Source organism: Hyla sarda, chromosome 2 (assembly GCF_029499605.1).
Source record: "Hyla sarda isolate aHylSar1 chromosome 2, aHylSar1.hap1, whole genome shotgun sequence".
Lineage (NCBI taxonomy): Eukaryota > Metazoa > Chordata > Amphibia > Anura > Hylidae > Hyla > Hyla sarda.
The window spans coordinates 406,898,932-407,043,110 of record NC_079190.1 but is presented as its reverse complement, the minus strand read 5'-3'; the positions used below and the strand labels follow the sequence as shown (position 1 = coordinate 407,043,110).

The 144,179-nt window shown below is 44.5% G+C and overlaps 2 protein-coding genes across 7 annotated transcripts; one reads left to right on the top strand and one right to left on the bottom strand.

Annotated features, from left to right (window-relative positions):
* Positions 1-41,709: 41,709 nt before the first annotated feature.
* LOC130356822 (acetylserotonin O-methyltransferase-like) lies at positions 41,710-119,353 on the bottom strand. 6 transcript variants are annotated; one of them, XM_056558806.1, is made up of 10 exons: positions 119,221-119,353; positions 104,552-104,620; positions 94,857-94,939; positions 80,192-80,366; positions 75,859-75,988; positions 66,741-66,809; positions 60,934-61,052; positions 55,108-55,248; positions 52,360-52,482; positions 41,710-42,462 (listed from the first exon to the last, which is right to left on the bottom strand). In XM_056558806.1, exons 2-10 carry the CDS (start codon positions 104,610-104,612, stop codon positions 42,251-42,253), a joined length of 1,113 nt encoding a protein of 370 aa, XP_056414781.1. In that variant the 5' UTR covers positions 104,613-104,620; positions 119,221-119,353; the 3' UTR covers positions 41,710-42,250. The 6 variants fall into 6 exon arrangements, with proteins under 6 accessions (XP_056414781.1, XP_056414782.1, XP_056414786.1 ...); XM_056558807.1 differs by lacking the exon at positions 119,221-119,353 and adding an exon at positions 119,140-119,165; XM_056558810.1 differs by lacking the exon at positions 94,857-94,939 and having other exon boundaries at positions 41,712-42,462.
* On the top strand, positions 119,249-143,736 carry AKAP17A (A-kinase anchoring protein 17A). Its single transcript, XM_056558805.1, has 5 exons — positions 119,249-119,339; positions 127,427-128,201; positions 130,510-130,658; positions 131,331-131,571; positions 142,220-143,736. Exons 2-5 carry the CDS (start codon positions 127,440-127,442, stop codon positions 143,057-143,059), a joined length of 1,992 nt encoding a protein of 663 aa, XP_056414780.1. The 5' UTR covers positions 119,249-119,339; positions 127,427-127,439; the 3' UTR covers positions 143,060-143,736.
* Positions 143,737-144,179: the final 443 nt, after the last annotated feature.

The following is a 144,179-nucleotide window of genomic DNA, read 5'->3' as shown; positions in this document are numbered from 1 at the left end:
TGCGATTGGAGCGGGCAGCTGCGGGGACATGTGGGGCTCCTCCGTACCGGCCATTCAGGGCTGCCGGCGGGGAATTTAAAAATGAAAGTAAAATACACCGTACATCGCAGGGGAGTGGAGCATGCCGCCGGCTCCCCTGTTTAGTAACTAACCGGCTGTGATCAATCCCTCAGCCCCTGTAATACAACCCCCATCATGGAACAGAGTCTGTTCCATGTTGGATGTTATAGAACAAACACTAATGTAGCCTCCCCAGCCACCGGCAGACTCCCACAGCCAGGGAATTACTACTAACATCATGGAAACAAGTCTGTTACTTGATGAAAGTAGTAGTCCCTAAGCACTGCAGGAGTCTGCTGATGTCACCTCTTCTGAGCATGCTCAGAAATAATAATGGATATTATAATCCAGGAGCAAACGGATGACATAAAGGCTCATCCGTTTGCCATAGACTTCAATGTTAAAAATAACGGTCGTTAATTTACCCATTTCTTGTGACGGAAGAAAAATTAGTGCATGTGCCGTTTTTTCTTCCATCACAAATAACGTCCGTTATTCATGGCAGGCTATAAAGGGTCATAATGGATAATCAAAAAATTCCATAGACTTTAATGGGATTTTGTAACGGCCGTTTAACATCCATTTTTAAGGCTTTTTTAATGGACATTTATAACTGGTCTTTTAATGGAGCAGCTTTATAGTGTGAAAGGGGCCTAACTTTGGTCACATGACTGCAAATCACATCAATTGTGCAACCAAAATAGTTTGTGTAACTTGCAGGACATTATTTCTATAAAAAAATAAAATAGCCAAAACAGATGTCACAAGCAAGTTGACCTGTGACCAAAAATTTATTAAGGGTCACAGTGCACTGTGACATAGACCGCCAGCATTATGTGTGATGTTGTATGGTCTTTGTGCTGTGGTCTTTGTGTGACCAAATTAGCAGTGTATCCCAAGCCTTACACACAGCCTCTGCACATGGTAATAATCATCCAGGTACAGAAACAGATGATTATTTATTTTTGCCATAATGTATATGCTGTGTAAACTAAGGTGGTGAGAAAACAACACAGATCCTTTTCTCATCCTCTGTCTGTGCATTTTTCTCATCACATTACTCTAAAAAGTACACTCCTTTTTTATTTGTGCTAGCTGCTAGCAATATCCCTTCCTTCCAGAGTTTGCTCTGCCCCATCATAAACCCTGACCACCCACCCCCTACATAGGTCTTGTGGGGGGTGGGGGGTGGGCTCTTTTGGTTTGTCCCACTGTACACTGTTTTTGCTCAGGCATGTGTGGAAACCATGTCTAGTGATTTTGTGTCCTCTTTACTACTAAATTGTACACACGTTAAGGACAGATAAGTTCTGTTTTTTACAGACTGCTAAATATTTTTGTCTAGTATTGTCTAAAAGTACTATCACCCAGCCAGAACTGTCCCTTCTTTTGGCCATTATGCTTCTTATTTGGTTGTGGCTTGGGGTACGGGAAGAGCTTCAGGAACATTATGATGTCATAACTGCCACTGCTTTCTTACTATGCCAGTTATCTGAAGATTCTTGCTCCCTGAAAAATCCTGTGTCAGGGCCGCCCAGTAGCTTGCAGCTCCTTCCTGATTGGCTGAGGCCGCATACACCTCCCTCCGCTCTCAGAACAGCAGGGAGCACAAGAATCTTCAGAAATCTGGTGGAGTGAGAAAGCAGCAGCAGCATGACATCATGATTCTCCTAAAGCGTGTGCACAAAGCTTTAACCAAATAGGAAGCATTATGTCCAAACAAAGCGAAAGATCTGGCGGGTGCTAAAGTATTATTTTAATCAGTGTCTCCTGCACTACAAGCCTGTACCAACAGGTTGTGCGGGTGACACTGATGACAGATTTCCTTTAAAATAACAATAACAATTTCCAATACTATTTAATTGTATGCTGTATTAAGTTAGATCTTTTACCATACTTCCCTGTATACATGACCCAATTATTTCTTATTTTGAGTTTTTCTAAAATGTTCTCTATCTTGTTTTCCTATTTCATATTCAGCTGTCTCGAAACTCCACAGGCTTGTACAAACTTTCTCCTGGAAAGGGCAGCATCTAAGATGTTTGCCTAACAGGTTCTGCATAGATGGATGGACAAGATCAAGGAAAGTGAATGACTCCAATAAGAAAAAAATCCAAGGCAGCGTTTCCAAGTCATCAGATAAGACGTCACCTGTGTCATGCATTTTGATTGAGCCCCAATCAAAATAAGAACATGATGTCAGCCATTTTGTGTATAACATCAGTAGGCCAATTTCTAAGTTCTCCTATTCAAATGCCAGAAGGGGAGTAGAGATGTCTACTTAGTGTATTTATGGCTGTTTGGGATAAGGCTGATAAGGAGTCTGGTTACATTCTCTAAGACTTTCACACATCTGGTGTTGGAGAATCAACCATTGTATTTCTTATCTGTTCAATAAATTTAAATGTCTAAGTGGTGACTCTATGTCTGGAGAAACCATTGGTTTGATTACTTATAGATGCCAAAAATAATAATTATGGCCCCATTATTCAAGTGTGGAATTTGGGTTTAAGACCAATTATTGACAGTTAACCCTTAATGGTAATGATGCTAATTGCTTATGCAATAGCAACCTCTAGTGGATGGGTAGGTGACATTACACCACAGGAAAGGCATTATGGGTAATGTGCTCAATGCATTCTGGGTAGTATAGTGATGTCATAGCCATTACCATATGTACACGCCCAATCTACATTCATTGGGGAATTCCAATTTAGGAGGGTGTGTCTAACTAATTAAAAAGTCTGGTAAACCAGATGTTAACTCTCTAGAGACTAAGAAGCGTCACTGGACGCGAAATAGGATCCATCGTCTCGAGCTCCCCCCGCCACGTCTAGCCCTCCCTGCACACCCGTTCACGTTGTTATGTGCCAGCTGTACGCTAACTAGCACTATTAAACAAGTTTCTACAGAAGTGGTGAGTCACTACGTGTTACTTTTCTTTTTGCTACATCTCTAGAGACTAATGCTGAATACTGAGAGCTGATACTGAACTGAAGTCTGAACTGCTCTAACTGAAAAGGACAGACAAAGACAAAGAGGTCCACAAGATGGGAGCCATTTAGATCCCTGCAAGCCGGACTGATTGCACGGTACCGACCCAATGGCTGTCCCTGACGATGAGATGGACCGTTCAGTTTTCCTCAGAGCAGAAGTAAGGTTCTTACAGAGTTTTGGTAAGAGACACAAAAATGGTATTCCATTTAATTAAGACTAATTGGGGTAATGTGGATGGAATTATATCATTTAGATTGGCAAAAAAATTTATTAAATAAAATTATTAATTATCTCGCTATTGAGATTATAGTTTTAGGATATTGTGAGATTTCGTTCTACCTGCAGAAGAATCAAGACTCATAATCTATCAAAGCATTAAATAATTGCTTATACATATTGATAGAATTCCTACTCGCCAATTTAAGTGTTATAAGTATGTTTCCCACACAGGAAACTTGTTTCAAGTTCTTCCTCCTAAAATATAGAGAAAGATTATATATCTCTGCTATTTGTCTTACTGTCTTACCAAGATAATGTATAGAAAAATAGTCCAGAATGGGGCGGAAGCATATCATAGTTCTTCCATGTATATATCTTAGATGGATTTCCCCATTCTTGGAGTCATGTGATTTGTAGTGGTTAGAAGGGGGCAGGGAATGAATTTAGCATTCCATATTGATGTCTAATAATTAGATATTGCCCACCTTAATATCATGAGGTTCCCCTCAATAGAGGGATATGTAACCTTTTTCTTATATGATATTCTAACCTGGTAGCTTTTGTCTATTGTAACAAGTTACTTACTACCCACATGTATTGTTCTACTAAATGTATTCAATTAACAATCTTGTACTGTTTACTAATATCTAATTGATATTCATTTGCATATATCATTGTGTTTGTTACTCATTTATGTTCATAATTCTCTAATCAATAAATCTGGATACTTTTATAATACCTGTGTATTACTGTATATTGCAAAACTACATCCTTAAGCGTTACTGTCATTCCGTCATAAAAAGAACTTGTTGATATCTGAGGAAATAGTCGGACTCAGATGTGAATTTTATTGATTAGCTTTGTCTACAATTCACCAGGTAATAATTTTGAGATTTTTAATAAATTTCCTAATTTTAAATTTTTCATAATTAATCATTTTTATGACCATAATTCATAATTGAGTTATTACCGCACGACAAGTGGAGGCACTGCTGAGATGTGATCAGGAGATGACAGATTAACGATTCAACGCTATTTTTGTTTGGAAGTAATTTTGCAATATTACTAAGTGTGGCTGTTTAAACTAACTCTGTGTAAATTCCATGCTAAGCATTGCATTCCATTGTGTTAGCAGTGGCAGGGTGTGGTTAAGCCATGTGTAGATTTGGTTATTGTAAACTGTTCTAATGGGTACGCCATCTAGTGGTTGTTAAGCTAACAGTGAGTCCAAAATTGTCATGCATGTCTTTGTTAGCATCAGAATGCCTAAAGCCAGATCATGTATACAAACCCTTAGAAGGGCGGTGTCTATACGTAGTCAATATCATTCTCTGGTACTGAAGGGGTTAAACCCATACCAGAACCACAGATGAGTTTGTTGCTATAAAGTGTTATTACACGAATGCAACTAGAGCATGACAAGTAAGTCAACTGCCAAAAGTTGTTTTGTCTATGCTAAACATAATTGATTTTTATCGCCTGAAATTAATTGTAAAGTTGTTCCAAGATGTTCAAGATGACAAAGGGAACAGATGGAGGTATCATTAGCCTAGGCGGTAGGGTCTGGTTCTAGTCTTTTATTTGACTCAGAAACCTTCCTATTAATTCCTGGCCCACCATCTTCAATAGTTGGAGATTTACCCCCATATGTGTAATGGACTCAGATCACAGTAGTTGATTTTTATTGAGGTCCCAGATTACAGGGAGGTTGAGTTTAGTAGCTCAGGGCTTGGCAGAAGCATAATGGAAAGCTTTATGACAAAGTTTGACCAATGTATGCAAGTTCGAGTAAACATGTTTCTTGCTAAAATTTTATTGCAGGATTTTAACTGCACAATCTGCAATTGTCTCAGATATACAAATCCACAAGGGGGGATTTTATTGTTTACCTGTATCTGATTAATCATTTCAGATTGGAAATGTGTGAGTTTCTTCCAAGAAGTACCTAGACTGGAAATTGGTTTTGTACTGGACAGCAGAAGGCTGTTTCCAAACATTTTTGCAAGCTAAGTCTGTTTGTATAGTAAGTGCTAAAGTGATGTTTTTAACACTTACCAGTTTTTTGTAATCTAAAGAGGGGAAAAAGTTGTATGTAAATTCCCTCTGAAAGGTTGTGACTAGAGATGAGCGAACTTACAGTAAATTCGATTCGTCACAAACTTCTCGGCTTGGCAGTTGATAACTTTTCCTGCATAAATTAGTTCAGCTTTCAGGTGCTCCGGTGGGCTGGAAAAGGTGGATACAGTCCTAGGAGACTCTTTCCTAGGAATGTATCCACCTTTTCCAGCCCACCGAAGCACCTGAAGGCTGAACTAATTTACGCAGGATAAGTTATCAACTGCCGAGCCGAGAAGTTCGTGACAAATCGAATTTACTGTAAGTTCGCTCATCTCTAGTTGTGACGCTGTTTGACCCTGAGTTTAAAGAACAGAAGGTGGGGGTTTCACTAAAGAGAGTAACTGCATTTAAATAATTTGATTTTGTCTCTGCTGATAGATATATTTTTGGGCATAGCTAAATTCTTTTGTTTTGGGCCATGGTATACTGTGATAATGTGTAAGATTATTGTTAGTAAGAATTATTGAGTGAAATACTGGTCTATAGACTTGTGCACTAGAAAAAATTTCGTTTCGTTTTTTCGTTTTGGAAAATTTTTTCGGTTCGGCAATATTTTCGTTTTTTATTTTTCGGATACATTCGGTATTCGGGTGTTTGGTTTGATTTTTTTTCGGATACATTCGGTATTCGGGTACATTTGGAAATTATGAAGATATCTTTTTTATTAAAATTTCGTAGGGCACCATAAAAAAATTATAATAAAAAAGATACAATAGTGATGGAAAAAATTGTATCTAACGAAATGTATCTTTTTTATTATGAAATGTTTATTAATTTTTAAACAGGGATCAATTTATGTGAGCGGGTAAAGCACTAAAAATGTAGCCGACAATAATAAAAATGTATTGTGTGCGTGTTGTTCACTTTTTTAAAAAACATTTCTTAGGTAGTACTACTACTCCCAGCATAGAACACACTCTTCCATGATGGGAGTAATAGTTACCTGTACTAATTGACAGATCTCCGAGGTCCCTTGAGATCCTGTTGCATAGATGTGGCGGCAGCTCTTCTATGGTCCCCTGCACTCATGTATATATACACATATACACATACACAGATGGTTCCAGCCAATCACAGCTCTCTGTGAGAAATAGGAATATGTGTATATATACGGCCGTGCAGGGGACCATAGGAGAGCGGCCGCCGCATCCATACATTATACAGGAGCATCACAGCGGGTGTCAAGAGTGATACCCGCAGTGATCTTTCCTTTACTACAAGTACTACTACTCCCAACATGGACTACACTCTGCTCCATGCTGGGAGCTGTAGTACCTGCATTAATAGACAGATCGCATCGGGTGTCAGAAGTTACACTCGCTGCAATATGTCTATTAATGCAGGTACTACAGCTCCCAGCATGGAGAAGAGTGTGCTCCATGTTGGGAGTATTAGTGCCTGCAGTAAGGGACAGATCCAAGCAAATATCACTCCTCCTGACACCCGCTGCGATGTCCTGATGTGAATCTCAGGATCAGCTGTTCTCAGGGCTACAGAGCCGGGAGAACAGCTGACGCTGAGCCGTAGGTATACATCGTATATCTACTGCCCAGCAAGAACTTACAGTGAGCCTGCAATGTGTATACAGTATACACATTGCTGGCTCACTTAACCCCTTGCTGAGCTGTGCGCTATGCGCAAGCCCAGCAAGGAAAGAGTTAACTTACACTGCTGGACAGTGTAGGTGAACCCTTTGGGCGGTATACACTATATACAACTATCTATAGATAGCTGTATATAGTGTATACAGAAGACGAAGTCCAGCTTACTTCCCTCGAGTACCGGGCAGGTCTGTGTAGCTCCGCCCCTAATGATGACGTCATTAGGGGGCAGAGCTACAGAAGGAAACAAGGCTAGTTAATCTGAAGCTCTGTTCACATTGTCCGTTTTGTATAATGTGAACAGACCCTTCTGGCAGTGTCTACCCAGACAGGGAGATTCCAGCTGTTGCTAAACTACAACTCCCAGCATGCCCAGACAGCCAAAGGCTGTCTGGGCATGCTGGGAGTTGTAGTTTTGCACCAATTGGTGGCTCCCTGTTTGGGTAGACATTGCATCATGGGTGCTCTCCCCAGCGGATAGCGCCAAAAATGTCATAACCAATTTTTTGTGTTTTTTTCTTCTCGTTTCAGATCCGTGTATGCAGAGGATTACTGCGGATTTGATGGATTACGGCGGATTATTATTTTTTCTTTTAATAAAATGGTTAACGAGGGCTGTGGGGGAGTGTTTTTTTAAATAAAAAATGTTTCCAATGTGTTGTGTTTTTTTTTTTTTATTGAATTTTCAGGCTTAGTAGTGGAAGCTGGTCTTATTGGCTGAATCCATTACTAAGCCAGGGCTTAGTGCTAGCCCCAAAAACAGCTAGCGCTAACCCCCAATTATTACCCCGGTACCCCCCGCCACAGGGGTGCCGGGAAGAGCCGATACCAACAGGCCCAGAGCGTCAAAAATGGCGCTCCAGGGCCTAGGCGGTAACAGGCTGGTGTTATTTAGGCTGGGGAGGGCCAGTAACAATGGTCCTTGCCCACCCTGGTAACGTCAGGCTGTTGCTGTTTGGTTGGTATTGTGCTGAGAATGAAAATACGGGGAACCCTATACGTTTTTTTTATTTTTTTTATTTAAATAAATAACTAATTAATACATTTCATAATTTTTCATAATTAATAATTTTTATGACCATAATTCATAATTGAGTTATTACCGCACGACACCTGTGAGTCATTGAATTTACCTGCACTGTAATCACATACTTGGTCTACAGTGGTAGTGTTAGAGGTCATGGTGTGGCAGTATTAATAAGGTGTTATGTAGTATTATCATTTGTTGTATCTTTCTGTATAAAGGGAGTTTAGCCCAGTAACTAGGGATCCAGAACACTAAAGCCTAGTGTAACGATCGCACCTGGCCAGATTGTGCATGTTTCTCTCTGGTCAGGTAAAAGTTGCATGCTCGGGCCAATCAGCAGCTGAGGAGATGTACTTCTGGAAGTTGCTGCTGATTTCACTTTCACTTTGCACTCTTGTCTATGTCTGTTCATTGGTTACTTTGTTTTAGCCAAGGCTTTTGTAGCTCTGGGCCTCCATAAAAGCCTTTTGGTGGTAATTATGGCTCCAACAGCTTATAAAAAAAAACCTATGGAATGTATCCTTACACTAACATCTATTTGTGTCAGGCATTTCACGTATAAATTATGTGACAGATGTACTTTAAATATCAGTGGAGAGAATATTGATGATAAATGATGTTAAAAATATCTCAGCATTTGACCTTTTCATGGCACAATAAATGTGTATTAGCTAATGACATGTTTTCTAACAATAAGACTTGTCATAAATTGCAGTGAGCCATAATATGTTAATTACTGTCATCATTTTTTAAGATAAAAAAAAAGCTTTGTAAATTAGAACAATGATTACACTGTAATTTAGGAAGAGAATCACTGTAAATAGAATAACAAAAGAAGACACATTATTATAAGAAGTGCTCCTAATCAGCTGGATTAACCCCTTAAAGACTAAGGCAAAAAAAAAAAAAGGCTATTTCTAGCCTACATACAGCCTCTATAGGGGTATATAACACTTTGCTGTATTCTAAAACGCTCATGGAGTGTGCTGGGGTAGTGAAATAATACTGTTATTCAGAATAGCATGCAGATTACCGGCATCGCTCTTAGAATCACTGCCGCACAGCAGCACAATGACAGAGCCTGGTGGCGGCATCAGTGTCAGGACACCATATAGTGACTGAATGACATAGCGTGGAGGTGTTGGCAGCATGTGGTGACCATATAGTGGCTGAATGGCACAGCGTGGAGGTGTTGGCAGCATGAGGACACCATATAGTGGCTGAATGACACAGCGTGGAGTTGGCTGATGCACTAGTAGACTACACACCAGGGCTTCACAATCCCCCCCCAAAAAACAACACAATATATGAAATTTTTGACAAAGATTTCTCATAGGTAGCACCCGCTATCCAAAAATTAGAAATTTCCAGACCCAGGCCCCACCTCTGCGGCATCAGGAACCCATATATTGCCTGAAGGACACAGCCTGGAGTTGGCTGATGCACCAGTACACACCCGGGCTTCACAATCCCCCCCAAAAAACAACAACATTTTAGAAATTTTTTAAAGAAATACCTTTGTGTAAGAACAAGCGCATATCCAACAGTTCACAAGACTCTATAATGCAGGACGGTGGACCACCCAAAGACATTCTTCTCAAAAATAATAAACCACACAATGTTTGAAATTAAAAAAAAATAATAATAATTCAATATGTGTGTAAGCGCATCTGTCTCCAAAAGATCAGATCACCAAAGGACTTTTTTTGCCCAAAATCATGAAGCAGAGTTAATCCCTGTCCGTGTTTTTATTTCTTTTTTACATTTTCATTAAAAAATCACACGCAACAAGCATTCCGTTGTGTAACGATTAGCATTCTGGAAAATTCAATTTTATTACCGATAAAATTATCAGTAAATAAAAAAAAAAACACTACCCAAGAGTGTTTAATTACCCCATACATTACACCAGGAGCAGTCAAGAGTAGGCCTCAGCAGTACCCAAGAGGCTTTAATAACCCCCTACCTTTGAACAATCAATTGCAAGATCGAGCAATACCAGGTGTGTTATGCCCTCAGATTTCCGGGGCCGCAGGCGCGCTCCACTGAACGGATTAGCGTGTCTCTATCTTTCATCGACCGGTGCTGGTAACCCGCTAACTCCCGGAAAGGTAAGCTGCCGCGAAGCAGGTGGTCTCCCCCGGGCACGTTTAGCTCCAGAATTTCCACTACTGCCACACCTTGCTGACTGCCAACCGTGCTACCCCCTTGCTGACTCAAGGGCAACCTGCAACTCTCTTCAATGATGAACCCCCCTTTTCCTGAGATCGAGCAATAACAGGTGTGTTATGCCCTCAGATGTCCGGGGCCGCAGGGGCGCTCCACTGAACGGATTAGGGTGTGTCCATCTTTTTTGGTAGCACCCGTAATCCAAAAATTTTAAATTCCCAGACCCAGGCCCCACCTCTGCGGCATCAGGAACCCATAAATTGCCTGAAAGACACAGCCTGGAGTTGGCTGATGCACGAGTACACACCCGGGCTTCACAATCCACCCCAAAAAAACGCAAAATTGAAATTGTCTGAGAATACCTGTTTTTTAAAAAAAGCGCATATACAGCAGTACAGAAGACTCTATAATGCAGGACGGTGGACCACGAAAAGACATTCTTCTCAAAAATAATAAACCACGCAATGTTTGAAATTTGGTTAAAAAAAATTATTAAATGTGTGTAAGCGCATCTGTCTCCAAAAGATCAGATCACAAAAGGATTCTAATCGCCAAAAATGATTAAGCAGAGTTAATCCCTCTCCATATATTATTATTTTTTTTTCATTAAAAAATCACACGCAACAAGCGTTCCGTTGTGTAACGGTTAGCATTCTGCAAAATTCAATTTTATTACTGATAAAATTATCAGTAAATTTAACAATAACACTACCCAAGAGTGTTTAATTACCCCATACATTGCACCAGGAGCAGTCAGGAGTAGGCCTCAGCAGTACCCAAGAGGCTTTAATAACCCCTTACCTTGCCCGATCAATTGCGAGATCGAGCAATAACAGGTGTGTTATGGCCTCAGATGTCCTGGGCCGCACTAGCGCTCCACTGAACGGATTAGCATGTCTCTATCTTTCAAGGACAGGTGCATGTTGCACGCTGAAACCAGTTCGTGATAGGGATCTGGGATTGCAATTATTTAACCTTAAAACAAGGAATTACCAGTAAGTGAGGGTCATAAGCTGGCGTTGATTAAGTCCCTGCCCTTTGTACACACCGCCCGTCGCTATAAGCGATTGGATTAGTTAGTAAGTTGGTTAGTGAGGTCCTCGGATCGGCCCAGGCGGGGTAGGAGAAGGCCCTGGCAGAGTGTCGAGAATTTACCGATCATTGTTGAAATTTGCATTAAGCATGTATTTAGCTACTGCTAAACATCCAAAAATGTAAGGCCCAAGGCCAGAGGCACCAGGGAGGCAAGTAGTTCCTGAAAGACACAGAATGAGTCTGGATCATGCATTTGCAGTTCCCAAGAGGTTTTCATAACCCCTTACATTTAAAGATCAATGTTCACATTTGCATTAAGCATGTATTTAGCTACTGCTAAACTTAAAAAAATTATATGCTCAAGGACTGAGGTACCAGGGAGGCAAGTAGTTTGTGAAAGACACAGTATGAGTCTGGAGCAGTCATTCGCAGTACCCAAGAGGGTTTCATAACCCCTTACATTAAAAGATCAATGTTGACATTTGCATTAAGCATGTATTTAGCTACTGCTAAACTTAAAAACATTATAGGCCCAAGGCCAGAAGCATCAGTTTTCCCCATATTAGGAGCATAGTTGTCCCCCAGATTAGGCAGCATAGATGTCACCAAGATTAGGCAGCATACATGTCCCCCAGATTAGGAACATTGTTGTCCCCCAGATAAGGAGCATAGTTGTCCCCCAGATTAGGCAGCATAGATGTCCCCCAGATTAGGAGCATACTTGTCCCCCAGAGTAGGCAGCATAGATGTCCCCCGGATTAGGAGCATACTTGTCCCCCAGATTAGGCAGCATAGATGTCCCCCAGATTAGGCAGCATAGATGTCACCCAGATTAGGCAGCATAGATGTCCCCCAGATTCGGAGCATACTTGTCCCCCAGAGTAACAGCATAGATGTCCCCCGGATTAGGAGCATACTTGTCCCCCAGATTAGGCAGCATAGATGTCCCCCAGATTAGGCAGCATAGATGTCACCCAGATTAGGCAGCATAGATGTCCCCCAGATTAGGCAGCATAGATGTCCTCCAGATTAGGAGCATAGTTGTCCCCCAGATTAGGCAGCATAGGTGTCCCACAGATTAGGAGCATAGTTGTCCCCCAGATTATGCAGCATAGATGACCACCAGATTAGGCAGCATAGATGTCCCCTAGATTAGGAGCATAGTTGTCCCCCAGAGTAGGCAGCATAGATGTCCCCCAGATTAGGAGCATACTTGTCCCCCAGAGTAGGCAGCATAGATGTCCCCCGTATTAGGAGCATACTTGTCCCCCAGATTAGGAAGCATTGATGTCCCCCAGATTAGGCAGTATAGATGTCACCCAGATTAGGCAGCATAGATGTCCCCCAGATTAGGAGCATACTTGTCCCCCAGAGTAGGCAGCATAGATGTCCCCAGATTAGGAGCATACTTGTCCCCCAGATTAGGCAGCATAGATGTCACCCAGATTAGGCAGCATAGATGTCCCCCAGATTAGGCAGCATAGATGTCCCCCAGATTAGGAGCATACTTGTCCCCCATAGTAGGCAGCATAGATGTCCCACAGATTAGGAGCATACTTGTCCCCCAGATTAGGCAGCATAGATGTCCACCAGATTAGGATCTTAGTTGTCCCCCAGATTAGCAGCATAGTTGTCCCCCCAGATTAGGAGCATAGTTGTCCCCCAGATAAGGAGCATAGTTGTCCCCCAGATTAGGCAGCATAGATGTCACCCAGATTAGGCAGCATAGATGTTCCCCAGATTAGGCAGCATAGATGTCCCCCAGATTAGGAGCATACTTGTCCCCCAGAGTAGGCAGCATAGATGTCCCCCAGATTAGGAGCATACTTGTCCCCCAGATTAGGAGCATAGTTGTCCCCCAGATAAGGAGCATAGTTGTCCCCCAGATTAGGCAGCATAGATGGCACCCAGATTAGGCAGCATAGATGTCCCCCAGATTAGGCAGCATAGATGTCCCCCAGATTAGGAGCATAGTTGTCCCCCAGATTAGGAGCATAGTTGTCCCCCAGATTAGGCAGCATAGTTGTCCCCCAATCAGCGCGGGCCGGTCAGAGCCAATCAAAGGCCGTATGTGGCAAGCGGGCCGTACAATGCCCAGGTCTGTCCCAGAGGGTTTCATAACCAACCACAATAGAGAAAAAATTTGTTGTAGGAGCATGGTCAATCTACTCAGACCAATCTGTCATTGGTGGCTGGAAATCCTGGCTGATCCATCCCTGATTCATCTTGACAAACGTCAGTCTCTCCACATTTTTAGTGGAAAGACGAGTTCGCCTTGGGGTGACTATGGCCCCGGCCGCACTAAACACCCGCTCTGATGACACACTACTGGCCGGGCAGTGGAAGGTGAGCGCAGAGGGCCCCCCGAGTCAGACCTGCGAGTGGATTGACCATGTGGCCGATAGGCATCGGCCAACTGACTACGTAGAAGCTCCCTGAAGTAGGTCAGTTTGTCCTCCATCTCAGTGGGTGTAAAAAAGGCCCCCATTCTGGGCCGGTAGAGAGGGTCTAATAAGGTGGAGATCCAGAAGTCATCGCACTGACGAATTTTGACAATTCAGGGGTCACTACGCAAGCAACTCAGCATGCATCATGCCATTTGTGACAGTGACTCGCTGGGACGACCTGCCTCCATCTCCACTGCATACTGGGTGTATGTGTCTGAGTCCTCTGTCTCGCCTCCCTCGTAATAACCCTCCAGCTCCTCTGGCTGCTCCTGCTCCTCCTCTCCTGTCCAATGACCAGAAACACCGGCCATCTCATCCACTGTAAACTGTGCTCTGCTCTGCCCCTCATCATCCTCCTCCAGTTCATCCCCCACAGGACTCATGTAGCCTTCTGATGCAGGCACAACATCTCCATTGCCGTGACCAGCCATGTTTTCAATCATTTTTTGGAGTAAATGTAGGAATGGAATTACGTCGTTCATGGCGGAATTCGAGCGACTAACAAAAAATGTGGCTTCCTCAAAGGGCCTCAGCAAACGGCAGGTTTCACGTATGAGCTGCCACTCGTTCACATTGAAGTTACACAGGGGAGTACTCCTATCTGCTTGTATCATCAAAAAATCCGTGATGGCTTTTCTTTGTTCGTATAGTCTGTCCAACATATGGAGGGTGGAATTCCAACTTGTGGCAATGTCACAAATGAGACTATGTTGTGGGATACCGTTCTGACGCTGCAGCTCAAGCAAAGTGTGCTTGGCGGTGTACGAGTGGCTGAAGTGCATGCACAGTTTCCTTGCCATTGTCAGGACGTCTTGCAAATGGGGTGAAGACTTGATGAACTTCTTGACAACCAGATTCAACACGTGTGCCATGCAAGGCGAATGGTTCACACTTCCTTGTCGCAGCGCGGCCACAATGTTCTTCCCATTGTCGGTCACCATGGTTCCCATTTCCAGATTTCGTGGAGTAAGCCGTACTCGGATTTCTTCCCTAATGAATTTCAGCAGTGCCTCCCCGTGTGACTCCGTTCGCCAAGGCAAATCATGTGAAGGACGGCTTGACACCGCTGTGCCCTACACACGTGGTACGATGAAGGGCCACCAAGATTTGAACGTGCAGTGGAGGCCGAGGACACGGGGGAGGAGGAGGAGGCGCACACTGTAAAAGGACCAACTGCCTGGGAGCGAGAGCGTGGAGGAGGAAGCGGTGTGACCTGTCCAGGTTGCTGTTGTGGCTGTGCAGGAACAACATTTACCCAGTGGGCCATAAAAGACATGTATTGTCCCTGCTTGTAGTTACAGCTCCACGCGTCGGCGCTGCCGTGCACTATTGAACACAACGACAGGCTCAAGGACTGGCCCACCTTCTCTTGTACAAACTTATGCAGGGCTGGTACTGCCTTCTTCGCAAAGAAATGACGGCTTGGGACTCTCCACCTCGGCTCGGCACAAGCCATCAATTCCCTGAAAGCTGCAGAGTCCACCAGTTGGAAAGGGAGGGACTGCAACACCAGAAACATGGACAGGAGCACATTCAACTTCTGCGTCGTTAGATGAGTGGGCGCATACTGTTGTCTCTTAGACATGGCTTCGCCGATCGATTGTTGGCGGAATGGCTGACTACGAGCGGAAGAAGCAGGAGCGCAAGAAGGAGGGTTTGACACAATGCTCCCTTCAGCTGAGGTGGTGGAGCCTTGGCTGGATGACGGAGGGAGCGGATGGCCACTGGGTGATGCGGCAGGCTGGACCACTACATCGGAGCCACGGTTATCCCAGGCTGCTTTATGGTGGCGACTCATGTGTTGACGCAGGGCCGTGGTGCCGAGATTGGGACCCTGGCCACGCTTCACTTTCTGCCGACAGATTTTGCATGTGACTACGCTAATGTCCTCCGGATTCTTTATGAAGAACAACCACACCGCAGAGTAGCTGATTTTCCCACCCGCAGTCCGCACTATTTCATTGCTATTGGCGCCGTCTCCAGGAACCCCTGTTCCACTACCTCCCTGAATGGTAGCTTGCTGCGAAGCAGGTGGTCTCCCCCTGGCACGTTTGGCTCCTGAATTTCCACTACTGCCACCACCACGCTGATTGCAAACCGTGCTACCGCCTTGCTGCCTCATAGACAAAGAGCAAATCTCTTCTCCTGATGATGATGAAGCCCCGGCTTCTGCACCCGGCTCCCAATTGCGATCGGCTTCATCATCATCAAAAGATGTGTGCACGTCACTGATGTCCTCCTCGTGTTCCACAACAGTGTCTGCCTCAGGATCCTGAACATTTGAAACACCGCTCCCACGTCACTCTCCGCATCACTACTTGCCCGCCTTGCGGAGCAAGCGACGCATGTCTCCTCACATTCTTGGCTGCCCATTAGCTGCTGACTGTCCTCTATTACATCGTCCTCACTAAATAGTGGAGCTGAACCCAAAGCATGAGATACTTCTTTGGGAGAGGGAACAGCATAGGACAAAGGCAATGGGATTACGGGGACTGCTCCCGGGCCATGCCAACTGAGGGTTGTGTCTGAGGAACCCAATGACTCTTGACTGGGGTTGTGAGATGTCGCTTGTGATGATGGGGATGAGTGTTCAAACCAATTGACGAGTAGAGATGGGTCGACGACACGACCGCTGGGTGTTAACGGGAGCTTAGGCCTATTGCTGCGACTCCTGCTGCCACTCGCCCCAAGTCTGCTGCCAACTCTGCCTGACGTATGTAGGCCTCTGCCCCTTCTCTGTGCACATCCTGGCACTTCCCTGCCTGACATACTTATTGCGTTTATGAGGGTATAGAACAGCAGCAGGTGATTACTTACGGCTGTCCTTTCAAAGTATATAGGCCCTAGACAGAATAACAGTTACTAAATAGTACACTCCTTTGTTGTATGTATGCCCTTTGCAATGATGAGCGCACTGGTATGCGTATTTCTACGCAGAAAAAACACTCTTTTTTGTTGTATACACCAGCCGGTGTATACTAATGTGTGGAATAGCACTGAATTTAGCACAGAGACAGAAATACAGGTACTAAATAGTACACTACTTGGTTGTATGTATGCCCTTTGCAATGATGAGCGCACTGTTAAGCGTATTTGTACGCAGGAAAAACTTTTTTTTTCTTTAATACACCGGCAGGTGTATAACGTGTGGTATAACACTGGATTTAGCACAGAGTCAGAAAAAAGGGTGGTATATGGCACGTTATTTGCTTGTATGTAGGCCCTTTGAAATGATGAGGACACTGTTAAGCGTATGTGTACGCAGGAAAAACTTTTTTTTTTCTTTCATACACCGGCAGGTGTATAACGTATGGTATAACACTGAATTTAGCACAGAGACAGAAAAAAAGGTAGTATATGGCACGCTATTTACTTGCATGTAGGCCCTTTGCAATGATAAGGCCACTGAAAAAGCGTATTTGTACGCAGGAAAAACTTTTTTTTTCTTTAATACACTGGCTGGTATATAACGTGTGGTATAACACTGAATTTAGCACAGAGACAGAAAAAAAGGTGGTACATGGTACGCTATTTGCTTGTATTTAGGCCCTTTGCAATGATAAGGCCACTGAAAAAGCGTATTTGCATGCAGGAAAACCTTTTTTTTTCTTTAATACACCGACAGGTATATAACGTTTGGTATAACACTGAATTTAGCACAGAGACAGAAAAAAAGGTGGTATATGGCACGTTATTTGCTTGTATGTAGGCCCTTTGCAATGATAAGGACACTGTTAAGCGTATTTGTACGCAGGAAAATCTTTTTTTTTCTTTCATACACCGGCAGGTGTATAACGTGTGGTATAACACTGAATTTAGCACAAAGACAGAAAAAAAGGTAGTATATGGCACGCTATTTGCTTGCATGTAGGCCCTTTGCAATGATAAGGCCACTGAAAAAGCGTATTTGTACGCAGGAAAACCTTTTTTTTTTCTTTAATACACCGGCAGGTGTATAACATGTGGTATAACACTGAATTTAGCACAGAGACAGAGTAACAGGTGAAAAATGGTAAAAAGGCACTAAAGTCCACACTAATATGACTTATTTCTGAACAGCAGCAGGACCCAACTGGGCAGCACCACAGAATTTTTTTTTTTTTTACCGGGATTAAACCCTAAATTGCACTCTGTCACACAATTGTGAGAATCAGATTTGTGGAGCAACAGAAAAAAAAACTCAATTGGGCTGAAAAAAGAGGAGATTAGATGCTCCATACAGGTAAAACAGCTGTGAGATCTATGACGCAGGTGACTGCTGTGCAGCACCTCTATGCCTGCTATATGGAGTAAGGAGAATACGAGGTTTTGCTAGAATCGTTCTCGGTCAGAACTGCAGCAACACTGTGCCCTGTGTCTTTCCCCTAATGCTGATGTCACCGCTGCATATATGCTGTATAACGCTGTTGTATGCGATCAGCACACAGACGTGCAGTCACTTCCTTCCCCTATCTCGTGCATAGGAGAAATGACCAGAGGGAAGATGGCCGCCGATTATATAGGGCTGTTACATCACAGGGGTCAGTGAACACTGATAGGCTGCATCTCACATGTGATTCAGGGTCAGCCCGCCTACCTTCATTCCCACCGCTGTTTCCCACCCTCCCATAATCCCCTGCCCCATGTACTCACATGTGGATCCGCCATCTTAGGTCTCCAATAGCCTGGAATGCTGTAAAATTGAGTTTAATGAAGTGATTCGCGCGATAGAATCGCGGCGATATTCGTATTCATTGAAAATCGAATTTTTCATGAAATTCGTAACGAATTCGGGTTCGTCAACTTCGATTCGCTTATCTCTAAAAATTATGTTCACAGTAAACGCAGCCTCAAACCACGACAAAGGCAAAGGTTTGGCACATCAGGACCCATCAAAATAGGCCCCAAAGCCCAGAGACCCAGCTGAATCTGTGAAAGCCCCCAATGCCTCCAAATCACAAGACTCTTCCTGCCAGATAGAGGCATCATTAAAACCATAGAGGAACTCTTCCCACAGAGCTTAATCTTCATTTAGGGATCTATCTATGCAAATGTGGCACTTGGGCAAACAAGTGCTCCTGGTGGCCAAGTACAGACGTCTTGAAAAGACCCGACCCATCGGGATAACCTTGGCAGCAAAGTTAATCATTCCCAACAAACTCTGTAACTCCAGGAGAGTGACCTTCCTCCTGGACAACATAGACTCAATTATAACTAACATGTGCTGAACCTTTTCAGTGGGTAAACAAAACTGCATAGAAACAGTATCTATAGTAATTCCTAAGAATTCCAGTGAACAGCAAGGCAACACAGTCTTCTCATGGACAAGGGGAACTCCAAAGTATCCCGCAAAGAAAACAAAACAATCCAGTAAGGAGGAACAAACAACAGATCCCGTGGGGCCTACAAACAAAAAATCATTTGAATAATGTAACAAAGAATCATACCCACAAGCAGAAGACACCACCCAAATTGAAAACCCGACTCAAAAACAGACAGTAACTTAAAAGGGGATTTGATGTCGACCTTGGCCAACACCGTACCAGGACCAAACTTAAAGACATGGCAGAGTCAAAAGATGCCTCAGAAACATAAAAATCTGCTACATCATCATTTAAAGAACTCATGTTCTCTCTTAGGGATCACCGCAAGGGATGAAAGCCGAAAATTAAGGTAAGGAGGTAAAGGTAAAGGGCCCTCCACTCTCCCCTACTCAGCCTCCTTCCTAATCTTTTTCTAAACCACAGAATTATACAACAGATTTAAGATTTTACACACCCAGCGCAGGCCCAAATGTTCTGGAACAAAAAAAATAAATAACATGAGGAAAACCATTGATTAACAACTTAGCCGTCCGTCTGTATGGAAACAATTTTGTGTTGAAGACTCACTGGAGTTGACACTCTTTTGGCAGAGGCTGCTGTTAGAAGGAAGGGGAATTTTTAAAAACATTTGCTAACTGGGTGGGCACCACTACAGTGGGCACATTCGTGCCAATACATGCAGTTGGCCTGCCAAGGGCACTGCGAGTCATTAAATGAGTAACAGACCCCTTCACGAAAAGTAGACGTACCAGTGGCAGGCAACTGATGCGACCATTGGAGCAGCATTAAATTTATCCAAATCCCCACATCCTTTTGCCCCCAAAGCATTTGAGGATGAACCACCAGCTTCTGACAAAGAAGCTCATCATAATGAAGCTAGGCGGTTCCCCCCAAATTCCTATAAGCTTCAAGAATAATACCATGTGCTGAAATCAAGAAGAACAATGGTGTGATGTATACCCTCCGGGTATATTCAACATTTACTTTATGTCACTGTTTGCATAGCCTCCAGAGACATCCATTTTGCAGCTGCTATCATCTCTGTTTTTATCATGTTTTTATCTGTGTATTTTTCTGTATTCAATAAAGATTGTACATTGTGATTAAGATACATTGGATTGCTGCAGTATTAGGGTTTGTAGGTTTGGCAGAATTAGTATTGGTACATGAAAAAAAAATTATTAATATAGTAGCTAGCAGTTACTTTGGGGCATATTTACTAGACAAGTTACTTGATTTGACCTGGCTCCAGTGGCGCCTCCAGTTCTCTCTCTGGAGGTTGACGGCATTCCACGTTGTTATGACGTCACTGTGTGACACGGCCAGCCTAGTCAATTATCAGGGGTAAGTGCAGGGCAAATCAGTTCTTTGCCAGTGATTAAGGTTCTTACCCATCAACAGTGTTCCTGACCCATGTATTACTTGTGTTCCTAAACTGATCTGACTTGATGTAATCTGACATTTGCCTGTGACCTACCACTGGTGCTACCTGCTGACATTGAACTACACTACTATCCTGGTTTTACCCTTACTTTTCATGCCTCTGTTGCTGTTATGATTTGTATTGCGTGCCTCTCTAAGTTTTAACTCAGTGAATTGTCCTTTTTGTCTGCTGAATTTGTACATTTTGCCCATGTGTTGCTGACCTGGCCTGTTTGACTTCACAATGTCAAGTGCACTTAGGGAGTACAGGGGCCGTCGCCTAGTAGGTGCCTCAGTTTTAGGGTAGATCACAAAATAGCTAGAGACAGTGGTTGGGACGAGAGTCAGGTATTCTGTGATTCCTACCCTGGACATGCCAGCCATCATATGAGTCGGTAATTCATAAGCTAGCTAGCCTGTACCCTCACTTTCCTGTTTGTAGCTGGAAGGAATGGCATATAGTGGTCTCTTTACTGCTGTAACCAAACTGCTTAAAGTTTGTTGAGCATTGAGAGATGAAATTCTGCATACCTTTGTTGTAGTGAGTGGTTGTTTGAGTTACTGCTGCCTTTCTGTCATCTCAAACCAGTCTGCCCATTCTCCTCTGACCTCAACAAGGCATTTTTGTCAACTGCCACTTGCTGGATATGTTCTCTGTAAACCCTAGAGATGGTTGTGTACAAAAACTAGTAAATCTGCAGTTTCTGAAATGTTCAGACCAGCCTGTCTGACACCAACAACCATACCATGTTCAAAGTCACTTAACCCCTTGGGGACCGAGCACATTTTGACCCTGAGGACCAGAGCATTTTTTTCAATTCTGACCACTGTCACTTTAAAGGGGTACTCCGGTGAAAACCTTTTTTCTTTTAAATCAACTGGTGGCAGAAAGTTAAACAGATTTGTAAATGACTTCTATTAAAAAATCTTAATCCTTCCATTACTTATTAGCTGTTGAATGCTACAGAGGAAATTCCTTTCTTTTTGGAACACTGATGACATCACGAGCACAATGCTCTCTGCTGACATCTCTGTCCATTTTAGCAACCATGCATAGCAGATGTATGCTAAGGGCAGCATGGTGGCTCAGTGGTTAGCGCTGCTGCCTTGCAGTGCTGGGGACTTGGGTTCAAATCCCACTAAGGACAACAATAAATAAAGCATTATTATTATTATTATTATTATAATAACATCAGCAGAGAGAACTGTGCTCGTGATGTCATCAGAGAGCATTCCAAAAAGAAAATAATTTCCTCTGTAGTATTCAGCAGCTAATAAGTACAGGAAGGATTAGGATTTTTTAATAGAAGTAATTTACAAATATGTTTAACTTTCTGCCACCAGTTGATTTAAAAGAAAAAAGGTTTTCCCCGGAGTACCCCTTTAAGCATTGATAACTCTGGGATGCTTGTACTTATGAATTTGATTCAGAGATAGTTTTTTCTTGACATAGTCTACTATATGTTAGTAGTAAATTTTCATCGATACTTGCATCATTTCTTGGTAAAAAATTAAAAAATTTCATGAAAAATGTGAAAATTTAGCAATTTAACTTTGAAGCTTTCTGCTTGTAAGGAACATAGAAATACCAAATAAATTATATATTGATTCACATATACAATATGTCTACTTTATGTTGGCATCATAAAGTTGACATGTTTTTACTTTTTGAAGACATCAGAGGGCTTCAAAGTATAGCAGCAATTTTCCAATTTTTCAAGTAAATTTCAAAATTTGTATTTTTCAGGGACCAGTTCAGTTTTTAAGTGAATTTGAGGGTCTTTATGTTAGAAATACTCCATAATGGACCACATTATGAAAACTGCACCCTCAATGTATTCAAAATGACATTCAGAAAGTTTGTTAACCATTTACGTGTTTCACAGGAATAGCAGCAATGTGGAGGCAAAAATCTTTTTTTTTTACTAACATGTTCTTGTAGACGCATATAGGAAATACCTCATATGTGGATGTTAAGTGCTCTGTGGGTGCACTAGAGGGCTCAGAAGAGAAGGAGCGACAATGGGATTTTGCAGAGCGAATTTTGTTGAAATGGTTTTTGGGGGGCATGTCGCATTTAGGATGCCCCTATGGTGCCAGAATAGCGAAAAACACCCATCATGGTATACTATTTGGGAAACTAAATCCCTCAAGGAATGTAACAAGTGGTACAGTGAGCCAACTTTGCGTTGAAGTTGGACGTGAAAATGAAAAAAATTTTTTTTTTACTAAAATGCTGATGTTACCCCAAATTTTTCATTTTCACAAGGTGTATAAGGAAAATGTCCCCCAAAATTTTTAACTCCATTTCTTTTGAGTAAGAAAATACCTCATATGTGGATGTAAAGTGATCTGCGGGTGCACTAGAGGGCTCAAAAGGGAGGGAGCGACATTGGGCATTTGGAAAGCAAATTTTGCCAAAACTGTTTTTGCGGGGCATGTCTCATTTAGGAAGCCCCCATGGTGCCAGAACAGCAAAAAACACCCCACATGGCCTACTATTTGGAAAACTACACCCCTCAAGGAATGTAACAAGGGGTGCAGTGAGCATTTACACACCACTGGCGTTTGAAAGATCTTTGTAACAGTGGGCTGTGCAAATGAAAAATTAAATTTTTCATTTTCACGGACCACTGTTCCAAAAATCTGTCAGTCACCTGTGGGGTGTTAAGGCTCACTATACCCCTTGTTACGTTCTGTGAGGGGTGTTGTTTCCAAAATGGGGTCACATGTGTATTTATTTTTTTCGCGTTTATGTCAGAACTGCTGTAACCTGCAGCCACCCCTGTGCAAATCACCAGTTTAGGATTTAAATGTACATGGTGCGCTCTCACTCCTGAGCCTTGTTGTTCGCCCGCAGAGCAATTTATATTGTACTTGGAAGAAATTGTGTTACAAATTTTGTGGGTCTTTATTTCCTTTTACCTCTTATGAAAATGAAAAGTATGGGGCAACACCAGCATGTTAGTATAAAAATTCAATTTTTTTACACTAACATGCTGGTGTAGACCCCAACTTCCCCTTTTCAAAGGGGTAAAAGCCCCCCAAAATGTGTAGCGCAATTTCTCCCAAGTATGGAGATACCCCATTTGTAGACCTAAACGGTTGCCCTGAAATAAGACAGGGCTCTGAAGTGAGATAGCGGCATGCGCATTTGAGGCCTAAATTAGGGATTTTTATAGGAGAGTACCCGGATGCAAGGGTTTCACTTGCCTCCTTCACCAAACATACGGTACGTCAGTTTTCCACAAATAGGGTGCCTCCAGCTGTTGCAAAACTCACCACATGCCTGGACATTCAATCGTTGTCCAGCAATACTGGGAGATGTTATTTTGCAACAGCTGGAGGATCCGTTTTGGAAAAACTGACATTTAATTTTTATTGGGGGGGGGGGGTGACAGTGTAAGGGTGTAGTGTATATGTAGTGTTTTACTCTTTATTTAGGGTTAGTGTAGTGTAGTGTAGTGTAGTGTTTTTAGGGTACATTCACACGGGTGGGGGTTTACAGTGAGTTTCCTGCTGCAGCGGAAAATTTGCGCGCATCTCAAACTTGAATCGGGAAACTTGCTGTAAACCCCCGCCTGTGTGAATGTACCCTGTCATGTGTGTGTGTGTGGGGGGGGGGCAAAACTACAACTCCCAGCATGCACTGACAAACCGTGCATGCTGGGACCGTGCATGCTGGGAGTTGTAGTTATGCAACAGCTAGAGGCACACTGGTTGGGATTGGGAAACACTGAGTTAGGTAACAGACTACCGCAGTGTTTCTGCACCACTGTCTGTTTCCTAATTCAGTGTTTCCCAAACCATGTGCCTCCAGCTGTTGCAAAACTACAACTCCCAGCATCCATGGTCTGTCAGTGCATGCTAGGAATTATAGTTTTGAAACAGCAGGAGGCACATGGGTTGGGAAACACTGAGTTAGGAAACAGACAATGTTTCCCAACCAGTGTACCACCAGTTGTTGCAATACTACAACTCCCAGCATGCCCAGACAGCCAAAGGGCATGTTGGGAGTTGTAGTTATGCAACAACTGGAGGAGAACAATTTGGAGACCACTGTGTAGTGGTCTCCAAACTGTAGCCCTCCAGATGTTGCAAGACTTCAACTCCAAGCATGTCCAGACTGCCCAGGCATGCTGGGAGTTGTAGTTCGGCAACATCTGAAGGGCCTGATCTGAAGGACAGAACTACAACTCCCAGCATACCTGTGGCCCTCCAGATGTTACAAAACTACAACTCCCAGCATGCCCAGACAGCCAAAGGCTGTCTGGGCATGCTGGGAGTTGTAGTTTTGAAACTCCTAGATACAGCAGGGATGATTACTTTACAGCAATCTTCACTGCTGCATCTGGGAAACCACCGCCGCTGCCTCCACTTGCCTGCGCCTCCTGTCAGCCGCCGATCCATGGTCCCTGGTCCCAGCATGAAGCCAGGTAACCGTTGCCGGCGGACCTCGCCGCATCCACAGAGCGGCTCCCCGCTCTGCCCCGACATCAGGACTGATCGGCGAATTGCAGGTCAGGGGCGGGGGTGAACTTTCATTTTCCCCACTCTGCCCGCCCCTGCCCTGCGATTCGCCAATCACTCCTGATTGGCAAATCGCAGGGGATCGGAGGAGGTGGTACCCCTGCCACCTCGCTTCTATCCTTCAGGATTATTGGGGCCAGTCAGCCCGGAATTCCCGATCTGAATTGATCAGCGATTACGCCCTTGGTCCTTACGTATCCATACGCCCGTGGTCCCCAAAAGGTTAAATCCTCTTTCTTCTTCCTTCTGATGCACAGTATGAATTTCAGCAAGTTGTCTTGACTATGTCTCCATGCTATATGATTGGCTGATTAACAGAACAGGTGTACCTAATAAAGTGGCCAGTGAGTATATTACACTTTATTGACACAAACATTTGCATAGATAAAAAAAAAATAGAAAAATAAAAAGGGCTGTTTAACCAAACTTTTTTTTTTATAAAAAAAAAAATGTGCATAGGCTGCCCAATAAAACCATAAAACCTTTAACTCACTTTCCTCGCTCCCTTGGGTACCATGTCACCTGGTCATTGTCCCGTCTCCCCTGAGCTTCCCTGGGCAGCCTTGGCTGTATTAGATAACCCCGACAAAGCTACATATCACAGCACAAGGGGCTGAGTATATAAGCTCACCATCTGGTAAGCACTTGTCTTGAAAATAATTTAAATAATTGGAATGATGTCCTAATAGAACCTTCAAAATCTGTAGCAGTATAGCATGTAACCACAAAGATATAAAAAGTGCTAACTGGTATAAAATAAACCACATATTAGATATGCATGAGATAATAATCACATGATCAATGTAAACACAGCACAAATAAAAATATACAGTGACACACGAGACCTGTGTAAACTAAAGTGGTGAGAACAAATACACAATCAGATCCTTTTCCCCACCTCTGTGTATTTTTCTCATCACATAAGTTTATCCAGGCCTCATGTGTCTCTGTGTACTCCTTTTTTATTTGTACTAGTTGAGTTTATATTGAATATGTGATGGTGCTGTGCTGTCTCCTCTATCCGGCTGTCAGGAGTGCAGGAGTCACATCACAGTAATCAGGGCCGCTCTTAGACTATGTGTGACCCTGGGCAAAATTAAAAATGGGGCCCCTGAATTGCATGACCAAAGATTTTCCTGGTTTCCTCTGCTTTGTGATACAGAATACACAGCACTAGGTTACTGATCACGCACCATGTGAATACGGCCTGAGATCCCAATGAGGGGAAAAGCATCTAAGGCCATAACACAAACGTATCAGGGTCCAAATCTAAGATCTAATGCAAATATTTTCTGTATTTAACCCGTTAAGGACCAAGCGTTTTTCTGTTTTTGCACTTTCGTTTTTTCCTCCTTACCTTTTAAAAATCATAACCCTTTTAATTTTGCACCTAAGGGCTTATTTTTTGCATCACCAATTCTACTTTGTAATGACATCAGTTAATTTACCCAAAAATCTACTGTGAAACGGGAAAAAAAATCATTGTGCGACACAATTGAAGAAAAAACACCATTTTGTAACTTTTGGGGGCTTCCGTTTCTATGCGGCAAAAATTACACTTTATCTTTATTCTGCAGGCCCATGCGATTAAAATGGTACCCTACTTATATAGGTTTGATTTTGTAGTACTTTTGGAAAAAATCATAACTACATGCACAAAAATTAATACATTTAAAATTGTCCTTTTCTGACCCTATAACTTTTTTATTTTTCCACGTATGGGGTGGTATCAGGGCTAATTTTTTTTGCGCCATGATCTGAAGTTTTAATCGGTATCATTTTTGTTTTGATCAGACTTTTTGATCGCTTTTTATTCCTTTTTTGTGGTACGAAAAATGACCCAAAATACGATATTTGAGACTTTGGAATTTTTTTTTGCGCGTACGCCATTGAACGTGCGGTTTAATTTATGATTTATTTTATAGTTCGGACATTTACGCACGTGGCGATACCATATATGTTTATTTTTATTATGGTAATATATTTTTTATATGGAATTTGGGAAAAGGGGGGTGATTTAAACTTTTGATAAGGAAGGGGTTATGTGTGTGTTTTTAAACTTTTTTTTACACTTTTAGTCCCCTTAGGGTTTTTTTTTTAGGAGGAATCATTTGATTCCTCAGACAGATCAATGGGATTACATACAATCCCACTGATCTGTGTGCTCTGCGCTCGATTGATAAAGACTGGTCCTGCCAGGCTTTATCATTCTGAGCACCAGAGCCACCGGAGCCACCGCAGTAGTGGATCCACCCCACTGGACCACCAGGGACTGGATACAGGCACCTCATGTCAGCTATTAACGCCAACCCCAGCTACAGGAATCAGCTGGGGGCCAGCCGGTATGACGCGGGCTCGAGTCGGGACTGCGATAAAATAATAAAAATAATAAACTTTAACTAACCTTTCATCGCTCCCCTGGTCCCGCCAATATCGCAGTCCTGTCCTCCGGTCCTGGTCTTCTTCTGGCTTTTGGTTCCCGATTAAAATAATATATAATGTTAATGATACCTTACAGTGAAATCCGGCTGTGTCCAGAGGGGTTAAAAAATATGAAATCACACCCCCACTCCCCATTGTTAAGGTGTAACTATACACTGCTCCCTGTTGGAGACCCCTCGCATCATTTCCCCTGTTACCTTCTACTCTCCTTTCCTATGTTTGCTGAACCCATAGACAGCATACACAGACTTACTATGTATCTTCAGAGATCTGGGATGACTCCTATTGGCTTGATGTCACCAAAGGTCCTAGAAGATCCAAAGTAAGTGTGTGTGCTGTCTATGGGCTCTGTGCAGACCGGACAGCATTCAAGCTATATTCTCACTACTGTATACAGGGCCGGAATGTGAATAAAAACCAGCCCTGGAAATAATTGCAAACCAGCCCTACAGACACTGGGATCAGGGCACAGACATATTCCTCTTTTTTCTGTGGATATATATATATATATATATATATATATATATATATATATAGACAAAGAATAAGTCAGCCAGCACTTTAGTTGATACCAAACTATTATATGGACCTGGCCTACAGGTGCACGCTACTAGGCTAGATATACAGCAACAGAAGAATGCAGCAGCACACTGCCAGCACAAGGATATAGGTGAAACATGAAAATGCAGTTAAAACATGGAGAGCTATACAGCTATGGTGTAATAGATGCAAATGTGAAACTATGAAATAGTGAGGCACTTAGCCCGCAAATTTGTCTCCGCCGGCGGTCAAATAGCTTGGACCGTCCCACCGCGATAAGGTAGCCTCCTTGGGACGGACCCTACACTGTGAATATGCCTCTGTGTGAACAGTTCAGTAAGCATGGCAGGATCTGGAACATCCAAGACACCTTATATACACACCTGATAGAGGTGGGCGGGGTGCAAGGCCAACATGGAGGTAGCCACTCCCCCGTATGTGCAATACAGACAAAGAATAAGTCAGCCAGCACTTTAGTTGATACCAAACTATTATATGGACCTGGCCTACAGGTGCACGCTACTAGGCTAGATATACAGCAACAGAAGAATGCAGTAGCACACTGCCAGCACAAGGATATAGGTGAAACATGGGAATGCAGTTAAAACATGGAGAGCTATACAGCTATGGTGTAATAGATGCAAATGTGAAACTATGAAATAGTGAGGCACTTAGCTCGCAAATTTGTCTCCGCCGGCGGTCAAATAGCTTGGACCGTCCCACCGCGATAAGGTAGCCTCCTTGGGACGGACCCTACACTGTGAATATGCCTCTGTGTGAACAGTTCAGTAAGCATGGCAGGGTCTGGAACATCCAAGACACCTTATATACACCTGATAGAGGTGGGTGGGGTGCAAGGCCAACATGGAGGTAGCCACTCCCCCGTATGTGCAATACAGACAAAGAATAAGTCAGCCAGCACTTTAGTTGATACCAAACTATTATATGGACCTGGCCTACAGGTGCACGCTACTAGGCTAGATATACAGCAACAGAAGAATGCAGCAGCACACTGCCAGCACAAGGATATAGGTGAAACATGAAAATGCAGTTAAAACATGGAGAGCTATACAGCTATGGTGTAATAGATGCAAATGTGAAACTATGAAATAGTGAGGCACTTAGCTCGCAAATTTGTCTCCGCCAGCGGTCAAATAGCTTGTACCGTCCCACCGCGATAAGGTAGCCTCCTGCCATGCTTACTGAACTGTTAACACAGAGGCATATTCACAGTGTAGGGTCCGTCCCAAGGAGGCTACCTTATCGCGGTGGGACGGTCCAAGCTATTTGACCGCCGGCAGAGACAAATTTGCGAGCTAAGTGCCTCACTATTTCATAGTTTCACATTTGCATCTATTACACCATAGCTGTATAGCTCTCCATGTTTTAACTGCATTTTCATGTTTCACCTATATCCTTGTGCTGGCAGTGTGCTACTGCATTCTTCTGTTGCTGTATATCTAGCCTAGTAGCGTGCACCTGTAGGCCAGGTCCATATAATAGTTTGGTATCAACTAAAGTGCTGGCTGACTTATTCTTTGTCTGTATTGCACATACGGGGGAGTGGCTACCTCCATGTTGGCATTGCACCCCACCCACCTCTATCAGGTGTGTATATAAGGTGTCTTGGATGTTCCAGATCCTGCCATGCTTACTGAACTGTTCACACAGAGGCATATTCACAGTGTAGGGTCCGTCCCAAGGAGGCTACCTTATCGCGGTGGGACGGTCCAAGCTATTTGACCGCTGGCGGAGACAAATTTGCGAGCTAAGTGCCTCACTATTTCATAGTTTCACATTTGCATCTATTACACCATAGCTGTATAGCTCTCCATGTTTAAACTGCATTTTCATGTTTCACCTATATCCTTGTGCTGGCAGTGTGCTGCTGCATACTTCTGTTGCTGTATATCTAGCCTAGTAGCGTGCACCTGTAGGCCAGGTCCATATAATAGTTTGGTATCAACTAAAGTGCTGGCTGAATTATTCTTTGTCTGTATTGCACATACGGGGGAGTGGCTACCTCCATGTTGGCCTTGCACCCCACCCACCTCTATCAGGTGTGTATATAAGGTGTCTTGGATGTTCCAGATCCTGCCATGCTTACTGAACTGTTCACACAGAGGCATATTCACAGTGTAGGGTCCGTCCCAAGGAGGCTACCTTATCGCGGTGGGACGGTCCAAGCTATTTGACCGCCGGCGGAGACAAATTTGCGAGCTAAGTGCCTCACTATTTCATAGTTTCACATTTGCATCTATTACACCATAGCTGTATAGCTCTCCATGTTTTAACTGCATTTTCATGTTTCACCTATATCCTTGTGCTGGCAGTGTGCTGCTGCATTCTTCTGTTGCTGTATATCTAGCCTAGTAGCGTGCACCTGTAGGCCAGGTCCATATAATAGTTTGGTATCAACTAAAGTGCTGGCTGACTTATTCTTTGTCTTTATTGCACATACGGGGGAGTGGCTACCTCCATGTTGGCCTTGCACCCCACCCACCTCTATCAGGTGTGTATATAAGGTGTCTTGGATGTTCCAGATCCTGCCATGCTTACTGAATTGTTCACACAGAGGCATATTCACAGTGTAGGGTCCGTCCCAAGGAGGCTACCTTATCACGGTGGGACGGTCCAAGCTATTTGACCGCCGGCGGAGACAAATTTGCGAGCTAAGTGCCTCACTATTTTATAGTTTCAAATTTGCATCTATTACACCATAGCTGTATAGCTCTCCATGTTTTAACTGCATTTTCATGTTTCACCTATATCCTTGTGCTGGCAGTGTGCTGCTGCATTCTTCTGTTGCTATATATATATATATATATATATATATATATATATATATATACATATACACTGTCTAAATCCATACATACAGGGCAGGAGGATTGCAGCCAGGGATCGGAGCAGGACATTGGAGGAACCACGGGAGTGCTGGGGGTATGTAAATGTTTTTGGTCATGCTTATAGAAAAACAAAACCCTTACCATGCCATGAGTAAATAATGCAACCATTCAGTGATTCATGTAAAAACAACTATAGGAATACCAATATTGCCACCATACTGAGACTTGATACACATACAATATACAGTAACCCCCCCAACCTACGATGGCCCCGACATATGATAAAATCGACATACGATGGCCTCTCAGAGGCCATCGCATGTCGATGTCAGCATCGACATACGATGCTTTTATATGTCGGGGCCATCGCATTAACTGCTATCCGACAGCGCAAAATGCTTAAGCTGCTGTCGGATAGCAGTTTAAGCATCCCTGGCAGGTTCGCTTACCTATTCCAGCTGCTCTGGGTCCACTTCGCGATCCTCCGGCGTCTTCCGCATCTTCTCCAGGGTCCGGGCCTCTCTTTCCGGCGTCGTTATTACGTCACTACACACGCCGCGCCGGCGCAGCAGCGTAATAACGTCACCAGAAAGCGAGGCCCGGACCCTGCAGAAGATGCGCAAGACACCGGAGGATCGCGAAGAAGACACCGGAGCAGTGGGACAGCATCGGGAGCCCCTGGGACAGCATCGGGAGCGGTGAGGACCTGGTCCGGAGCGACGGGGACAGGTGAGTACAGCTTCCTATACTTTACATTGCACAGATCACTCAACATACGATGGATTCGACAAACGATGGGTCGTTTGGAATGAATTACCATCGTATGTTGAGGGACCACTGTATAAATATCAGATAGCACATGTAGGGCCTGTAGAGTCACCACAATCAGTGCTGGATAAATGAATATATTTCTAATCAAATTTGAGGCAGAATATTCTTTTCTGTTAGGGTCTATTCACATGTACAGTATCCTGTGCATATTTGATGCACAGGATTTGAAAATGCAGATTTGAAGCTGTGTTCAATTAGTTTAAATTGAAATCTGCAGCTTCAAATTCTGTGGATCAAATATGCACAGGATACTGTTAGTGTTAATACCCCCTCAGGAGTTATTTTCTTTCCCATTTTCTCACTCCACCCCAAACCGCCTTGAGGACTACAAAACCTCGGAGTTTGCAAAAAGAAAACTAATAAATAATACATTTCCACATTGCAATACAGCAAAGGAACATCTATGGTACAACCGTACTGGGGTGTATTATTCGCAAATAAGTGAAATATATACACACTAAGCAGTTCTATGTTTTTTCTGGTTAAAGCTCAAAGGGGCAGTTAGTGTCTAAGCCCTAAAACAGTTACGCACTAGACAGTTACGCTTATTCCTGGTGCAACCTTTTTGGGACATATTATCCACAAATAAGTGAAATATATACTCATTCAGCAGTTACACGCTTATTCTGGTTAACCCCTTAAGGACCAGGCCATTTTACACCTTAGGACCAGAGCGTTTTTTGAACATCTGACCACTGTCACTTTAAACATTAATAATTCTGGAATGCTTTTAGTTATCATTCTGATTCTGAGATTATTTTTTCGTGACATATTCTACTTTAACATGGTGGAAAATTTTTGTGGTAACTTGCATCCATTCTTGGTGAAAAATCCCAAAATTTGATGAAAAAATAGAAAATTTAGCATTTTTCTAACTTTGAAGCTCTCTGCTTGTAAGGAAAATGGGTATTTATTATGTGTTAGTGTAGTGTAGTGTAGTGTTTTTAGAGTACATTCACACTGGCGAAGGTTTACAGTGAGTTACCTGCTAGGAGTTTGCGCTGCGGCGAAAAATTTGCCGCAGCTCATACTTGAAGCAGATAACTTACTGTAAGCCTGCCCGTGTGAATGTACCCTGTACGTCCACATGGGGGGGGGGGGGGGGGGCAAACCTCCAGCTGTTTCAAAACTACAACTCCCAGCATGTACTAACAGACCGTGCATGCTGGGAGTTGTACTTTTGCAACAGCTGGAGGCACACTAGTTGGATAACCTTCAGTTAGGTTCTGTTATCTAACTCAATATTTTCCAACCAGTGTGCCTCCAGCTGTTGCAAAACTACAACTCCCAGCATGTACTGATCACTGAAGGGCATTCTGGGAGATGTAGTATGCAACAGCTGGAGGGATCGCAACTACAACTCCCAGCATGCTGGGATTTGCAGTTTTGCAACATCTGGAGAGCTACAGTATAGAGACCACTGCAAACTGTGGCCCTCCAGATGCTGCAAAACTACAAATCTCAGCATGCCCAGACAGCAAACAGTTGTGTGGGCATGCTAGGAGTTGTAGTTTTGCAAGATCTGGAGGGCTATAGTTCAGAGACTACCATATAGTGGTCTCAAACTGTAGCCCTCCAGCTGTTGCAAAACTACAACTCCAAGCATGCCCAAACAGCTGTCTGGGCATGCTGGGAGTTGTAATTTTGCAACATCTGGAGTGCTACAGTATAGAGACCACTATATAGTGGTCTCGGACTGCAGCCCTCCAGATGTTGCTAGGCAACTTACCGGCTTCCGTCGGATCCAGGGAGCTTGCTGCACGACATCGCCGCCTGCCAATCTCCGACGCCAATCGTCGCCCGCAGCCTCCGCAGATCGGTAAGTGGACTCAGGCGCCGGTCCTCTTTCGTTTCCCCGTTCTGCCCCGCCTATTGTGGGTGGGCAGAACAGGGAAAACAAATGTTAACCCCCTGCCCCGGATCTGCTATTGGTGGTCGCGTCTGGACCACCAATAGCAGGGATAGGAGGGGTGGCACCCCTGCCACCTCACTCCTATATCTTCAGGGGGATTGTGGGTGTCTTATACACCCGCGATCCCCCTTATATTCCGGGTCACCGGGTCACCATAGACCCGTAATGACCCGAAATCCCGCAAATCGCAAGTGTGAATTCACTTGCGATTTGCGCCGATCGCCGACATGGGGGTGTCTGATGACCCCCCTGGACATTTGCGCGGGGTGCCTGCTGATAGATATCAGCAGTCACCCCGGTCCGGTCCCCGCCTGGCGCGGCGGGGACCGAAATTCCCACGGGAGTACAGGTACGCCCTTGGTCCTTAAGTACCAGGGAGCAAAGGCGTACCTGTACGCCCTTGGTCCTTAAGGGGTTAAAGGTCATAGGGGGCAGTTAGTGTAAAAGCACTAAAACACTTACGCACTAAATCGTTACGCTTATTTCTGGTGCAACCCTACTGGGGTGTATTATCCGCAGATAACTGAAATATATACGCACTCAGCAGTTCTACAAGTATGGTAGGAGCACAGAGGAGTGGCAGAGGCCTAAATTCATCAGGCAGAGGTCGCATCAGATTAGGGGTGTGTGGCAGCAGGAGTCGCAGCAAGAGGTCTGATCTCTCGGTATCAGCTAGTGGTTGTGTCTCGACCATTTACCCATCTGCCGTCATTGATTGGTTAACTCGGTCATCCACTTCATCACAAGTGACATCTGACACCCCCAGTCAACAGTCGGTGGGTTCCTCAGACACAACCCTCAGTTGGCATGGCCCGGGAGCAGTCCCTGTCCTCCAACTGCCTCTGTCCTATGCTGTTCCCTCCTAAGCCTTGTAATTTAGAAGGGTTCCTTTTGAGGAACTGAATGTACATGTAAAGTCGATAATGTAAAAAAAAAAAATTTGACCAGAAGATCCCAAGCACAGCTAATATGGATGATGAGCTTCCAGCCTACCAGCCTCCACCAATTACTCCATACTTGTCTACTCCACAATACTGCCTGCAGCCAGTGCCCACTATGACATATCTACAAGCTATTTCTAACATTGTCACTCCGTGTCAACCTAAAGTGATCTATCACCGACCGGTTCCTGTTTACATTGTGGAGACCGGAACACATCCGATTGGTAGGTGTCTGGTTGATTCTCCAAGTCCCGCAACATGTCCTTGATGCCATGAGAATGTAGTGACAAGCGATACCTTCCATTATGGACTTCTTACCTGGCTTTTATGTATAGCAATTATGTTTTTTGGGGCTCATGGCTGGATGCTGCTTAATTCCCTTCTGTATGAATGCTACGAAAGATGTGGATCATTTTTGCCCACTTTGTGAATGTCACCTCTTTAAGTACAAAAGGCTCTAACAAAAGTTCTCAAAAACTGAAGCCTGACTGAAACACGATAAAATGTTTTGGACACTTCCACATTATAAAAACAAACCTTACTTAGAGTCAAATAAGCATTTTAATTAACCCCTTAAGAACTCAGCCCATTTTCAGTTTAAGGACTCAAAACAATCTTCTTTTTCCCTCCTCATCTTCTAAAAATAATAACACGTTCATTTTTGCACCTACATTCCCATTTAAGGGCCTGTTTTTGCATCACCAATTGTACTTTGTAACGACATTACTTATATTATAATATAATCTGCGGCAAAACAAAATAAAATTATTTGTGTGCAAATTTTTAGGGCTTCTGGTTCTACGCAGTGCACTTTCCGATAAAAATGACACATTATCTTTATTCTGTAGGTCCATACGGTTGCAGAGATACCCAAAATAAGTATGTTTAACTTTTTTATTTTTGTGTGTATGGGCCTTATTTTTTGTGCCGTGGTCTGTAGTTTTTAAGGGGTTAAATGATTTAATGGCTATGGACACCTATGATGTTTTTGTAAGAATTTCTTCACATTAGTGTCACTTCTACAGCACTCTTCATATCCAAGCTATCTTACGAATCTCCTACATTCACACTTCAATCTAGACAGCTGTGTAGCTTATTTATGTAAATAAGTGTTTATTTATCTATTAGAATGTTAAATTATGATTACGGTATGAAATTTACAAATCACTTTTCATAAATTATAAAATGTCTTTAAACAAAGTCTGCAAACTACAAGGCTCTTATAACAGGGATCAGAGAAGTGCTAAACATTGTTACATGATGTGCATTACAGAACATGCAAGTGCAAAAAATTCAAACTTCAAAAAACAAAAATCTGTGATAAAAGAGCTATTAAAAAAAGAGGTAGTATTATATGTGTCAAGATCATTAAGGGTGGATTTAAAAGGGGGGGTAGATTAAGTTGTAGAAATTTCTGCAACAGTCTGTTCCATAAACCTGAGTGAGGTTGTTTAACAAGGGGAACTCTGAGATAATAATGTTTTGCCACCAGTTTGAAATTTTTTTTTTTCAGATTTGTAATTTTCTTCTGCTTAAAAATGTTAACACTTCCAGTACATGGAGCTGGAATTACCACGGCTGCTGGCACCAGACTTGCACTCCAATTGGTCCTCAAAAAAGGATTTAAAGTTTGCTCATTCCAATTACCAGGCACTGTCATTGTGCCGCCATGTGATCTCCTCATGCTGCTGGCACATTAAACTTGTTAATCTCTTCAAAATCTTCAAAATCTTCAAAAATCTTAAAAATTTTAAAATGTCTAATAGCGACGCCTTTCATTTCACTACCCCAGCACACTCCCTATGCATGTTACGGCAAGGCAAAGTGTTCTCACGGTCGTTTGAAGGAATTTGGGGGCCCCAAGCAAAATAGACATGGAGGCCCCCTCCCCATCCCCTATATTCTTCCTACTCCCCTCCTCTCTCCCTTTGTCCTTCTTACTCCCCCCTTCCTGTGTCCTTCTTGTTCCCCTCCCCATGTCCTTCTTACTCCCCCCTCCCCCTCCCTGTGTCCTTCTTATTCCCCTCCCCCGTGTCCTTCTTACTCCCCCCTCCCCCTGTCCTTCTTACTCCCCCCTCCCCTCCCTCTGTCCTTCTTACTCCCCCCCCCTCCCTATGTTTTTTTTTACTTCCACCTCTATGTTTTTTCCCCTCCCTACCCTACCTATATTCTCAGTTACCTCCTCTGGCTCCTTCCCTGGACCCTGTAGCGTGGCCAAGCTCCTCTACCTCCTGGCTGTTCCCAGCTGGACTGAAAGGAAGTGAGCACTCAGTGAACACTTCCTGTCAGTCCGGCCGGGAACAGGAAACTGAATCTCCTGTTTCTGTACTTCACGGTACCCGGCCGGACTGACAGCAAGGAGGAAGAGGAGCTCGGCCACATTACAGGGAAGGGGAGGAACTTGGGAGCTGACCAGGAGTGCTGCAGCTGCCTGAGGCTCTCTATAGAGCGCTCAGGTGGCTGCAGCCTTATAGGAAGCACAACAAGCACCGGCTCTGCTTGGGACCACAAGCCAGCTCGAAGCCCCAAACAATTGCTTGTTTTGCCTGTCCTTTAGCGACAGGCCTGAGTGTTCTACACCCCTATTGGGGATCTCTGTAGCCCAGAAATAGCGGTTTTAAATAGAAATTTGACGCAAATAAATTTGGATCGAACGAAATTTTTTTTAGAAAATTCGGCAAATTGGCCGAATTGAATTTTCGAAAAATTCGCTCATCTCTAAATCTCATCTCATGTCTGATCTGGACCCCTGTGAACTCCGCTCCTTGTCGGATGACTATAGACCACATCCGCCACGCCCCCTCCATTCATGTCTATGGGAGGAGGCGTGAGGGCTGTGTGCTAGCCGTCACGCCCCCTCCCATAGACATGAATTGAGGGGGCATGGCATGACGTCACAATCACGGAAGCCCCAGACTTCTGTGACCGTAAAACCGCAACACCAGCGTGGAACTCGCAGGGATCCCAGCAGCCAGACCCCCTCGATCAGATATGTTATCCCCTATACTTTGGATAGGGAATAACATGTCTAGGGGCGGAGTACCCCCTTAACTCAATAAAAATTGCTATAGCCCTTGGAAATTTTTATTGAAGCTCTGCTTTTGACAGTTGCAGCATTAGCATTGTATGGGGTGACTTCCGTCTTTCAGTGCTGAAGACAATGGCACTGCTTTAGTAGCTCTGTTGCCCCTTTATCAATACCACCCTACTACTTCCCAGAGTAAAATCATGTATTACTTACCCGGATGGGTGCCACTTTTCTGGAGATATACAATGTATTAGCATCCATTGCTAATATGTTAATCGCCTGAATTGCGCAATGGAGAAAGGACCCAGCATGCCCAGCATCCCTGCCTCCTTTTCCTCAGGTCCAATATGCCAGTGTGAGGTGTAGAACTGAGCCTTATGCAATTTTACGTTGGGGAAGGCAGAGTTGTGCAGGATGCATTTATGCACCTCCCTCAGTCCCATACACAGTTCCCTCCTCGCCTCTCCTTCAGGAGGACGTAGATTCTCACAGCCCCACTCATGGTTCCAGATTCTGACAGCTGTGAAAATCTACGTCCAGGGGTCTGTATTCACTGTGAGAATCCCTCTTCTCCTGAGGGAGGTGCACAGCCCCGCTCACACAGCCCCCTGGAAGTTGATTTTCACAATGGCTCCGTAAGTCATGCAACCACAAGTAGATTTTTACAGCCCCCTGGATGTAGATTTTCACAGCTTTGAAAATCTACGTCCAGGAGTGGGGCTGTGAAAATCTACGTCCTCCTAAGGGAGGTGCAGAGTTGCGTCCTGCACCGCTCTGCCATTCCCCTCCCCTCGCTGTATGTTCGGAAATTTCTGGACAGCTGAGGGGAGGAGTGGACACAAACTTGCATAGGACACACCTCACACTGGCCCATCATGAGACCAGAGGGAAAGGAGGCAGGGATGCTGGGTATGCCTTATACATTAGCATGGGCTAATACATTGTATATCTCTGGAATGGTGGCACCAATTCCGGTGATTAATACATGATTTTAATTTGATGCACCCACACACTATAACCTTGTGTATTGGCTTTGTGCTTGTAAACCAGCTGTTTGTTTCCCTTTAAAGAGGTTTTACTACAAAGATAAATAGGTCTAAATGGATGCATTATGATAAAATAAACATATTTCCAACGTGCATACATTTCTGAAAATGGACTTTTTAAGATATATATATTCTCTTTACTAATCCCGCATGTGCCTTCTTTGTTTTGCCCTGTTATCTTAGGTTATGACCATCTTAACCTGTTAACGACCAAGGATGTGTATACACGTCCTTGTGCCATTAACAGTGTATGGTGCGGCCTCCTGACTGATTCTTGTGGCTAAGGGGCGTCATTAATAGCTGCCATGCGACGATCGCCACGGGCAGCTATTAACCCTTTAGATTGCAGCTGTCGAAGCTGACAGTGGCATCTAAAGGGGCCTTTAAACAGTCCCTAGTGGTCCAGTGTGGTGGGGTGGATTATCCCCTCTGCAATGCGATCTCGGGGGAGCGATCCACTTCTGAGGTGGCAGGAGGGCTTAACTCTTATCCTGTTGCTTCGACGGCTCCATAATTGATAGTGTGACATTCATCGGAGAGGACAGGAGGTGGATCCGCTGGGCACCGCGTGGCAGGTGTAGAGAGCCAAACCAGGGAGAGGAATCTAAGACGCCGCTGGTCTTCACCAGAGCCCGCCGCAAAGCAGAATGGACTTGCTGCGGCATGCGACGTCCAGATCGCTTCCGCTGGCACGACTCGACCACGCGGGCAGCCTAGGTGGAACTTGGCACAGAGAGGAGTCGCCGGGAGGTAGGAAGCGGGCAACCGGCCGGGCAGGTGGTAAGTCGTGGTCAGGGTCAGCCTAAGGTCTGAGGCAGGAGACAGGGTGCGTAGTCAGGGACGTAACAGTAGGTCAAGGGCTGGCGGCACAGGTACGAAGTCAGGGACGTAGCTATAGGTCAGGTAGCACAGGTAGTCAGAACAGAAGTAGTACGCTTTCTCTAGGGCAATAGCACAAAGATCCGGCAGGGAACATGTGAAATAACATGCTTAAATAAGGTGGGACCACCCAGGTGACAAATGAAATGCGCACTGCCCCTTTAAATCTCACAGAGTGGTGCGCGGCGCCCTGGGGGAGAAACGCGCGTGCACCAGCACTGCAGGAGGGTACACGGGAGACGCGCCGAGACAAGCCCAAGGACGCGGCTCCCGTGCGAGCGGGGCGCGGGTGACCCAGGGAGAACCACCAAAGGAGGAAGGTAAGCGGCGGGGAGGTGAACGCCGAAGCACGGGCACACAGGAGCGGGGGAGAAGCCGCAGGCGGCCCCGCGCAGGGCACCGGGACACGGCGCCGGCCGTGACAGATAGAGGCTGGCTGGACCAGGCTTTATCAATAGAGCGAAAAGCACACAAATCAATGTAGTTCTATGGAACTACATTGATCTGTAAGAGGAATCTAATGATTCCTACTAAAAGTGTAAAAAAAAAAGTTTAATAAAAGTTTAAAAAACACCCATTAATCCTTTCCATATTAAAAGTTTAAATCACCCCCCATTTCCCAAATTTCATATAAAAAGTATGTAAACATAATAAAAATAAACATATATGGTATTGCAGCATGCGTAAATGTCCGAACTATAAAAATATAATGTTTATAAAACTGGAGGGTCAATGGCATTTACATAAAAAAAAAAATACCAAAGTCCAAAATTGCGTAAAAAATTAGCCATCACACATCCCCGTATAGGGAAAAATAAAAAAGTTATCAGGGTCAGAAGAGGACATTTCTAAATATACAAATTTTCAAGCAAAAAGTAATAATTTTTTAACAGAAGTAAAACAAAATCAAACCTATATAAGTTGTGTATCCTTTTAATCGTATGGACCTACAGAATCAAGATAAGTCATTTTTACTGAAAAGTCCTCTGCATAGAATTGGAAGCCCCCAAAAGATACAAAATGACATTTAATTTTAAAATTTTGCTCCACAAATATTTTTTTTCTGTTTTTTTCCGTAGACTTTGTGGTGAAGCTATGGATGTCATTACAAAGTAAAATTGTTGGCGCAAAAACAAGACCTCATATGGGTCAGTAGGTGGGAAATTGAAAGCGTTATGATTTTTAAAAGGTGAGGGGGAAAAAACGAAAGTGCAAAAATGAAAAAAACCCGTGGTCCTTAAGGGGTTAAGGCATCATCTGAGACGGTCAAGCAGCTAGTACTGTGTACTAGGTCTAGGGGGACAAACTCTTTCTTTCAAGAAATCGCTATTGCACTTTTCGCCATTAAAAATAAAAAAAAAGGCAAACCTTTCTTTGAACATGCTTGAACACACTAGAAATCTTTTCATTTAACAAAGCTTAAGTAGGAGATAGGATGATATTAACTTATGTAAGACAGTATAGCATATTGATTTTCCACCTCCAAAAATTACTTAACTTTAGGGCATTCCTACTATACATGGAAGGGTGTACCATGTACACCATGGTTCCAGAAGCATAAGGGGGAATTTGTAGGGATTAATTTTACCCTTAGATGCAGAACAATGTGCCATCTAAGATTGGCTTCCACTAAAAACATATTATTGGATAATTTTGTAGTCCACACTAAAAGTGGCAGGCCAGAAACATGAGGGGAGCGCAGTAAACTCAAGGCGGGAGTAGGAGAGTCACAGGAGGGTAACAAGCTCCGGTTCTAAGGACCGTGCCCTACTGGCAGTTGAGAGGGGAAGCATGTCTGAACACCTCTCTTCTTGGGGGGGCTTTTTAGACATTAAAGATGCCAGGCAATATCCCAGGGTAGAAGCCAGGGGTCTCAAACTGGTGGTCCTCCAGATGTTTCAAAACGTTAAAACCCAGAATGCCTGAACAGCCGTTGGCTGCAGCTAATGGCAGTTGGCTGCAGCCAGTGGTTGTCTAGGCATACTGGGAGTTAAAAGTTTGCAACACCTGGAGGGCCACAGTTTGAGACCCCTGGTCGAAGCAGACAGGTGCAGTTGGCAAAATCTCCACATATAGCTGCAGGCGGCTCACATGAGTGTAGAGCGAATATTAACATGTCTGCTGGGAATGCCATGAGAAACGCCTTCATTTCTAGATATATTTAAAAATGATGCATGGGACAACAGCTGCTTCAGAATTGGGTAGGTGGGCTGAAGCTGGTATATAATTTTATCAAATGCCACAATAGTATAAATGTTCAGAATGCAGTGAGATTATGGGGGTCCCAGCGGCTGCCCATCGCCCCCCCCCCCCACGATCAGACATCTTATCCTCTCTCCTTTGGGGCAGAGTACCCCTGTAAGATTGAATATAGCTGTTCAGCCCTAACCTGCCCTAAAATCAGATAACCATTAGAACACCAATATGAAAGAGGTTGTATGTCATGAGACGACACTTAGAACCAATTCTTTCAGGATGTAAATTAATAGGAAGGGACAGTACCAACACAATTTTATCTTACATGTGCTTACAAATTGTTTCTACAGCATTACACATTATTGCAAACCTAGAATGTACTTCATGTCTGTCTATCTATCACACAAAACAGCTACATAAAATCTAAAAATTTAAACACTGGTGACATCTACTGGATATTTTCTTTGAAACATCTGAAGGATTCTATCCATTTGTTTTATTACCAGACAGACACGTTACAATATTTAAATTTATGTTTCAGTACAAAAAAATGCATGAAAGGATAAAATGTACTACTAATATTCATAGAGAATTAACACAATAAACCACTCATTTGTAATAAATTGCAGTCAGTTCCATAAGAAAATTACATTTATCCCTACTTCCTTCCCAGTATTGCATCATATATCTTTCCAGTTGCTTTGACTTCAATGTCCCTGAAGCCAGAGTCTGTAAGGAGCTTCGTATATTCAGATGGCGTCCGTTCCTTGCCTTCTGTCTGGACCAACATGTTCAGTGAGAACAGCTGGGAAATTACTGGGCCACTTTTGTCTTCATTTAAAAGGGCTTCAACAATCAGCACTCCACCTCCTTACCAAGAGAAACACAGTGTCAGTCATTAGAAATATTTGACATTTCTGATTTTCTTCTCTGGGTCTGACAATAAATCACTTTAAATGTATTAAAGGGAATCTATCATCAGCATCACTGCACTAACCTATAGGTATACTGTAGACCTGCAGTGCTGGTGATGCTGATGACAATGGAACCATTTGCTGATCCATGGCTGATGACAGATTCCCTTTAAATGGGCACTGTCAGATCCAAAAACCTTTTATATGTTGTTAATGATGAAAATTAAAGACCCTTTGTAATATGGTTGTTTACATTTTTTTTTTATTTAATAAAGAAAATGGCTCCAGAAAACATCAGGTAAGAGAGAAGTCAGCTCACCTCCCATAACACCTCTCTGCACGGACCCGTACTGGCTTGGTATGTGTAGAATCAAGAAAGAAGAGGAAGATCCAGAATTCAGGTAAAATCTCAAGCTTTACTGAAATCTTTTATAAGCAGAATTCACTCCATAGTGCACCGAACAAAGTTATCTGGATGCGTTTCAAGGGGACCACCGCTCTTTATCGCAGACATCTGTGATAAAGAGCGGTAATCTGCTCGAAACACGTTGACCTTGTTCTGTGCACTATGGAGTGAATTCTGCTTTTAAAAGATTTCAATAAAGCTGGAGATTTTACCTGAACGCTGGATCATCCTCTTCTCTCCAGAAAACATACCTACTGGGACACAAACCAGTCCTGCAGCATCATCAGCTTGTCCATGAGTCATAGACAAGAGATGACTCATGGACAAGGCTACATGAGCAGACACACCAATCACCTCCCACCACCATAAGTGTGGGACATGTCCCCACTGTGAGCTAATAAAAAGAGGTGATAGAAGCATAAAATATAGAAATATAGCTGATAGAAGCATAAAAAAAAGATGTACATGGACAGGATTAGGTACTGCGTAGCATATTTTTGTTTGTGGGATCTAACAGGTACGCTTTAAGCTATGTATAATAGTATTCTTAATAAAATATACCCATTATTATCTAAAGATAACAACTGTAAGCTTTGTGCTTTTGAGCATAGGGGATAACTTTCATGTCTCTCAATGTGAGCTTACCAAATCTATGGACTTTCTGTGCATTGCATACAGTACATACGCTTATAGTGTTTCATGCAAGGGGTGCAGTTCAGTGCTGTACAGTGTACAGCACATATGCTTATGGTGTTATGTGCAGTAGGTACAGTTACAGTACAGTATGCAGTACATATGCTCACAGTGGCATATGCAGTAGGTACAGTTACAGTGTAGTATGTAATACATACGCTCATAGTATCATACACAGTACATACAGTTATTGTTGTACACAGTACGCACGATCATAGTGTCATATGCAGCAGGTATGGCCAGTGTTGGATACAGTACATGCGCTCTTAGGGTCATATGCAGTAGGTAGAGTTACAGCATGGCATGCAGTACACACGCTCACAGTGCTATGTGCAGTGGGTACGGTCACATCATTGTATAACAGTAGATACGCTCATAGTGTCATATACTGCAGGCACGGTCAGTATTGTATATAGTACATACGCTCATTGCGTCACATACAACAAGTACAGTCATAGGGTTGAACGCTCATACCACTAGCACCACTTAGGTGCTCATCGTTGCCGTATTGCACTCACATGTGCCTTCCATTTCATACGCTCGTGTAGCTATATGGGACGTACGCACATAATTGTTGTGTCTAGCTTCATATTGTGTTATCGTACACATGCTCATAGCTCATACTGTTCATACACGCATAGCTTCACACGGTGTACACTACACATATGTTCATAGCTTCATACTGTTGAGATGTTCATTGCTTGTACGGTACAGTCACAAACCACAAACTCTGCACATACGTCTGGGCCATTACACTTACACACGTTGTGTTTTCACTGAACATACGCTTGTAGCATTCTACGGTACATACGCTTGTAGTATTGGTTATTACGTTGTGTTTCCCGGTATATAGCAAACTGCTGTATATTGTTTTACACTAACATACCTATAGAATATAAGCACATTTTACAGCATTCTCCAGTCACACTGTGTATAGGCTCATAGCACGCATGTTGTATATTCACTAAGTTAGTTGGTGTTATGCATGACCATAGTTATTATAACACTTGTCCTTAGCGTACTGTATAGTAGTAATCAATGTCATGTTGTTACATTCCATTACTCGCGTACACTGCTACAAGTCAGCATATACGAGACGGCTTCTTATCATCTTCATCCACATAGTGTTGTCACAAGCTCTCACTACCATAGATAACATACCATGCACACATTAGTTTCACTACGCTTATTTTGCTCTGCACTACAGCTGATGTACCAGCTATTGGTTACCGTAGCTGACATGATTCACATACGTTACCATAGTAACTGCACATAGTCACAGTTTAAGTGTCCGTATCTCGTCATACACTCACTAGTTACCTTTCAACTTGTCCAAGGGCATGCACAATAGTCATTGTCACTGACATATTCTTATGCATAATGACATGTCTTCAAAATAACAATGTCACGACACATAGGTGGTTGTCATACCTGCCACGTCTGCAAGAGGAGACACTGCTTAGTAGTTGTTACTGACATGTCTTCAGAGCAACAACCTCACGATTCATAGGTGGTTTTGTATACCCGTCATGCCTGCCACGCCTGCAGGGGGATGCACTGCATAGTTGTTACTGACACGTCTTCAGAGTAACATCATGACACATAGGTAGTTGTATACCCGTCATGCCTGTCACGTCCGCAGGGGGATGCACTGCATAGTTGTTACTGACACGTCTTCAGAGCAACTACATCATGACACATAGGTAGTTGTAGACCCGTCATGCCTGCCACGTCTGCAGGGGGATGCAATACTTAGTTGTTGTTACTGACACGTTGTTACGCCGAGCGCTCCGGGTCCCCGCTCCTCCCCGGAGCGCTCGCTTCACTCCCTCCGCTGCAGCGCTCCGGTCACGTCCTCTGACCCGGGGCGCTGCGATCCTGCTGCCAGCCGGGATGCGATTCGCGATGCGGGTAGCGCCCGCTCGCGATGCGCACCCCGGCTCCCCTACCTGACTCGCTCCCCGTCTGTTCTGTCCCGGCGCGCGCGGCCCCGCTCCCTAGGGCGCGCGCGCGCCGGGTCTCTGCGATTTAAAGGGCCACTGCGCCGCTGATTGGCGCAGTGGTTCCAATTAGGGTTTTCACCTGTGCACTTCCCTATATTACCTCACTTCCCTTGCACTCCCTTGCCGGATCTTGTTGCCTTAGTGCCAGTGAAAGCGTTCCTTGTGTGTTCCTTGCCTGTGTTTCCAGACCTTCTGCCGTTGCCCCTGACTACGATCCTTGCTGCCTGCCCCGACCTTCTGCTACGTCCGACCTTGCTTCTGCCTACTCCCTTGTACCGCGCCTATCTTCAGCAGCCAGAGAGGTGAGCCGTTGCTAGTGGATACGACCTGGTCACTACCGCCGCAGCAAGACCATCCCGCTTTGCGGCGGGCTCTGGTGAAAACCAGTAGTGGCTTAGAACCGGTCCACTAGCACGGTCCACGCCAATCCCTCTCTGGCACAGAGGGTCCACTACCTGCCAGCCGGCATCGTGACAGTAGATCCGGCCATGGATCCCGCTGAAGTTCCTCTGCCAGTTGTCGCTGACCTCACCACGGTGGTCGCCCAGCAGTCACAACAGATAGCGCAACAAGGCCAACAGCTGTCTCAACTGACCGTTATGCTACAACAGTTGCTACCACAGCTTCAGCAGTCATCTCCTCCGCCAGCTCCTGCACCTCCTCCGCAGCGAGTGGCCGCTCCTGGGATACGCTTATCCTTGCCGGATAAATTTGATGGGGACTCTAAGTTTTGCCGTGGCTTTCTTTCCCAATGTTCCCTGCATCTGGAGATGATGTCGGACCTGTTTCCCACTGAAAGGTCTAAGGTGGCTTTCGTAGTCAGTCTTCTGTCCGGAAAAGCCCTGTCATGGGCCACACCGCTCTGGGACCGCAATGACCCCGTCACTGCCTCTGTACACTCCTTCTTCTCGGAAATCCGAAGTGTCTTTGAGGAACCTGCCCGAGCCTCTTCTGCTGAGACTGCCCTGTTGAACCTGGTCCAGGGTAATTCTTCCGTTGGCGAGTATGCCGTACAATTCCGTACACTTGCTTCAGAATTGTCCTGGAATAATGAGGCCCTCTGCGCGACCTTCAAAAAAGGCCTATCCAGCAACATTAAAGATGTTCTGGCCGCACGAGAAATTCCTGCTAATCTACATGAACTTATTCACCTAGCCACTCGCATTGACATGCGTTTTTCTGAAAGGCGTCAGGAACTCCGCCAAGATATGGACTCTGTTCGCACGAGGCGTTTCGTCTCCTCGGCTCCTCTCTCCTCTGGTCCCCTGCAATCTGTTCCTGTGCCTCCCGCCGTGGAGGCTATGCAGGTCGACCGGTCTCGCCTGACACCTCAAGAGAGGACACGACGCCGTATGGAGAACCTCTGCCTGTACTGTGCTAGTACCGAACACTTCCTGAGGGATTGTCCTATCCGTCCTCCCCGCCTGGAAAGACGTACGCTGACTCCGCACAAGGGTGAGACAGTCCTTGATGTCTACTCTGCTTCTCCACGTCTTACTGTGCCTGTGCGGATGTCTGCCTCTGCCTTCTCCTTCTCTACAGTGGCCTTCTTGGACTCTGGATCTGCAGGAAATTTTATTTTGGCCTCTCTCGTCAACAGGTTCAACATCCCAGTGACCAGTCTCGCCAGACCCCTCTACATCAATTGTGTAAATAATGAAAGATTGGACTGTACCATACGTTTCCGCACGGAGCCCCTTCTTATGAGCATCGGATCTCATCATGAGAGGATTGAACTTTTGGTCCTCCCCAATTGCACCTCGGAGATTCTCCTTGGACTTCCCTGGCTTCAACTTCATTCCCCAACCCTGGATTGGTCCACTGGGGAGATCAAGAGTTGGGGGTCCTCTTGTTCCAAGAACTGTCTAAAACCGGTTCCCAGTAACCCTTGCCGTAACTCTGTGGTTCCTCCAGTAACCGGTCTCCCTAAGGCCTATATGGACTTCGCGGATGTTTTCTGCAAAAAACAAGCTGAGACTCTACCTCCTCACAGGCCTTATGATTGCCCTATCGACCTCCTCCCGGGTACTACTCCACCCCGGGGCAGAATTTATCCTCTCTCTGCCCCAGAGACTCTTGCCATGTCCGAATACGTCCAGGAGAATCTAAAAAAGGGCTTTATCCGTAAATCCTCCTCTCCTGCCGGAGCCGGATTTTTCTTTGTGTCCAAAAAAGATGGCTCCCTACGTCCTTGCATTGACTACCGCGGTCTTAATAAAATCACGGTTAAGAACCGCTACCCCTTACCCCTCATCTCTGAACTCTTTGATCGCCTCCAAGGTGCCCACATCTTCACTAAATTGGACTTAAGAGGCGCCTATAACCTCATCCGCATCAGAGAGGGGGACGAGTGGAAAACGGCATTTAACACCAGAGATGGACACTTTGAGTATCTGGTCATGCCCTTTGGACTGTGCAATGCCCCTGCCGTCTTCCAAGACTTTGTCAATGAAATTTTTCGTGATCTGTTATACTCCTGTGTTGTGGTATATCTGGACGATATCCTAATTTTTTCTGCCAATCTAGAAGAACACCGCCAGCATGTCCGTATGGTTCTTCAGAGACTTCGTGACAACCAACTCTATGCCAAAATTGAGAAATGTCTGTTTGAATGCCAATCTCTTCCTTTTTTAGGATATTTGGTCTCTGGCCAGGGACTACAGATGGATCCAGACAAACTCTCTGCCGTCTTAAATTGGCCACGCCCCTCCGGACTCCGTGCTATCCAACGCTTTTTGGGGTTCGCCAATTATTACAGGCAATTTATTCCACATTTTTCTACCATTGTGGCTCCTATCGTGGCTTTAACCAAGAAAAATGCTGATCCCAAGTCCTGGCCTCCTCAAGCAGAAGACTCCTTTAAACGACTCAAGTCTGCCTTTTCTTCGGCTCCCGTGCTCTCCAGACCTGACCCTTCCAAACCCTTCCTATTGGAGGTTGATGCCTCCTCAGTAGGAGCTGGAGCTGTTCTTCTACAAAAAAATCCTTCCGGGCATGCTGTCACTTGTGGTTTTTTCTCTAGGACCTTCTCTCCAGCGGAGAGGAACTACTCCATCGGGGATCGAGAGCTTCTAGCCATTAAATTAGCACTTGAGGAATGGAGGCATCTGCTGGAGGGATCAAGATTTCCTGTTATTATCTACACCGACCACAAGAACCTCTCCTACCTCCAGTCGGCCCAACGGCTGAATCCTCGCCAGGCCCGGTGGTCTCTGTTCTTTGCCCGATTTAATTTTGAGATTCACTTTCGTCCTGCCGATAAGAACATTAGGGCCGATGCTCTCTCTCGTTCCTCGGATGCCTCAGAAGTTGATCTCCCTCCGCAACACATCATTCCACCTGACTGCCTGATCTCCACTTCTCCTGCCTCCATCAGGCAGACTCCTCCAGGAAAGACCTTTGTTTCTCCACGCCAACGCCTCGGAATCCTCAAATGGGGTCACTCCTCCCATCTCGCAGGTCATGCGGGCATCAAGAAATCTGTGCAACTCATCTCCCGCTTCTATTGGTGGCCGACTCTGGAGACGGATGTTGGGGACTTTGTGCGAGCCTGCACTATCTGTGCCCGGGATAAGACTCCTCGCCAGAAGCCCGCTGGTTTTCTTCATCCTCTGCCTGTCCCCGAACAGCCTTGGTCTCTGATTGGTATGGATTTTATTACTGATTTACCCCCTTCCCGTGGCAACACCGTTATTTGGGTGGTCGTTGATCGATTCTCCAAAATGGCACATTTCATCCCTCTTCCTGGTCTTCCTTCTGCGCCTCAGTTGGCTAAACAATTTTTTGTACACATTTTTCGTCTTCACGGGTTGCCTACGCAGATTGTCTCGGATAGAGGGGTCCAATTCGTGTCTAAATTCTGGAGGGCTCTCTGTAAACAACTCAAGATTAAATTAAATTTTTCCTCTGCATATCATCCCCAGTCCAATGGACAAGTAGAAAGAATTAACCAGATCCTGGGTGATTATTTGCGACATTTTGTTTCCTCCCGCCAGGATGACTGGGCAGATCTCCTTCCATGGGCCGAATTTTCGTATAACTTCAGGGTCTCTGAATCTTCCTCCAAATCCCCATTTTTCGTGGTGTACGGCCGTCACCCTCTTCCCCCCCTCCCTACCCCCTTGCCCTCTGGTCTGCCCGCTGTGGATGAAATTTCTCGTGACCTTTCCATTATATGGAGAGAGACCCAAAATTCTCTCTTACAGGCTTCTTCACGCATGAAGAGGTTCGCGGATAAGAAAAGAAGAGCTCCCCCCGTTTTTTCCCCTGGAGACAAGGTATGGCTCTCCGCTAAATATGTCCGCTTCCGTGTCCCTAGCTACAAGTTGGGACCACGCTATCTTGGTCCTTTCAAAATTTTGTGTCAAATTAATCCTGTCTCTTATAAACTTCTTCTTCCTCCTTCTCTTCGTATCCCTAATGCCTTTCACGTCTCTCTTCTCAAACCACTCATCCTCAACCGTTTTTCTCCCAAATCTGTTCCTCCCACTCCTGTTTCCGGCTCCTCGGACGTCTTCTCGGTCAAGGAAATTTTGGCTGCCAAAAAGGTCAGAGGGAAAAATTTTTTTTTAGTAGACTGGGAGGGTTGTGGTCCTGAAGAGAGATCCTGGGAACCTGAGGACAACATCCTTGACAAAAGTCTGCTCCTCAGGTTCTCAGGCTCCAAGAAGAGGGGGAGACCCAAGGGGGGGGGTACTGTTACGCCGAGCGCTCCGGGTCCCCGCTCCTCCCCGGAGCGCTCGCTTCACTCCCTCCGCTGCAGCGCTCCGGTCACGTCCTCTGACCCGGGGCGCTGCGATCCTGCTGCCAGCCGGGATGCGATTCGCGATGCGGGTAGCGCCCGCTCGCGATGCGCACCCCGGCTCCCCTACCTGACTCGCTCCCCGTCTGTTCTGTCCCGGCGCGCGCGGCCCCGCTCCCTAGGGCGCGCGCGCGCCGGGTCTCTGCGATTTAAAGGGCCACTGCGCCGCTGATTGGCGCAGTGGTTCCAATTAGGGTTTTCACCTGTGCACTTCCCTATATTACCTCACTTCCCTTGCACTCCCTTGCCGGATCTTGTTGCCTTAGTGCCAGTGAAAGCGTTCCTTGTGTGTTCCTTGCCTGTGTTTCCAGACCTTCTGCCGTTGCCCCTGACTACGATCCTTGCTGCCTGCCCCGACCTTCTGCTACGTCCGACCTTGCTTCTGCCTACTCCCTTGTACCGCGCCTATCTTCAGCAGCCAGAGAGGTGAGCCGTTGCTAGTGGATACGACCTGGTCACTACCGCCGCAGCAAGACCATCCCGCTTTGCGGCGGGCTCTGGTGAAAACCAGTAGTGGCTTAGAACCGGTCCACTAGCACGGTCCACGCCAATCCCTCTCTGGCACAGAGGGTCCACTACCTGCCAGCCGGCATCGTGACACACGTCTTCAGAGCAATGACACCATGATACTTAGGGGTTCCACACCATCATCTCCTGCCACGTCTGCAGGGGATTGACAGCATAGTCAAGGTCTCCCTTACATGAGTAATAGAGTTTATAAATTTCACGACGCACAAGTGGTCATTGTCTCGATTCAACCTGTCTTGTCCACGCATGTCAGCATCACACAAACATCTGTCACATCCACAGACACAAGGGTTACTCAAGACCTGTCACACCTACAGGCACGAGGTTCGAATTAGGTTTGTCTCGTCACAGACAAAACGTCTATGCAAAGACCTGTCACATCTACAGGCATGAGGGCGTTTAAACGTCAAAATCTACCGAGGGTCTGTCACATAGTTAGGTTGTGCGTCACAAACTAACAGTGACATTTTTGCCACTTATTTAGCAGGGAGTGGAGGACACGTCATGCCTGACAAGCTTTATTGGTTTCCCCTTTCTGCAATGGCACAGTAAGTATGTCAACATGCATGAGTCAGCTAGTACGTAGTCAGGTCCCGTTTCCAGTGTCGGGCCATTCGTAGTAGGCATGACTACCATGGCTTCGCAGCATCAAGCACTGCCTCTTGTGGTTGCTAGCCAGCAGGCATAACTCTCTTTGTTTCTCTAGTTCAGTTTGTACAGTTAGGGGAGATAGATATGACTAGTGTGTGGCTTTGGTCATCATGGTTAGGAATAATGTAATTAATTCTACTTCTTGATTTTTTGCCCTCATACGCGGTTTTGGGCACAACTCAAACGCTTCGTTAGTCTATCTCATTTATTATAGGTGTACAGGTTTGTATGTAAGGTGCAGTCTCAAGTAGGAAAGAACTTCAACCGCTTGGTAAGTCAATGTGTGTTCATGTATAATCTGTATTCAAATGTTGTAACCACGAGCACGAATGTAAGCCCTGAGCACAAGTGGGAAGCCTGTTAAGGATGAATTTGTGCGAGGGGGCGTGAATTCCCACGCCCCCCGCACCTCTAGGCGGAGCCATGATGGAGGCACAACTATAAAACGCCCCACCACCATGCAGGCGGGGCGTACGAGTCATTTTCGGAAGCCTCCCAACCAGCCCTTATTTTTAACATTTCACTATAGGGCATGCCCTCTATAGGAGTGCGCTCATACATGGTTTTGGGCACAACTCAACCGCTTCATTAGTCTTTCTCATTTATTATAGGTGTACAGGTTTGTATGTAAGGCGCAGTCTCAAGTATGAAAGAACTTCAACCAATGTTGCAACCACGAGCACGAATGTAAGCCCTGAGCAGAAATTCCTTTTAAAACCTGAGCTTGAAATTGTAACTATTCAATCATTTTCCTACAGATTATAAACTCACCAGATCTACAAGACTGGTAAATCTTTCTTAGCAGTGCGATGCATTTTTCTTCTGTCCAGTCATGAATAATCCTGGCCAAAATAAATAGGTCTGCCTCCGGAATAGGGTCATTAAAGAAGTCACCTTTAAAAAAGAAGCAAAGACATTGTCAGTTTCAAAATACAGACAACATAGGTATAGATGAACCCCTTTTTGTTCCATGATGTGAATGTACATCATGGTGACCCGCACCCAAAGTGGCATGACGTACATTTACATCACACAGTGTGATCTTTATAAAAAGTAAGCGCAGAAGCTGTAGATGGGACCCACTGCTTATGATGACGTGACTAATGCTAATGACTGCATCTAAAGGCTAAATTGATAGTTGCTGATGGGTTTTGGGCTCTTATTGGAACCCTGCAGCATGATTGCTGGGGTCTGATGAGTCAGGATGGCAGCCTAAGGTCTCTTTCTTACCTCTGTGCAGTGGATTGTTGCTCTTCTGATAGAGTCTGCCTCAGACAGACTGGATCAGTCAAGTGCCTATATAACTGAATCACTGAGCAATGTTATGCTATGGAATACCATTGCACAGAAAAAAAATATATAATATATATATATATATATATATATATATATATATATATGTATTTTTGGGGACCAAGGGCATACAGGTACGCCCTTGTATCCCGATACTTGAGGACCAAGGGCAGATCTGTATGCCCTTGATATTTCCGATCAACGCCGCTCGCCGTGCGGTGATCGGAACGGGATACCTGCTGAAATCATTCAGCAGGCATCCCATGGCAATGCCTAGGGTGGTTCCGAGACCCCCCATGACGGCGATCGATGTGAATCATGTTTTTTCCGGGCCAATCAGGTCTCCAGTGACCAGATGGCCTGGGAAATAAGGGTGATTGGTGCTGTCTGAGACCGCACCGATCACCCTGAAGGATAGGAGTGAGGTGGCAGGGGTGCAACCTCCTCCTATCCCCTGCGAATGGTCGGTCAGGACTGACCGATCAATCGCAGATGAGGGGGGATGAAGGTTAAGAACCCCCGCTCTGCCTGTTCATGGAACTACGGGCAGGGTGGGGGAGGGACAAGTTGGGCGGCTTACCGGCAGGCTGCGGCAGTTAGGAGGCGGCTGTGGCAGCAGAGACGGCAGGCAGCGGCGGAGATGGCGAGTGGAAGTGAAGATTGCTGGTAAGTGGTCTTCACTGTGGCCTTCTAGAAGTTGCAAAGCTACAACTCCCAGCATCCCTAGACAGCCTTTGGCTGTCTGGGCATGCTGGGAGTTGTAGTTTTGCAACATCTGGAGGGCCTCAGTTTAGAGACCACTGTGCAGTGGTCTCCAAACTGTTGTCCTCTAGATATTGCTAAACTACAGCTCTCAGCATGCCCAGACAGGCCAGGCATGCTGGGAATTGTAGTTCTGTAATATCTGGCCCTATAACCACTATACAAACTATAGCCCTTCAGATGTTGCAAAACTATAATTCCCAGCATGCCCAGACAGTCAGGCATGCTGGGCATTGTAATTTTGCAACATCTGGAGGGCATAGTGGTCTCCAAACTGTTCTCCTCCAGTTGTTGCATAACTACAACTCGCAGCATTCCATTCGGCTGTCAGTGCATGCTGGGAGCTTTAGTTTTGCAACAACTAGTGGCACACTAGTTGGGAAACACTGAGTAAGGGTCTGTTTCCTAACTCAGTGTTTCCCAACCCGTGTGCCTCCAGCTTTTGTATAACTACAACTCCCAGCATGAACCTAACTCAGTGTTTCCCCACCAGTATGCCTACAGCTGTGGCAAAACTACAACTCCCAGCATGCATGGTCTGTCAGTGCATTCTGGGAGTTGTAGTTTTGCAACAGCTGGAGGTTTGCACCCCACCCCCCCACCGCTACCACCACCCCGTGAAGTTTGAGCTGCAGCAATTTTTCAGCTCAAACTCCCAGAGGGAAACTAACTGTAAACCCTGCCCCTGTGAATATACCATAAAAACAGTACACTATACTACACAAAATAAAGGGTAAAAAATGCGCGATCCTGGTCTCGCAGCTGCGGCGGGACCCCAGCTGTGATTGATAGCCGGGTCCTGCCGGTGATCTCCTGCAGCGCAACGCGCTGTGAAGGAGTTCGCTAGGACATATGCATACATCCATTTGCGCTAACTAGCTAGCAACCTGGACATATCCATATGTCCTAGGGCAGGAAGGGGTTAAAATGTAATGTTTATCATCCCGGTAAATTGCTTAAATATAAAAAAAAAAAAAAACAAACACCAGAATTGCTAAATTTTTGCTAAATCATATATTTAAAAAAAGATTTATTGAAAAAAAAGTAACAAAAAGTCCAAGTAAAACATAAATGGTGCTAATAAAAACTACTGATCATGGTACACAAAGTGAGCCTCATACAGCCTTGTATATAGAAACATAAAAAAAAAAGTTATAGAGGTCAGAACAGGGCATTTTAAGCATTTGCTTTAAAAAATAAAAATAAAAAAATAAGTTACAATTTTTGTAGTAAAATAAAGCCTATATAGGTTGGGTATTAAGGTAATTGTATTGACCCACAGAATAAAATAGCAAGATGCAAAAAATATGTTAAAAATGCATCTAAAACACATCACAAATATAATGCAAGTCATGTAGGCTAGTTTTTTTTTGGCAAATAATGGCACCAGAATGTGAGCATTTTTGCAATAGTAAAACTGCACTGCTGTTCTTTGCTACTAAATAAAGGTTTTATATACTTCACCTTCAAAGAAATGTATCTGCTGCTCTTTATCGGTTACAAAATGTTTCTTAGCTGTTTGCACAACCTTTGGCAGGTCCATAATGGTGACTGTTGAATCTTTATATGTAGATACAAATTGTTTTGCAAGACCCCCTGAACATCCTATAAGAGAAAATTTGTTGTTCGGTGTAAACTGTTGGCAACAAATATCATTTCCTATGCAATAAAAGGACTACCGTATTAGGCTTTTCTTTATCTTACAAATGTTATGTTTTAAGGCAAATCTGTCAGTTGATCAGTGTTAAGGCAGCAGCATACAGCTATAAGGCCATACTACTAGTAGCCAAAAGTGCACAAAAATATTTTGTGTCATTTGGCTACTGGGAGCCCTAAAAGAATGTAATAGATGTATAGTTATAAGTAGAGGTGCACCGAAATGGAAATTTCAGAACTGAAACGAAACCTAAATTTAAAAAAAAATGTCCGTCCGAAACCGATACCGAAACCGAAAATGACTTCTCCCCGTCTTCTGGTAAAATGCAGCGCTCCGCTCATTAGATTAGATTCCCCCACATTAGATTGCCAGCTCCCCCACATTAGGTCGGGAGTTCCCCCACATTAATAGGCAGCTCCACCCACAATAGTAGGCAGCTCCCCCACAATAGTAGGCAGCTCCCCCACATTAGGTCAGCATTTCCCCCACAATAGTAGGCAGGTTCCCCACAATATTAGGCAGCACCCCCAACAATATTAGGCAGCTCCCCCCAACAATATTAGGCAGCTCCCCCCACAATATTAGGCAGCTCCCCCCACAATATTAGGCAGCTCCCCCCACAATATTAGGCAGCTTCCCCCACAATATTAGGCAGCTCCCCCCAACAATATTAGGCAGCTCCCCCCCACATTTGTAGGCAGCTCCCCCCAACAATATTAGGCAGCTCCCCCACATTTGTAGGCAGCTCCCCTCCACGTTAGGTCAGCAGTTCCCCCACAATATTAGGCAGCTCCCCCCACAATATTAGGCAGCTCCCCCCCACAATATTAGGCAGCTCCCCCCCACAATATTAGGCAGCTCCCCCCACATTTGTAGGCAGCTCCCCCCCAACAATATTAGGCAGCTCCCCCCACATTTGTAGGCAGCTCCCCCCCCCCACATTAGGTCAGCAGTTCCCCCACAATAGTAGGTAGCTTCCCCCCACCCCACAGACATACAGCTTCCAGACATATACAGTGTATGGCTGGAGGCTGTATGTCTGTACTGCTGCCCCCATAGTGAACCGGTCACCGCTCCTCCGGCCCGGGGTCACATCTACTGCTATGGCCTATGGACCATAGCAGTAGGTCCCGGGACCGGAGGAGCGGTGACCAGAACACTGAAGAAGATGACGCGGTCACTTACCAGGCCCCGGCCAGCGCGCGCTCTTCTGCGACGATCCTGCGTCTCTATGGTTGTACGCACGGGACGTCAGTGACGTCCCGTGCGTATGACCATAGAGGCGGAGAAGCGAGGGACCGAAGGAGGATCGCAGGAGGACGCCGGGGAATGGTGAGTGACCGGCGGACATCCTTATGTCCCGAAAAACTAATACTGTATACTAAAAACCAGGGGGCCTCCAGCTGTTGTGAAACTACAACTCCCAGCATGCCCGGACAGACTTTGCCGGTCCGGGCATGCTGGGAGTTGTAGTTTCACAACAGCTGGAGGCCCCCTGGTTTTTAGTATACAGTATTAGATTTTATATGCTCTGGTCGGCCCCCGCCTGCAGCCACACAAGGGAGCTGGCCCGGGCACATAAAAAGAAGTATTCCTATCCCAGAGAGCGCGCCCCCCCAGATGTTGCGCCCGGCCCCCCCTGCACCCCCCACGAGTGCCTCTGCCACTGGCAGTGTTTGCAACTTGTGCTGTGGGCGGGCAGGGGAGGTGGGTCATTATCGGCACATTTTTTGTTGTTTCGGCATTTCCCCGAAACAGCTATTTTCGGCCGATATGTATCGGCCGCCGATATATCGGTGCATCCCTATAACCCAGCTAAACCCAATAAGGCAGCGGTTTTTTACTTTTCCATGTCAACGTGTGCCATTTTGGCTATTAGAGGTATCACCTTTAAAAATGCAACGTTAGGAACTTATCCCACCATGCTCCTGAGACGCGTCCTCCCTGGTTGCAGGAGCTGCCCTCCTTGGTAACAGCACTCACTGTTCCTGTCTTTAGCTGTACAGCGTTCCCTAAGGGAACCAGGGTTATGCTGTGTAGCATAGCTTGCTCCTGTGATTGACAGGGAGAGCCGGCCAATTAGAAGGCTGAGACATTGGGCCATTCAGTGATGGCCTCAGAGTCCGATACATTCATTCAATGTTTATTAAAACAGGTGTCTGCTGGCCTCAGAAGCCTGTAATTGGTATTTCTACAGCCTTCACTAGCGTTCTTACTATTCAGATTTACTAGGATCTTGACTGTATGCCTGTTCTATAACACTAATTTTTGCTTGCAAACTTGGACATGACGTGACTTTCATGGTATTGACCCCTTGGCTTGTTTCCCTTTTTTTTTTTTTTTCTTTTTTTGCACTTATGCAGTGATTTTGTCTTGGTTTAAATCTGCTTGTCTGACTTTCCCATATGTCACTAAGCACATAGCCCAGAGAAGGGAGTGCCCCCCCAATTGGAGGCTGTGGAGGATGCCATTTAGGGTGGATTGTCCTGATAGATAGGAACAATGGATAGGGTGAGATCAAGACTGCATGATCCCTACCTTAGGTGACAAGTATAGTGTGCACAGTGTCTACTTGCTACATTATACAGATTCAATGTAACCCCTACTGTATATGTTAATAAAATTAGAAGTCACCAGGGAGATCACAGGGCATTTATGCAGATTAGGAAATTCTAATTTTCTCTCTAATATATAGTAAAAAACACATTATTCTTTATTATACCTCAATTTCTGCAGATCCTCATTTTGAAGAGTAAGCAGAAGATTACTCTTATTTCTTAATACACAACACCAACTTCCCTTTAAAAAAGAAGATCCACAGCAGCTGAGGTATGTATCATAAAGGTTTGCTGCATCAGGGTGGGTTAAAGGGGTTATCCAGGAAAGTAACTTTTTTTTTTATATATTAACTGGCTCCAGAAAGTTAAACAGATTTGTAAATTACGTCTAATAAAAAATCTTAATCCTTTCAGTACTTATGAGCTTCTGAAGTTAAGGTTGTTCTTTTCTGTGTAAGTACTCTCTGATGACACATGTCTCGGGAACCGCCCAGATTAGAAGCAAATCCCCATGGCAAACCTCTTCTAAACTGCGAGGTTCCGGAGACACGTGTCATCAGAGAGCACTTAGACAGAAAAGAACAACCTTAACTTCAGAAGCTCATAAGTACTGAAAGGATTAATATTTTTAATAGAAGTAATTTACAAATCTCACACAGGGAAAACGATTAACCTGGCACCGTCCGATTTCACTCCCGTATACAGTCATTCACCTGCTGGCAAGCAGATGACACTCCAGCCGTGCCACACTTCACTGCGGCGTCAGGTGTGCTTCACAATATAGGCAAAGTTCAATCATTAACCAGTAGTGTTGCTCGCGAATATTCGCAATGCGAATTTTATTCGCGAATATAGCACTATATATTCGTAATTACGAATATTCTTTTTTTTTTTTTTTTTTCACAGTACACATCACAGAGATCATCCCTCTCTGCTTCCAGCTTGTGTGGTGTAAAGAAGGCTCTAATACTACTGTGTGAGACAGCTAATTTATGCTAATTTTTGTATATGCAAATTTCCGCATATGCAAATTTTAGTTTATGCAAAAAAAATTATATGCTGATTTTCGCATATGCAAATTTGCGCATATGCGAAAATAAAACGCGAATATTACGAATATTCGAATTTAGCGAATATATAACGAATATTCGTCGATATATATTTGCGAAATATAGCAAATTCGAATATGGCCTATGCCGCTCAACACTATTAACCAGTAGAAAAAAACCTGCATTTTAGCACTCACCTCAGACACCAGGTATGTAGTGCAGAAAAAATGCCTTTATTTTCGTTTTCAAAGCTGTATACACTTGCAGGGAGGTGGAGAGATGGTACACAAGCGGGTGGACTGTACCGGTGGGCTACCGGTGCCCACCGGTACAGTCCACCCACTTGTGTACCATCTCTCCACCTCCCTGCAAGTGTACACAGCTTTGAAAACGAAAATAAAGGCGTTTTTCTGCACTACATACCTGGCGTCTGAGGTGAGTGCTCCAATGCAGGTTTTTTTCTACTGGTTAAAAAAAGTTTTCTCCTGGATAACCCCTTTAACCCCTTAAGGGTTTTTCAGTTTTTGCACTTTCGTTTTTTCCTCCTTACCTTTTAAAAATCATAACTCTTTAAATTTCCCACCTAAAAATCCATATTATGGCTTATTTTTTGCATCACCAATTCTACTTTGCAGTGACATTAGTAATTTTGCCCATAAATGCACGGCAAAACGAAAAAAAAAAATCAATGTGCGACAAAATCGAAGAAAAAACAGCATTTTGTAAATTTTGGAGGCTTCCGTTTCTACGCGGTGCATATTTCGGTAAAAATGACACCTTATCATTATTCTGTAGGTCCATACGGTTAAAATGATACCCTACTTATATAGGTTTGATTTTGTCGCACTTCTGGAAAAAATCATAACTACATGCAGGAAAATGTATACGTTTAAAAATGTCATCTTCTGACCCCTATAACTTTTTTATTTTTCCACGTACAGGGCGGTATAAGTACTCATTTTTTGCGCCGTGATCTGAAGTTTTTATCGGTATGATTTTTGTTTTGATCGGACTTTTTGATCACTTTTTATTCATTTTTTAATGGTATAAAAAGTGATCAAAATACGCTTTTTTGGACTTTGGAATTTTTTTGCGCGCACGCCATTGACCGTGCGGTTTAATTAACGATATATTTTCATAGTTTGGACATTTACGCACGCGGTGATACCACATATGTTTATTTTTATTTACACAGTTTTATTTTTTTATGGGAAAAGGGGGGTGATTCAAACTTTTATTAGGGAAGGGGTTAAATGACCTTTATTAACACTTTTTTTTGACATTTTTTTTGCAGTGTTATAGGTCCCATAGGGACCTATAACACTGCACACACTGATCTCTTACACAGATCACAGGCGTGTATTAACATGCCTGTGATCAGTGTTATCGGCGCTTGACTGCTCCTGCCTGGATCTCAGGCACGGAGCAGTCATTCATCGATCGGACACCGAGGAGGCAGGTAAGGGCCCTCCCGGTGTCCTGTAAGCTGTTCGGAATGCCGCGATTTCACCGCGGCAGTCCCGAACAGCCCGACTGACTAGCCGGGATACTTTCACTTTCACTTCAGAAGCGGTGGTCAGCTTTGACCGCCGCTTCTAAAGGGTTAATACCGCACATTGCCGCGATCGGCGATGTGTGGTATTAGCCGCGGGTCCCGGCCGTTGATGAGCGCCGGGACCGACGCGATGTGATGCGGGGTCGCGCTGCAACCCCGCTTCATATCGCGGGAGCCGGTGAAGGATGTAACTATACGTCCTGCGTCGTTAAGGGGTTAAGGTTTTTTAATAGAAGTAATTTACAAGTCTGTTTAACTTTCTGGAGCCAGTTGATATAAAAATTAAAAATAAAAGTTTTTCCCTGGAATAGCCCTTTAAGGAAGGCAGTCTTTCAGAGGCAGTGTCTACCTCATGCACTGCCACTCACCTTTGCTTCTGACATTAGATTGTGACTATAAAAATATTGTTCTTAAGAAATGTCAATACGAAAATTCTATTGACCTGTCTTATGTTAAAATAAATCAATTTACCTCCAAGATCATAGACTGTGTGGAACACAGAGAGGTCGAAAGCGTGGATAACATCTTTTCCGCAGATATTCCATATTGAGTCCATATGATGCATGAAAGTTAACATTTCCTCTTCTGATCTAATTTAATACAATATATATAATTAGTTGCATAAACATTCTAAAACAGGAAATGTCTTTCAGGGGGTTTTAACAAACAGCCACTGCAGCTTTTACTACCAAAGACTGAAGTGAATACAGTAGGAATGAGAACTATTCCCTTATATTGCTTTAAATTTCCAAATTATTTGAGCTCAACACTTGGCAATGTTTGAAACCCCCATAGAGAATGAATGAAGAGCTGGCTGCAGATGCACAGTGAGCTCTGTTCATTCTGGTGACACTTCTGTTCCCGTTCTTGGGATCAGTGGGGGTCCTAGCAGTCAAACCTTCACTGATCAGCTTGTTATCTATCCCCTGTCCTGTGGAGATAGATGGAAATACCACTTAGCATAGTTGTGATGTCACAGTAGCTCATCTGACTGAAACTTCCTTGTGAAGTCACAAAAGTTTACCTGAATGAAACTAACTTGTGATATAAACAACTTACAGAAACACTATTGTGATGTCACAGCAGCTTACATAACTAAAAGTCCCTTGGCTTCAAAGCAATTTACCCAGAGGTGGACACGAACAGAGGGCCCCTACAAATAAACTATTTATAGGCATCTTAGTTTTCAATTGATAATATGTTGCCTACAGGGTGTTAAAGGGGTTATCCATCATAAGGTGATTTTAGCACCTACTTGCCAGGCAGTAATGGACATGCTTAGGAAGGATCTGTGCTTTTTTTGGGGGTATGTTGTGAGATTATCATAAAGCTGTGGCTATCTTTTTGTGAACCTTAGTATTTCCTGTTGAAGTTTTCTTTTTTACTACAAATCCCAGAATTCCACTTTCCTACCTCCCACACATCAGGCACCCCACCCATTCAACAACAAACAAACTAGATTCAATGAAAAAGGTCAGTGCTTTCTAATCAGGGTCCCTCCAGCTGTTGCTAATTCCCTGTGGTCGCTCCACCCATTGAAGCAGACAGGCTCCTGTCATCACCTGACTAGTGATGTCAGGCCTCGGCCGCCCTGTATCCTAGGAATACCCGAGACAGGAGTAGTTTCGTATGCTGTTAAAAATGAATATCCAGAGCGAAGATCACATAAGAATACGAGACCAGCCATCAGAGACAGGTGCAGGCACTATATTATGAACTACACTAACTTTACAGCACCTGTAGCATAGTCAAGTAAAAAAAAAAAATCCTGGAAAACCCCTTTAAATGTAGACAACCTGGTCATTTATGGCACTCCAGACAATTTCTTAACGCTGCACCAGTTCACCTTATACTTACTTTTGGCACAGGAAGGATAATACTGTGCATAGAGCAGCTACCATTTTATATATTGACTTCATATCATCTTCATATAAAAAGGCACATCTAAATTAGGTAATACTAGCCAATACAATCCGAGATTGTTTTTTCGTGACATATCCTACTTTAACACAGTGGAAAATTTTCGTTGTTACTTGTATCCTTTCTTGGTGAAAAATCCCCAAATTTCATAAAAATGTTGAAAATTGTGAACATTTTTCTAACATTTAAACTCTCTGCTTGTAAGGAAAATTGATATTACAAATAAATTATATATTGATTCACATATACAATATGTCTACTTTATATTTGCATCATAAAGTTGACATCATTTTACTTTTGGAAGACATCAGAGGGCTTCAAAGTTCAGCAGCAATTTTCCAATTTTTCACAAAATTTTCAAAATCAGAATTTTTCAGGGACCAGTTCAGTTTTGAAGTGGATTTGAGGGGTCTTGATATTAGAAATACCCCATAAATGACCCCATTATAAAAACTGCACCCACCAAAGTATTCAAAATGAAATTCAGAAAGCATGTTAACCCTTTAGGTGTCTCACAGGAATAGCAGTAAGGTAAAGGAGAAAATTCAAAATCTTCATTTTTTACACTCGCATGTTCTTGTAGACCTAGTTTTTGAAATTTTTACAAGGGGTAAAAGAAGAAAGGCCCCAAAATTTGTAACCCAATTTCTCTTGAGTAAGGAAATACCTCATATGTGGATGTAAAGTGCTCTGTGGGTGTAATACAAAGCTCAGAAGGGAAGGAGTGACAATGGGATTTTGGAGAGTGAGTTTATCTGAAATGGCTTTTGGGGGGCATGTCACATTTAGGGAGCCCCTATGGTGCCAAAAAAACAAAATAACAATAACATGGCCTACTATTTTGGAAACTACAACCCTCAAGGAACGTAACAAGGGGTCTGCTGAACCTTAACACCCCATAGGTGTTTGACGACTTTTTGTAAAAGTCAGACGTGTAAATGATTTTTTTTTTCACAAAAATGCTGGTTTTCCCCCAAATTTTACATTTCTACAAGGGGTTAAAGGAGAAAATGCCCCCCAAAATTTGTAACCCCATCTCTTTTGAGTATGGAAATACCCCATGTGTGGACATCAAGTGCATTGCGGGCGCACTACAATGCTCAGAAGAGAAGTCACATTTGGCTTTTGGAAAGCAAATTTTACTGAAATGGTTTTTGGGGGACATGTTGCATTTAGGAAGCCCCTATGATGCCAGAACAGCAAAAAAAAATAAAAAAAATAAAAAAACATGGCATAATATTTTGGAAACTAAACCCCTCAAGGAATGTAACAAGGGGTACAGTGAGACTTAACACCCCCCAGGTGCTTGACAAATTTCTGCTAAAGTTGGACGTGAAAGTGAAAAATTAGATTTTTTTCACTAAAATGCTGGTGCTACCCTAAATTTTTCATTTTCACAAGGGGTAATTAGAGAAAAAGCCTCCCAAAATTTGTAACCCCATTTCTTCTGAGTATGGAAATACTCCATATGTGGATGTAAAGTGCTCTCCGGGCGAGCTACAATGCTCAGAAGAGAAGGAGTGACATTGAGCTTTTGGTGAGAGAATTTGGTTGGAATAGAAGTGGGAGGCCATGTGTGTTTACAACCCCCCCCCCCCCCCCCCCCCCGTGGTGCCAGAACAGCGGACCCCCCCCCCACATGTGACCCCATTTTGGAAATGACACCCCTCACAGAATTTAATAAGGCGTGCAGTGAACATTTACACCCCACTGGCGTTTGACAGATCTTTGGACTGTGCAAATAAAAAAAAATATTTTTCATTTTCAAGGACCACTGTTCCAAAAAAATGTGTCAGACACCTGTTGGATGTATATGCTCACTGTACCCCTTATTACATTATGTGAGGGATGTAGTTTCCAAAATGGGGTCACATGTGGGGTGTCCACTGTTCTGGCACTATGTACTATGGGGGCTTTGTAAACACACATGGCCTTCAATTTCGGACACATTCTCTTGCCAAGTTCACCTGCAGAGCACTTTACATCCACATATGTGGGTGCTTTTTTCCTATTCTCCCTTGTAAAAATAAAAAATGTAGGGTAACACCACATCCAACTTTAACGAAAATTCGTCAACCTATACCCCTGGTTACATTCTGTGAGAGGTGTAGTTTCCAAAATGGGGTCACATCTGGGTATTTATTGTTTTACGTTTATGTCAGAACCGCTGTAAAATCAGCCACCCCTGTGCAAATCACCACTTTAGACCTCAAATGTACATGGCAGGCTCTCACTCCTGAGCCCTGTTGTGTGCCCGCAGAGCACTTTACGCCCACATATGGGATAGTTCTGTACTCAGGAGAAATTGCGTTACAAATTTTGGGGGTCTTTTTTTCCTTTTACCGCTTGTGAAAATTAAAAGTATGGGGCAACACCAGCATATTAGTGTAAATTTTTTTTTTTTACACTAACATGCTGGTGTAGACCCCAACTTTACCTTTTCATAAGGGGTAAAAGGAGAAAAAGCCCCCCAAAATTTGTAACGCAATTTCTCCCGAGTACGGAGATACCACATATGTGGCCCTAAACTGTTTCCTTGAAAACCGACAGGGCTCCGAAGCGAGAGAGGGCCATGGGCATTTGAGGCCTAAATTGGGGATTTGGATCTGGCACAAAAATACCCTACGGCAGTGTTTCCCAAACAGGGTGTCTCCAGCTGTTGCGAAACTCCCAGCAAGCCTTGACAGTGAGTGGCTGTCCGGCAATACTGTGATTTGTTGTTTTTCAACAGCTGGAGGCTCCGTTTTGGAAACAGTGCCGTACAAGACATATTTTTTTTTTTTATTGAAGGGGGGGGGGGAGACTGTGTAGGGTATATGTATATGTAGTGTTTTACTTTTTATGTTGTGTAGTGTAGGTGTAGTGTTTTTAGGGTACATTCACACGGGCGGGTTTACAGTGAGTTTCTCGCTGGGAGTTTGAGCTGCGGCGGAAAATTTGCCGCATCTCAAACTTGCAGCAGAAAACCCGCCCGTGTCAATGTACCCTGTACATTCACATGGGCGGGTAAACCTCCAGTTGTTGCAAAACTACAGACCATACATGCACTGACAGACCATACATGCTGGGAGTTATAGTTATGCAACAGTTGGAAGCATATTGGTTGCGAAACACAGAGTTTTTTTTTACTTAACTCAGTGTTTCGCAAACAGTGTGCTTCCAGCTGTTGCAAAAAAAGAACTCCCAACATGTACAGTCTCTCAGTGCATGCTGGGAGTTGTATTTTTGCAACAGCTGGAGGCACACTGGTTGCAAAACACTGAGTTAGGTAACAAACTCGGTTTCACAACCAATGTGTCTCCAGCTGTTGCAAAACTGCAACAATCAGCATACATTGACAGTCGAAGGGCATGCTGAGTGTTGTAGTTTTACAACAGCTGGAGTTCCAATTACAACTCCCAGCATGCCCTTTGGTAGTCTGTGCATGTTGGGAGTTGTAGTTATGCAACAGCTGGATGCACACTTTTTCATAGAAAAAATGTGCCTCCAGCTGTTGCATAACTACATCCCTCAGCATGCACAGACTACCAAAGGCTATGCTGGGAGTTGTAGTTGGAACTTCAGCTGTTGCAAAACTACAACTCCCTGCATGCCCTTTGGCTTCGCATGCCGAGAGTTGTTGCTAAGCAACAGCAGGAGGTGAACAGGCCTCACCTCCTGCTGTATCCTGCCGCCGGGACCGCCGCCGCTGCCACCGATCCTGCTGCTCTTGTCGCCGCCACCACACCAGAGGGGACCCCCACCGGATCAGGGCAAGGTAGGAGATCCCCACCGGCCCCGATCGCCACCATGATCGCCATCCCGATCACCGCCCAGCAGGGTCGTGATTGGTCGGTCGTTCCGATCGAACAATCACGTGATCGTGAGGCGGCACCTGTGCCACCTCACTCCTGCTGGGTAAGGATGAATGGGGCTGTCTCGGACAGCCCCATTCACCCTTTTTTTCTGGGTCACCGGGTCACCAGAGACCCGATTGACCCGGAATAGCTGCAAATCGCCAGTCTGAATTGACATGGGGGGGTTTCAGGACCCCTCAGGGGTTTGCATGGGGTGCCTGCTGATATCAGCAGTCTCTCCGGTCCAGTCCCTGCCCGGCGAGCGGCGGGGACCGAAATTCCCACGGGTGTACCCATACGCCCTCAGTCCTTAAAGACTTTAAAACGGGGGCGTATGGATATGCCTGGCATCCTTAAGGGGTTAAAATGCTATAGCCGGATATTTACATAACAAACACATGTTCTTACAGTGTGTATGCAACGGGAGATACGAGAGGCATATATATAGTGGGCTTAAACTTTTCATTTATGTGCAAAACCTTATTGGCAGGTGATTGTTTCCAAGATTTGTTCACAATTTACCTGTAAACCGCTTCAAACACTTCTTTTGAAGATATCCCAAAAGCCCTTTCATACTGACTTTTTCCTTCTCTGAAATATAAAAAGGAACATTATTTGATCAAGTTTATAGTTGTGAAAAATGTCCTTTGTTTTATTGAACATTATTATGTTCAATTATCTAAAATCCACATTGTCATACAAATACTATCAACATTTTGATTGTGTTTCATTGTTTATTTTTAAAGTTTCTCCTGTATTAAAGAAATTGTTAACTTTGCATCTTTTTTTCTTATAAAGACATTTTAGGTAAGGTGTTTTATAAATCTAGACTGTCTGCTTTATTCTTACTTCTTTCAATATTTAACTCCCATAGATAGAATTTAACATTTTATAAGCAACTCCAGACAGAAATCATAATGAATTGTAAAAACAACCATGTCGAACAGTCATGTGTATGCGGAAGTCAGGAGAGATAATGATAGTGAGTTATTAAAAATGTATGCTCACCTCTACTCTCCATCCTCAACCTTTTCTTAAATGGTCACTGACATTTCAAAAAGTGCCCTACATGTGATTTCTAAAATATCTGTAAATCATTCATTTGCCAAAATGACTCTTTATCCAAGGAAAAAGTTGTCCTAGAAACAAGGAGGGCATGTATCAAAAGTGAACTTGTTTTTTGTTCACTTTAGATAAAAAAAAAGTTGCCAGCAAAGTGGGGTCCATGCGCCATATTTAGCAAATGACATTGAAGAATGCCCACTGAACTGCTTAGTTTAAATGGCGTAGAGCAGTGGCAGGCCGTGTGACAATTGTATTAAAAGTCGTAAAGACGTTAATACAATTGTCGCATGGAGACATATAGGAGAGGGTTGAAGTGCCCTGTGATTTCTTCTAAATATGTGCATCCGTGCAACTTTTTTGCAACTTTTCGCAGAAAAGTCCCAAATCATAAATTAGTTAACACTGCACAAAGTGATCTAAATCAGATCACTTTGTAGTAATAAAAATTCAAAGTTCTAAATGAAATGTTGCAGAAAAAGTTGCACGAAAACAGCCTGAAACTTTTCCAGCCACAAATTAAGAGGTAAAAACTGTCTAAATTGCTTGATAAATTCCCCTTAATGAGGAAGATTTATCAAAGCTGTCTATGTCCCGCATCAATATAGACCAAACTACAGAGGGTTAGGCTGGTCTATTGTGCACGGCTCCTGATAAATTCTGCGCACGAACTTCGAGATCTATGGTTAGACTGTATGTAAACCTGCTCCAGCATGGTCTGACATTTCGGCGTACTTTCAGCCGATGTGACTTGTCGCCGAAAAGTCGCTTTGGATAAATTCAGCACCAATGCATTTTTTATCTAAAATATACTAGAATGCATCATGTTCAAAAAATCCTCTAAAGCAAAAGTCGCAAAAAAGTTGCACATATTTAGACTTCGACTTTCTGTGCGACAAATTTAGACAGGAAAAAACTGTCTAAATCCTTTGATAAATCTCCCCCAATGTGTCTTACTTCTCTGCAAAGTCCACTGGCTGTTGTTACGCCGAGCGCTCCGGGTCCCCGCTCCTCCCCGGAGCGCTCGCTTCACTCTCCCCGCGGCAGCGCTCCGGTCACGTCCTCTGACCCGGGGCGCTGCGATTCCGCTGCCAGCCGGGATGCGATTCGCGATGCGGGTAGCGCCCGCTCGCGATGCGCACCCCGGCTCCCCTACCTGACTCGCTCTCCGTCTGTTCTGTCCCGGCGCGCGTGGCCCCGCTCCCTAGGGCGCGCGCGCGCCGGGTCTCTGCGATTTAAAGGGCCACTGCGCCGCTGATTGGCGCAGTGGTTCCAATTAGTCTTTACACCTGTGCACTTCCCTATATCACCTCACTTCCCCTTCACTCCCTCGCCGGATCTTGTTGCCTTAGTGCCAGTGAAAGCGTTCCTTGTGTGTTCCTTGCCTGTGTTTCCAGACCTTCTGCCGTTGCCCCTGACTACGATCCTTGCCGCCTGCCCCGACCTTCTGCTACGTCCGACCTTGCCTTTGCCTACTCCCTTGTACCGCGCCTATCTTCAGCAGCCAGAGAGGTGAGCCGTTGCTAGTGGATACGACCTGGTCACTACCGCCGCAGCAAGACCATCCTGCTTTGCGGCGGGCTCTGGTGAAAACCAGTAGTGGCTTAGAACCGGTCCACTAGCACGGTCCACGCCAATCCCTCTCTGGCACAGAGGATCCACTACCTGCCAGCCGGCATCGTGACAGTAGATCCGGCCATGGATCCCGCTGAAGTTCCTCTGCCAGTTGTCGCTGACCTCACCACGGTGGTCGCCCAGCAGTCACAACAGATAGCGCAACAAGGCCAACAGCTGTCTCAACTGACCGTTATGCTACAACAGTTACTACCACAGCTTCAGCAGTCATCTCCTCCGCCAGCTCCTGCACCTCCTCCGCAGCGAGTGGCCGCTCCTGGGATACGCTTATCCTTGCCGGATAAATTTGATGGGGACTCTAAGTTTTGCCGTGGCTTTCTTTCCCAATGTTCCCTGCATCTGGAGATGATGTCGGACCTGTTTCCCACTGAAAGGTCTAAGGTGGCTTTCGTAGTCAGCCTTCTGTCCGGAAAAGCCCTGTCATGGGCCACACCGCTCTGGGACCGCAATGACCCCGTCACTGCCTCTGTACACTCCTTCTTCTCGGAAATCCGAAGTGTCTTTGAGGAACCTGCCCGAGCCTCTTCTGCTGAGACTGCCCTGTTGAACCTGGTCCAGGGTAATTCTTCCGTTGGCGAGTATGCCGTACAATTCCGTACTCTTGCTTTAGAATTGTCCTGGAATAATGAGGCCCTCTGCGCGACCTTCAAAAAAGGCCTATCCAGCAACATTAAAGATGTTCTGGCCGCACGAGAAATTCCTGCTAATCTACATGAACTTATTCACCTAGCCACTCGCATTGACATGCGTTTTTCCGAAAGGCGTCAGGAACTCCGCCAAGATATGGACTCTGTTCGCACGAGGCGTTTCTTCTCCTCGGCTCCTCTCTCCTCTGGTCCCCTGCAATCTGTTCCTGTGCCTCCCGCCGTGGAGGCTATGCAGGTCGACCGGTCTCGCCTGACACCTCAAGAGAGGACACGACGCCGTATGGAGAACCTCTGCCTGTACTGTGCTAGTACCGAACACTTCCTGAGAGATTGTCCTATCCGTCCTCCCCGCCTGGAAAGACGTACGCTGACTCCGCACAATGGTGAGACAGTCCTTGATGTTTACTCTGCTTCTCCACGTCTTACTGTGCCTGTGCGGATATCTGCCTCTGCCTTCTCCTTCTCTACAGTGGCCTTCTTGGACTCTGGATCTGCAGGAAATTTTATTTTGGCCTCTCTCGTCAACAGGTTCAACATCCCGGTGACCAGTCTCGCCAGACCCCTCTACATCAATTGTGTAAATAATGAAAGATTGGACTGTACCATACGTTTCCGCACGGAGCCCCTTCTTATGAGCATCGGATCTCATCATGAGAGGATTGAACTTTTGGTCCTCCCCAATTGCACCTCGGAAATTCTCCTTGGACTTCCCTGGCTTCAACTTCATTCCCCTACCCTGGATTGGTCCACTGGGGAGATCAAGAGTTGGGGGTCCTCTTGTTCCAAGACCTGTCTAAAACCGGTTCCCAGTAACCCTTGCCGTAACTCTGTGGTTCCTCCAGTAACCGGTCTCCCTAAGGCCTATATGGACTTCGCGGATGTTTTCTGCAAAAAACAAGCTAAGACTCTACCTCCTCACAGGCCTTATGATTGCCCTATCGACCTCCTCCCGGGCACTACTCCACCCCGGGGCAGAATCTATCCTCTCTCTGCCCCAGAGACTCTTGCCATGTCCGAATACGTCCAGGAGAATCTAAAAAAGGGCTTTATCCGTAAATCCTCCTCTCCTGCCGGAGCCGGATTTTTCTTTGTGTCCAAAAAGGATGGCTCCCTACGTCCTTGCATTGACTACCGCGGTCTTAATAAAATCACGGTTAAGAACCGCTACCCCTTACCCCTCATCTCTGAACTCTTTGATCGCCTCCAAGGTGCCCACATCTTCACTAAATTGGACTTAAGAGGCGCCTATAACCTCATCCGCATCAGAGAGGGGGACGAGTGGAAAACGGCATTTAACACCAGAGATGGACACTTTGAGTATCTGGTCATGCCCTTTGGACTGTGCAACGCCCCTGCCGTCTTCCAAGACTTTGTCAATGAAATTTTTCGTGATCTGTTATACTCCTGTGTTGTTGTATATCTGGACGATATCCTAATTTTTTCTGCCAATCTAGAAGAACACCGCCAGCATGTCCGTATGGTTCTTCAGAGACTTCGTGACAACCAACTCTATGCCAAAATTGAGAAATGTCTGTTTGAATGCCAATCTCTTCCTTTTCTAGGATATTTGGTCTCTGGCCAGGGACTACAGATGGATCCAGACAAACTCTCTGCCGTCTTAGATTGGCCACGCCCCTCCGGACTCCGTGCTATCCAACGCTTTTTGGGCTTCGCCAATTATTACAGGCAATTTATTCCACATTTTTCTACCATTGTGGCTCCTATCGTGGCTTTAACCAAAAAAAATGCTGATCCCAAGTCCTGGCCTCCTCAAGCAGAAGACGCCTTTAAACGACTCAAGTCTGCCTTTTCTTCGGCTCCCGTCCTCTCCAGACCTGACCCTTCCAAACCCTTCCTATTGGAGGTTGATGCCTCCTCAGTGGGAGCTGGAGCTGTTCTTCTACAAAAAAATTCTTCCGGGCATGCTGTCACTTGTGGTTTTTTCTCTAGGACCTTCTCTCCAGCGGAGAGGAACTACTCCATCGGGGATCGAGAGCTTCTAGCCATTAAATTAGCACTTGAGGAATGGAGGCATCTGCTGGAGGGATCAAGTTCTCCTGTTATTATCTACACCGACCACAAGAACCTCTCCTACCTCCAGTCTGCCCAACGGCTGAATCCTCGCCAGGCCCGGTGGTCTCTGTTCTTTGCCCGATTTAATTTTGAGATTCACTTTCGTCCTGCCGATAAGAACATTAGGGCCGATGCTCTCTCTCGTTCTTCGGATGCCTCAGAAGTTGAACTCTCTCCGCAACACATCATTCCACCTGACTGCCTGATCTCCACTTCTCCTGCCTCCATCAGGCAGACTCCTCCCGGAAAGACCTTTGTTTCTCCTCGCCAACGCCTCGGAATCCTCAAATGGGGTCACTCCTCCCATCTCGCAGGTCATGCGGGTATCAAGAAATCTGTGCAACTCATCTCCCGCTTCTATTGGTGGCCGACTCTGGAGACGGATGTTGTGGACTTTGTGCGAGCCTGCACTATCTGTGCCCGGGATAAGACTCCTCGCCAGAAGCCCGCTGGTTTTCTTCATCCTCTGCCTGTCCCCGAACAGCCTTGGTCTCTGATTGGTATGGATTTTATTACTGATTTACCCCCTTCCCGTGGCAACAGTTATTTGGGTGGTCGTTGATCGATTCTCCAAAATGGCACATTTCATCCCTCTTCCTGGTCTTCCTTCTGCGCCTCAGTTGGCTAAACAATTTTTTGTACACATTTTTCGTCTTCACGGATTGCCTACGCAGATTGTCTCGGATAGAGGCGTCCAATTCGTGTCTAAATTCTGGAGGGCTCTCTGTAAACAACTCAAGATTAAATTAAATTTTTCTTCTGCATATCATCCCCAGTCCAATGGACAAGTAGAAAGGATTAACCAGATCTTGGGTGATTATTTGCAACATTTTGTTTCCTCCCGCCAGGATGACTGGGCAGATCTCCTCCCATGGGCCGAATTCTCGTATAACTTCAGGGTCTCTGAGTCTTCCTCCAAATCCCCATTTTTCGTGGTGTACGGCCGTCACCCTCTTCCCCCCCTCCCTACTCCCTTGCCCTCTGGTCTGCCCGCTGTGGATGAAATTTCTCGTGACCTTTCCATCATATGGAGAGAGACCCAAAATTCTCTCTTACAGGCTTCATCACGCATGAAGAAGTTCGCGGATAAGAAAAGAAGAGCTCCCCCCGTTTTTTCCCCAGGAGACAAGGTATGGCTCTCCGCTAAATATGTCCGCTTCCGTGTCCCTAGCTACAAGTTGGGACCACGCTATCTTGGTCCTTTCAAAATTTTGTGTCAAATTAATCCTGTCTCTTATAAACTTCTTCTTCCTCCCTCTCTTCGTATCCCTAATGCCTTTCACGTCTCTCTTCTCAAACCACTCATCCTCAACCGTTTTTCTCCCAAGTCTGTTCCTCCCACTCCTGTTTCCGGCTCCTCGGACATCTTCTCGGTCAAAGAAATTTTAGCTGCCAAAAAGGTCAGAGGGAAAAATTTTTTTTTAGTGGACTGGGAGGGTTGTGGTCCTGAAGAGAGATCCTGGGAACCTGAGGACAACATCCTAGACAAAAGTCTGCTCCTCAGGTTCTCAGGCTCTAAGAAGAGGGGGAGACCCAAGGGGGGGTACTGTTACGCCGAGCGCTCCGGGTCCCCGCTCCTCCCCGGAGCGCTCGCTTCACTCTCCCCGCGGCAGCGCTCCGGTCACGTCCTCTGACCCGGGGCGCTGCGATTCCGCTGCCAGCCGGGATGCCATTCGCGATGCGGGTAGCGCCCGCTCGCGATGCGCACCCCGGCTCCCCTACCTGACTCGCTCTCCGTCTGTTCTGTCCCGGCGCGCGCGGCCCCGCTCCCTAGGGCGCGCGCGCGCCGGGTCTCTGCGATTTAAAGGGCCACTGCGCCGCTGATTGGCGCAGTGGTTCCAATTAGTCTTTACACCTGTGCACTTCCCTATATCACCTCACTTCCCCTTCACTCCCTCGCCGGATCTTGTTGCCTTAGTGCCAGTGAAAGCGTTCCTTGTGTGTTCCTTGCCTGTGTTTCCAGACCTTCTGCCGTTGCCCCTGACTACGATCCTTGCCGCCTGCCCCGACCTTCTGCTACGTCCGACCTTGCCTTTGCCTACTCCCTTGTACCGCGCCTATCTTCAGCAGCCAGAGAGGTGAGCCGTTGCTAGTGGATACGACCTGGTCACTACCGCCGCAGCAAGACCATCCCGCTTTGCGGCGGGCTCTGGTGAAAACCAGTAGTGGCTTAGAACCGGTCCACTAGCACGGTCCACGCCAATCCCTCTCTGGCACAGAGGATCCACTACCTGCCAGCCGGCATCGTGACAGCTGTTGTCAGGGGAATTTAATCTCTGCCAGCACAGACTAAGACAGAACACAGGGAGTGTGGATGGGCTTATGTAGTGTTATGCACAGGAGAGTGCCTAGACTGTGTGCATGCAAGCTGAGCCAGTGTGCCTCCTCCATAGGAGCCACACTGTACCTAAAGGTAAAACAAGGATTCCTTTACATCTAAAAATCCAAAAAATTCTGTGTAGCTGTCCCTTGTGTTAATACTTGTGTTTTTACCATGTACACAGTGCTGCCTCAGGAATGTTATTAACTTTACTTCTCATTATAGTCATCACTATTATAAGCAGTTCACTGCTTAGACTAGACCTGCATTTGATATGTTACCTTTTCCTTGATGTGATCCTCTCTCTAGTCATCATCATTATCGGCAGTTCACTGGTTAGATTAGGGCTGTTTTACACCTTCCTTGCAGTGATTCTGTTGCTGTTTCCATTCTGCTCACATTGCACCTTACAAACCCAGTGCATTATTACCCTTTCTTCTCCATATCAAATGCCATGTAAACTGTACTTTTCTGTAAACCATCCCCAGCAAAGTGCCAGCCTGTTTAATCTAAGCAGTCCATTTTCTATATTACTATATCATTTGCATGGCAGAGAGAGGGAATTTGTGGATAGGTGCTGTCCTGTGATTGGCCAGACGTATGTAAAGTAAGTCCAGCAGTAAGTACTGCTGCCATGCAACTGAACTCTGTTGCAGCTCCCTGAAATGGAGAGAATGAATAGCTGTGTGCCATGTAAGGGGCTCTCAGTAGTTCAGTAAATCCTCAACACTAAAATCATCATGTCACCACTCTGAAGGGTTAATGTAAAAAAAACAAGGTTTATTAATTATTTTGAAAGTACAGGTATGCTTTAAATGTACCTCTAGTTATACATGTTATACAGAGATAGTGCAGGAATGTGTGCTGGATTATTGTGCACATTCCTACATTATAATATTTTTTTCTGTATAACTGGCAATACACTTTAATTAATGTTTAGAGAAATAAAAAGAGGGAAAAAAAACTGTATAAAAAATTTAACCTGGTTAAAATGGTATAGCTTTATAGAGGTCTAAGGTCTGTATAAATTGTGGGGGTCTCTATTAGGGAGGGTCGAAATTGATTTTGGGGACCTTTTTTGGGAGTTATATTTGGGCATCCATATTTATTTGGGGTGTCTATATTTATTTAGAGGAGGTCTTAGGTCTACATCTAGGGTGTCTGGTGAGTGTGATAAGCCTTAACGCATAGTGCTGTAAGTTTATGAAGCAAGCACAGGAGCTACACTTGCTTCATAGATGGTAAGTGATAGCTGCTATCAGCAGTTGGCCCTTCCAGTCAAAGACTGACATTATTGATTGCTGCATTTAATAGATTTGTGACAGGAGTGACACCTGTCACCTGTCCGATTGGCACCCCTGCAATGAGATTGTGGGGTGCTGATCGGTCTCCATGGCAACTGGATGCCTTCTAAAGACATATGTGCTGGTCACAGGGTGATCTGCTTATACAGTCTGTTTCAGCCATGCCCCCTTTCTAACAGTCTTGGCCATGAGGACTGCTGGGAAATGTAGTTTTAATAGGGTGTGCAGAAGGAAGGTGCAGAGAGAAAATAGAGTAGTGGACAGAGAAGGACAGCACATTGTGGAGCAGAGAATGGTGCAAGAAACAAGTCAGGGGCCTTAGAAAGTACATTTCACACCATGTGGAGTACTTTTTATTTTTTTTAAGGTCCCTGGATAACCCCTTTAATCATACTTATTTTGTTAAAAAATAAGTTAGACTTATTTTTTTTTTAAGTAGGACAATGATAAAAAATAAAATAAATGTAAATACAAGTATTGTTCACCACAAAAGAAGGTTAAATGAATCTGATTAGTCTGAATCAGCATGTGATTTACATAAACCGGCAAGAAAGGAAAATTATGATGTGCAATCTCTACTATATTTAACCCCACAGTACCTTACAGCTTGTGGTATGAAGTGCCAGCACATATATATGGTATTGGAATAGTACATCATCATGTGATAGAGTGTCCTAGGGCTGGACTTGACCAAGTACATAGTCGAAACATCAGTATTGGAATAATAACCTAAAAAGAAATAAAATCAGGAGAATAGCTACCTGTTTTTTTTACAATAGCATCTAAACATTGCATGTACCATGTAAACAAAAATGTTGTCAATAATAGTAAATCATATTATTTAAAATAGAGATATTCTCATTCAGAATAAAAGGGTGTAACATGTAAATTAAGGTACCTGTTATTTCATTGCCAGTTTGAATTTGTACTCTTTTAATGCTCCAGAAGAGCACTTTAATGATATAAAGCAGTTAGACCAATTTCACATGAGTGGCCCGACACCCGCGGATCTTATGGTACAAACTTTCTTGTGATGCTATTAGTTCAGGTGATGAAACCCAAGGTTAGGCCAGGCATTGTGGGATTTCTTGTGCTACAGCCTGAAGTATTGTCTCAAGATTTAAGTTCATAATACTGGTGCAGAAAGGCAAACATGCAGACATATCACAGACTCTTGTGAAACTGCATCAATGAATTATTATTTATTTTATTTTTTTTCAAAACTCAGCAAGCTCTAGGTAGGACTATTTTTAATTTTTCTTTCATAGCTTTCTCTATAGTACTTGCTTGATAATATTTGATAATAAAAAATGTTTGATAATAAAAATATCATTTGTAAGTTAGGTAAAAGACAAGAGTCCATCAAGTTTAACCTAAAACCCTACTGTGTTGATACAGAGGAAGGCAAGAAAAAATAAATAAAAGAAAACATTGCAGAGGAAAAATTCCTTCCCAAACCCAATATGGTGATCAGAATAAATCCCTGGATCAACGTATCCATAACCTCTAATGTTATTACTCTCTAGGAAAACATCCAGGCCCACCTTGAACTTGTTTATTGAGTCAGACATCGCAACATCATGTGGCAGAGAGTTCCATAGTCTCACTGCTCTTACATTGAAGAATCTCTGTCCGTTATGATGGTGAAACCTTCCTTCCTCTAGACGTAGAGGATGCCCCCTTGTCATGGTTACCTCCCTTGGTATGAAAAGATCACTATAAAGATCTCTGTACTGTCCATTCATATATTTCTACATTGCATTCAAGTCGCCACTAAGACAGATAACCCCAAGCTTGATAACCTGTCTTGGTATTGTAATCCTACCATACCATCAATTATCCTTGTTGCCCTTCTCTGCAACCTCTCCAGTTCAGCCATGTCCTTCTTATATACAGGTGCCCATAATAGGACACAATACTCCATATGTGGTCTGACTAGTGATTTATACAGAAGCAAATCTATGTCCTTGTTACCTGCCTCTATCCCTCTCTTGATGCATCCCATGACTTTGTTAGCCTTAACAGATGCTCCCTGGCACTGATCACTAAAGTTGAGCTTATTGTCCACCAGTGCTCCCAAGTCTTTTTCAGTAGAAGTTTTACCAAATGTCTTATTATTTAACACATAATTGTACATGTTTTTATGGTCCAAGTGCATAACTTTACGTTCCTCCACATTAAACTTCATTTGCCATGTCTGTGCCCAAGCTTTCCAGCTTCCCCAGATCCCTCTGTAATATTATATTATCATCCTCTGTGGTGATCACTTTACCCAGTTTGGTGTCATCTGCAAATATAGAAATTCTACTTTGTAATCCCTCTACAAGGTCAATAATAAACCTATTGAAACTTATTGTTATCAACATTTATAAAAAAAAACAAAAAACATAAAAATGCTTACAGTTGACAGTTCATCAGTAATCTGTGACATCATGTATTTTCTTCATTGCAGATGATTGGATCCAAGGAAATGTGTTAATAATACAATCTCTTAGTTCTAAATAAATTGTTCTCTTATACAGTGCCCACAATCCTTTTTTACATGGCTAGTAGATGCCAATATTGAGTATTGTCTATTGCTTTTGCTTTAGTACCACAGTAATTAAAAAGTAATCCAGTCCATTGTCAGTGTAAATTAAAGGGGTACTCCATTGGAAAACTTTTTTTTTTAATCAACTAATGCCAAAAAGTTAAACAGATTTGTAAATTACTTCTATTAAAAAATCTCATTCCTGCTGTATGAACCACAGGAAGTTCTTTTCTCTTTGAATTTCCTTTCTATCTGACCACCGTGCTCTCTGCTGACACCTCTGTCCATATTAGGAACTCTTCCAGAGTAGGAGCAAATCCCCATAGAAAACCTGTCCAGACAGTTGCTGACATGGACAGAGGTATCAGCAGAGAGCACTGTGGTCAGACAGAAAAGAAATTGAAAAAGAAAAGAAGTGCCTGTGGATAATACAGCAGCTAATAAGTACTGAAATGATTAAGATTTTTTAATAGAAGTAATTTACAAATCTGTTAAACTTTCTGGCACCAGCTGATTTAACCCCCTTAAGGACTCAGCCCATTTGGACCTTAAGGACTAAGACAATTTTATTTTTACGTTTTCGTTTTTTCCTCCTCCCCTTCAAAAAATCCTAACTCTTTTATATTTTCATTCACAGACTAGTATGAGGGCTTGTTTTTTGCACGACTAGTTGTCCGTTGTAATGCCATTACTCACTTTACCATAAATGTATGGCGCAACCAAAAAAATACTATTTGTGTGGGGAAATTAAAAAGAAAGCCGCAATTTAGCAAATTTTGGAAGGTTTTGTTTTCACGCCGTACAATTTATGGCAAAAATGACATGTGTTTTTTATTGTTTGGGTCAAAACGATTAAAATGATACCCATGATAATATACTTTTCTATTATTGTTGCGCTTAAAAAAAAACGCAAACTTTTTAACCAAATTAGTACGTTTAAAATCCCCCTATTTTGAAGACCTATAACTTTTTCATTTTTCTGTATAAGCGGTGGTATGAGGGCTCATTTTTTGCGCCGTGATCTGTACTTTTTATTAATACCATATTTGCTTATACAAAACTTTTATTACATTTTTTATACATTTTTTTGGGAATAAAATGTTATAAAAAAGCAGCTATTTTGGTCTTTTTTTTTTTTTTTTTTAAGGTTCACGCTGTTCACCGTATGGGATCATTTACATTTTATTTTAATAGTTCGGATATTTACGCACGCGTCAATACCAAATATGTATATAAAAAAAAAATTACACTTTTTGGGGGTAAAATAGGGAAAATGGGACAATTTACGTTTTTATTGGGGGAGGGGGTTTTTCAAATTTTTTTTACTTTTTTTTTTTTACTTTTTTTACTTTTATTTTTACACTCTTATAGTACCCATAGGGGACTATTTATAGCAACCATTCAATTGCTAATGCTGTTCAGTGCTATGTATAGGTCACAGCACTGATCAGCATTATCGGTCATCTTCTGCTCTGGTCTGCGGGAAGGCAGATCAGAGCAGAAGACTCCAGGAAGGCAGCATAGCCAGGTGAGGGGACCTCCGTCTGCCGTGCAGGATGATCGGATCGCCGTGGCAGCGCTGCGGGCGATCCGATCATCCTGTTAAGTGACCACGATGCTGAGGATGCCGTGATCTGTATTGATCACGGCATCTGAGGGGTTAATGGCGGACATCCACGGGATCGCGGGTGTCCGCCATTACCCGCGGGTCGATGGCTGCGAACCACAGCCGGGACCTGCCACGCATGATGCCGGTATCGCTCCGATGCCCGCGGTTATGCTCAAGACGTAAATGTACGTCCTGGTGCGTTAAGTACCACATCACCAGGACGTACATTTACGTCCTGCGTCGTTAAGGGGTTAAAAAAAGTATTTTCCAGTGGAGTACCCCTTTAATATCAACTGGTTCAGTCCCAACTACAAAAAGGTCTCATTGCCAAGGTGTCAAACAAGAAACATCTCATGATGGGTAAAAGCAAAGAGCTGTCACAAGATCTTCAGAACCTATTGCAAATTATAACAGTGTTGGTTACAGGCGCATTTCTAAGTTTCTGAATGTTCCAGTGAGCACTGTTGGGGTCATAATACAGAAGTAGAAAGACAATAATTTCACCATAAATTTGCCTCGACCAAGTGCTCCTCACAAGATTTCTGATAAAAGAGTGAAAAGAATAATCAGAAGTGTTGTCCAAGAGCCAAGGACACTTGTGGAGAGCTTCAAAAAGACCTGGAATTAGCAGTACTGCTGTCTCAAAAAACAGCATTTAATGAGAAAAAAGGTTACATTTTCAATACTTATTTCACCCGCTGTATGTGATGATAGAAAAGTTAATTACTTAAAAAACTTAAATTAAATTGTAAATTCCTATTAGGTACGTTTATAATTCTTGAAATAAAGTTACCTTCATTATTTTTCAAGTCAAATTTTAAAAGTTTCAGTCCAACACAGGCATCAAGCATCCGCTCCATCCCATCCACACTGGTGCCCAAGCGAGAAGCGATTGTTGCAGCAGGAATTGGCTCCTGTGCTTCATGTAGTAAATCAAAAACTCCCAGTTCACATGCTGTAAACATGGTCTGCAAGGGAAAGAGCGACAAACTACTTAACAGACTTTTCTACCTGTCAGCACTATAATTAAAGGGGTACTCCGCCCCTAGATATCTAATCCCCTATCCAAATGATACAGTGGGGATCAAAAGTTTGGGCACCCCAGGTAAAAATTTGTATTAATGTGCATAAAGAAGCCAAGGAAAGATGGAAAAATCTCCAAAAGGCATCAAATTACAGATTAGACATTCTTATAATATGTCAACAAAAGTTAGATTTTATTTCCATCATTTACACTTTCAAAATAACAGAAAACAAAAAAATGGCGTCTGCAAAAGTTTGGGAACCCTGCAGAATTTATAGCATGCACTGCCCTCTTTGCAAAGCTGAGACCTGCCAGTGTCATGGATTGTTCTTGATCATCATCTGGGAAGACCAGGTGATGTCAGTCGCAAAGGTTTTAAATGCTTAGACTCATCTGACCTTGCCACAACAATCAGCACCATGGGTTCTTCTAAGCAGTTGTCTAGAAATCTGAAAATAGTTGACGCTCACAAAGCTGGAAAAGGCTATAATAGGATAGCAAAACGTTTTCAGATGTCAATATCCTCTGTTCGGAATGTAATTAAGAAATGGCAGTCATCAGGAACAGTGGAAGTTAAAGCAAGATCTGGAAGACCAAGAAAAATATCAGACAGGACAGCTTGCAGGATTGTGAGAAAAACAATTCAAAACCCACGTTTGACTGCACAATCCCTCCAGAAAGATCTGGCAGACACTGGAGTTGTGGTACACTATAAAGAGATACTTTTACAAATATGGTCTTCATGGAAGTGTCATCAGAAGAAAACCTCTTCTACGTCCTCACCACAAAAATCTGCGTTTTAACTTTGCAACTGAACATATAGACAAGCCTGATGCATTTTGGAAACAAGTTCTGTAGACCGATGAGGTTAAAATCTAACTTTTTGGCCAGAATGAGCAAAGGTACGTTTGGAGAACAAGGGGAACAGAATTTAATGAAAAGAACCTCTGTCCAACTGTTAAGCATGGGGGTGGGTCAATCATTCTTTGGGGTTGTATTGCAGCCAGTGGCACAGGGAACATCTCATGAGTAGAAGGAAAAATGGATTCAATAAAATCTCAGCAAATTTTGGATGCTAACTTGATGCCATCTGGGAAAAAGCTGAAGTTAAAGAGAGGATGGCTTCCACAAATGGATAATGATCCTAAACACACCTCGAAATCCATGGGGGATTACATCAAGAGGCATAAACTGAAGGTTTTGCCATGGCCTTCACAATCTCCTGACCTCAACATAATTGAAAATCTATGGATAGACCTTAAAAGAGCAGTGCGTGACAGACAGACCAGAAATCTCAAAGAACTGGAAGACTTTTGTAAGGAAGAATGAGCAAAATTACCTCAAACAAGAATTGAAAGACTCTTGGCTGGCTACAAAAAGCGTTTACTAGCTGTGATACTTGCCAAAGGGGGCAGTACAAGATATTAACTCTGCAGGGTGCCCAAACTTTTGCAGACGCCATTTTTTTTGCTTTCTGTTATTTTGAAAGTGTAAATGATGGAAATAAAATCTAACTTTTGTTGACATATTATAAGAGTGTCTAATCTGTAATTTGATGCCTTTTGGAGATTTTTCCATCTTTCCTTGGCTTCTTTATGCACATTAATACAAATTGTTACCTGGGGTGCCCAAACTTTTGATCCCCACTGTAGGGGATAAAATGTCTGATGGCAGGGGTCCCGCCACTGGGGACCCCAGGGATCTCGGCTGCGGCACCCCGCTGTCATCACTGCACAGAGCAAACTCTCTCTGTGCGTAATGAAGGGCGATACAGGGGCCAGAGCATTGTGACGTCATGGCTCCGCCCCCTCATGACGTCACGGCTCACCCCCTCAACACAAGTCTATGGGGGGGGGGCGTGCCCCCTCCCATAGACTTGCATTAAGGGGGCAGGATATAATTTCACGAGGGGGGCAGAGCCGTGATGTCACAATGCTCCGGCCCCTGTATCGCCCGTCATTACCCAGACCCCCGGGATAAGATGTCTAGGGGCGGAGTACCCCTTTATATAAAATTATAGCATATTCTTAGGATAAATTCATGACTGATAGGGGCCCAACCCCTATGCCCCACTACATTAGTAGGAATGAAGGGGACTGCATTTGCACTTCTCATTGTTTTTTAGCTACACATTGGCACACCTGGCCACTCATCTGTGCCAGGAACTACATTTAGGCCCATTCAGGGGAAAACAGATAACGGGAACCATGTGGAAAACTCATGCTATGTCCCATTCGTTCTCATGATCAGTGGGGGTCCCAGTGGCTTACTCCCACTGTTCATAAAGTGATTACATATCCTAGTCATAAGACATACATATCCTTTCAAAGGCATCTCATGAAGAAAATCCCAGTCCATCTGTCATGATAGGACATAGATACATCATACAGGGGGTTCTCCTGCTTGTAACTCTCATATATGAGCCAAAACAGAGAGTGACTCCCATTTTGATGGACTTGAGCCATCCTTTTATTACACGAACAGCCAATCACCTAAATGACCACAATGTAATACTGCAAGGGGAATAGCCTGACTGGCCATATCTTCCCCTGAAAGAAAAAGTTGCTTGCTGGTGCAAGATTTCCAGGATGTGCATCAGTAGTACAATGGATGTCAAAAAATGGATGCATGGCTGCTCTCTTTCAAAAACAGCACCACACCTGACCAAGGTTTGTGTGTTGTATTGCAGCTCAGCCCAATTCACTTGAGCTGAACTCAAGGTGTGAAATTGTCTTTGGAAGAAAGATGATTTGTTTTTGAATCCCATGCAACCTCTTCAAAGGCTAAGAATGTCCACCTTTTGCAACCAAATGTTTCTTATTGCCCAGATGCATCTACAATGTAACTTTGCAATAGGTTTTCATAAAAAATGTCTAATTGTGTTTCTACTGCTTTTATGCTGACCTATGAATCTCCATGGTAACAGACAACAAACTTACTCTTTCTTTGGTGATATCAAGCAGTTTCACTTAATTCCATCTGTTCTCAAGTGTATGCTAACATACATGTATGTTATTTATCATTTTTACTTGCTGTCAGTTTTTTTTTACCCATTTTTATTTTATTTTATGTTTTTTACTTTGGTTTTTATGGACGTGCGGCAAATTTATCATTTGGTAAACGTCCTTTAGTAATTTTGGCGCATATCATATTCTTCTTTGGTATGTGTGTTTTTCATGCCAAAATATTGTTGGCAGGGATTTTTGTCAAACATGCACCAAATACAGGCAAATTAGCGCCAAAATACAAACACAATGCAATTGATAAATGACTGACCACTGCAAAAATCAAACACAGGATCATCAAAATCCTAGCAAGTTTACAATTTGACAGAGGTGAGAATGCGCCGAATACTGGCGCAAAAAAAAAAAACTGCACCAAAGAAACACAATAACATACATAAATCTGTTGATAAATACCCCCAATATCTTTGAAGATAAGCTAAAAGGGGAAAGGAAAAACATGGGAAGAAACACATAGCCACGCCTTTCCAAAATCAATTCTACTGTTTTCCCCAGGTTGTGTGTGGTATTGCAGCTTAGTTCCATAGAAGTGAATAGAGCAAAGCAGTGTGGTGCTGTTTTTAGAAGAAAGCAGCCATGTTATTCTAATCCTGGATAACTCCTTTAACCCATTGGGGACTGAGCCCATTTTGACCCTAAGGACCAGAGCATTTTTTGCAATTCTGACCACTGTCAGTTTCAGCATTAATAACTCTGGTATGCTTGTACATATGAATTTGATTCAGAGACTGTTTTTTCGTGACATATTTTACTTTATGTTAGTGGTAAATTTTTGTCGATACTTGCATCATTTCTTGGTGAAAAATTCCAAAATTTCATGAAAAATTTGAAAATTTTGCATTTTTATAACTTTGAAGCTCTCTGCTTGTAAGGAAAATAGACATTCCAAAAAAATTATATTTTGATTAACATATGCAATATGTCTACTTTAGGTTGGCATCATAAAGTTGACATGTTTTTACTTTTTGAAGACATCAGAGGGCTTCAAAGTATAGCAGCAATTTTCCAACTTTTCAAGAAAATTTCAAAATTTGAATTTTTCAGGTACCAGTTCAGTTTTGAAGTGAATTCGAGGATCTTTATGTTAGAAATACCCCATAATGGACACCATTATGAAAACTGCACCCCTAAACGTATTCAAAATGACATTCAGAAAGTTTGTTAACTTAGTTTGTTTCACAGGAATAGCAGCAAAGTGGAGACAAAAATTCAAAATCTTCATTTTTTACACTCGCATGTTCTTGTAGACCCATACAGTAACCCCCCGACCTGCGATGGCCCCGACATATGATAAAATCGACATACGATGGCCTCTCAGAGGCCATCGCATGTCGATGTCAGCATCGACATACGATGCTTTTATATGTCGGGGCCATCGCATTAACTGCTATCCGACAGCGCAAAATGCTTAAGCTGCTGTCGGATAGCAGTTTAAGCATCCCGGGCAGGTTCGCTTACCTATTCCCGCTGCTCCGGGTCCACTTCTCGATCCTCCGGCGTCTTCTGCATCTTCTCCAGGGTCCGGGCCTAGCTTTCCGGCGTCGTTATTACGTTACTACGCACGCCGCGCAGGCGCAGCAGCGTAATAACGTCATCAGAAAGCGAGGCCCGGACCCTGCAGAAGATGCGGAAGAAGCCGGAGGATCGCGAAGAAGACACCGGAGCAGCGGGACAGCATCGGGAGCCCCTGGAGCAGCATCGGGAGTGGTGAGGACCTGGTCCGGAGCAGCGGGAACAGGTGAGTACAGCTTCCTATACTTTACATTGCACGGATCCCTCAACATACCATGGATTCGACAAACGATGGGTCGTTTGGAACTAATTACCATTGTATGTTGAGGGACCACTGTATTTTTTATTTTTACAAGGGGTAAAAGGAGAAAAAGCCCCCCAAAATATGTAACCCAATATCTCTTGAGTAAGGAAATACCTCATATGTGGATGTAAAGTGCTTTGTGGGTGCACTAGAGGGATCAGAAGAGAAGGAGCGACAATGGGATTTTGGAGAGCGGATTTTACTGAAATGGTTTTTGGGGGGCATATCGCACTTAGAAAGCCCCTATGGTGCCAGAACAGCGAAAAACACTCCACATGGTATATTATTTGGGAAACTACATCCCTCAAGGAATGTAACAAGTGGTACAGTGAGCCTTAATACACCACATGTGTTTGACGACTTTGCATTGAAGTTGGACGTGAAAATGAAAAATGTTTTTTTTTTTTTTTTTACTAAAATGCTGATGTTACCTCAAATTTTTCATTTTCACAAGGGGTAATAGGTGAAAATGTCACCCAAAATTTTAAAACACTTTTCTCTCGAGTAAAGAAATACCTCATATGTGGATGTAAAACGATCTGTGGGTGTACTAGAGGGCTCAAAAGGGAGGGAGCGACATTGGGCTTTTGGAAAGCAAATTTTTCTGAAATGGTTTTTGGGGGGCATGTCTCATTTAGGAAGCCCCCATGGTGCCAGAACAGTGAAAAACACCCCATATGGCATACTCTTTGGGAAACTACACCCCTCAAGGAACATAAAAAGGGGTGCAATGAGCATTTACACACCACTGGCATTTGACAGATCTTTGTAACAGTGGGCTGTGCAAATGAAAAATTACATTTTTCATTTTCGTGGACCACTGTTTCAAAAATCTGTCAGTCACCTGTGGGGTGTTAAGGCTCATTATACCCCTTGTTACGTTCCGTGAGGGGTGTAGTTACCAAAATGGGGTCACATGGTTTTTTTTTTTTTTTTGCGTTTATGTCACCCCTGCGTTTATGCCACCCCTGTGCAAGTCACCAGTTTAGGCCTCAAATGTACATGGTGCGCTCTCACTCCTGAGCCCTGTTGTGCGCCCGCAGAGCATTTTATGCCCACATATGGGGTATTTCCGTACTTGGGAGAAACTGTGTTACAAATTTTGTGGGTCTCTATTTCTTTTTACCTCTTATGAAAATGAAAAGTATGGGGCAACACCAGCATGTTAGTGTAAATTATTTTTTTTTTTTACACTAACAGGCTGGGGTAGGCCCGAACTTTACCTTTTCATAAGGGGTAAAAGCCCCCCAAAATTTGTAGCGCAATTTCTCTCGAGTTCGCAGATACCCCATATGTGGCCCTAAACTGTTGCCTTGAAATACGACAGGGCTCTGAAGTGAGAGAGCGCCATGCGCAGTTGAGGCCTAAATTAGGGATTTTCATCGGGGTGTACCCAGATGCAAGTGTTACACTTACCTCCTCCAACAAAAAAGCTGTACGTCAGTTTTCCCCAAACAGGGTGCCTCCAGCTGTTGCAAAACTGATTACATGCCTGGACAGTCAATGGCTGTCCGGCAATACTGGGAGATGCTATTTTGCAACAGCTGGATGCTCCGTTTTGGAAAAACTGACATTTAATTTTTATTGGATGGGGGGGGGGGCGACAGTGTAAGGGTGTGTGTATATGTAGTGTTTTACTCTTTATTTAGGGTTAGTGTAGTGTTTTTAGGGTGCATTCACATGGGCGGGGGTTTACAGTGAGTTTCCTGCTCCAGCTGAAAATTTGCCGCATCTCAAACTTGAAGCGGGAAACTTGCTGTAAACCCCTGCCCATGTGAATGCACCCTGACAGACTGTGCATGCTGGGTGTTGTAGTTATGCAACATCTAGAGGCACACTGGTTGGGATTGAGAAACACTTAGTTAGGTAACAGGCTACCGCAGTGTTTCCGCACCACTGTCTGTTTCCTAACTCAGTGTTTCCCAACCCATGTGTCTCCAGCTGTTGCAAAACCACAACTTCCAGCATGCATGGTCTGTCAGTGCATGCTGGGAGTTATAGTTTTGAAACAGCAGGAGGCACACAGGTTGGGAAACACTGAGTTAGGAAACAGACAATGTTTCCCAACCAGTGTGCCTCCAGTTGTTGAAATACTACAACTCCTAGCTTGCCTAGACAGCCGAAGAGCATGTTGGGAGTTGTAGTTATGCAACAATTGGAGGAGGACAATTTGAAGATCACTGTGTAGTGGTCTCCAAACTGTAGCCCTCCAGATGTTGCAAGACTTCAACTCCAAGCATGCCCAGACTGCCCAGGCATGCTGGCAGTTGTAGTTCGGCAACATCTGAAGGGCCAGATGTTGCCGAACTACAACTCCCAGCATGCCTGGACAGTCTTGGCATGCTTTGAATTGACATCTGGAGTGCTACAGTTTGGACGCCACTGTATAGTGGTCTCCAAACAGTGCCCTTCCAGATGTTGCAAAACTACCACTCCCAGCATGCAGAGACAGTCCAAGCATGCTGGGAGTTGTAGTTCTGCAACATTTGAAGGGCCTGGACAGTCTGGGCATGCTGAGAGTTGTAGTTTTGCAACATCTGGAAGGACAGTGGTCTCCAAACTGTGGCCCTCCAGATGTTGCAAAACTACAACTTCCAGCATGTCCAGACAGCCGAAGGCTGTCTGGGCATGCTGGGAGCTGTAGTTTTGAAACTCCTAGATATAGCAGTGAAGATTACTTCGGCACTTACGGCAATCTTCACTGCTGCATCTGGGAAACCGCCGCCGCTGCCTCCACTTGCCTGCCGCCTCCTGTCAGCCACCGGTCCCTGGTCCTCGGTCCCCGCGTGAACCCAGGTAACCGGCGCCAGCGGTCCCCGCCGCATCCACAGGCCCCCCGCTCTGCCTCGACAATCAGGGGCGGGCAGAGCGAGGGAAATGAACGTTCACCCCCATCCCTGCGATTCGCCGATCAGTCCTGATCGGTCAATCACAGTGGATAGGAAGAGATGGCACTCCTGCCACCTGGCTCCTATCCTTTAGGATGATTGGGGCTGTTCCTAACAGCTCCGATCATCCCTATTTTCCATCAGAGACCCGATCAGCCTGGAATTGCCGCAAATCGCCGCCCCCCAGACATTTGCACGGGATTCCTGCTGAATGATTTCAGCAGGCATCCCATTCCGATCCCCGTCTGGCTAGCGGCGGGGATCGAAATTCCCACGGGTGTACAGGAACGCCCTTGGTCCTTAAGTTCCTTAACCTGTTGGGGACGAAGGGCGTATGAATACACCCTTGCGTCCTGGTACTTAAGGACGAAGGGCGTATGTATACGCTCGTGGGAATTTCGGTCCCCGCCGCGCCGGGCAGGGACCGGGGTGACTGCTGATATCGATCAGCAGGCATCCCGCACAAATGCCCAGGGGGGTCATCAGACCCCCCATGTCGGCGATCGGCGCAAATCGCAAGTGAATTCACACTTGCGATTTGCGCCTATTCCGGATCATACGGGATCTATGGTGACCCAGAATATAAGGGGGATCGCGGTTGTCTAAGACACCTACGATCCCCCTGAAGGGATAGGAGTGAGGTGGCAGGGGTGCCACCCCTCCAATCTCTGCTATTGGTCGTCATAAGAAGATTGGGGGCGGGGGGGGGGGTTAACTTTCGTACATGGCCCCTGACTACCATTCCAAATGAATTCTCTTTCCAAAAGCTCCATGGCGCTCCTCCTCTTCTGAGCATTGTAGTTCGCCAGCAGAGCACTTGACGTCCACATATGGGGTATTTTCATACTCAGAAGAAATGGGGTTACAAATTTTGGGGGTCATTTTCTCCTATTACCCCTTGTAAAAATGTAAAATTTTGGGAAAGAAAAAGCATTTTAGTAAAAGATATGTTTTTTTCATTTATACATCCAACTTTAACAAAAAGTCATCAAACACCTGTGGGGTGTTAAGGCTCACTGTACCCCTTGTTACGTTCCTTAAGGGGTGTAGTTTCCAAATTAGTATGCCATGTGGGTATTTTTTGCTGTTCTTGCACCACAGGGGCTTCCTAAATGCGACATGCCCCCCAAAAACCCTTTCAGCAAAATTTGCTTTCAAAAATCCAAATGTGACTCCTTCTGTTCTGAGCATTGTAGTTCGCCCGCAGAGCATTTTACATCCTAACATGGGGTATTTCCATACTCAGAAGAGATGGAGTTACAAATTTTGGGGGGCATTTTCTCCCATTACCCTTTGTAAAAATGGTAAATTTGGGGGAAAACTGCACTTTAGTGAAAAAATAGTTTTTTTCATTTACACATCCAATTTTAACGAAGTCGTTAAACACCTGTGGGGTGTTAAGGCTAACTAGACCCCTTGTTACGTGCCTTGAGGGGTGTAGTTTCCAAAATGGTATGTCATGTGGGGTTTTCTGCTGTTCTGGCACCATAGGGGCTTTCTAAATGTGACATGCCCCCCAAAAACCATTTCAGCAAAATTCACTCTCCAAAATCCCATTGTTGCTCCTTCCCTTCTGAGCCCTCTACTGCGCCCACAGAACACTTGACATACACATATCAGGTATTTCCTTACTCGAGAGAAATTAGGTTAAAAATTTGGGGGGGCTTTTTCTCCTATTATCACTTGTAAAAATTCAAAAACTGGGTCTACAAGAACATGCGAGTGTAAAAAATGAAGATTCAGAATTTTCTCCTTCACTTTGCTGCTATTCCTGTGAAACACCTAAAGGGTTAACACACTTACTGCATGTCATACTTTGAGGGGTACAGTTTTTATACTTGGGTCATTTGTGGGGTATTTCTAATATGAAGGCCCTTCAAATCCACTTCAAAACTGAACTGGTCCCTGAAAAATTCCGATTTAGAAAATTTTGTGAAAAATTGGAAAATTGCTGCTGAACTTACTGATGTCTTCCAAAAGTAAAAACATGTCAACTTTATGATGCAAATATAAAGTAGACATATTGGCTCACATTTATCATTGTAGTGTAAGTGGAGCATTTTTTTACACCTTTTTTTGTGTGCTGGTAATGTGCAGGAGCACCAAATTTATTAAATGGTCAAAGGGCATTTGATAAATTTTGTGCAGGTAAACATTTTCTGAAATTTCTCTCTTCACATACACAAAAAAGCTACACCATGTCTGGGCTGGTGTAGTTTTAGAGACTTTTCAGTGGCTTTGCGCCTTTTTTGCCGCTACCATAAAGTAGAATATGTCATGAAAGAACAATCTCGGAATCAAATTTATAAGTAAAAGCATCCCAGAGTTATTAATGCTTAAAGTGACAGTGGTCAGATTTGCAAAAAATTCTCCCGTCCTTAGGGTCATAATGGGCTGTGTCCCCAAGGGGTTAGGTACCAAGACGCAAGGGCGTATCCATACGCCCTTGGTCCCCAACAGGTTAAAGGGGTACTCCAGTGGAAAACTTTTTTATTTTTTCAAATCCAATGGTGCCAGAAAGTTAAACCGATTTGTAAATTATTTCTATATAAAAATCTTAATCCTTCCAGTACTTATTAGCTGCTGAATACTACAGAGGAAATTATTTTCTTTTTGGAACACAGAGCTCTCTGCTGACATCTCTGTCCATTTAAGAACTGTCCAGAGTAGGAGAAAATCCCCATAGCAAACATATGCTGCTCTGGACAGTTCCTAAAATGGACAGAGATGTCAGCAGAGAGCACCCTTTTAAGAAACCATAGCATTGAACAAAATCTGCACATATCCTTAACAAACTGGAAGATTAGAGTTGTGTATGTTTTTCAAAATTACAATAAAAAAATACTACTTCTACACAACTTTATCACATATTGCCATGCATTACTGTTTTTAGACAGTATTACGGTAATGTCTGACAAATAACTTTTTAAAGCTCTAATAGTGGTTGATGCAGGTTCATTATCAACACTTTACTATTCTATGCATATAAACTAGAAAATATGCTCTGAATTGTTTTCTAGTGTATATTGTGAAGCAAACCGCATTTAGTCAACAGTGATTATAAAAAAACTACCAGAGTTTAAATCTTATACATTCAAGTGTTTAAAACAATTTATGTCTCATGGAATTGAAGAATTTCCATTAATTTCTTACCTTTGAGACTAAAAATCCATATGTATAGTCAAGAATTTTTTGCGGATATTCAAGTTCTTCAGAGGAGCACATGTTGGTGTGATGTGAAGCAGCTCAGTCAGCTTTTATAAGCTGCTTTCCAACTGAGATGTGTTATTCCAGAGGACTTAGCAAGGCTCAGACAACTGCTTTCTTATTTGACCTACTTATAAGGCACTTAGTACCATAAGAACCTTTAGCATATGGAATAAATAAATGCCTTCATTACTTTTAACTGAAGAAATGTGCCATCAATGTATTAGCACACTCCAAGGGGTTCATGTATTAAGCTCCTCTTGGAGCATAAACCCCTCTCTGGGGTGGTGCTCTTAGTGCGCCACATGAATGAATGTAATTTTTAGTGGTGAAAATGTCTACCGTGCAAGAAGGAGGTGTTTTCATCCTGGCATATTATTTACACTAGGATGTATTATGTGCGAGTTTTGAAAACATTTTTAAAAGTTGCACAGTTTGGCACAAAGGCTGCGTCAACTAGGAACTGGTTTATAAGCCTGCGTCTTGCTGGCTTGGGCAGTGTGAGGCATCTATCATTCGGTGCGAGGGGCGCACAGAATGACAAATGCAGCCCTATGTGCTCTATACAACCGTGCATAGCTGCTGTATACTGTACAGGAGTGGGACCCCCATCATTATACTGTCCCCTCTTTGTACGAGCTGAGTCAGCAGCCAGACAGCCGCAAGTACAGCTTGGCTGAGCAGGAGATATACATCCTGGCCATCCAGGTAAGGCTGCTATAAAGTTCTTCAGTTTTAAAGAGCCGTTATAATGTTCCGTTATGAAAACCCTTAAAAACGGGCGTTAAACGGCCGTTACAAAATCCCATACGGCAGTTACAAAATCCCATTAAAGTCTATGGGATTTTTACATTATCCATTTTAACCCGTCGTTATTTGTGACGGGAGAAAAAACGGTACATGCACTATTTTTCTCCTGTCATAAAATAACGTCCGTTATTAATAAAGAGCTATGACGGGTTAAATTGGATAGTGTAAAAATCCCATAGACTTTAATGGGATTTTGTAACGGCTGTTTAACGTCCATTTTTAAGGGTTTTCATAACAGAACATTATAATGGCTCTTTAAAACGGAAGAACTTTATAGTGTGAAAGCAGCCTAAGAGTTAAGGAGGCATCCCTCCCTAACCCTTTGGGGACACTATCCAGCAATATCTATACATTGCTGGATAATGTCCCCCCGTTGCTGAGCTGAGCATCTCTAGTTTACCTCTTCTGTCCTATACAGTATACAGCTATCTATCTATCTATCTGTATAGGATAAGGAGATTTACACTTACCCATCCAGGTTTCTGCACAATGTCTTGTCTCCTCTTTAGCCCTGCCTCTAATTACATTATGGTCACTAGAGGCCGAACTAGAGAAGAAAGAAGACTTCACAGGAACTACAAGTGTAACTGAATGCCCTGCTGCACAAATCGGTGCACGTAAATATATGAATATATCCCAACATTTATCACAATGTGCAGCCTCTTAATGCACTCCTGCCATGCACCAGGTGTGTGGCAGGAGCGCATAACTCAAAAAGTCGTAGGGGTTAGTACATAATTTACTAAGTGTACTTACTAACTATACAATTTTTTTTGCTGCCTTATTCCAGAATAAGTGTACCTCATTAGTTTTTTTCATGTGGTGCCTCTGTAAGAAAGTGACCTGTCACTGAGGGTAAGTTTGTAAGAAGAGGGATCTGACAGGAACCATTTTGCAAGATGAATCATGTAGCAATAAGGGGAGACACACTTAAGGGTCTATTTACACGTCAGAATTTTAGCCAGCGGATTTCCATCTCAAATGAAAGCCCAATACACTTTTATGGGATTCCTTATTCCCGTTGACACTTCAGAATTTCCGCTTGCGGAAAGTGCCACTGGGAGTGCGGAATCCCATAAAAGTGTATTGGGCTTTCATTTGAGGTAGAATTCTGCTGGAAGAAATTCCGCCATGTGAATAGGCCCTTGCAACGGTTCTTCTCAAACCATTTCCTGTCAGTAACAGGGCTGGACTGGAACTAAAAAACAGTCTTGGCACCTAAATCCAAACAGTCCACATAGAGTATAGTCTCTGCCATATCATGGTAAAATACTGTTGTGCCTGTTGCAGTTAATGTCACCTAAGATGGTGCCTCTTGTCATTACTCAAATTATATAAATTATAAATTACACAAAAAACAATACAATGGAAATAAAATTGAAGCAGAGATTCACTTAAAGGCGTACTCTGCTGCTCAGTTTTAAGAAAAAACTGTTCTGTACGCTGTAGCCGGTGCCAGGAGCTCGTGGCATCATAGCCCCGGCCCCTAATGGCGTCACACCCCGCCTCTCAATGCAAGTCTATGGCGTCACGCCCGCTCCCATAGACGTGCAATGAGGGGGCGGGATGTGATCTCATGAGGGGGCAGGGCTATGACGTCACGAGCTCCTGCCGCTGGCTCCAGCATTCGGAACAGTTTGTTCCAAACACTGAGCAGTAAAGTACCCCTTTAATTACATGGTGATGTGTATACTAACACCATACAAGCACTAATATAACCAATAATACCGCCATACAGTGGTCATCATAGGCTCTGCAGAATATTATCCCATCAAAAACTATGCAAGAGAATTCAGCACCATTCTGATTCAGTAACAGGCAGAAAAATTATTGAGGACCTGTCAATTCTCCTGACTTGACCTGATTTGAGACTTCCTATGAATTAACACATTTTAGAACATGTTTTTATTCAATTCTGCGTTGTACCATTACTCTTTTGTTCTTTGTGGCAGAGGGCTGCGGCCCTATATATTCTGACAGTGTCCAGTTATTGCTGACAGTATTAGACTACAGTATATAAGGATACATCCTATAGACAAGGGGAAGGGTAACATCCAGTTGTTACTTAGCTCTGGGCCAAACAGAGACTTTGGCTGGGTTCACACTGCTTCTATGTTGTTTGTCACACATAACCATTGGCATCCTGACGAAAATGGGACACAAATGTATTTTGTGGTGTACAGTAGCAGATGTCATTCATTTCAATGGCGTAAATGTTGTCACTAGGCCAGGGGCGGACTAACAACACTCAGGACCCCCGGACCAAAAAAAGGCAAGGGCCCCTGATAGTCTCTGCAGCTCGTCAATCTTCTGCCACGTCCCTATTCCACTCAAATCCCACACACAATAAACTAAAATGTATATATGTAAGAAACACTTTAACGTAGGTAAATTTCCATGACCAATAATACTGGCATACAAGGAGTAAATATATACCACAACACAATAACCGGATAATACCACCATATTGTACTGAATAAAACCACTATACACAGATCAGTATACTATACAGGATCTGTATAAAATATAAGTGATTATATGCAGGACCATATGGCGGTAGATATCAGCTGTACAGAGATCTGTATACAATATAAGTGATTATATACAGGACCATAGATAGGCAGTAGATATCAGCTGAACACAGGATGTATATACGATATAAGTGATTACAGTTACATTTTGGGACTCACAATTACGTCTTTTCTGATCAGCGGCATTCCTTTTTCCTTTTCTTCTCCGTCTGGATAAGACCGCCATGTGGATCTCTTAACATCTGCAGGACAAACATGTCAGACTTTACATTTTTCCAGTGCCCTCCCGTCCTCTACACAAATTCCATCTATTGGCCCACAAACTGTAATAATGCCCTCCTTGGTGTCCTGCACAGTAAAAGGGCAGGTAGGTAGGTAGCCAGGTAAATAGGTAACTAGGTAGGTAGATCATGAAGCCAGATATGTAGGTAGGTGACAAGCCAGGTAGGTAGGAGGCTAGCTAGGTAGTTAAGCAGCCATGTATGAAGACCAGGTATGTACATAGTTTTCCCCATAGGTATAGGCAGAGTTACCCCCCCCCCTCTTCCCCATTGGTATAGGCAGAGTTACCTCCCCCCTCTTCCCCATTGGTATAGGCAGAGTTACCCCTTCCCCATTGGTATAGGCAGAGTTACCCCCCCCCTTCTTTCCCATAGGTATAGGCAGAGTTACCCTCCCCTCTTCCCATAGGTATAGGCAGTTACCCCCCCCTTTCCCCATAGGTGTAGGCAGTTACCCCCCCCCCCCTTTTCCCAAAGGTATAGGCAGTTACCCCCCTTTTTCCATAGGTATAGGCAGAATTACCCCCCCCCCCCTTTCCCCATAGATCTAGGCAGAGTTACCCCCCCCCCCCCCCTCTTTCCCCATTGGTATATGCAGAGTTACCCCCCCCCCCTTTCCCCATAGGTATAGGCAGAGTTACCCCCCCCCACACACTTTCCCCATAGGTATAGGCAGAGTTACCCCCCCATAGGTCTAAGCAGAGTTACCCCCCCCGTTCCCCATTGGTATAGGCAGAGTTACCCCCCCCCTTTACCAATAGGTATAGGCAGAGTTAACCCCCCCTTTCCCCATAGGTATAGGCAGAGTTACGCCCTGTTTTCTCCCCTTTCCCCATAAGTATAGGCAGAGTTACCCCCCTTTCCCCATAGGTATAGGTAGAGTTACCCCCTCTTTTCCCCATTGATATAGGCAGAATAACCCCCCCCCCTCTTCCCCATAGGTATAAGCAAGGACACCCCCCCTCTTTCCCATAGGTATATGCAGAGTTACACCCCCCTTTCCCTTAGGTATATGTAGTTACACCCCCCCCTTTCCCATAGGTATATGCAGAGTTACACCCCCCTCTTTCCCATAGGTATTTGCAGAGTTACACCCCCCTTTCTCATAGGTATATGCAGAGTTACACCCCCCCCCTCTTTCCCATAGGTATATGCAGAGTTAAAAAATAAAAAATAAATTATGCTCACCTGATGTCCCACGCAACGATCTCCTCAGCAGCAGGGGTCCGCGTCTTCTCCTCTCCACAGTACAGGCGTCGATGAGTGACGTCATCGGCGCCTGTACTCCGTGCTGCGTGGGGGGCGGAGGTCACGTCTCCTCTGTGTAAGCTGCAGATGCAGCTCACACAGAGGGGACACCTTCTCCTATATGTGCGTGTATCGCACATACAGGAGAATGCAGCGCTGTCTGCTAGGGATCTGGGACGAGTGTCCCGAATCCTTAGTAGCGGCGGCAGGCCCTTTACCCGGGCGGGCCCTCGGACAACGTCAGTCCACCCCTGCATTAGGCTTTCCGCTGGTATCTGCTAATTTAACAGGACTCAAGAGAGCAGCAGACCACGCTGTGACGTCCTGTTAAAAAACTATACCAGCGGAATGGCACCCAGCACAGCCTTCCTTTAGCTAATGATTGATTTTATCAAGTGACAGCTACAACAGCTACACAAGATTGTTGTATACCAACTCACCACTGCAGACTCAGGACATCGGGGGAGATTTAACAAAACCTGTGTAGAGGAAAAATGGAAAAATAGTGCAGTTGCCCATAGCAACCAATCAGATTGTTTCATTCATTTTTAAAAAGGCCTTTGAAAAATAAAAGAAGCAATCTGATTTGTTGCTATGGGCAATCTATCTGCTGCTGTTTCTGAGCCAAGCCTGTTACCTAATTCTTCCTCGGTCTGATACTTCTTGTACCTTCTTGGTTCTTCAGTGCATGACCTAGACTGACAACCATGCCTCTGTCTGCTGTTCAAGCCTGTTTCACCTGGCTGCATCTGAGCTCCTCAGCTCTGCCATTCAACAGCTCCAGCTCAGCTATAATACCAAGTATACTCTGCTTAATCAGACTCTGTTGCTGTGCTAATACCATCTCAAGCGTGAGCTCGCCCCATCTGCCTGAATCCCCAGTGCTTGGCACCGGGGCGTTCTGGCCTGTCTGGTCAGATGCCACTTCACTGGGACCACTCTTGTGGTAGCGACCTGATGTCTTTCCAGCAGCTGGACTCCAGCTTCCACATCCTGGAGCGGGATAGAGGGTGAAAACAAGGGAAAAACTTAGACTCCACCCCCACATTTGGTCCAGAGCTAAACCGCTTAGTGCTACAGTGGGTCAACATCTGTTGGGGCATTACACAGTGTGACACTGAGGCAGGATTGAAGGTAAAGAAAGGGTGTTTTTCTAGTTCTGTGTCCTAGGTGAGTTAACAGAAAAACCTCACCTGTTGGCTAATTAAACAAAGCAGCAGAGACCAAGGTGATTTAGCTAAGTCAGGAATAGCAGAGGATGTTCTCACCATGGCAGAGTGACTGAGGGGAGAGGCACAAGTGAAGTGCTCTTTCTCTGGCCTAGGAGACAGATGAGCTGTTTGAGGAGAACACAGCAAGTCAGATTGCTCCTTTCTTTTTTCATAGGCCTTTTCAAAAATGAAAGAAGTGATCTGATTGGTTGCTATGGGCAACTCAGCAACTTTTCCTCTGGACAGGTTTTGATAAATCTCCCCCACTGTTTTTTTAATGGAATGCAGCTCCTTTGTGTTTTAATGGGTGGGGTGGCTGAAGTGTGGGAGGGAGGAAAGTGACCTCACAGTTACAAACAAGGAACTATGGGATTTGTAGTTTCAGAGAAGGAACTCCAACAGGAAATACCCAGTTCACAAAAAGATATCCACAGTGTTATGATAATCTCACAACATTTAGTCCCAAGACAAGCACAGATGTTTCCTAAGCATGCCCATTACTGTCTGGTAGGTAAATACTAAAATCACCTTACGGTGCATAACCACTTTAACCCCTTAACCCCTTAAGGACTCAGCCCATTTTGGCCTTAACCCCTTAAGGACCAAGGACGTACCGGTACGTCCTTGGTCCTGCTCTTCCGATATAACGCGGGGTTACACAGTAACCCCGCGTCATATCATGGCGGGCCCGGCGTCATAGTGAAGCCGGGACCCGCCTCTAATAGCGCGCAGCGCCGATCGCGGCGCCGCGCGCTATTAACCCTTTAGCCGCGCGCTCAAAGCTGAGCCGCGCGGCTAAAAGTGAAAGTGAAAGTTCCCGGCTAGCTCAGTCGAGCTGTTCGGGATAGCCGCGGCTAATCGCGGCATCCCGAACAGCTGACAGGACAGCGGGAGGGCCCCTTCCTGCCTCCTCGCTGTCCGATCGCCGAATGACTGCTCAGTGCCTGAGATCCAGGCATGAGCAGTCATCCGGCAGAATCGTTGATCACTGGTTTCTTATGAGAAACCAGTGATCAACATAGAAGATCAGTGTGTGCAGTGTTATAGGTCCGTATGGGACCTATAACACTGCAAAAAAAAAGTGAAAAAAAAGTGAATAAAGATCATTTAACTCCTCCCCTATTAAAAGTTTGAATCACCCCCCTTTTCCAATAAAAAAAAAAACACAGTGTAAATAAAAATAAAAATAAACATATGTGGTATCACCGCGTGCGGAAATGTCCGAATTATAAAAATATATCATTAATTAAACCGCTCGGTCAATGGCGTGCGCGCAAAAAAATTCCAAAGTCCAAAATAGTGCATTTTTGGTCACTTTTTATATCATTTAAAAATGAATAAAAAGTGATCAATAAGTCCTATCAATGCAAAAATGGTACCGTTAAAAACTTCAGATCATGGCGCAAAAAATGAGCCCTCATACCGCCCCATACACGGAAAAATAAAAAAGTTATAGGGGTCAGAAGATGACAATTTTAAACGTATTAATTTTCCTGCATGTAGTTATGATTTTTTCCAGAAGTCCGACAAAATCAAACCTATATAAGTAGGGTATCATTTTAATCGTATGGACCTACAGAATACATATCAGGTGTCATTTTTACCGAAAAATGTACTACGTAGAAACGGAAGCCCCCAAAAGTTACAAAACAGCGTTTTTTTTTCAATTTTGTCGCACAATGATTTTTTTTCCCGCTTCACCATAGATTTTTGGGCAAAATGACTGACGTCATTACAAAGTAGAATTGGTGGTGCAAAAAATAAGCCATTATATGGATTTTTAGGTGTAAATTTGAAAGAGTTATGATTTTTTAAAGGCAAGGAGCAAAAAACGAAAATGCAAAAACGGAAAAACCTCCGGTCCTTAAGGGGTTAAGGACTCAGACAATTAAATTTTTACGTTTTCATTTTTTTCCTCCTTGCCTTCTAAAAATCATAACTCTTTTATATTTTCATCCACAGACTAGTATGAGGGCTTGTTTTTTGTGCGACCAGTTGTCCTTTGTAATGACATCACTCATTATATCATAAAATGTATGGCACAACCAAAAAACACTATTTTTGTGGGGAAATTAAAACGAAAAACGCAATTTTGCTAATTTTGGAAGGTTTCGTTTTCACGCCGTACAATTTATGGTAAAAATGACGTGTGTTCTTTATTCTGAGGGTCAATACGATTAAAATGATACCCATTATTACATACTTTTATATTATTGTTGCGCTTAAAAAAAATCACAAACTTTTTAACCAAATTAGTACGTTTATAATCCCTTTATTTTGATGACCTCTAACTTTTTTATTTTTCCGTATAAGTGGCGGTATGGGGGCTCATTTTTTGCGCCATGATCTTTACTTTTTTTTGATACCACATTTGCATATAAAAAACTTTTAATACATTTTTTATAATTTCTTTTTTAATAAAATGTATTAAAAAAGTAGGAATTTTGGACTTTTTTTTTTTTTTTTTCGTTCACGCCGTTAACCGTACGGGATCATTAACATTTGATTTTAATAGTTCGGACATTTACGCACGCGGCGATACCAAATATGTCTATAAAAAAATTTTACGCTTTTTGGGGGTAAAATTGGAAAAAACGGACGTTTTACTTTTTTATTGGGGGAGGGGATTTTTCACTTTTTTTTTACTTTTACTTTTACATTTTTTTTAAATTTTTTTTACACTTGAATAGTCCCCATAGGGGACTATTCATAGCAATACCATGATTGCTAATACTGATCTGTTCTATGTATAGGACATAGAACAGATCAGTATTATCGGTCATCTCCTGCTCTGGTCTGCTCGATCACAGACCAGAGCAGGAGACACCGGGAGCCGCACGGAGGAAGGAGAGGGGACCTCCGTGCGGCGTTATGAATGATCGGATCCCCGCAGCAGCGCTGCGGGCGATCCGATCATTCATTCAAATCGCGCACTGTCGCAGATGCCGGGATCTGTATTGATCCCGGCACCTGAGGGGTTAATGGCGGATGCCCGCGAGATTGCCGGCGGGTCCCTGGCTGCGATCAGCAGCCGGGATCAGCCGCGCATGACATGGGCATCGCTCCGATGCCCGCGGTTATGCTTAGGACGTAAATGTACCACCGCACCAGGACGTACATTTACGTCCTGCGTCCTTAAGGGGTTAAGGACCACAGTTTTTTTTTTATATTTTTGCACTTTCGTTTTTTCCTCCTCACCTTCAAAAAATCATAACGCTTAAAATTTTCCACCTACAGACCCATATGAAAGCTTGTTTTTTGCACCACCAATTTTTTTTTGTACTGACATCAAAAATTTAACCCCAAAATCTACAGCAAAACCCGAAAAATAATATTTGAGGGGCTAAATTGAAAAAAAAATGGAATTTTTTAACTTTTGGTGGCTTCCAATTCCACGTAGAGCAGTTGTTTTTTTTGTAAAAATGACACCTTATCTTAATTCTGTAGGTCCATACAAATAAAATGATACCCAACTTATATAGGTTTGATTTTGTTTGTCACACTTTGCGCTCCGTCCGCAAGCACCGGCCGTGAGCGCATTGTCCATGTGTCCCCGACTGCTGGCAGGGCTGGGATTCGCATAGCAGGACACACCCGAATGCAAATCCCAGCCCATCACTAACCCAAGCTCCGCTGCCGCCTCCTCCTCTGTGTCTCAGCTCCGGCACGCGCGTCCCCGTCTCCTAGGGCACACGTGCGCCAAAGCTCTGAAATTTAAAGGTTTAGTATGTCCATAATTAGTTGTTACACCTGACACTACATTATAAAGTCCCTGCACCTCTCACACTTCCCTGATGGATCTTCAGTGCCCCTAGCCTGAGATTAAGCGTTCCATATTGCCTGTTTCCTTACCCGTGTATACAGACCTTCCCGCTACGTTATTTGACTTCGCACCTTTACCGCCTGCCTTGACCTACTGCTACGTTTGACTATGCTACTGCCTCATCCTTAGGTACTGCCGCAGCAAGCCCATCCTGCCTTGCGGCACGCTCTGGTGTAGACCAGTGGCACCTTAGACTCCGCTCCCCGATACGGTCTGTGTCATCAGCCACACAGGATAGAGGATCCACATCCTGCTCCATAACATTGTTTTACTTCTGTTAAACAATCATAACTTTATGCACAAAAATTTGTAGGTTAAAATTTACTTCTTCTGATCCCTATAACTTTTTTATTTTTCCGTGTATGGCGATGTGTGGGGCTCATATTTTGCGCCATGATCTGAAGTTTTTATCAGTACTATTTATGTTTTGATGGGACTTCAGGGATGATCAGTTTTATACATTTTTTTAGGGTATACAAAGTGACCAAAAATATGCAATTTTTGACTTTGGTATTTTTTTATGTATACGCCATTGACCACGCAGTTTAATTAACATTTATATTTATCTATTATGTTTATACATTTTTTATATGGAATTTGGGAAAAGGGAGGTGATTTAAACTTTTAACCCCTTCCCGCTATAGGTCGTATGCATACGTCCAAGCATCCGACACGTTCGCGCAATTGGACGTATGCATACGTCCTAGCGATCTCTGGCACTGCCGCGAGCAGCGCAGGAGATTGGCGACAGGACCCGGCTGTTAATCACAGCCGGAGTCCCGCCGCAGCTGCCGAAGCCGAGATTGCGCCGGTCCCGGCAGCATTAACCCCATAGATGCCGTGATCAATCCTGATAACGGCATCTATGGTGCTGACAGGGGGAGTGCTCTCTCCGATCACCAACGGTGGCACCGCGTTACGATCGCGGGTCGCCATTGGTTGCTATGGCAGCAGGAGGTCAGATCATGACTTCCTCTTTGCCTGCTACGGAAGCCTGTGAGATCCAGCCAGAGCCTGGATCGCACAGGCTGTAGTGTGTGCAGCTCAGCAGGTCATACTGTGCTGCAGTACAAATGTATTGCAGCATAGTATAACCTGTAAAAAGTGCAAAAAATAAAATAAAAACTTTTTCAATAAAAGTATGAAGTGTAAAAAAAAAAATGCCCCTTTCCCAATAAAAGCCCTGTATTATCACCAAAAAAGATCAAAAACACAAATCATATACATAATAGGTATTGCCACATCCATAATGACGTGTACTATAAAACTATAATGTAAATTAACTCGCACGGTGAACATTGTAAAAAAAAAAAACGCAAAATTCGCCAATTTTGGTACAAATAGTGGTATAAAAAAGATCAAAAGGTAGCACGTAGCACAAAGATTATACTAATAAAAAAATACAGCTCATCCCGCAAAAAATAAGCCCTTACTCAATGGTGTCGGACGAAAAATAAAAAAGTGACGACTGTTGGAAAATGAATGTCAGAAAAAGAATTTTGCTCAGAAAAGGAAAAAGAACATAGAAAGCTATATAAGATGGGTATCGCCATAATCGTAATGACCCACAGGATAAACATAACATAAATTTTACCGCACAGTGTACACCATAAAAAATAAATTAAAAAACGCCATAATTTTCCAGTTTTTCACAATACTTTGAAATTTTTCACAAAAAATGCTTCATGTGTCATCAAAAATGCACCACTTATATAAAGTACAATATGTCATGAAAAAAAACTATCTCAGAATCGCTCTGCTCAGAAAAAGCGTTCTAAAGTTATTACCATTTAAAGAGATACATGTCAAATTGAAAAAAAGAGCCTGGTCATTGAGGTAAAAAATGGGTCCGTCCTTAAGGGGTTAATAAGGAAAGGGTTAATGTGTTTTTTTTTTAAACTTTTAATTACTTCCCTAAGGCTAAGTTTCCACTTGGTTTTTTCTCTGGCAGTTTTCTCAAAAAGGTGGACACAGGGTTAAAGGGGTTGTCTAAGGGTGCGTTCACACAGGCGTATTTGTCAGCGGATCCGCAGCTGCAGATCCGCTGACAAAGGCCCCTAAAGTGCTGCCCTCTTTGTGCCTGCTAATAGCGGCAATCTGCCGCTACCAGCAGGCACACTGCGATGTGCGAGTTACCCTGCAGTGTACTCGCACACATCGCGGCCGCTCTCTGTGTAGCTCAGGGAGTCGGGGGAGCGGCCGCGATGTGCGGATACACTGCGACTCGCACATCGCAGTTTGTCTGCTGGTAGCGGCGGATTGCCGCTATTAGCAGGCACAAAGAGGGCAGCACTTTAGGGGCCTTTGTCAGCGGATCCGCAGTGTGAACGCACCCTCAAGCAGACAACTCTTTCTCATGCTAGAACCTCCAAATTACATCAGGGGTAGGGTAAGGTAGTCAACCTCAAGGTCCAAATGCGCATCTAAGACGGCACTGATCATGGCAGCATGCCTTGTTTTTTGGAATATCCCTTTATGATGGTGGTTATCGCAGTAGGCCACATCTGAACTAAACTATTAAGCCTTTATAGTTATGGCACCCATAAGAACCTCTAATAAAAGTAGGTTAAAGATTACATGCACAGTTTTTGTACATATGATATGCTCCTATGTAGCATCCAATATAAGGCACAAACAAATTATTCAAAGGGAAACTTAAAAAAAAAAAAAAAAAATGCCAAGTGGAAATGCAACCTTAGGGTCAATTCACACGTGCGTATTTCCTGCTGCAGATTTGCTTTAGCAGATTTTGCTGCCCATTGAAGTAAATAGGCAGCAAAATCTGCAGCAGCAAATTCACAGCAGATTTGCAGCAGAAAATACACACGTGTGAACTGACCCTCAGGCTAGGTTTCCATACAGGCTTTTTTCTACCTTTTTTTATTTATTTATGTATTTATTTTTAACTGCCAGTGCAGCTTTTAAGCCAGAAGTGGATCCAGTGGGAAGAAGGAGTATAAGTTCTTCCTTTATATTTCCCATTCCTCTTGAATACACTTCTGGCTTTGGCTCAAAAACTGCAGTGGCAGATTTCCAAAAAATGCCTGTGTGGAAACCTATCCTTATAGGGATAAAATGGGATAGCTAACTAGACAAATACTACCATGCCTGTGTGCCAGTGACTTTATATAAGACCAACCTACCGTGACTGGATATTACTGCTATATAGTGACGAATAGCGGCACCATACTAATAATACATACAATCACCATTATGTGACACAAAAAAGTGCTTAGTCGCACGTGTGACTTTTTGTGGGCCCAGAGTAAGTATAAAACGAGCTCTAAATACCTTGATAAATATCCCCCATGGCGCTCATACACCACCCAGGATATTTGTAAAACATCCTCATACTGCAACCTGCCAAAAAAAAATAAATAAATAAATAGATGAGGAACAGTCACAGACAGGATTCACAGTTACATCTCATGACTCACACATTCACTTTCCTTATTTTCTTTATCTGGTCCAGACGGCCATCATGACTGGTCCTAGCCACCATGCATCTCTGTACAGTGGTCCCTCAAGTTATAATATTAATTGGTTCCAGGACGACCATTGTATGTTGAAACCATTGTATGTTGAGACCATAACTCTATGAAAACCTGGTCATTGGTTCTGAAGCCACTAAAATGTCATCCAAAAATAGGAAAAAGTGAGGATTAAATAGAAATAAGTAGATAACTAATATAGATAAAGCAAATCCTTAGATATAAAAGTAAGAAAGATCTGCTGGAAGCTGTAAATTACTGTCTATGTCAGTGTTTCCCATCCTCCAGCTTTTGCAAAACTACAACTCCCAGCATGCCTGGACAGCCGAAGGCTGTCCAGGCATGCTGGGAGTTGTAGTTTTGCAACAGCTGGCAGCACCCTGGTTGGGAAAGACTGGTCTATATAGAGGACAGGAGCTTCTTCAGGGTCCTGTACAGTACACGCAAAATGTAGCCGCTAGAGATGAGCGAACTTACAGTAAATTCGATTCGCCACGAACTTCTCGGCTCGGCAGTTGACTTTTCCTGCATAAATTAGTTCAGCCTTCAGGTGCTCCCGTGGGCTGGAAAAGGTGGATACAGTCCTAGGAGACTCTTTCCTAGGAATGTATCCACCTTTTCCAGCCCACCGGAGCACCTGAAGGCTGAACTAATTTACGCAGGATAAGTCATCAACTGCCGAGCCGAGAAGTTCGTGACAAATCGAATTTACTGTAAGTTCGCTCATCTCTAGTAGCCGCCCTTACCTGTGTCCAAAGGAGCAACTAACCGATGTACAGAGTAATACAGAACATGTAATACCTACCTGTACTGTAGAGAGACGCTACCAGTCAGTGCCTGCACTTCAGTAGTACAGGTGTAAATGTCCATTCTAATTGGTCAGTTCTTCCAGCCAATGACACGTTTCACAGATCTGGACTGTCTGTACATTGTATGTTGAGTCTGGTTTCAAGTTACAATGGTCCAGAAAAGACCATTGTATGTTGAAACTATTGTATGTTGAGGCCATTGTAAGTTGAGGGATCACTGTACTATTGTCCATAGATTAACGGACATTCTACAAAAATAGGGGGGTGTACACTGCCGTCCATAGTGTCTTGCAGAGAAAATCACTGGAGGATTTATGAATCTTTTTCATTTGTTAGTGCATGTTTTTTGAGCAGTGTTGGTTTTGCATGTTTATTTTGGGTATTTTTGTACTTTGAAAATAAGTGATTTCTGACTACTTGTCTTTGTAGGCTACATGCAGTGGTCTTTAATTTATCATTTATTCATTTATCATTTTAAAAACACAAAATTACAACACAATGGTTGTAAAAAAAAACACAAACATAGACCACCCACAGTGGTGCTCCAGAAACCTGCTTTACAACGTGAGAAATGGTGTGGTGAAGTCATTTTGTTCGTTTAGGTGGCCTACACATTATTTATCACACATTGTGAGATGATAAATGATGCACAAGCGTACCAAAAAACCTACAACAACAGTGACTTGAAAAGTGACATACAAATCAACTTCAAAGATATTGTCCCCACTGTCTATAAACAAAAGAAAAATTCACCCTAAAGATTATATGGTGTATGCGCCAAAAGTGACTGTATAATCATACTATTCCCCTCTCTGTACTATTACCTTGTCAGTCACTTTACTGTTCTATTAATGCTCTGCTAATGAACTCACTGTACTACTGACTGGCATAGTAGTAATAGAAGTACAGTCAGGTGGCTGACACAGGCAAATTGGTGATGTCCCTGTTTATGGAGGCACTCTGGTAATGTCCATGTTTATAAGAGCTCTGTGGGGCTTTCACCGTATATATGGACACTCTGGTTATGGCCGTTCATGAGGGACTTGTGGGGATCGCCCTTTTTATAAGGGTCCTGTGGGGATTGCCCTTTTTATAAGGGTCCTGTGGGGATTGCCCTGTTTATAAGGGTCCTGTGGGGATCGCCCTTTTTATAAGTGTCCTGTGGGGATCGCCCTGTTTATAAGGGTCCTGTGGGGATTGCCCTGTTTATAAGGGTCCTGTGGTGATTGCCCTGTTTATAAGGGTCCTGTGGGGATTGCCCGGTTTATAAGGGTCCTGTGGGGATTGCCCTGTTTATAAGGGTCCTGTGGTGATTGCCCTGTTTATAAGGGTCCTGTGGGGATTGCCCGGTTTATAAGGGTCCTGTGGGGATTGCCCTGTTTATAAGGGTCCTGTGGTGATCGCCCTGTTTATAAGGGTCCTGTGGTGATTGCCCTGTTTATAAGGGTCCTGTGGTGATTGCCCTGTTTATAAGGGTCCTGTGGGGATTGCCCGGTTTATAAGGGTCCTGTGGTGATTGCCCTGTTTATAAGGGTCCTGTGGGGATTGCCCGGTTTATAAGGGTCCTGTGGTGATCGCCCTGTTTATAAGGGTCCTGTGGGGATCGCCTTTTTTATAAGTGTCCTGTGGGGATCGCCCTGTTTATAAGGGTCCTGTGGGGATTGCCCTGTTTATAAGGGTCCTGTGGGGATTGCCCTGTTTATAAGGGTCCTGTGGTGATTGCTGTCACGATGCCGGCTGGCAGGTAGTGGATCCTCTGTGCCAGAGAGGGATTGGCGTGGACCGTGCTAGTGGATCGGTTCTAAGTCACTACTGGTTTTCACCAGAGCCCGCCGCAAAGCGGGATGGTCTTGCTGCGGCGGTAGTGACCAGGTCGTATCCACTAGCAACGGCTCAACCTCTCTGACTGCTGAAGATAGGCGCGGTACAAGGGAGTAGACAGAAGCAAGGTCGGACGTAGCAGAAGGTCGGGGCAGGCAGCAAGGATCGTAGTCAGGGGCAACGGCAGGAGGTCTGGAACACAGGCTAGGAACACACAAGGAACGCTTTCACTGGCACAATGGCAACAAGATCCGGCAAGGGAGTGCAAGGGAAGTGAGGTATAAGTAGGGAGTGCACAGGTGGAAACTAATCAAGGTAATTGGGAAGATTGGCCCAGGCACCATCATTGGTGCACTGGCCCTTTAAATCGCAGAGACCCGGTGCGCGCGCGCCCTAGGGAGCGGGGCCGCGCGCGCCGGGACAGGACCGACGGAGAGCGAGTCAGGTACGGGAGCCGGGTGCGCATCGCGAGCGGGCGCAACCCGCATCGCGAATCGCATCCCGGCTGGAGGTAGTATCGCAGCGCACCCGGTCAGTGGATCTGACCGGGGCGCTGCGGGAGCGAGAGTGTAGTGAGCGCTCCGGGGAGGAGCGGGGACCCGGAGCGCTCGGCGTAACAGTACCCCCCCCCCCTTGGGTCTCCCCCTCTTCTTGGAGCCTGAGAACCTGAGGACCAGACTTTTATCCAGGATATTGTCCTCAGGTTCCCAGGATCTCTCTTCAGGACCACAGCCCTCCCAGTCAACCAAAAAGAAGGTTTTTCCTCTGACCTTTTTGGAGGCCAGTATCTCCTTTACAGGAAAGATGTCAGAAGAACCGGAGACAGGAGTGGGAGAGATAAGTTTAGGAGAGAAACGGTTGATGATGAGTGGTTTAAGAAGAGAAACGTGAAAGGCATTAGGAATACGAAGAGAAGGAGGGAGAAGAAGTTTATAAGAGACAGGATTGATCTGGCGCAAAATTTTGAAAGGACCAAGATAGCGTGGTCCCAATTTGTAGCTGGGAACACGGAAGCGGACATATTTAGCGGAGAGACATACCTTGTCTCCAGGAGAAAAAATGGGGGGAGCTCTTCTTTTCTTATCAACAAACTTCTTCATGCGTGATGAAGCCTGTAAGAGAGAATTTTGGGTCACTTTCCATATGGTGGAAAGATCACGAGAAATTTCATCCACAGCGGGCAGACCAGAGGGCAAGGGGGTAGGGAGGGGAGGAAGAGGGTGGCGGCCGTACACCACGAAAAATGGGGATTTGGAGGAAGATTCGGAGACTCTGAAGTTATACGAGAATTCGGCCCATGGTAGAAGATCTGCCCAATCATCCTGGCGGGAGGAAACAAAATGTCGTAAATAATCACCCAAGACCTGGTTAATTCTTTCTACTTGTCCATTGGATTGAGGATGATATGCAGAAGAAAAGTTTAATTTAATCTTGAGTTGTTTACAGAGAGCCCTCCAGAATTTAGACACGAATTGGACGCCTCTATCCGAGACGATCTGCGTGGGCAACCCGTGAAGACGAAAAATGTGTACAAAAAATTGTTTAGCCAACTGAGGCGCTGAAGGAAGACCAGGAAGAGGGATGAAATGTGCCATTTTGGAGAATCGATCAACGACCACCCAAACAACAGTGTTGCCACGGGATGGGGGTAAGTCTGTAATAAAATTCATACCAATCAGAGACCAAGGCTGTTCGGGGACAGGCAGGGGATGAAGAAAATCAGCGGGCTTCTGGCGAGGAGTCTTATCCCGGGCACAGACAGTGCAGGCTCGCACAAAGTCCACGACATCCGTCTCCAGAGTCGGCCACCAATAGAAGCGAGAGATGAGTTGCACAGATTTCTTGATGCCCGCATGACCTGCGAGATGGGAGGAGTGACCCCATTTGAGGATTCCGAGGCGTTGGCGTGGAGAGACGAAGGTCTTTCCTGGAGGAGTTTGCCTGATGGAGGCTGGAGAAGTGGAAATCAGGCAGTCAGGAGGAATGATGTGTTGCGGAGAGAGTTCAACTTCCGAGGCATCCGAGGAACGGGAAAGAGCATCGGCCCTAATGTTCTTATCGGCAGGCCGAAAGTGAATTTCAAAATTAAATCGGGCAAAGAACAGAGACCACCTGGCCTGGCGAGGATTCAGCCGTTGGGCAGACTGGAGATAGGAGAGGTTCTTGTGATCGGTGTAAATAATAACTGGAAATCTTGATCCCTCCAGCAGATGCCTCCATTCCTCAAGTGCTAATTTAATGGCTAGAAGCTCTCGATCCCCGATGGAGTAGTTCCTCTCCGCCGGAGAGAAGGTCCTAGAAAAAAAAACCACAAGTAACAGCATGCCCGGAAGAATTTTTTTGTAGAAGGACCGCTCCAGCTCCTACTGAGGAGGCATCAACCTCCAATAGGAAGGGTTTAGATGGGTCAGGTCTGGAGAGCACGGGAGCCGAAGAAAAGGCAGACTTGAGCCGTTTAAAGGCGTCTTCCGCTTGAGGAGGCCATGACTTGGGATTGGCATTTTTTTTGGTTAAAGCCACGATAGGAGCCACAACGGTAGAAAAATGTGGAATAAATTGCCTGTAATAATTGGCGAACCCCAAAAAACGTTGGATAGCACGGAGTCCGGAGGGGCGTGGCCAATCTAAGACGGCAGAGAGTTTGTCTGGATCCATTTGTAGTCCCTGGCCAGAGACCAAGTATCCTAGGAAAGGAAGAGATTGGCATTCAAACAGACATTTCTCTATCATGGCATAAAGTTGATTGTCACGAAGTCTCTGAAGAACCATACGGACATGCTGGCGGTGTTCTTCTAGATTGGCAGAAAAAATCAGGATATCGTCCAGATATACAACAACACAGGAGTATAAGAGATCACAAAAAATTTCATTAACAAAGTCTTGGAAGACGGCAGGGGCGTTGCACAGGCCAAAGGGCATGACCAGATACTCAAAGTGTCCATCTCTAGTGTTAAATGCCGTTTTCCATTCATCCCCCTCTCTGATGCGGATGAGATTATAAGCACCTCTTAAGTCCAGTTTGGTAAAGATGTGAGCACCTTGGAGGCGATCAAAGAGTTCAGAGATGAGAGGTAGGGGGTAGCGGTTCTTTACCGTGATTTTATTAAGACCGCGGTAGTCGATGCAAGGACGTAGAGAGCCATCTTTTTTGGACACAAAGAAAAATCCGGCTCCGGCAGGAGAGGAGGATTTACGGATAAAGCCCTTTTTTAAATTTTCCTGGATGTACTCAGACATAGCAAGAGTCTCTGGGGCGGACAGAGGATAAATTCTGCCCCGGGGTGGAGTAGTGCCCGGGAGGAGGTCAATAGGACAATCATAAGGCCTGTGAGGAGGTAGAGTCTCAGCTTGTTTTTTGCAAAAAACATCCGCAAAGTCCATATAGGCCTTAGGGAGACCGGTTACAGGGGGAACCACAGAGTCACGGCAAGGGGTACTGGGAACCGGTTTTAGGCAGTCCTTGAAACAAGAGGGCCCCCAACTCTTGATCTCCCCAGTGGACCAATCCAGGGTTGAGGAATGGAGTTGAAGCCAGGGTAGTCCAAGGAGAATTTCGGAAGTGCAATTGGGGAGGACCAAAAATTCAATTTTCTCGTGATGAGGTCCGATGCACATTAGAAGGGGCTCCGTGCGGAAACGTATAGTACAGTCCAATCTTTCATTGTTTACACAATTGATGTAGAGGGGTCTGGCGAGACTGGTCACCGGGATGTTGAACCTGTTGACGAGGGAGGCCAAAATAAAATTTCCTGCAGATCCGGAATCCAAGAAGGCCATAGTAGAGAAGGAGAAGGCAGAGGCAGATATCCGCACAGGCACAGTAAGACGTGGAGAAGCAGAGTTGACATCAAGGACTGTCTCACCTTTGTGCGGAGTCAGCGTACGTCTTTCCAGGCGGGGAGGACGGATAGGACAATCCTTCAGGAAGTGTTCGGTACTGGCACAGTACAGGCAGAGATTCTCCATGCGGCGTCGTGTCCTCTCTTGAGGTGTCAGGCGAGACCGGTCGACCTGCATAGCCTCCACGGCGGGAGGCACAGGAACAGATTGCAGGGGACCAGAGGAGAGAGGAGCCGGGGAGGAAAAACGCCTCGTGCGAACAAAGTCCATATCCTGGCGGAGCTCCTGACGCCTTTCGGAAAAACGCATGTCAATGCGAGTGGCTAGATGAATGAGTTCATGTAGGTTAGCAGGGATTTCTCGTGCGGCCAGAACATCTTTAATGTTGCTGGATAGGCCTTTTTTAAAGGTCGCGCAGAGGGCCTCATTATTCCAGGATAGTTCTGAAGCAAGAGTACGGAATTGTACGGCGTACTCGCCAACGGAAGAATTACCCTGGACCAGGTTCAACAGGGCAGTCTCAGCAGAAGAGGCTCGGGCAGGTTCCTCAAAGACACTTCGAATTTCCGAGAAGAAGGAGTGTATAGAGGCAGTGACGGGGTCATTGCGGTCCCAGAGCGGTGTGGCCCATGACAGAGCTTTTCCAGACAGAAGGCTGACTACGAAAGCCACCTTAGACCTTTCAGTAGGAAACTGGTCCGACATCATCTCCAAGTGCAGGGAACATTGGGAAAGAAAGCCACGGCAGAATTTAGAGTCCCCATCAAATTTATCCGGCAAGGATAGTCGTAGGCCAGAAGCGGCCACTCGCTGCGGAGGAGGTGCAGGAGCTGGCGGAGGAGATGATTGCTGAAGCTGTGGTAGCAGCTGCTGTAGCATCACGGTCAGTTGAGACAGCTGTTGGCCTTGTTGCGTTATCTGTTGTGACTGCTGGGCGACCACTGTGGTGAGGTCGGCGACAACTGGCAGAGGAACTTCAGCGGGATCCATGGCCGGATCTACTGTCACGATGCCGGCTGGCAGGTAGTGGATCCTCTGTGCCAGAGAGGGATTGGCGTGGACCGTGCTAGTGGATCGGTTCTAAGTCACTACTGGTTTTCACCAGAGCCCGCCGCAAAGCGGGATGGTCTTGCTGCGGCGGTAGTGACCAGGTCGTATCCACTAGCAACGGCTCAACCTCTCTGACTGCTGAAGATAGGCGCGGTACAAGGGAGTAGACAGAAGCAAGGTCAGACGTAGCAGAAGGTCGGGGCAGGCAGCAAGGATCGTAGTCAGGGGCAACGGCAGGAGGTCTGGAACACAGGCTAGGAACACACAAGGAACGCTTTCACTGGCACAATGGCAACAAGATCCGGCAAGGGAGTGCAAGGGAAGTGAGGTATAAGTAGGGAGTGCACAGGTGGAAACTAATCAAGGTAATTGGGAAGATTGGGCCAGGCACCATCATTGGTGCACTGGCCCTTTAAATCGCAGAGACCCGGCGCGCGCGCGCCCTAGGGAGCGGGGCCGCGCGCGCCGGGACAGGACCGACGGAGAGCGAGTCAGGTACGGGAGCCGGGGTGCGCATCGCGAGCGGGCGCAACCCGCATCGCGAATCGCATCCCGGCTGGAGGAAGTATCGCAGCGCACCCGGTCAGTGGATCTGACCGGGGCGCTGCGGGAGCGAGAGTGTAGTGAGCGCTCCGGGGAGGAGCGGGGACCCGGAGCGCTCGGCGTAACAATTGCCCTGTTTATAAGGGTCCTGTGGGGATTGCCCGGTTTATAAGGGTCCTGTGGGGATTGCCTGGTTTATAAGGGTCCTGTGGGGATTGCCCTGTTTATAAGGGTCCTGTGGGGATTGCAAAGGAATGAAGAGAGTCCAGCTCACCTCCCGTGTCGTGCTATGCACGGACCGGTGCCCGGCCAGGCGCCCCGGATACTAGAAATGAAGAAGGAGTCCAGCACTGCAGTGAAGGCAGCTTTATTGTGTGAGGAGCAAGCATTAAAAGCACACTAGTCAGACATGTTTCAAGCGCGAACGCTCTTCCTCGGTGACATCAGTGTGAGCACAGGTGAGCCATTATATACCCAATTCAAAGGGTGGGGCAAGGTGAAACAACGCCCATGTACCTGACATCACACTGATAGACAGGGATCGAGGTATACAGGTAAAATGCACATGCAGGATACAAAATACAAAAGAAGTATATATATAAAAGTGTATCAAAATACATAAATAAAATGTATAATACCACATACCAAAAAGGCTAAAAACTAACAAAGGGTAACAGGACTAACAGGACAAAATATGGGAAATTAATAATGAAACAACAGTTCCCGTCGGATATTTAACCCTGTGGGACTGCGTGTTCCTAAAGTGAACTGCCAGAAAGCTTCTCTGTCAGCTAATTTTTTCCTGATACATCCTCCTCTAATGTTAGATTTAACAAGTTCAATAGCATAGATGGTAAAGCCACTCGTATTACCATGATGCACAGTTTGGAAGTGGGCAGGAAACATCGAAAAAGATCCTCCACGCCTTCGCAGTCAGGCTCGGAGGAACTAGCGGTGATGAACCTGTCTAGCAGAGTTCTCTCCCCGAATCAAATCTCATTACTTGCCAGGGGGTTGAATTTTTCACCGGTCAATGGACTTAATGTGTTTGGCACCCTTTGTGAAATAAATCGTTTTGTACGCAACCTCACTGTCAGAAAACATTTTTTCAGTGAGGACTCTATTGACATAGTTGATTCTCATTCCCATATGCATGCTAATAATGAATTTCAGGGACAATCATTTCCTGACCAGATTACTTTGAGTCAACTCACTGAGCTGAATGCTCATAATGTTGAGGTTGTATCCAAAAATTTCATGCATGTCAACAAAAATCCCTCATTTTACCCCCTGTCCTCCCGCACTGACGGTATGGATCTGTTCCAGGCCGCGGTAGAGGAGGATCTCATCTCCCTTGGTAACACCGCTTCTGCCACTCCCCCCAGGTCAGACAACCTTACTCGTAAGGAGCGTACCGCTCTACAAGAATTAACCACTTATGATGATATTATCATCAGGATGTCTGACAAAGGGGGTTTGGTAACGGTTATGAATAAGGATATGTATGTTGAGGGAATCAATACCCTGTTGCGGGATCACACCACATACCAAAAACTTACTGCTGATCCCACCATGAAATTTCAACTTGAGCTATCCAAATTACTAGATGAAGGTGTTGCACTGGGGGTCATCACTGGGAGGGATAGAGATTATCTCTTTGTGAACGAACCAGTAATTCCGGTTATATATGCCCTGCCCAAAACCCATAAAGAGACGATCCCTCCACCCATGAGGCCCATTGTTTCCAGCAGTGGGTCCTTGTTGGAGCGACTGTCCAATTGGGTTGATTTACTACTGCAACCTCTGGTACAACGTGTTCCGGGATATCTCAGGGATTCTAGGGACGTTTTGAGGGCCATGGAAAATGTACAGTGGACATCAGGCGCATATTGGCTCTCCTGTGATGCAGTGTCTCTGTACACTAATATACCTTGGGTAGTTGCCATGACTGCTCTTGAATTCCACCTTAATATCCACAGCCAATATTCTTCAGATCTTAAAGAATTTATCAAAATGGTCATCTGGTTCCTCATGTCCCGCAACTATTTCATATTTGATAGAACATTCTACGTACAGACTAGTGGTGTTTCCATGGGAGCCAAACACTCACCATCCCTGGCCAATTTGACTATGTCCTTTTGGGAGTCTAATTACATCTTCACTACTGATAATCCATTTGCCAACAGCATACAGTGGTACGGTCGCTTCATTGACGACCTCCTCCTCATTTGGAAGGGGGACGCCGCGACCGTACCACTGTTTGCTGCATATCTGAATGATAATCCATATAATCTTAAATTTACATACCAGTTTGATTCACAGACCATGGCATTTTTGGATTTAACCTTCACCACCAACTCATCAAGTCAAATTTCTACCTCAACTCACCGCAAGCCCATCTCCGGTAACACTGTCCTCAGAGCTGACAGCAATCATCCATTACACACCACCAGATCCATACCAGTAGGGGAGTTCACTAGACTCAAGAGAAATTGCTCCGATATGACCACATACAAATCTCAGGCTGAGGATTTAAAGAATAGGTTGTCTAATAGGGGTTATTCCCATCATACCTTAAATAGGGCTGAAGGTATTGTAGCCAACAAGGATAGAAGTGCTCTTGTTAATCCACAACACGCACCAACAAAACAAAGTAAAAAACCCATTGTGGCACTCACTTATTCACCCTATTTCAATAACATCAAACAAATTATTAATAGACACCTTCACTTCCTCAGGAGGGATGAAACGCTATCATCCCTTCTGAGTGAGGGATGCCAAGTAGTGTCCAAAAGAGCCCCCACACTTGGTGATCAGCTATCGCCAAGTGTGGTGGTGAGTGAAAGATCCAGTCACTCACGCTGGTTAGCCCAAAAGGGTTTTTTCAAGTGCGGACAGAGAATATGCCGCACTTGTAATTATGCAAAACCCACAAAAACTTTCACCTCTGCCGACGGCACCAGGACTTTTTCCATAAAGCCATATATTAATTGTAATTATACCAATGTGGTGTACATCATAGAATGCTCACTCTGTCAACTTAAGTATGTGGGTTACACAACCAGAAAGTTAAAAACCAGAGCGTTAGAGCATTTGAATGACAGTACCACTTCATCGAGCAGACACAGATCAGCTGCATCTGCTCACTTCCAAACTGTGCATCATGGTAATACGAGTGGCTTTACCATCTATGCTATTGAACTTGTTAAATCTAACATTAGAGGAGGATGTATCAGAAAAATTAGCTGACAGAGAAGCTTTCTGGCAGTTCACTTTAGGAACACGCAGTCCCACAGGGTTAAATATCCGACGGGAACTGTTGTTTCATTATTAATTTCCCATATTTTGTCCTGTTAGTCCTGTTACCCTTTGTTAGTTTTTAGCCTTTTTGGTATGTGGTATTATACATTTTATTTATGTATTTTGATACACCTTTATATATATACTTCTTTTGTATTTTGTATCCTGCATGTGCATTTTACCTGTATACCTCGATCCCTGTCTATCAGTGTGATGTCAGGTACATGGGCGTTGTTTCACCTTGCCCCACCCTTTGAATTGGGTATATAATGGCTCACCTGTGCTCACACTGATGTCACCGAGGAAGAGCGTTCGCGCTTGAAACATGTCTGACTAGTGTGCTTTTAATGCTTGCTCCTCACACAATAAAGCTGCCTTCACTGCAGTGCTGGACTCCTTCTTCATTTCTAGTATCCTGTGGGGATTGCCCTGTTTATAAGGGTCCTGTGGTGATTGCCCGGTTTATAAGGGTCCTGTGGGGATTGCCCGGTTTATAAGGGTCCTGTGGGGATTGCCCTGTTTATAAGGGTCCTGTGGTGATCGCCCTGTTTATAAGGGTCCTGTGGTGATTGCCCTGTTTATAAGGGTCCTGTGGTGATTGCCCTGTTTATAAGGGTCCTGTGGAGATTGCCCGGTTTATAAGGGTCCTGTGGTGATTGCCCTGTTTATAAGGGTCCTGTGGGGATTGCCCGGTTTATAAGGGTCCTGTGGGGTTTGCCCGGTTTATAAGGGTCCTGTGGTGATCGCCCTGTTTATAAGGGTCCTGTGGGGATCGCCTTTTTTATAAGTGTCCTGTGGGGATCGCCCTGTTTATAAGGGTCCTGTGGGAATTGCCCTGTTTATAAGGGTCCTGTGGTGATTGCCATGTTTATAAGGGTCCTGTGGGGATTGCCCTGTTTATAAGGGTCCTGTGGGGATTGCCCTGTTTATAAGGGTCCTGTGGTGATCGCCCTGTTTATAAGGGTCCTGTGGTGATCGCCCTGTTTATAAGGGTCCTGTGGGGATTGCCATGTTTATAAGGGTCCTGTGGGGATTGCCCTGTTTATAAGGGTCCTGTGGGGATTGCCCTGTTTATAAGGGTCCTGTGGGGATTGCCCTGTTTATAAGGGTCCTGTGGTGATTGCCCTGTTTATAAGGGTCCTGTGGGGATTGCCCGGTTTATAAGGGTCCTGTGGGGATTGCCCGGTTTATAAGGGTCCTGTGGGGATTGCCCTGTTTATAAGGGTCCTGTGGGGATTGCCCTGTTTATAAGGGTCCTGTGGTGATTGCCCGGTTTATAAGGGTCCTGTGGTAATTGCCATGTTTATAAGGGTCCTGTGGGGATTGCCCTGTTTATAAGGGTCCTGTGGGGATTGCCCTGTTTATAAGGGTCCTGTGGGGATTGCCCTGTTTATAAGGGTCCTGTGGTGATCGCCCTGTTTATAAGGGTCCTGTGGTGATCGCCCTGTTTATAAGGGTCCTGTGGTGATCGCCCTGTTTATAAGGGTCCTGTGGGGATTGCCTGGTTTATAAGGGTCCTGTGGGGATTGCCCTGTTTATAAGGGTCCTGTGGGGATTGCCCTGTTTATAAGGGTCCTGTGGGGATTGCCCTGTTTATAAGGGTCCTGTGGTGATTGCCCTGTTTATAAGGGTCCTGTGGGGATTGCCCGGTTTATAAGGGTCCTGTGGGGATTGCCTGGTTTATAAGGGTCCTGTGGGGATCGCCCTTTTTATAAGGGTCCTGTGGGGATCGCCCTGTTTATAAGGGTCCTGTGGTGATTGCCATGTTTATAAGGGTCCTGTGGGGATTGCCCTGTTTATAAGGGTCCTGTGGGGATTGCCCTGTTTATAAGGGTCCTGTGGGGATCGCCTTTTTTATAAGGGTCCTGTGGTGATCGTCCTGTTTATAAGGGTCCTCTGGTGATCGCCCTGTTTATAAGGGTCCTGTGGTGATTGCCCGGTTTATAAGGGTCCTGTGGGGATTGCCCTGTTTATAAGGGTCCTGTGGTGATTGCCCTGTTTATAAGGGTCCTGTGGTGATTGCCCTGTTTATAAGGGTCCTGTGGGGATTGCCCTTTTTATAAGGGTCCTGTGGGGATTGCCCGGTTTATAAGGGTCCTGTGGGGATTGCCCTGTTTATAAGGGTCCTGTGGGGATCGCCCTGTTTATAAGGGTCCTGTGGTGATTGCCCTGTTTATAAGGGTCCTGTGGGGATTGCCCTGTTTATAAGGGTCCTGTGGGGATAGCCCTGTTTATAAGGGTCCTGTGGGGATAGCCCTGTTTATAAGGGTCCTGTGGGGATTGCCCGGTTTATAAGGGTCCTGTGGGGATTGCCCTGTTTATAAGGGTCCTGTGGGGATCGCCCTGTTTATAAGGGTCCTGTGGTGATTGCCCTGTTTATAAGGGTCCTGTGGTGATCGCCCTGTTTATAAGGGTCCTGTGGGGATTGCCCTGTTTATAAGGGTCCTGTGGGGATAGCCCTGTTTATAAGGGTCCTGTGGGGATAGCCCTGTTTATAAGGGTCCTGTGGGGATTGCCCTGTTTATAAGGGTCCTGTGGGGATAGCCCTGTTTATAAGGGTCCTGTGGGGATAGCCCTGTTTATAAGGGTCCTGTGGGGATTGCCCTGCTTATAAGGGTCCTGTGGGGATTGCCCTGTTTATAAGGGTCACCTCACTATACTACTGCTCCTATGTTGGTCTAGGCCAATCTTTCCCAACCAGAGTGCCTCCAGCTGTTGCAAAACTTCAACTCCCAGCATGCCCGGACAGCCAAAGCCAAAGGCTGTCCGGGCATGCTGGGAGTTGTAGTTTTGCAACAGCTGGAGGCACCTTGGTTGGGAAACACTGGTCTAGGCAATGCCCATGCGGACAGTCGCTAGACGACACTATTTATATGTCCCCATCAATGCAATCCAGCATTAGTATTTATAATACTGCTGACAATTAATGAATTATCACTGAGGTAAAAACGACTGCAAAAAGTTTATAGAAGTTAAAAACCCGGGTTATTATCTCTCTACAGCCAACACATAATACCGCCCTCACACGGTATGGCGACACATCTGCCTCCGGTACCGTATGCTGCTCACTATCTCTAAGGAAACAGGTAAAAAAACAAAAACAAACTTCTGAACCGGAAGCTATTCCCGGCGTTCTAGTTCCGCCCACATCCCAGCTTGCATAGCGTTTCGCCGATCTTCCTGGCTGGATGTGCGGGTAGCGGCTCTGTACTGGTGGCTGCAGAGGTAGGAGGGCTGCGGTATATGGATGGTCAGGTGATGGGGCCGCGGTATATGGATGGTCAGGTGATGGGGCAGCGGTATATGGATGGTCAGGTGATGAGGCCGCGGTATATGGATGGTCAGGTGATGGGGCCGCGGTATATACCGGAGGAGGGCTGAGCCTGTATAAGCCGCCTCACACATTACTGTCCTCTCTATAACCCCGTACAAAGAATAACAGCAGGGGTGAGCTAGGCCTGTAGTGTTCTATCTGTGCCCCCTGCATACAGTGAGGGTATATATATATATATATATATATATATCCTATATGTCCAGCCCTCTGTGTTAGTCTTTATGGGGAGTGTTTGAGCCACCATCACGGTCACTAATGTCTAGAAGATATTATTATTATTTTTTGTATATGTGTGTACAGTGTCTATGGCAGGTCCCTTATGTCTGGAACCTATAATTATAGTGTGCTCAGTGGGCTATGGCAGGGGCTGGCTGAATGCCTTAGGCTGGGTTCACACCACGTTTTTTTAAATACGGTTACCGTATACAGTTTTCCGCTAAAAAACGTATTGCAAAAACCGTATAACTCCAAATATGGTTTTTCCCCTTATACGGTTCCAAAACATATGTACGGTTCTATCCATTTGCATCCATTTTTACCAACGGTTTTGCTATTTTGTTGGAATTAGTTTTCAAGCAATTTAATAGTTACTATTGTTCTATTGAAATTCCTTCTGCGCATGTGTCAACTCCAAAAACGGATTAGAAAAACCGTGTGCAACCGTATTCTGAAATTCTGTGTACGGTTCTCATAGACAACAATGTTAAAAGAACCGCATACGGTTCACATACTGTTTTCCAACCGGAGGCAAAAACGTGGTCGACAGCGTTTTTGCCTACGGTTGAAAAATCTGCAAAACCGTATCCGAAGCAAAACGGATGCAACCGTACACAACATTTGGAATACGGTTTACAGTGCATTCTCTATGCATACGGTCGTATACTTTTTTTTTGCGGGAAACCGTATACGGTTACCGTATTTGAAAATCGTAGTGTGAACCCAGCCTTGGGCTGCATTCACACCATGTTTTTGCAATACAGTTCCTGTATCAGGTTTTTGATGAAAAACAGATTAATCAAAGCCTGACTTACTGTATCATATAGTGTGTACAAATTTTAACCCGTATACAGTTTAAAAAATGATGTCCGGTTGCATCCGTTTTTTAAGGAAAAGAAAGTACAGTGATCCCTCAACTTACAATGGCCTCAACATACAATAGTTTCAACATACGATGGTGTTTTCTGGACCATTGTAACTTGAAACCAGACTCAACATACAATGTACAGACAGTCCAGATCTGTGAAACATATCAATGGCTGGAGGAACCGACCAATCAGAATGGGCATTCACTGGTAAATCACCTGAATTACTGAAGTGCCTGCACTGACTGGCTGTCTGGTAGCGCCCCCTACAGTACAGGGAGGAACTACAAGTTCTGTACTACTCCTTACCTGTGCCAGGGTTAGCTGCTCCTTTGGACACCAAGTAAGGGCGGCTCCATTTGGGACACTGTCTGTACTGTACAGGACCCTGAAGATGCTCCTGTCCTCTACTTAAACCATTGTTTCCCAACCAGGGTGCCTTCAGCTGTTGCAAAACTACAACTCCCAGCATGCCCGGACAGCCAACGGCTGTCCGGGCATGCTGGGAGTTGTAGTTTTGCAACAGCTGGAGGCACCCTGGTTGGGAAACTCTGACATAGACAGTGATTTACAGTTCCCAGCAGCTTTTTCTTTTATATGTAAGGAATTGTTTTATCTGTATTAGTTATCTTATTTTTCTTTATTCCTCGCATTTTCCTATTTTTTGCGGGGCCAGAGACCTCACTGCCGCCACCCACTTCTCTCCCCCTGCCTGTCCTGAGTCCAACCCCGCCGCTTTGCACAATGGTGATGGAGAAGCTGCTGAGTGAGTTCAGCCCTTCCGCAGCCCTGCCCTCTGCTGCCCTGCGGCTGGGGCATGCTGTACCCGGACACCGGAGGAGTGCTGTCCCCTGTCACCAGCCTGGCCTTCACCATGAACAGACTTACCGGCCTGGGGATATAATTATAATTACCTGTTCCCGGGGTCTGCACTACTTCTGGCTCCTGCGGTGTCCTGTTCTGTTGCTGTGCACAGCGCAATGGCGAGTGACGTCCTCAACGCGACGTCACCGTCAGTGGCCTGGTGCACAGTGACAGCTCAGGATGCCGCAGAGCCAGAAGTAGCGCGGACCCCGGGAACAGGTCATTATAAAACAGAGGATGGGGGAGGCAATGGGGCAGCGGCGGTGGTTGGACCCAGGACAGGCAAGGGGAGAGAAGCGGGTAGCGGTCTCTGGCTCTGCAAAAGCCTCTGCAGTTCATTGATTTAAAGCGCCCGCATTATCGGCAAGGTAATTGCCGATACTGATAACTTAGAAAATCGTGAATATTGGCCGGATAATCGGTTGATCCCTAGTGAAAACCGGATGGAACTGTACGCACATATGGTTCTCTACGGTTGGCATTGAATCCCATGTTAAAAAAAAAAAAAAAACATACGGTTTCTATACGGTTTTCACCCGGACCAAAAACCATGGTAGGCTACGTTTTTGGGTGCAGGAAAAAACGGACAAAACCATACAAGATACAGAACGGATGCAACCGGATGCATCGTTTGGCATACAGTTTTTAATGGCGAGTCAATGAATATGGTTTTCAATACGGTTCCATGCGGTTTTCAAATTGAAAATTTATGTGGGAACTGTATTGCAAAAACGTGGTGTGAATGCAGCCTTATGCGAATCACAAATATGGCAGTGTGAAAGCATATACTGAAAGAAATGTCTCATATATGACTATTAGAGATGAGCGAATTTACAGTAAATTCGATTCGTCACGAACTTCTCGGCTCGGCAGTTGATGACTTATCCTGCATAAATGAATTCAGCTTTCAGATGCTCCCGTGGGCTGGAAAAGGTGGATACAGTCCTAGGAGACTCTTTCCTAGGACTGTATCCACCTTTTCCAGCCCACCGGAGCACCTGAAAGCTGAACTAATTTATGCAGGAAAAGTCATCAACTGCCGAGCCGAGAAGTTCATGACGAATCAAATTTACTGTAAATTTGCTCATCTCTAATGACTATCACCACCACACTGCTGCTATACCTTATGGTTGTGCCCAAATCCAACATGTCAGATTCCTCTTTTCTGCTGCCATTTGCTGTCAGAGTAAGAAGCCCACCCCCTCTGGCTGTTCCTACGCATAGCACCTTATTATGTTTTCTATTGATAAGGCATGTCTGTGGAGAAGTCCAGAGGAACAGCTATATCACATAAATGGTTGGGATGTCCTGGCTGCATAGCTTCTTTGAAGTTAGAGGGTCACTTTTCAGTAAAGGTCACAGGGTGGGTTTTCAGCCATAGCACCCTTTTTTGGTTTACAGTGGTAGTCATGGTGGCAGATGATACCTTAGGTGTACACAACCAGTTGCCTCCATTGAACTTATGGGCAAGAGGTAGCGTAAGCTTTCAGAGTATGTCTTACCAATAGTCTAGCAATATCATTTTTTTTTAGCTTCTTTACTGCTCAATTCATGCTATAGCACTGGGTTCCAGGACTGATATTTGATCAACTAAATATATAATTTTTGTGTATATATATATATATATATATATATATATATCAATTTTATTTTTTTTTTTCTTCTTCGTAAAAACAATACTTATTTGGCCCCTTTCACACTATAAAAATACTTCCGTTATGAATGCCCGTTATAAAAAGCCTGGAAATCTGCAGTTATACGGCCGGAACAAAATCGCTAATGGCCGTTAGAAAAATCCCAGAGACTATAATGGGATTTTCTAATAGCTGTTTTAACCCGTTAACGCCCGTTATTAATAACGGCCCTTATTTTGTGACTGACGATAGTAACGGGAGAATTAGTGCATGCACTATTTCTCCCGTTCATTCACCCATCACAAAATAACGGCCGTTATTAATAAAGGGTGATAACGGGTTAAAATGGCTATTAGAAAAATCCCATAGACTATAATGGGATTTTCTAGCGGCCATTAGCGATTTTGTTCCGGCCGTATAACTGCCGGTTTCCAGGCTTTTTATAACGGGCGTTCATAACGGAAGTATTTTTATAGTGTGAAAGGGGCCTTTGAACTAAAATCCATTGGGGACCCCCGCAATATCTTTTGCAGCCCCCCCCCTTTCGTCAGCCTCACGGAGCGAAGATCGCTCCGTGTCTCATGACTCACGATACAGGGGCCGGAGTATTGTGACATCACGGCTCCGCCTCCTCATGACATCACGCCCTGCCCCCTCAATGCAAGTCTATATTTAAAATTGCCCTATTCTGACGCCCTATAACTTTTTCATTTTTCTGTATACGTGGATGTATGAGGGCTAATTTTTTGCGCCGAGACCCTGTAGTTTTCGGTTTCAATTTTGTTTTGATGGAACTTTTTTGATCGCTTTTTTTCCTTAACGTTATGTGAACAAAAAAAAAATCAGCAATTCTGGTATTTTTTTTTAAAGTTTACGCCATTCACCGTGTTGGATAATGAACATTATATTTACAAGTTCGGACACTTATGCCCGCAGCAATACCAAATATGTTGTGTTTTTTTTTTTTTTTTTTTTTTAACTACTTTTTTTTTTTTTAATGGGAAAATGGGATGGTTTCTATTTTATTTGGGTGGGGCTTTTATATATATATTTTTTTAAATCTTTGTTTTATATTGATTTTAAATTTAAGTCCTCATAGAGCACTGTTAATAGCAATTATTAGATTGCTATGAACTGTTCAGTAGTATGTTATAACATAGTAATTCAGTGCTAGTGATCTTCTTGTATAGCCTACTTCTCCAGGCTGCACAAGAAGCTCAGCCATCCTGCACGCCAGAAGGAGGTGAGGAGACCTCCACCATTATTGGTGAGTCCCTGGCTGCTGATAGCTGCCTGAGCTGACCTGCTATGTAGTGAGCGCAGCTCCTGTTGTGAAGTTCTTTCCAGTCTGATCACAGTGCTCTCTGCTGACACCTCTATCCCTGTCAGGAACTGTCCATAGCAGGAGAGGTTTGCTATGGGAATTTGTTCCTGCTCTGGACAGTTCCTGACAGGGATAGAGGTGTCAGTAGAGAGCACTGTGATCAGACAGAAAATAAATTTAAAAAGAAAAGAACTTCCTGTGTGGAGCATACAGCAGCTGATAAGTACTGGAAGTCTTTAAAGGGTAAAATCTTTATTTTCACCATTCCCGGGGGATGCTCCTGCCCCCAGGGATGGTGAAGATATGAAGTTATAAACTAGTCACCGCCGCCGTAAGTAGTCACCTGAGCGGGGAGTTCTTCTTATCTACTCCCGTTCTTCGGCCGGGAGCGACGCTCCCCTCCGCTTGATTGATGGGCCGCGTCATTGTTCCGCTCACTGAACGGACGGAGCAGAGCGATGACGCGGCCCATCAATCAAGCGGAGGGGGCGTCGCTGCCGGCCGAAGAACGGGAGTAGGTGAGAAGAGCTCCCCGCCCAGGTGACTACTTGCGGCGGCGGCGGTGACTAGTTTATAACTTCATATCTTCACCATCCCTGGGGGCAGGAGCGTCCCCCGGGAATGGTGAAAATAAAGATTTTACCCTATATAATGCTTTGCCAAGTGTTATATAGGGTAAAATCTGATGATTGGTTCCCTTTAAGGAGAACTCCAGCCGAATGAAATGAGCTTTTTATAAAGCTGCACATGTTAAAATGATATAACTTTGTAATGTACAAGTGTAAAGCAGTGAGCACATACCCTGTTTCTCTTTGCTTTTCCTCCAGGCAAGATGTTCAGGAGTTCTTATCGCACATAATGTAATCTACAGTAAACAACACATCACTTAGCAATGTCACACTTCCTTCTCCACATACACCTCCCTTCATCTATATTCACTGCTTCTCTATGCACCTTGCTCAGCGGTAGCTCACTTATTTAAGGTTTTTATTTGGACTACTTTTTGCCTGATACCTCCTTTAAGATTATTAAATAGTAGGGCTGCACAATATATCGCATTCGCAATCTAATCACGATTTTTGTGAAATGCGATATAACGATTTCACCCTATGAAAAAACATGCAATTAGGCGGAGAAACATTGAGCCGCATGCTGAAGGTTTCGGCCACGCAGCACGAATTAAACACCGGAGCAGTGGCGGTCACCGGGCTCCGGCAGCTGCAGGCTTGGCTCACGTGCCACACAGCCACTTCAACCCGCGTCTTACTGTCTCTCCTCCCAGCAGTGCTCAGTGCTGGGAGGAGGTGCCTTAACCCCACCACGACTGGCCACCGTTTATATACAGCACAGCCGCGGAGCTGGAGTCTATGAAGCATTACATACTGAGTAATGCAGGCAATCACTGATCTAGGTGATGTCCGCCAATAACCCTTTTAGATGCCACGATCAACATTGATCGCTGTGTCTAAAATGCTGAAAAAGGGTGCCGGTAGCTCAGTGGGGCTGATCAGTGCTGTGCTATATGCTCCTATGGCACAATATTGATTAGTGTCTAGAAGCTAAAAATTACATCTGTGTGTCTCCAACTGTTCCAAAACTACAACTCCCAGCATTCCCGTATAGCTTTTGGCAGTCTGGGCATGCTGGGAGTTGTAGTTTTTCAACAACTGGAGACACACTGTGTGAAAACACTGCTCCATGGGGATTAAAAAAATTGTGAAAAAAATTTGTGAAACAAAAATTGAGACAATACATGTGAATAAGCCTCATCCCCTAAATAAAAATGTAACCCCCCCCCCCATTTTTCAAATAAAACAAACAAAAAAAATATGTGGTAGCGCCACGTGAATGAATGTCCAAACTATTAAAATATAACGTAAATGAAACCGCGCAGTCAATGGCTTAAACATTAAAAAAATTATAAAAAAATAATTCAAAGTCCAGAATTGTTGATTTTTGGTCACTTCATATAGCAGGAAAAAATAAGTGATCAGAAAGTCCCATCAAAACAGAAATGGTTCCAATAAAAAATACAGATGAGGGTGCAAAAAAACAAGCTCTAGAGATGAGCGAAGTTACAGTGATTCGATTCATCACAAACTTCTTGGCTCGTCATTTGTGGACTTTAGCCTGCAGAAATTAGTTCAGCTTTAGGTGCTCCGGTGGGCTGGAAAAGGTGGATACAGGCCTAGGAGAGAGTCTTCTAGGGCTGTATCCACCTTTTCCAGCCCACCGGAGCACCTGAAAGCTGAACTAATTTATGCAGGCTAAAGTCAGAAACCACCGAGCTGAGAAGTTCGTGACAAATCAAATCACTGTAACTTTGCTAATCTCTAATAAGCTCCATTACAGCCCCGTGTATGGAAATATAAGAAAGTTTTAGGGGTCAGAAGGGGACATTTTGAGTACTCCAGTGCAGTAAAACTTTCCCCCATCCAAAGGATAGGGGTTAAGTTTTAGATCGTGGGGAGTCCAACCGCTAGGACCCCCTGCAATCTCCTGCATGGCACCCTGGCAGTCCCCAGGAAAGGGGGGGGGGGGGGCGTGCCAACCCACACACGAAGCGGCGGCCGACACCCCCCCCTCCATTTATCCCATATAGCTACATGGAGGGGGTGTGTTGGCCACCACTTCATGCGGGGGGGGGGGGGGGTAGTCGTCACACCCCCTTCCTGCGGGACTGCTGATGCGCCGTGCAGGGGATCGCAGGGGGTCCTAGCGGTCGGACTCCCTGCGATCTAAAACTTATTCCCTTTCCTTTTTATTGGGGATAAGTTTTACTGCACTGGACTCCAATCCCCCCCATTTTATGTTGGCTATATGAAATGAGGAGATTGGACATGAAATAGCAGGGATTTTACCATTTGTTTATTATATCGCAATCGCATATTGGAATCGCAGTATTTACTGCCATAATCTCAATTTCTGGCACCAGTTGATTGGAAAACATTTTTTTTCCTCTGCAGTACCCCTTTAAATCCCTTCATTTCAACAGAACTGATCTTATCATACACTAGTGAAGCAAGCAGACCTTTCGTTTCATCTGATTGAATCTACATGTTTTCTATTTACAGGACTGTCTATAGTATGGCTGCCGCGACCATAGTGCATGATGTATCTGAAGCTGTGGAACTGTGTCATCTGCATGGCCTTTATCTAAAGCCCATCTCAAAAATGATCATCAGCGTGGCGCTGCCTCAACTGAAGCAGCCTGGAAAATCTATCTCAAACTGGGAAGTGATGGAACGGCTTAAGGGCATGGTGACCAACCACCAGTTCTCCACGCTGCGCATTTCCAAAAGCACCATGGACTTCATCCGCTTTGAGGGAGAGGTTGAGAACAAGAGCTTGGTGAAAGCTTTCATAGCAGCTTTGGATGGTAAAAGTATAAAGCTAAGTGGCTTCTCTGATATTCTAAAAGTCAGAGCAGCCGAATATAAAATAGACTTCCCCTCAAGACATGACTGGGACTGCTTCTTCCGAGATGCAGCAGACATGAATGAAAACTCACCCGGAGAAAGACCTGACACCATTCATCTAGAAGGCCTTCCTTGCAAGTGGTTTGCTTCGAAAGATTCTGGCTCTGAGAAACCAAATGAAGAAGTCCTTGTAAAGGTTTTCAGTATGTTTGGTGAGATTAGGAATGTCGATATCCCCATGCTTGACCCGTACAGAGAGGAAATGACTGGTAGGAACTTCCATACTTTTAGTTTTGGTGGGCACTTAAACTTTGAAGCATATGTCCAATACAAGGAGTATGTTGGCTTTGTGAAGGCAATGAATGCTCTGCGCGGTATGAAGCTTATGCATAAAGGTGAAGATGGAAAAGCTGTGGCTTGTAATATAAAGGTAGGTAGAATGTGTATGCCATGTGTAGGGTTATCAGGATCCTTTTTCTTGCTCCTATTACATTTCCCAAGAGTTTGGCACATCTTCTGTAAACAGAGGTCCCTGGTGGGCTATTATCTCATCTGTAAGGATTAGGTGTGTTAAATCATGACCAAGATTGTAGTAGTATTTATACTCTTGTCTGAGAACTCTGGAGGGAATTTATCATTGGATATAGATTTTTTTTTTACTTGTGTTGTTTTGTTTTTTGGCAGGGGGTGGGGGGGGGAGTAAAAAGTTGCAAATGTTTGCACAATGTATTTAGACGTGAATGACTTAGATTTAATTTGGTATGGTTAGCTTTTTGTAGTGATCATGGATTTATAATCTGCAATTTATTTTAAAGGGTACCTCTCATAAAAAAAAACTTTTGATATATTATAGATTAACTTTACAATTGCATGTTATTAAAAAATATGCTTCTTTCTATTTAATTTTCCACTTTGAAGAAATGACCACTAGGGGTCTCCCTACCAGTCCTGGCAGCAAGCATTTCAGACTCATGCCGGAGTCCTAAACACTACGAGCTGCCAGTCTGCTTTGTTCACAAAGGAGAACACTCAGAGCTGCCAGCCTGCTTTGTTCACTGCCTGTTTGGCTGTGAACAAATCAGGCTGGCAGCTCTGAGTGTTTAGGACTCCAGCATGAGTCAGAAATGCTTGCTGACAGGACTGATCGGGAAAAATACAATAGAAAGAAGCATATTTTTCATTAACATGCTATTGGAAAGTTATTCAACATTCATTAATCTAAAATATATCAAGTTTATTTGATGAGAGGTACCCTTTAATCTAATATGTTGCATTTTTTTGCGCAAACACCTCCATAAAGTCGCAACATTTGCACAACAAGCAAACCATAGAAAATTATGTGCTGAAGGGAAATTTATGAAAATGTGATTGTGTACCTGTGCAAAATTTATCAAATGCCCTGTGACCATTTAATAAATTACACATTAACACTACACAAAATGAAAGTGGAGAAAAAGCATTCACCTACACTAGGGATGTCCTGATACCATTTTTTTAAGACAGAGTAAAAGTACCGATACTTTAATTCTAGTACTCACCGATACCAAGTAGGAGTACTTTTATTTTAAAGGGAATCCGACAGCATGGTGACCCGGTTTCTGGCGCTGCTTACCGTATGATATGTGGGTCCTTGTTGTGTACAATGGAGGCGGCTGCTGTACTATGAGCCAAGATTTCTCTATTTTCCATTGGGCAGAACAGGGAATTTGCATTGGCAGCGAGACCGATGTCTCCGGAGCGATTGTGCTGATGTTCACATGGTGAGCAGCGGTAGAAACCGGGTCACCTGACCTATCTACATATAAATTCAAGTTAGTGCAGGTGACTCTGCTGTAAGATTGCCTTTAATAGTAGGGATTGTCCTCTAGTAGGTAGTATAGATAGTTGCAGGCATTAGCAGCAGCCCTTTGTAGACAGCAGCCCCCCCCCCCCTTGTAGACAGCAAGCCCCCCCCTCTGCTGCCCAGTTCTCCCGTCCACATAATGGCATCCTATGGAGGAGCATGTGACATAAACGTCACTCTCCTTCCTCCGTAGAGTTACGCTGGGCGCAGTGGAGTGACGTGTGTGTCACATGCTCCTCCATGGGACGCCATGAAGCGGACGGGAGAACGGGGCATTAAGGAGAAGATGGCCACACTGCAGCAGGCATCGGATATGCTATCGGGGACGTTAAACCCCCCCGATACCATGCAAATGCCAGGTATCGTCCCCTTACCTATACTAGTATCGGTTTTGGGACATCCATAACCTACACAACAATGAGATTCCCAACTCTGTGTTGTGCCATTCCTTTGGTGTGTGTCGGTCATACTGGAGCACTGTCAACTCTTTGTACTCTTTCTGCATTCAGCCAAAATGCATTCCTGAATCCTTGTTACAGAATAAATAAGTCTTGGAAGGGTCAGACCAAATGATTTTGTGGGTCTTATATGACTTGTGGCACCGGACGTTTCCCACCCTTGTCTTAATGGATGGTCTGTAATTAGAAATGAGCTGCCAGGAAGCTCATTTTTTAAATATTGGGACAACCCCTCTAATGCCTCTGTCATTCACTGGTTATTGGGGCATTAGTTTAATAAATGGGTCACAAAAATTGCAACGCTCATGGTGCATGCATTAAACTGAAGCCTATGACAGAAGTATATGTTTAATGCATGCTTTTTTTGGACTGTACAAGTTGGAATATGCTTACCCATGAGTGTACAGATTTTGGTGACACTTTATTCCATTTTATAGGTCTCATTTGACACAACCAAGCACCTGAGTGAGGCATCTATTAAAAAAAGACAGCTCGAGCGTCAGAAATTACAAGAACTAGAACAGAAGCGAGAGGAACAAAAGAGAAAAGAGAAGGAAGCCGAAGAGAGGCAAAAAGAGGAGGAACGGTAAGTCTGTCTCAGGTCACTTATGTGATTTTGCAATGTGAATCGTTGATTGACACAATGTAGGGTTAAATAAGTATTTAGGCATTTAAAACATATTCCTTATCTACAGGATGTCTGATCACTGGGGACCCCCCCGATCAGACACTTATCCCCTATACTATAAAAAGGGGATACATTTTGAAAGGGGTACTCCACTGCTCAGGGTTTGGAACAAGCGCCGGGAGCTTGTGACGTCATTGCCCCACAAGTCGTCATGAGGGGTCTGGGCTATGACTCCACAAACTCCTGGCTCCAGCGTTCGGAACAGTTTGTTCCAAATGCTGAGCAGCGGAGTACCCCTTTAAAGGGGTACTCCACTGGCCATCATCAGGTTAATTTTAAAGGGGTACTTAACTGCCCCAGCGGCCGGAACATTTTGTTCCAAACGCTGGGTGCGACCCCCGCAGCCCGCACCCAGTATTTGGAACAAAATGTTCCAAACGCTGGGGCAGTTAAGTACCCCTTTAAAATTTTGAATACCCAGTTCTTACTACTTCTTCAGAACAATCATCTAGATGTCTGCACTATATGGGTGCAATCTAATCTAGGATTGGTAGTGATTCCTGATAACTGCTATTTAATACACACAATAGCTTCTTTCTAATTCCCTAATGTGAACTGTTTGTCTTGAAGCAAACAAAAAGAAATGGAAGAGTTGGAGAAGGAGAAGAAACGTAAGGATAAGATAAAAAGGAAGGAGGAGAAGCAGAGAGAGCGGGAAGCTCGCAAGAACAAGAAAAAATTACAAAAAATACAGGCAGAGGAGCAAAAGAGATTGCAGGAGAAAATCCGATTTGAGGAGCGAAGGCTTTTGCTGGCTCAGAGGAATTTACAGTCCATCAGGTTAATTGTGGAGCTTCTAAGCAGAGTGAAGGTGAGAATTTGTTATGAGGGGTTCTCCAGTGTGGTGTCATGATTTTTCCAATAGAAAACATGAAATGCTGTATACTATTATACCAAACTGTGGCCTCAGTAATAATTAGCACTACTTTTTGCGCAGCACTAGGGATCGACTGATTATCGGTTTGGCTGATAATCGCGATTTTGGATATTATCGGTATCAGCAATTACCTTGTCGATATGCCGATAATGCCCCACCCCTGGCCAGAGACTACCATCGCCGCCGCTGCCCCATTGCCTCCCCCCCCCATCCTCTGCCCACATACCGCCGCCCCATTGCCTCCCCCCATCCTTTGGCTACATGCCCAATGCGACGTCACCGTCAGTGACCCCCCATTTATGTGCATGTTACATTGTTTCTTGCAATTAAGAAATGTTCAGCCTTCAAAGCACCCACTGTACTGAACACCCACCCCCTCTCCATTTCTTCTGCTGCCCATTTTAGAAGAATTTGTTGACAGTCAATTATAGCTCTAGCAGTAATCTCATAAGAGAAATGCCTGCTCCAGGGGGCAGCATTAGGCCATTGCAACACTGGGAGTTGTAGTTCTGTTTGATTTTAAGGGAAACTCATCACCAGGAAAATGCTGTCCGATCTTTGGTATCTTGTTCTAGAGCAGGAGGGGCTGAGCAGATTGATAAATATCATTTTGTGGGAAAAGAGTGATTAGATGTGAATGACATTGATTTTTTTTTTTTAGATATCTGATCCTTAGAATGCTCTTCCCCTGCCTTTTTTTAAGGTTTTTATATTAAATGGGGTAAATTGGTAGTTATGCCGTTATGAGAGGGAAATATGGGGTGAGATTTCGAAGACAAGGCAGAGCTGGTATGAATTAGCTTTTTTTTTATTTTTTTAACATTCGGCATTCATTTTTGTGCCCTTTTAAAAAAGACAGTTACCGTATATACTCGAGTATAAGCCGAGTTTTTCAGCACGATTTTTCGTGCTGAAAACACCCCCCTCGGCTTATACACGAGTGAACTCCCCCACCCGCAGTGGTCTTCAACCTGCGGACTTCCAGAGGTTTCAAAACTACATCTCCCAGCAAGCCCGGGCAGCCATCGGCTGTCCGGGCTTGCTGGGAGTTGTAGTTTTGAAACCTCCGGAGGTCCGCAGGTTGAAGACCACTGCGGCCTTCAACATCATCCAGCCCCCTCTCACCCTCCTTTAGTTCTGTACAGTACTCACCTCCGCTCAGCGCTGGTCCGGTGCTGCAGGACTGTCCGGAGAGGAGGTGGTCCGGTGGGATAGTGGTTCCGGGCTGCTATCTTCACCGGGGAGGCCTCTTCTAAGCGCTTCGGGCCCGGCCTCAGAATAGTCACGTTGCCTTGACAACGACGCAGAGGTGCGTTCATTGCCAACGTACTTCTGCGTCATTGTCAAGGCAACGCCTCTATTCCGGGCCGGAAGCGCGGAGAAGAGGCGCCCCCGGTGAAGATAGCAGCCCGGACCACCTCCTCACCGGACCACCTCCTCTCCGGACAGCCCTGCAGGACCGGACCAGCGCCGAGCGGAGGTGAGTACTCAGAACTAAAGGGGGTGAGAGGGGGCTGGATGATGTTGAAGGCCGCAGTGGTCTTCAACCTGCGGACCTCCGGAGGTTTCAAAACTACAACTCCCAGCAAGCCCGGACAGCCGATGGCTGCCCGGGCTTGCTGGGAGTTGTAGTTTTGAAACCTCTGGAGGTCCGCAGGTTGAAGACCACTGAGGGCGAATGATGAGAAGAGGATGATGAAGGGGGGGGGGGGTGTGAGGATGATGAAGGGGGGTGGGGATGATGAAGGGGGGTGTGGGATGATTACAAGGGGATGATGAAGGGGGGATGTGTGGGATGATAAGGGGATGATGAAGGGGGGATGTGCGGGATGATAAGGGGATGATGAAGGGGGGATGTGTGGGATGATAAGGGGATGATGAAGGGGGGATGTGTGGGATGATGACAAGGGGATGATGAAGGGGGGATGTGTGAAATGATAAGGGGATGATGAAGGGGGGGATGTGTGGGATGATGACAAGGGGATGATGATGAGGATGTTAATGACGGGTCTGGATGATGACAGGGGGGGGATGAGGTATTTCCCACCCTAGGCTTATACTCGAGTCAATAACTTTTCCTGGGATTTTGGGTTGAAATTAGGGGTCTCGGCTTATACTCGGGTCGGCTTATACCCGAGTATATACGGTAATCTCCTCCACTGCATAGTCAAGAATGAAGCACTCATCATCTATTTTGAAATTGAGCAAAACTTGGGCACAAAAACTAACTGCGCAAAAATTTTGCACCAAAGTGCTCTTCAAGTGGTGTCCTCCTTTAAGTGTATGGGCATTACGATCAATCACTTACCTTCCCATGACTTGGTTATATAAAAGCAAAGTTCTGACCCCATAAACCTGATCAGACTATGCCTAAATGTTTCTATATTCTAGAGCAGTGGTCTTCAACCTGCGGGCCTCCCAGATGTTGCAAAACTACAACTCCCAGCATGCCCGGACAGCCAACGGCTGTCTGGGCATGCTGGGAGTTGTAGTTTTGCAACATCTGTAGGTCCGCAGGTTGGAGACCACTGTTATAGAGCATGCAGAGCTGTACCACAAAACCTTACTTTTCTTTCAAGAACTTAAATTTCAGTTTCTCCCATTTATTTGGGGAACCAACCACTACCCTGCAACGACCAAAAAAGTTGGAAGGGGAACTCCCCGATAATGTGTCTCACTTACCTCTGCATTTAATAGCTTTGGAAGTGTGACTGGCGGCTACAAAGTTGTTGCGATATACTGAGGTGGTGATAGATAAGCGCTTGTGGTATAGCCACTTAGTACCTCACATGTCCCAGTCTTCAGAACCCCCCCCCCTTTATGGATTCAGCAGACTGTTGGTGTGTATAATATGTAGGGTTTTTGCTCTATTTCTTACGCAATCGAAGTATGATTTGTGCAGAGGCCTTCTGTAGGTTTTCACAGCTTAGACACTTTTGAGAATCAAGAAATCCCCTTCCCCTCCTTTCCCTGTAGACCTTTCTCCCAATTCTCTCTCATAGGGTGTTTTTTTAAGCTCTCAAGGGCCCAAAGGTCTTATCTAGGTTTTATATACCGTATTAATCCAGGCTAATCTACAGATTACTCCCCTTCCAGTGGGGGCTTAGGGAGTCTTCACTATTTCAAACATTGATGCCATATGGTTTGCAACTAACAATAAACTGATTCCACTTATTGTTACCTCATGTCAGGATGCACTGGATGGTATCCTTCTACAGAAGATACCGGGTCTGTCACATGATCTCAGAATGCCATCCAGGCCATTCCTTTAGGCAGAAGGTTGCAGACTGTAGGCACCCCTTCTGTGTTTGTTTGGGATCTAGGACATAGATGTTAGGTCTCATTGCCAGCAAATATTTTTGTGCGAAGCACTCTTTATGGTAAGCAATACTACTACTCTGCATTAGATGGAATTGGAAGTTGCTGCATAATTCTGTTCTAGTGTTTTATGTAGTGTATTAAAAAAATAAATGTGAATGCAAGTTTCAATCACATACACAAAATGTGGGCTCAGCCCAAATGATTTACCACAGTGTTGCTACTATGTGTACCAATATACATACAATTCAGCAAAGAAAAAAGAAATACAGCGCACTACCCATTATGTATAAATATAACAATCTTTATTACATGGTTCCAAAGCCAAAATTAGACAAACATTTAAAAAGGATTAAAAGGCACAAAGACCACTCCACAGCAGATGGAGGGAATGGATGCAGCAGGTGCCCTCCTAAGCCCCACGCGTTACATCACCCGTCGGTGACTTCCTTAGGGGTATTGGGGCATATTCCCCATTCATATATATATATATATATATATATATATATATATATATATATATATATATATATATATATATATATATATAATCTCTATCTCTATCTATATATATCTATATCAATTAATTATCAGGAGGTGGTGCGACTCCTTCATGGATGCTGGCGATCATCCGCTTGTACTTCCAGGTGATCACCTGTTCACATCCGCTACAGATCATAACACTCGCTCCTGAGCCTTTGCTCCTTCACACATCACTCTTTATCACGGCACACATCATGCAGTCAGGAACAGTTGGAGAGGTGTGGCCAGGGGTTCACAATACTTGGCAGACATGATTGTCAGGCACACAGTGGCAACGCAGGGACTGAGAGGTGTGGCGGCCTCAGGGCATTGTGGACTTTTGGTCATGCCTCTCCTCTATCTTTTATAAATATAAAATGGAATAAGCAAAAGGTATGGCTGCATTACACAAAAAAACATTAACAATTATATTATGATGTGCTATAGATATCTGTGGAAAGATCATATATATATATAGAGTCCTACAGAAAGCTAAAACCTCTTGACAACATATATAAAGAACAACAAATAGAGGCTCTATATGTGCCTTAAATGGGCACTGTCATGAACTTTTTTTTTTTTTTTTTAAATGTTGTAGTACATATGTACTACAACTTATCTCTAATATATTTTCATTATTTTTTTTTTTTTATTAAAATGCTTTAATTATTGTTTGAAAACCGACCACTAAGGGTCACCCTCCTAGTGGCCGGCTGCAGGCTGGCGTGACGTCACGCCTGAATTCGGACTGATGCTGGCCGGGCATCAGTCCTTATTTATTCAGCCTGCACTCGCCAATCAGACAGGGAGCAAGCGCATTGGCTCCCTGGCCGGCCGGCCACTCCTCCTTCACATGCCGCCGCTGCTGCTGCCCTTGCACGCCGGACCCGTGAAAACATTGGCCCGCTCCGCAGTATGTATGGATTTATTTTAGGGAAGAGCGGGGGTTGGGGGAGAGCGGAGTTCAGCATTTTAAACACGGGGGGGATCGGGGTAGCGCCGCGCCCGTGGCCCTAACTGTTTTCTGCATAGGGTGCCTCCAGCTGTTTCAACACTACAACTCCCAGCTTGCCCTGACAGCCAATAGATGTCAGGGCAAGCTGGAAGTTGTAGTGGTGAAACAGCTGGAGGCACCCTATATAGATGAACTAAGGGCGGAAGTGTCGGCCCCAGCAGGCATCAGTGATCTCTGCCTGCTGGGGAAGTCTGCCTGGTAGTGAGCACACTACCAGGCAGACAAAAAGTCATTTTTAACATAGTAAAAAAAAAATTAAAAGCAGGGAGGGGGTTAGGGATAGATGGGTAATAGGCAGGGATAGAAAAAAAAAGGGATGGTGGGAGCTACCCTTTAAAGTGTACCTGTCATCAACAAAAACATTTTATATAACATAGATAATACCATTATATGTATATTTTTAATATACATTGGTTAAAAAATATGTATATTTTTTGTCCCTGAAGCTATTGCCTGTGTGTCTCTGAGGAGTCCAAATACAGGAAGTGAGGGTGGACAAGCAGGGGTCTGTACAGTGAGGCTCTGTGACATGCTATGGGCTCACACAGCTGGATGATTGACAAGCCAGGAGCCTGTACAGAGCCCTGCTTGTCTTGTCCTCACAGGCAATAGCTTAACCTTTTCATGACGTAGGGCGTATCCATATGCCCTGCATCCTGAGACCTTAACGATGTAGGGAGTATGCATACGCCCGTGGGAATTCCGGTCCCCACCGCTAGCCAGTTGGGGACCGGACCATGATGCCTGCTGAAATCATTCAGCAGGCAGCCCGGCACATCGCCGAGGGGGACCCCCCCCCCCCCCCATATGTCGGCGACCGCAGAAAATCGCATGTCAATTCGGACATGCAATATTTTCTGCTACTCCGGGCTGATCGGGTCTTTGGTGACCCGATCGCCCGGAAAATAGGAAGGATTCGAGCTGTCAGTGACAGCCCCGATCATCCTGAGGGATGAGAGCGAGATTGCAGTGCTTCGATCTCCTCCTATCCCCTGCCATTAGTCAGAAACTAATTCTGACCAATGGCAGCGCATGACAGGGGGTTGCCATGGAAACCCTGCGCTCTGCCCACCCCTGGATGTCGAGCAGAACGGGGGGGGGGGGGAGAAGATGGCGGTGGGTACCGCCGATCATTGCTGGAGACTGCGGAGATCTGTGGTGCAGGTAGGGAAGCGACAGTGGGGGGGGGGGGGAAGGCGGAAGGAAGGTGGCAGTAAAGCGATATTTACTGCTGCCCTTCTAGTGGTTGCCAAACTGCAACTCCCAGCATGCCCAGACAGCCAAAAGCTGTCTGGCCATGCTGGGTGTTGTAGTTTTGCAACATCTGGAGGGTCACAGTTTGGAGACCACTATTACAGTAGTGCCAAAACGGTGGCCCTCCAGATGTTGCCAAACTACAACTCTCAGCATGCCTAGACTGCCCAGGCATGCTGGGAGTTGTAGTTCTGTAACGTCTGTCCCTTCAGATTTTGCAATTTTCATGAAAATTGCTGCTATACTTTGAAGCCCTCTAATTTTTTCAAAAAGTAAAAATATGTCCATTTTATGATGCCAACATAAAGTGGACATATTGTATTTGTGAATCAATATAACATTTATTTGGAATGTCCATTTTCCTTACAAGCAGAGAGCTTCAAAGTTAGAAAAATGCTAAATTTTCATGAACTTTTGGGATTTTTCACCAAGAAAGGATGCAAGTAACGACGCAAATTTACCACTAACATAAAGTAGAATATGTCACCAAAAAACAATCTCAGAATAATCGGTAAAAGCATCCCAGAGTTATTAATGCTTAAAGTGATGGTGGTCAGAATTGCGAAAACGGGTTCAGTCCTTAAGGTGAAAATGAGCTGTGTCCTTAAGGGGCTAAAGTGAAGCATGAGAACAATGTTGTTATGCTTAACTTTTGATGTTGCATTTTGGGCACAACCATATGCACTTCTCAGTATAATAATCTGGGAACTGCCTGCATCCAACCTGCAATCCAAAGGAGTAGTCGTACGAGAAATTATCTACTCGTTTATACTTTTGAGGTACTAATCTGCCTGAGGTAATTCCAAGACCGATTCCGGACAAAGAATATAAAATAATAGCCTTAATAGTGGATGTGCGGCCATGTTGTTTCTCTAATTGTGAGTTACATAAAATAACTGCCGGGACCTGACAATAAATTGCTATTTATTGTTTTTATTTCTTTGTCTGGATTTGGTCTTTGAATTGTTTCTGCAACACAAATCTTCTCAACAGACATTTGTTAGTGGTAATATAACTCAATTGGGGAGATATTTGAAACTAAGTCTTTTTTGCCCTTAGTCATTTTGCTTTTGCTACATGCAACAAAAATATATCCTTTCTTGTAGACTACTATAGTCTACTACTATATTTTTAAGCTTATGTTGCCTTTAAAAGGGCTTTCCGGTGTAAAAAAAATAAGTAAATAAAGTGTATGGTGTCAAAAAGTATAATAAAGCTACTTACTGATATGTTATTAGCCTTAGTGTACAGATCTCTCTCGATCAGCTGAGCGGTGTGGCTTGTAGCTTTAACCTTTTTACACAGGCGGTGAAAGCAGAGTGCTCCCATCCCTGCTCCCCTCTTTCTTAATGTCTATTCAGGGAGAGATCATTAATGTGAAGGGGGAGCTCGTAATACTGCCAATTAGATTTTAAAGTAGAAGGATGCCTTTCTCGGTCACAGTAGTTTCCGTTAGAACAGGCTCACTGCTGTCGTCTTTCAGAAAGGCTTCTTAAAATCTAATGAACTGTGATATCCCAGTCAAGGGACCACACGGAGGGCAAACTTAAAGATGTAACGAAAGATAAAGGGCAAATGAGGGGCCGGACTTAAAATCATACCATGCAAGTCAAGCATACAAAGCAGCATTTCTGGTTGAATAGCATATGTTTTAACCAAGTTTCATTTAAATGTATGTGTTAGTCTTGAACATGATTTTTCTGGTCCTCCAGGAAGTAGGACACTCTGTTTTCCCTATGAATTCAGTGCCATTCAAGGGAAAAAATAGGTAAAATATGTAAAATTAAAGGGTAGCTCCCACCATCCTATATATTTTTCTTCTGTCCCTGCCTATTGCCAATCTATCCCTAACCCCCTCCTTGCTTTTAATTTTTATTTTTACTATATTAAAAATGCCTTTTGTCTGCCTGGCAGTGTGCTCACTACCAGGCAGACTTCCCCAGCAGGCACCACGTCACTGATGCCTGCTGGGGGGGGGACTTCCGCCCTTAGTTCATCTACACAGGGTGCCTCCAGCTGTTTCACCACTACAACTCCCAGCTTGCCCTGACATATATTGGCTGTCAGGCCATGCTGGGAGTTGTAGTATTGAAACAGCTGGAGGCACCCTGTGTAGATAAACTATTTGTTAGTTACATGCGGCGCTAGCCCGTCCCCTCCGTCTCCCTCCCCCCGCGCCATACCCCGTTCCCTCCATCAAAAACCCCCCTCCCTCATACCCGGTTCCCTCATTACACTTACTGCAGAGTCCGGCAGCGGGCGTGCAGGGACAGCGGCGGCGGCGATGTGCGGGAGGAGTGGCCTCCCAGCCAGTGGCCGGGGAGCCAATGCGCTCGCTCTCTGCCTTTCTGATTGACAGGCAGGGAGCGAGCGCAGGCTGAATGAAAAAGGACCGACCGGCCGCATCAGTCCTTTTTCAGGCGTGACATCATGCCAGGCTGCAGCCGGCCACTGGGAGGGAGACCCCTACTAGACCCCTAGTGTATATATATATATATGTATAATAATAAAAGTATATGAGATATGTTGTAGTACATAAGTACTACAACATATCAAAAAATAAAGTTGGTGACAGTGCCCATTTAACGTTTCAAGGCTCAATTTACGCTCCAGGAAATGGTGTGCACACTGCATACCTTCAGAGCTTTATTATGAATTTTGGGATATTTATTCAAGCAATTTTGGGAACACTATTTAGAATGGACAGCAAAAGGGGGGAAAAAAATGTTTTCTATCTTTGTGCATTTTGCTCCAATTTTATAGACCCATCTGGTCTATGGCACACTGCTTGCCAATGAGACTCCTTTTTTAATACAAATACATTAGATAATAACTGATAAGTAATGAGTCAGAACAGCGCACGCACACCTAAAAAACATCCTTTGTTTGATTTCTTTGAAATGATTCACGCCATGAAGTCATTTCTAGAAAACATTTTTTACTTGTGTTACTGCTTCTTTTAATTGAAAAGGCTTTCATGTAACGGCAAGATAAAACATTTTACCAGGTTATGCCTTAACTTGAAGGGAATCTGAGGAAGATTTAGCTCAGAGCTGGTGTCACAACCTCTTTAAAGGGGTACTCTGGTGGAAAACAAATTTTTTTTAAATCAACTGGTGCCAGAAAGTTAAACAGATTTTGTAAATTACTTCTGTTAAAAAATATTAATCCTTCCAGTACTTATCAGCTGCTGTATGCTCCATATGAAGTTGTATTTTTTTTCTGGAATTCTTTTCTGTTTGACCACAGTGTTCTCTCCTGTGAGTAGGAACAAATCCCCATAACAAGCATATTCTGCTCTGGACAGTTCGTGTTACGGACAGAGGTGTCAGCAGAGAACACTGGTCAGACAGAAAAGAATTCCAGAAAGAAATACAACTTCCTCTGGACCATACAGCAGCTGATAAGTACTGGAAGGATTAAGATTTTTAAATAGAAGTAATTTACAAATCTGTTTAACTTTCTGGCACCAGTTGATTAAAACATTTTTTTTTCCAACTGAGTACCCCTTTTAACACTTCAGCTGTGAGTTAGATGCATGCTGGTAGTTGTAGTTTTGCAACAGCTGGAGGCACCCTCTTTGGGAAATACTGACAGACAGTGATTTACAGCTCCCAGCAGATCTTTCTTACTTTTATGTGTAAGGATTTGCTTTATCTAGATTAGTTATTTACTTATCTTTCTTTAATCCTCTCTTTTTCCTATTTTTGGATGACATTTTGGGGCTTCAGAACCAAATACCAGGTTTCCATAGAGTTGTGGTCTCAACATACTATGGTTTTAACATACAATGGTCGTCCTTAGAGATGAGCGAACTTACATTAAATTCGATTCGTCACAAACTTCTCGGCTCGGCAGTTGATGCCTTATCCTGCGTAAATTAGTTCAGCCTTCAGGTGCTCCGGTGGGCTGAAAAAGGTGGATACATTCCTAGGAAAGAGTTTCCTAGGACTGTATCCACCTTTTCCAGCCCACCGGAGCACCGGAAAGCTGAACTAATTTATGCAGGAAAAGTCATCAACTGCCGAGCCGAATCGACTTTACTGTAAGTTCGCTCATCTCTAGTCGTCCTGGAACTAATTAATATTGTAACTTGAGGGAACATTGTATATGGCGTGAGCCTATCATAGAGAAGAATATCCGTCGTAAGCTATGGCACTAATAAAGGCTATGGTCTTCATTGGGTTTGCAGAGGCAATTAATATTTTCTTTGTGTGTGTATATATAAATATATTCTAAACACTTTTTTTTTTAAACCTTTTTAAATCTCGTGATCTGAAACTTTTAGATTTCTGAAGGTTAGTAAAATTTTCTTTTGTTTTAAGCCAATGTGTTACACGTATAGCACTTTTCCATTAGCCTTGGAAGAGAAGTGGTACAGTTCATTGTCATAGCTTTCCTTCAGTTACATTGTGTACTGTCAACCGCCATTGAGTTTAATTGAATAGACTTTGCTTTGGCCTTGTTTTGTAGGCTGCAAAGATACGTGAGCAGGAGGAGAAGGAAGCGGAGAGAATTCGTCTCATGCAGCTGGAAGAACGGAGAAGACAACAGGAGGCAGAACTTAGGCGAGTTGAAGAGGAGAAACAACGAACCCTGAGTTTACACCGGAAGGAGAAAGAGTTAAGAGAAAAGTTGCTGAACAGTCTTCTCAACAGGAACATGTGCTCTGCCTCTCAAATTAAAGAAGACCCTAAACCTCAGCAGATTTACCCTCTAAAGCCCAGTGAAAACCTCCCTCGTGACTCCCCTATGAACTATGTCACATCTACCTCAACGCAAACACAACCAGACTACGAGCCACACAGGCCTTACCTCCACTATGCAAATTCAACCCTTCATGCAGCAAATGGAGTGTGTGTAGAAGACTCCCGACTCCAGGAATACAAACAGATGAATATCATTAATGCAGGACGACCCCTCTATTCACTCACCAGCATTCTAGGCAATAAGGTGCATCATGACAATTCAACAAATAAGGATTCAGGTTTACAATTAAAGGAAAGTGGAACGTGTCCAAGTAATGCTGAGACAGATGACACTCATAGACAGTCAAAAACAAGCAAGTATAGCCAGGACACAAAGCACAAGCATAAGACTAAAAACAAACGGGACTTGAGTAGAGAGGAGGATGATCGCAGAAAGGTGAAAAAATCCCACAAAAAGCATTCCTCTAGAGATTACAGCCCGCAGAGTAGTGTCAGTGCAGAAAGAAGCAAAAACAAAGGGAGAGAAAAGGTTAGGTACAGTCATAAAGACAAGAGGCACCACCGCAGATCATACAGCAAAGAAAGGCGATCCTGGAGTAGTTAAACCTGCTATGTCTTCAACATATGGTCCAGATGGTTGTTTATTTAAATGTACTTAGAGTAATATGGCAGGGAGAGATGGTGTGCTTTGGGCATTGCCAGGCCTCTGCCTGTATAAAGGCATTTTGCCACCATGAACACTTATTTTCCATACACAGGATAGAAAATAAGTGATTGTAATGAGTCCGACTGCTGGGACCTATGTGATATAGAGCTCAGGACTCTTTGCATTGAAAATACTAGATTGCAAATTGTTGCCTATACGAGTGCCAAATAATTGTCCATGGTGGCAATACCACTTTAACTTTCAGCTGACGACTGGATATCTGGTTGCTAAAAAGTCTGATGGTAAAAGGCTTCAACCATGGCTGGCCAGTTATTTTGCTCAAAGCTTGATTGACAATGCCATCACAGCTTTCCATATTAGTTAGTATGTTCTTTGGTCTGAGAGAACTGTACGTATCGATGATCAATTGTCTCCCCTCCTTTCTGCTTCTGAATATTTTTATTTTATTTTTTTTAAAGGAAAGGTCCATTTCCGTCTCTTCAGGGACATTTCAGGGGTAATTTTTCTAATACTTAAAGAATCCAGTTTTTATCTGCTAGTGGTTTTTGAGACCACATAGGATTGCTAAACTAGGTTTCAGTTCTGGTTAATAAAATATTTATTTTTCTTTTATGTAAAACCATTTGGACTCTTGTCTTGTTTATTTGCATTTAGAACATCTCTAGGTATTGGATATATGAATAGAAAAGTCAAGAATGTTTATTAAACTAATTAATTTTAAAATACGAACAAACATTGTACCCCAGTATTACTAAATTAACCTGTTAACCTGATTTAGGGTATATGCTTTCCAGTAGACCTCACCGTAGCAACATTTATAATTTATAGCTTGCCCTTCACTATCCCTAAAAAGGCTATTTCCTTGTATTTAATAACCATACTGCAGCCTGCTAGGACTGTAAAATAACAGGTTAGAGCACTGGCAGGGACGCTGCCAAGTTAAGGGTGTGGGGGTTGGGAATGGTGTTTGGCAAAGGCAAAACTGAATTTCCCTCCAGGAGGAAAGCATCACGCTGGACTCTTCTGCCAGAGAGGCGCCGGCGTACATTAAAAAAGA

Excerpts from the sequence above, each read along its gene's own strand:
- LOC130356822 (XM_056558806.1), bottom strand. The coding sequence starts at position 104,612 with ATGAGGATGTTTTACAAATATCCTGGGTGGTGTATGAGCGCCATGGGG. Across the intron at positions 80,367-94,856 it reads TGATCAGAAAAGACGTAATT|ACCATGTTTACAGCATGTGA; the intron begins GTGAGTCCCAAA and ends TTTCCCTTGCAG. Across the intron at positions 55,249-60,933 it reads CACAGTCTATGATCTTGGAG|GATGTTCAGGGGGTCTTGCA; the intron begins GTAAATTGATTT and ends TTTCTCTTATAG.
- AKAP17A (XM_056558805.1), top strand. The coding sequence starts at position 127,440 with ATGGCTGCCGCGACCATAGTGCATGATGTATCTGAAGCTGTGGAACTG. Across the intron at positions 128,202-130,509 it reads CTGTGGCTTGTAATATAAAG|GTCTCATTTGACACAACCAA; the intron begins GTAGGTAGAATG and ends TCCATTTTATAG. Across the intron at positions 130,659-131,330 it reads AGGCAAAAAGAGGAGGAACG|CAAACAAAAAGAAATGGAAG; the intron begins GTAAGTCTGTCT and ends TTTGTCTTGAAG.